The sequence below is a fragment of the Ictidomys tridecemlineatus genome, chromosome 1 (genome assembly GCF_052094955.1).
Source record: "Ictidomys tridecemlineatus isolate mIctTri1 chromosome 1, mIctTri1.hap1, whole genome shotgun sequence".
In the NCBI taxonomy this organism is placed as follows: domain Eukaryota; kingdom Metazoa; phylum Chordata; class Mammalia; order Rodentia; family Sciuridae; genus Ictidomys; species Ictidomys tridecemlineatus.
Window position 1 is genome coordinate 6783466 of NC_135477.1, and position 125431 is coordinate 6908896.

Consider the following 125431-nt stretch of genomic DNA (forward strand, 5'->3'; position numbering starts at 1 on the left):
CAGCCCCACGGGTGGTTGTTCTCTGCACCCCACTCCTGGGCAGCGACTTGAAAGAGGCTCAGCTGTTGGTAAGACAGACCAGCCTCCCTCCTCCAGAGGGCGCTGCCCGGGCTGCAAATTCCTACCGAGGAGAGCAGGCGAGGCAAGGCCCTGAGAATGAGAGAAGAGGAAACCCAAACTCCACAGAATGTGTTCACAGCGTGCTGCAAGCCCAGCCCACGCTCACCCTCCCGCTGCTGCCTCCTCCCACTCCGACAGGTGGCCATGGGGGCTCCAGCAGGCTGACTGCGGACTTTCCAACCAAAAGTACAAAGGCCCTCCTCAAATGCCAATGACACTGCCCTGGCCAGTGGCCTCTCATCTTGAAAAGACTCTGCCACCATCCTCTTTTTTTATTTTGAGAGAGAGAGAGAGAGAGAGAATTCCAATATTTATTTTTCAACTTTCGGCAGACACAACATCTTTGTTGGTATGTGGTGCTGAGGATCAAACCCGGGCCGCACGCATGCCAGGCGAGCGCCCTACCGCTTGAGCCACATCCCCTGCTCCAATGCCACCATCTTCTGATTCTGACTGAATGGTTGCCAGCCTGCTGGGCAAGGCCCTGGGCTCCCAGCTGCTGTGCCGGAGACTCGGGCTCCGGTTTCTAGTTGCTATGCTTGGTCACTGTCTGCCTTTGTCTAACGCAAGTCCTCTTATGGGGATCCCTGGCTTTCTCTTATTTGAAGTCATCTCCCGAGATTTATCACTGGCTTCTGAATTGATTGGGGGAGAAACAACAATCAAGTTACCCACTCAGCTTATTGATTTTGAAACCTGAAACTTAGTTTTAAGAGTGAATTTGTCCTGGAGGCTTTGTGGGGAGGCTTGCTCCCCTGGTCTGAACAGGGCTCTCTCCACCACCAGCCTCAGGCTGCTCTGAGTAAAGGCTGTGATTGAGATAATGAGTTTTCCTCAAAGATTCCTTGTTGACAGCCTGATCCCTAGTGGGTGGTCTTAGGGCCTTTAAAATTGGGGCCTAGTGGGTGGTCCTTAGGCCAATTGTGGGCATGGCCTTGGAAGGGATTATGGAATCCTGATCTCTCTAGCTTCCTTCCATGTGACCTCCTCGTGGTCCTGAACATGCTCCTGCCAAGATATTAAGAGGTCCTTACCAGAGCCTAGCTGATGCCAATAGTATGTCATTGAGGCTCCCAAACTGAGCTAAATAAACCTCTTTTCTTATAGAAAAGTAAGCCTGCCTCAGATATTCTATTGCAACAATGTAGAAGGAACTAATTTGGAAGGCATTACTAGAGTTTTCTCTGGCCTATCATCTCCCAAGTGTGGCTAAGGACAACTCACTGTCCCCTCTGAGCCTCAGTTTCCTCATCTGTTAAAGGAGTAAGAACAGGTGAAGGGTTTCATAGCAGCCTTTGCCCCTCTGACATTCAGTGGCTCCAGCTCAGGGCAGGACCAGGGATAGTGCATGAGACTCCACCCAGGCACCCACCCTCTCCCCACAGGGCTCTTTGTGGTAGTCAAAGCCTGAGTCAAAGGCTGCTATTCAAGGCCAAGTTTATTGAGCCGTTAGTTCATTCTGTCTAGTCTGGTCCAGAGTACCCTCTATGTATGCAACCTTAACCTCTGTAGTATGGTACCCTTCAAAGTGCCCCTGGGAGCTACCCCCAGCCTATCTGCAGTGTGACTTGCAGGTGGGGTGCCCAGCAGGCCTAGGCAGGCTGGTTCGGCTCTGAGCTGCTTGATGTGCCCAGGAGGCCCCTGTTTTTTCTCCAGGCTCCTCACTTGGCTGCAGAGAGCCTGGTGAAGGGGCAACATCCTCTACACCCAGCTAGGTGGAGCTCACTGCACTCAATGACCAGGTGTGAATGGTGCATGAATGAATCCAGGACAACCCCAGAGAGAGCCTCCAGCCCTGCTCAGAGGACTTTCACTCTCTGGAGGCCTGGCATGTCTGTCCCACCCGTTGGACATCACCAAGGCAGAGGCATGGCAGGGCCAGGCAGGCGAGCACATCATGTGGGTCATGAGCAAACCTCTGCCCAGGAGCCCAGGGAAGCATGGCTGAGGGGGGCTGAGGAACGGGCTGGTTGGCTGTGGTGCAGGAGCAAGGTAGCCCAGCAGGGCCTTCCCCTCAAAGAGGGCAGAGGGTGGGGCTGTCAGGGACTTGGGTGTCCTGAGTACTGGGGGAGGAGGGACAGTAATGGAAGGAGGCTGTGCCCTCCCTGAAGGCTGTCACTTGTCCGCATGCTGCAGCAGCAGGTCCACAGCCTCTGCAAGGTTGTCCACGTACCCGTCAGCCTTCACTTCTGGATGGTACTCATCACTGGGCCTGAAAACAGAGATAGACAGGTCAGTCTGATAGAATATTAGCCCATTTCTCATTATTATACCAAAATACCTGAGGCTAGGCCACTTTATAAACAGGTTTATTTAGTTCAATTTTGGAGGCTGAAAGCCCAAGACCAGGCCACTGCCTAGGCCTCTATTGAGGGACTGAAACAGATGGCATCATGGCAGGGCTCGGGCTTTCTAACAAGCCATTCTTGAAAACACAAACTCAGGGTCCCTCGGGAGCCACAGGAATCCTTCCTGAGCAGCACCCAGTGACCTCCTACTAAGCCGCACCTCTCACACTGCACCTGGGGAACAAGCCCCTTATCCAAACAGCAGTCAGTGGACCTCTCTGAAGCCCTGAAGCTGTACCTGGTGGACACAGAGAAACTGCCTTCTGGCCCCAAGTACAGGCCTAGCCTTACCCCAGGGGATCTCCTAGTACCCGTGGAGAGAGCATGGTACGTGTACACTCTGACCCAGTACTTGGGGCAGCCGGGTGATGGAGGACACGTGCTGTGGCCCCAGGGTGTCCGTGAGAGCCATGTACCATTTCAAGGTCATTCCTGCCAACAAAGGAGGTGCCCAGGCTCCTGGTAAAGTCACTCTCTGGCTGGGTTCTGGGGGCTGGAGCCCCCAGGAGATACCTGTTGACTAGATGTCCTGAGGCCTTGGTGAATGCCAACGAGGTACAGAGGCCCTGGGGCCCTGCCTGGGGCTTCGTGGATGATGGGCCACGGGCTGCATCCTAAAGTCAGGGGGCTGCAGGTACACGTAGGCTGGGGAAGAGGAGCCCCGGTCATAGGAGTACCTCTGGGTGTGCTCATCCCAGGGATCATGGGGAGCCCCAGTGGGTCTGTGGGCCACAGTAACATCCTGGTCACCTCCACGGTGCTCCTGGGCTCTTCCCTGGCCTCGCACACAGGAAAGTTCATGGATCTTGGCAGGAGGGGAGCCACCCCCATGCCAACCTCCTGTTACCAAGGGACTGCCACTGGGGTCACCCCAAGGCCTGACCGAGGGCCCAGGAAATCCTGGCCGCCACACCCCTGCAGACAACCCATCTTGGCCGGGAAGGAAGTGGTGAATTTGGTCTGACGACATCTAAAAGCCAGGTTTGCCTCTCAGAGGGTTTCTTTTCTGCAAAGGGCTTTACCCTAATGTGACCGTCATGAGTGAGGACACTTTTTTTCAAGACATTCAGCCCAGTGGCGTGGAGACCACCTTTTGGCAGGGAGAGGCCTCCTTAGGGACTGCTGAGGGCCCTGGACTTGGGTGGGGACCCTAGGAACAGATCCTGGAATGTGGACATCCCTTGTGACAGGGGAGGGTGCATCCCTTGACTGCCCAGGTCCCCGGGCCTCATTGGGCCAAGCCCTGTCCCTGCACCCTTCCAGGGACCCCACTTGCTCACCCACCCCCTTGTGTAGGTGGCCACTTTCCTCGGTGGCATGGCCCAAGTACAGCATTCACAGAGTAATCATGCCCATTTTTTCTGTACATCCTCCAGGGAAGAAGTAGTTACTCCCATCTTACAGGTGAAAATTGGCTCAGAGGTTCAAGGTTCAGCCGGGATGAGCAGAGCCAGGGCCTGATCCAGTTCTCTCTCTCACACTAGTGTTTTGGGAGCCAGAGCTGCCAAAAGCCTGCTGGGCATTCTTGGTCTCCCCAGAAAGGGCCCAGGAGTTGACAGCAACCAAAGCACAGGGGCCAGGGATAGGTGCTGGGCCAGTGGGTGTCACTCTGACCGTGTGTGTGTGGCCGCCTGCCAATCACAGGTCAACATGCCATGGAGGTGCCCCAAACCATGAGCCTGAGGGACAAGAAAAGGGGATCCATGTGCAGGGAGGGCCCTCATGACCACCCACTCCACCTGCAAGTCAACAAGATGCCTCACATGTAGGCACTGGTGAGGTAAGGGCAGGATTTTGTTGGTGCCAGCAAGACACAAGTCAGTGAAGATGGGAACTTCAGATTCCCCTTTTTCTATGTCAGTGCTGAAGTAAGTACTTGGCACTGCCAAAGGGTTTGTTTGGTGCGGCCACTCTGGAGAACTGAGGATACCCCCTGTCACCCTCCAGTTTTCCTAGGTATGTAAACAACACAAATGAGAATGTTCCAAGCAGCTTTAGTGGGAAAAGCCAGAAAGCAAGCATGGCATGAGTGTCCCTTGGTGGGAGGATGGAGAGGCTGGCGGGTCCACACGTCAGGGGCTTTCTCCCACCCAGGACCACTCAGCAATGGAGGAGTGTCAGATGCTGTGGCAACAGGAGCGAGGCTCCAGGAATACCAGCTGGGACGCCACAGGGGCAGCTCTGGACCCTGACATGAGAGGGGCAGCAGAGGGAGACATGCTCTTTGCCATGTATTTTCAACCTCAGAAGCTCACAAAGAAGCCACACCTGACTCGCAACTGGAGGAGTCCACAACCCCTGCTTCCGGGCAGGCCAGGGGCCGGGACGAATCCTGCCTGCAGCCTTATGTTCCTAAAGGGCTGTAGAAGGTAGGGAACACGCCACAGGGACCTAAGTAGCCGGCGGAGCTAACACAGTGTTCAGCTCCTACAGAGAAGGTTCTGGCCTCTCTACCATCCTGGCCTCTGGGCACAGTGCCTCCTTGGAGCACGCTCACCCTCAGCTGTGCCATGAAGGAAAGTCGCAGCCCCGTCCCCTACAGCCATGTGACATGGGAAAGCCCTTAGGCCTCTGCCTTGGTGTTCCTGACTCGAAGGTGCACACAGGGCTCCCCACAGGAGACGGGCCATCGCCCTCACGCTGGAAGGACAGCTTGCCAGTGTTCAGTGCACCACGGCGGTCACCGCAGGCTCGGCCAGCCTGTCTGGGGAGCATGCCAGGGGGCAAGGCCGGGCCTGGCCAGGGAAACGGAGCGGTAATTGGGCCTGTGTCTTCACTTGGGCACATGGGCTGGTGGGGACAGGCCAATAGATGGACACACGTGGACATGTGAAGTACAGGGAACACGGGGGCATGTCTGACCCCACCACAGCAGTGGATTGGAAGAGCCGGGAAGCTTGGATCAGGACCGCAGGGGAAGTCCCACTGGCCTGGAGCCCAGAAGGCCCTGTACCAGGACATGCCGCTGAGTGTGTCCACAGTGGCCAGGGGGTGCCCTCCAGTGCTCAGCCTCCTGCTACCCTCTGCACGCTGGGCATCACTGTTCCCTGTCCACCCCTTAGCCCCCACCGCCTCACCTCTGCTCTACCTCTGTGCCTGAGGCCAAGTCCTGTGTGGCTCTGGACGTGTGTGATCCGGCTGTCCTCCATGCCCCGGGGACCCGAGGGCCACTCCAAAACCCAGCTTACTGATATGTGTGGGGTGCCCCAGTCCCGACTCATGAGGGACTTGCCAGGGGCAGTGGAACAGCCAGGTGGCTATGGCCATGGGTGAGGGCACCTGCCCAGGGACCGATACCCCTGCCCCTGCCTCAGCTCCTGGATTCCCAGCCTTCCCCCGAGAACAGCGAGGTCAGTGAGTTACCCAAAGCAGAAGAAAATCTCTCCTGGCACACAACACCCTGGTCAGCACCCACAGACCTGGGGCGCCCCTCCTGACACCTTCACCCAGGGCCCAGGGCCAGGCTTGCCATCCAGGCAGATGAAGCCCACCTGAGAGGAAAGAGGACCCCCCACAAAATCAGACACTGCCAGGAGGCTCCCACCAGCCCGGGTTTGCACATGGCTCCGCACACGGCTCCTTCTGTTTAATTATGTATCATTTAAACTCAGACCCACTGAAAGCGCTGCGCTGGAGCGGCCGGGGGTCACACGCCCGCAGAATCATGGACCTGCACGTCTCCGGTACGTGACGCTGCCATGGGTCGCAGCTCTCTGGAGTCGGTCGGTGGGAGGCACTCACTCCAGGCTGCCTGCCCCGAAGCCTCAAGGCAGAGGACCCCACACCATGGCCGACCCTGTGACCTACAGGCCTCAAAGTTGTTCTTTACAGAAGCTGAAGCAAAACCCAACAGAGACGCTCCCACGACAGTGGAGAAGCAGGAAGGATAAAGAGCGCGGCCTGACTCCAGCAGCCCTGCCAGCACAGGCCAGCACAGGCCAGCACAGGCCAGCACAGGCCAGGACACGTGACCCAGGACGCAGCGGGAGGAAGGCAAGAGAGCAGGGCCCACAGGGAGCCCCTGGGGCCGAGGGACAGCGACACAGGGAGGGTGGGATGGGAGAAGCAGTCTGAGAAAGGAGAGGGGCCTACAAATGTAGGGGCTGGGGGGGAAACCGACGCACGGGAGGAGAGACGGCGGCCTCAGGTGTGTGCAGGCCACGTGTGTCTCACCCACTGTGACTTGGGCTGCCCCTTCCCCTGGACCCTGCAGGCTCAGCTGAGGCTTTGCTGGGAGCTCCCGTGGGGTCCTGCCTCTGCCCCGACCCAGGCCCCCAAGCAGGGTGGGCTCCCTGCTCTGGCCCCACAGATCATGTGGCCTGGGCCGGCATCTCCACCTGCCTGAGCCGCAGCCTCTGAACGTCTCAGCTGGGCTTGTGACTTGGCTCTCAGAAAGAAGTCAGGCGTGACTGAAAATAGGTCTGGTGTGGGCCCTGGACCTGGTGGGCCTTGGAGCCAGGGCCAGTCTCTGCCCTCTCAGGGTCACAGCCCAGCTCCACCCTCATGCTCATGGGCATGGCCAGTGCAGAGAGGAAAGAAAAGGGCTAGGTTCGGCGGGCGTTGGCGGGGGCTAGAGAGGGTTAGGGAAGCTTCCAGAGAAAAGGCATGTGAAGCCCAGAGCCCTGCTGCCCTCCACCTTCCTGCTGCTCCTCCCGAGGAGGCTGGAGACACAGGTCCCCGTGGAACCCCTCCCTAAGTGAGCTGGACGTGGCGGCCCTCGGGTCTAGCTGGCAGGTGGACGCCGGCAGATTCCCCAGGTGCCCTGTGGGCCACAGCAGCTTTCCTCCTCTCTGGTTCCCTTCCTCCGGGCAGCAGGCGGCTTTGGGTGCCCATGGCTGAGCCTGGGGCCCGAGTGCCTGCTTAGAGTGGACCGCCCTGCAAGCACCTCCTGCCTCCTTGCACAAGCTCCTTGGGCACGCTGCCCACTTGGAAGTAGAGGCTCAGAGCCGTGGAGGTGTGGGTGGCAGGACCAGAGGCTGCGAGACCTGGCACGATTGTCACCCTGCCCTGCCACCCGCCCAGGCCCTTGCAGGAGGGTGGGTCATCTTCTGTTCACACCTGCTCCCTTCCGCTCGCTCCTCTCTCTAGTCTGCCCTCTGCCCACTCTCTACAGCCAGAGAAGCCCACCAAAACGCTCACTTGCTCCTGCGAGTCCCTGGGCACAGTGCTCCTACTGTCAGCATCAGCCTGTTTCTCAACAGAGTAGGCAGGTCTGTTCTGACGGAGCCCCTGCACAGGCCAGCTTCAGTTGTCCCCTGCCCTCCCACACTCCTGCTCTGCCCTGGAGTGCTCCTGAAACCCCCTCCACCTGCAGGCTCCTGCTCAGCCCCAAGACCCCGCCCCTCGCCCCCATCTCTACTCAGCTCCCTCCCACAGGGAGTCACTCTCCTCTCTGCACAGAACTTGCCCTGCCCTGCGTCACGCCTGGATGCCACCCTGCTTCTTCACTGTGGGGCTGCCTGGCTGTGCTCCCTGCCCTCTGTGGTCCCCCGTGCAGGCCTGGCCCAGAGAAGGCACCCAGGAAGCTTCCACACACGCTGAACAACTGGCCCTTCCTCCCTCAGGCCCTGCAGGGAATGAGGGGGAGGCACAAGGGGGTCCTACATCCGGCTTCACAGCGGGGACCCTGCGCTGGCCCAGGGAAAATGGCTCAGACATCCCGAAAAGGAGCCCAGTAAGAGCCACCTCCAGCCCCCAACATGCGCCTCTTCCTGGCCCTGTCCTCTCCAGGAGGTGCTCTGGAGTGGCAGCGCTGCCCAGGCTCCCCCACATCTGCCCCTGAGGGCAGGGCAGGCCCAAGTTTCCACGACTAGAGACCAAGCAGCTGCCTACCCAAAGGGACACGTGCCCTGGTCCTGAGAGCTGTGGCAGAGCTGGCACCCCCACAGCGGCTAAGGCCAGGTCCTGGGGCTGCCCAGTGACAGTGAGTTCAGTGAACTGGGAACTGGCACTGAGAGGGCAATGCCAACTCTAGGCGGTGCTGACGGAGCTGGAGGAAAGGGACAGAGGCATCGATTCATGAGGCTGGTGACGAGGCTGGCAAAGGGCATCTCTGCATCGGATGCCCAGAGTTCAAGACTCCTGGGGCCTAACGTCAGAGCACGGCTTCTGCCCACGCAGGCGGGACGTGGCTGGAGGCCTGCCTCCTCCTGCCCACAATCCAAGCTGTTCCAAAGGCAAATTATGGGATGCCCTGTCAGTAGGCACATGCCCAGGGGCTTCCTGCTGCCCACCTGCTGGCCCAGAATGCACACCATCAGGACAGCAGCACCCGAGGCCCAGTGTGGCAGGTGGGGGCTCAGACGGCAAGTCCAGCCAGCAACCCTTGCCCAAAAGTCAGAGACCCTGTAGTGGGGTGGCAGTGACCTCAGATGACTGCTCCTGTCCCTCTGGTACCGTGGGCAGTGCAGGTCCCAGATGCTGGTGGGGCTCCATCCCACAGAGCCTATGTCTTTGTTCAGCCCGGGATCCCCGGGGCCTGTTACATTCGATGCCCAGTGGCTGAAGGCACACAGAGGGACTCTGCCCCATTCCCGCCCACAAGGAGGTTCCACAGAAACACGAGCCCAACTGCCCGGCATGAGGCCCTGCCTGGATGCTGTGGCCAGGCCCTGTGGTCATGGGCTCCAGCTTCTGCTGCCTGTCCTCCCTGAGGACACCTCAGCCCTCAGGCCTGTGTCCCCCGACTCCTGCCATGACCGCAGGGGGGCTTGTGGATTTGGAGGAACCCGAAGAACAGCTGCCTGTCAGGGGCAGGGCCACGTCATTCACCCCGGTCTGAGGGAGCGAGGCTGGTCAGCCTGCCCGTCCCTGCCCACCCAGCTCTCACTCTCAGGGACCTCGTGGCTGCTGTAAAATCACTTGGGAGAAAAACAAATACCACCCCCCGAGGCCTGAAAGAATCCTCATTGAGGGCACCTTGGAGGCCCATGGCTCCCTGGCCAGCAGGGACACCTTCTGCTGGCTGAGACCCCCCTTGGAGTCAGCCCTCCAGGGAGGGCAGGTGGCCAGACCACAGAGTCCTCTCCTGACACTTTGGCAGTACAGGAGTGGTGGCTAGGGTCAACCCCGGCCACCCTTTGAAGCACCCTGCAAGGAGTCTTGGTGCTGTCCCTGGAGACTGCACCCACCCTCCCACCTGGGTGAGCCAGACACCTATGGAGAGGGGACCTAAAGACAGGTGAGGGCATCGCAGGGGCCTGGCCAGGGTGTGGCTCCCAGGAAGCACTGTCTGTGAAAGACGGCCTGGGCGGTGGTGAGGGACCCAGGTCCCCCAACACCGTCCCTTGTCAGCTCTGACACACCTCCCTGGGCTTCACCTGGCTGCCTCCCCCTCCCTCCCAACTGTCCAGAAGGCCTGTGAAGTGGGTCAGCAGAGCTGAGAGTCGGGTGGGGACTCACCCCCCTGCATGTGCACTACAGGTGTGGGGCGGGCGTGCCACCAGAGGTAGGGGAGGCATGTGATCTATGTCTCCTGCCCACTGTCAGTGCTTCTTCAGGTCCCCTGGTGCTTTGAGCCTTATCTGGAACAGCTGGGGTGGGCACAGGGCTGGGCTAACTGAACTGCCTTTCCTTCATGCCCCAGCTGACCTGTCCCCCAGGAGTCTAGGAAAGCCCAGGAGTCTCTCCCAGCACGAGGAGGTGCTTGCTGGGCCAGGCCCAGAGGCTCTGAGCTCTGTTGGGTACACTGAGGCACGGGAAATATGTGCTCCAGGTCTCCCACATCCATAGGAGTCAGACTCATGGACATCAGGCCTGCTTGCTGCCCAGCCCAGAGCTGCCCAGCGCAGCAGGCAGGCCCTGGGATGTGCACGAAGCTTGCTGGCCAGCAGGCAGGCACACAGGCCATCGGTGACCACCTCGGCTCTGCCTGCACTGTGCAAGCTTTGGGAGGCATTCCACAGGCTCTGCACAGCACCCCATGTGGCGGTACCGTGACATACATGTTCTAGAGATGGGGAGATGGACCCATGCAGGGAAGGGACATGCCCGAGGTCGAAGTCACCAAGAGCAGAAGTGGCGTGTGCACCGTTCATCACACTCATCTGGCCCAGCCTCACTGTAGGACTTCTTCCTGGCCCACAGAATTACTCCACACCTTAGAGTTTCTGGGGGCTGGGGGGCCTGTGGGCAGGGGGCTTCTCACATCCAGCCACCCCAGGACAGAGGTGGGGTGCTGGGACACATCTGCCTGTGAGAGAGTGCTTGCCTGGGAAGCTGGCAAGGAACTGTGAGGGTCCCCAAGGGCTGCATGTGGCCTCCCCATGGCCACATGCCACACAGACATACTCCAATTCCTTCTTATCTACAGCCTGAGGGTCAGGACCAGGGGACCAGGCCTGAGCAAGGGCATGTTTTACCCAGGCAGGGCCACAGGTTCTCAGCTCCAGCCCAGAGAGGGAGGGCTTTCCCGCGTTATTTATGGGTGTAGTGAAGTTACACACAATGGTGGGATTCCTTGTTACGTATCTGTACACACACAGTACAACAGCGTAATCTGACCAGTACCACTCCTCAGCACCTCCCCCTGGAGAAGGAGGATTTTGCAGAGGACACTAGGCACCTACTGCTTGGGGCCACCGGTCCCCAGGGAGGAAATAGGGCCTATTTACAGTTGGTTCAGCCAGGTGCTGTCTTGCCAACTGGAGCCAACCCCACAGGGCCAGCTACTTCCTGCGAGGTCCTCATAGAACTGTGAGTGTGAGAACAGGGTCTTTTTTTTGGGGGGGGGTACTGGGGACTGAACCCAGAGACACATAACCATGGAGCCACATCCCCATCCCTTTTTATTTTTTATTTTGAGACAGGGTCTCATTCAGCTGCTTAGGGTCTCACTAAGTTGCTGAGGCTGGCTTGGCACTTGCGATTCTCCTGCCTCAGCCTCCGAGTTGACGGGACCACAGGTGTGCCCCTCTGCGCCCGGCTGGAGCAGTCTTTCCAGAGCACACTGGAAAGGACTGGATGTGCTGCCCTGCCCAAAGCTTTGGATATGTGGGACTCAATCCCCAAGGAACAAGTCACCTCCTCCAGAAAGTCCTTTTGCCCCCTTACTGAGGTGCCCACCCTGAGCTCTGTTGGGTACACTGGCCACCTGGCATCTGGGTGACCCATCACATGCCCATCACCATACCGCTGCCTGGCCTTGGGGCACAGGGCCCTGGTGCCCACCCTCTTGCATCTCCCTAGACCTCAGGCTCCAGTAAAAGGGGCACGGGTCCTCTGAATTTCTCAACCTCCTCAGAGAGCTGGCCTTGACCTCTGTGACCTTGAGCAACTGCCCACTCAGAGCATCTGTTTTCCCATCTATAAAACCAAGTGAAGAGCCCCACCAGGGCTCCAGCAGTCCGAGAGGGGACGTCAGCGTGGAGGTGTTTGGCTGGCCGTGGGTGGGGAGGAGTGGACGCGGAGGGTGCTGGGCCAGGGAACAGAGAGCCGGTGGGAACTGGATCCAAGGTGGGTGGACCGACATGGCTGGTGGGGATGGGAAGGGCCGGATGGAGGACCGGGCCTGGGCTGGCCGGGTCTCATGGTGGGCTCCGGTGTGGGGAAGGGGGGCTCCTGGCTGCACGGGGAACACCTGGGCTCACTGAGCAGACACCACCTGTGGAGGCGGTGGCGCACGGGGGCTCTCCCCAGGGGATCTTGCTAGAACCTGACAGGCTCCCGCGAACGGGCGCCACACTCCTGCAGGCAGCGAGGTCCAGATCCTACAGCCAGCAGGTGGCTGTGCCGGGGGACAAGGGGCTGTGGAGAGAGAAGGGGCAGCCACTGGGTGCTGGTTCCATTTGTGCCCTAAGCTGCCTTCAGGCCCACTTCTTCGAGTCACAGGGTGCCGTTTGTGACGTTATTTGTAATGGTGACGGTCCCTGAGACCAGCCTGCCCCAGGCCTTTGGTTTTCACAGCAGCCCAGGAGGCAGATGCCACCACCCCCACCTGACAGCTGACAAACAGAGGCTCAGAGAGGGAGAGGAGCCTGCCCAGGGTCACAGAACTGGTGCTGGGGGTCCGTCTGCCTCCCCACCTGGCCTCAGAAGCACTTGCAGACTGATCTAGACCCATGGGAGCTGGGGTCTGGGCTAGCGGGCAGTGGGTAGAGGTCACCCAAGAGGTTCACGCTGGCAGAGAGGCGGATGGGTGAGGCTGAGCAGCTGACACCAAGCAGGAGCCTCTGACAGCTGTTCATAATATTTTGATAAAAACACACTGAGCACCTGGTGTGTGTTTGGATTAAGAAGTGCTGCCGAGCCCTGTGCAAAGTGCACGCCCATGGGAAGCCTTGGCCCCTGGAAGCCCACGTGTGCCTCCACCCAGGGGCACATGGCAGGATGCTCCTGCAAGCCTCCCCAGAAATCCACCCAACTCCCGTTCCTTCGGCCAGATTGCTCAGGGGTGGGCAGGCCCCCAGGCACTGTCTGTTCAGCAGACTGGAGCTCCCACACCCAGGCGTGGAATTCTCATGAGGAGGCCTAGGAGGGGGCCTAGGAGGGGGCAAGGGTACCAAGAACCGCACAGGCCCCTCTGATGCTCAGTGCAGCCTCCCTTACCCTGGGGTGGCAGGGAGTTGTGCAGCTCCACTGAAGGCCTGGTGCCATCCACTGACGCTGGCAGAGGCGGGTGGCTGGCCAGGGGATCCTGGTGGCAGATGGCCCGAAGCTTGCTTTCCCATGGGGTCAGCCTGCATCAACACCCCCTTCACAGGTGAAGACCCCACGAGCATGGGTCAGGGACTTGCCGGAGCTCAAATGGTACAGCAGCGCCTGCACCCAGAGGCCCGCCCTGTTGGTCTGCTTGGGATGAAGGCCTCCCCCAGGAGAGTCCCCTACTCCAAGGCATCCCTGTGGGCGGGCCAGGCTGCCCTCCCAGGCGCTGTTCAGAGCTCACCACGGCACCTCCGAGGCTCAGAAATGGCGTTTCCTTCACTCAAGGCTCTGCAGGGACCCACGTGGACTTTTGGTTGCAAAGTCCCCCTGAATGCTCCTTTGAAAGGGCCAGACAGGCCCTCACAGAGGAGGTCCCCAGGTCCACCACTGCACCCTGCCCAGCGGTCAGGGAGGAAGAGGCTGGCCATGCCGAGAGCCCGGGACCTCTGGGGCACCCAGAGCTCCCAGGGGCCGGTGGTGGTGCCAGACAGTGGGGCAGGCTCTCTGGGAAAATGCTCAGCAACATCAGGAAAACAACAACAGGAAAACCCACGAGCACCGCAGACCCAGCAGTTCCCCGGCTGGTCCCACCCACAACCCGGAGAAAAGAAGCTTATATCCACCAGGACCTTCTGCTCAGCTGTTCCCGAAGACCCTGGACTGGAAACCACCCAAGTGTCCACCAAGAGCATTCATGTCCACAATTCTAGTCGTACATCAGTGACGCCGGCCACCAAGAACAAAGCAGATGAAATAAGTGAGGAGAGGCCAAGCTGGGCGCACACCGCAGAGCCACGACAGCAAGCTTGAGGTCCAGTGCGGCTCTCTGCAAGGGTGTTGACGGGGAGGACCTGGGCAGTGCTCACGTGCCTCTGGGTGGCTGGAAAGGTGTACTCGTGTGCAAAACTCATCAGACTGATGCACACACAGACTCACGCATTTTGCCATATGCAAGTTAGCCTCAATTAATAATTATTTTTATTTTAAGAAGTGCCCCAGGTAGCTTTGAAGAACACATAGTAATATTTTTAGTAGGACAGATCCAGAGGAACTCAGAGAGGTGGCCTAGAACCACAGTAGAGGCCTGGGAATTTCAGCCACAAAACTAGAGCTTTGAGTTCCCTGGCAGCCAAGGCAAAGAGGGAAACCCTGTAGGTTACATGGAAGCAGATGACTGTTTAGGAGGGACATTCTTCTCAGCAGCCCAGACCAATGAAAATGTTGCTTGGGAAGAAGCTGTGGCAGTGGAGGCTCCGCAGGCGCTCTGCAAAAGCTCAAAACCTATTCTTCCCAAAGAGCAGACCCCTCGCTGTCCCCTGTGTATGCAAACCTAGAGGGGCCTGTTATGAGGCTCTGGGGGCTTCTGGGCTGGGCTGGCTGGGGCTGCATCACTGGCCTCCGACCTGGCAGTGACGGTCCCTCGACAGTTCGCCCAGCCGTTTCCATGCCAGCTGCCCCTTCCCCTGGTTCAGAGACTCTGGAGTCTACACCCACAAAGCCAGGGCTGCACCAGTGGACCTCCGTCTCCCCCTCTGGGGTGTGCAGCCCCACAGGGGCCACCAGGACAGAGCGGGGTGGTGGTCTGGTGGCGAGCACAGGCCAGCTGGCAAAGGCCCGGGACCCGAGTGCACTTTCAGAGCCTGTGATTAATGAGGCGGTTGCGGGTTCCGTTCCAAGACTGCACAGTCCCTGTCTCTGAGCGGCCTCTGGGGTGGGGTGGGCTGGTCCCTCCTCCCCCTCGGTGTCCTCATTCCCCCAGCAGGGCCTGGCCAGCGTGGAGAAAGGGGCAAGGGTGCTGTCTCCAGGGCCTCCCCCTACCCAGCCTCATGCTGAGAGGTCACTCGGGGCCTCTGGTGCAGGGGGACAGGAGGCCCTCAGGTGGGAGCCGAGGAGGCAGGCCCAGCCCCAGCCCAGGCAACGAGACAGTGAGACGTCTGAACGTCGCCTGAGAGCTGACGCGCTCCACTGGGGGGTCCTGGGTAGCTGCCCTGCACTGACAGTAATCCGCAGTCTCCAGGGTTAATGCAGGGCCAACTCGTGGCCCTCTTGTGATGTGGCTTCCACCAGAGCTGCGGGCCTGGCTGCCCACCTCGTCGTGTGCAGAGAGGCAACCGTGGTCCTCAGGACATGGGCAGTGGGCCTGGGGGTAGAGCCCTGCACATGGTCTGGACTCCACGGTGCCTCCAGGGGCTGAGTAAGACGACGATGTCACGCCACAGTGGAGGGACAGGCTCACCCCTGTCCTGGGGGGCGAGATTGGCAGGGGCAGCCAGTGGGGCCACACCTCCTGCCCTCCTGTTCCCAGAGCGACAGCCCACGGTCAACGTGGAGGCCATGAGAGAGTCCCACTCTTCAACCCCAGAGCTGGCGTCTTGCCTAAGGTTGACTGTTCAGAGGTCTCCTGCCGAGCGTGCCACGTGGAAGGTCCCCAGTAAGTCACGGTCAAATCTCAGGAACTAACTGGGATGTTCATGACCACACCACTGGCAACGGAAAAGGAGAAGTCGGTGCTCGCCAGAGAGGGGGACGTCTGGGCGGGTGTCTCTGCTCCATGAAACACTGCGCAGCTGTGGACGATGGTCACGATGTGGGAAGGAGACGAGTTAAATGTGCGCAGAGATGAAGGAACCGACAACTCTTCAAAGGGGTGGGGTAACAGGGAGAACTTTTTCTGTCTCGATTTCCTTGGAGATGGCGGGATGCCGTCTTCAGAATGTACACCATGGTAACAGCCGTGTTCCCGGTTCCTTCGAGCCCCTTGAATGAGGCTGAGAAGTGGAGGTTATTCTCTGGCCTAGAGCACAAGAGCCAGACTCAGTATGGGGCAGGTAACCCCTCCTGGATCTAGTGGCCTAACACTGGAGGGATAGTCCCTGGGACCCAAGAGCTGGCTGGGCCTGGCAGATGCCACCTGCTCTGCAGGCCATATCCGTTCCCTACAGAGTGGGGGCCAGCCCAGGTCAGTCGAGGTGGCCTTGGGCCCACAATAAACCATGTCACATACACACCACCTGGGCCCTGGCCTAGCCACTGGGAGGGAAAATGAGCCCCAACCCGACAGGACTGGGGCAACCAGGCCCAGCGAGGGCAGAGGCTGGCGGGGGCTAAAGCTGACAGGGCAGGAGCTCCTGGCCCTGGCAGAGAGCCGTCCCCCCCACTCACAGGGTGGCAGAGCCCGAGAGAAGAGGCCCCCTTGGTCCCCATCCCAGGACTCTCTCCTGCCTGCACGGACACAAGGCCAGGGCCAGGGAGGAGGGCCTGCTCAGGGCCTCTCCCTGTGGGAGACTGAGGCAGCCCTGCAGGGAACCGTCGACTCACTGGGCCTCCTCCGCCCTGGGCTCCCCGAGAAGCCGGCCAAGCCACCTCATCAGTCACGGGCCCGTCAGCTGCCTCGTAAATCATCAGAGCAGCCTGCTGGGGGCCCTTCATCCCGGCCCTGGGGGACGCCAGCCTGCCGGGGCGGTGTGCCCCACACTGCGCCAATTGTGCCTGCAGGGACCCCGTCCAAGCTGCCCTGGCTCCTGGCAGGCCACCGCGCCCTGGGCGGTTCCTAACGGAATCTCTTCTCCTCCCTGGCCAGGAAGCTGCGCTGCTCTTTGGACCAGCTTCGACCCTCCTCAGGCCCTGCTGCTGCCCGCCAGTCCTGGGGAGCATAACCAGCCCCGACACCCTGCCTGCGACAGAGAGGCTGCAAGTGGCTGCAGTGGCGCCTGGGGTGGGGCGGGGCAGTCAGGCTCGGTGGCTCTGGTGGGGGAGGATGAGAGAAGGGGAACCTGCAGCCCAGGCCTTCCTGAGTCCGGGACACCACGGCGTGTGTAGACCACCCAGACACAGGGTGCCGCACACCTACACACGGTCCCCTGCATTTTCTCCACCCCACTCCCCACCACCGACCCCTGGTCTCCTCGGGAGAGCTCAGCTCCAGCCATCAGCTCATGTCTGGGGTGTGCTGGGTTCAAGAATGCCCAGGGCCCAGGTGGGTGATGTGGGATGAAGGCCCGGGGAGGAGGTGCCTCTGCCAGGCTATAGGAAGAGAGGCCACCCCACCCTCAGCCTGGTCACCAACCAGGACTTCTCTGTGCTAGCAACTGAGGCTGGTGCCCATCTCCCCTCACTGTGTCACTGGCCCTGAAAACTGGTTTCCTGTATAGTTTTACTTGGTTATTTTCCATGTGAACTGAGTGCTGACCTGTCTAGTGTGTTACAAGGTGGAGACAGGGAGGGAGGGCAGCAGATGAAACTGCTGACATCTTAAATCGTCCCCAACAGTTCCTCGGGACCCTGGGAAGTGTTGTGAGCACTCCGTTGTGAGGCCCAAGATCAGAGAGAGATGACAGGCTGCTTCTCACATTTGGAGGCTCAGTGGAATCCCGTGGGAGCTCAGATCCAGGCGCATGCTGCTGTCTACCTGTGGGATGCAGCTAAAGCAGGGCTGAGAGGGAAGTTCATAGCACCAAATGCTTGACAAGAAGAAAGGTCTCAGAGCGAGCACCTATGCTCCCACCTCAGGAAGCCAGGAGGGCAGGGCTGGGCACGTCACTCAGGGTGGCCAGGGCTGGGCATGTCACTCAGGGTGGAGCACTGACTTAGTGTGAGTGTGGCCCCGACTTTCATCCTCAGCACCCCAATAAAAAGAAAAAAGAAACTAGGAGAGCAAAATGATCCTAAATAGTGGAGGAAGGAAATAATAGAGTGCTGAGAGCCACAGCCGAGTAGGAATGCCACATGGCACTTTTGGTTGGAAGGTGACCCAGCAAGCCATGGAGACGATATGATTGTTAAGATGCACATTCAGTTGGAGATTAGACCCATGCTGTCCGCCTCGGCCTGCTACTTTGGAGCTCCCATTGGTCGGGGAAGTGCAGTCGGAGGGAATTCCGGAGGAGGGATGGCCGGTTGGTGTGGTGTGTCCCGGGAGAAGGCTGCATACGTGGCGGGAGTTTTGGAAATAAAGTTTGTTTCTGCTTGAGTGGCTCTCCCTGGGGCTGTCCCAGCCGGCACCTGTGAATGCCCGCCGCCCCACGCTGGGCTGGGTTTTGCCTTTCCTCCTGGGACCCCCTTCTTCCCCACGAGGCACTTCTGAGCCCACCAGCATCTCACATGCCATCATCTCCCTCACCCCCACTCCCCTCTACTTGACCAGCCTGGACCCCGACACGGCACCAACACCACCCACCGCGCCTGAGGAGGACGGCTGTGTCCCCACATAGACCCAGGCCACGGGAAGTCCTCGTGCCGGGGGCAGGCAGAAGCTTCACAGAGGAATGGTCACCTTGGGCCTCGAGGTGGGACAGAGAGCCTGCTGCCTGAGAAGGAGGCTGTGACCACACTTACTAATGGCCAGGGTCCCCTCTCTTGTGTTCCAGGCACAGCCAGAGCTGGGCGCCCATTCTGGCCTGCACTGGGGCACTTTTTGATCAGGTCTTGGTTTGTGGACAGGAAGCGGTCATAACCTTCCATGGGTCCCAGAGCAGGCCGGCAGCAGTGCTGGATCTTGGGCCACACAGGTTCAGTCCCAATCTGGGGGACACGTGCTGACTGGGGTCATGGGAGGCTCCAACAGGGGAACCGAGTCCCCTAATAGGGTCCCTGCGTGGCCATCTGGGGGCAGTAGAGGGGCTCACCGTGGATCACCAGTGCCTGACTTGGATCTCAGTTCTGAATTTCGGGTCGGGAAGGGCTCTTGGCCCCACCAGTGCCCTCCACTCCGGGAGAAGCCGGCCAAGTCCAGAAGCCTCACGGCGCGCCCTCCCGCCTCAGGGACCTCTAGGTGCATAAACACAGAGGGTCATTAATGGAGCCAGACTTAGAGTGTCCCAGGCATGAGGAGCGACAATCGCGGCCTCATCAAAGCCAACGCTTGTTCCGCATCCCCACCCCGAACGCTGCCAGTCCTCGTCCCCACGCTTGGTTTCATGTGTCTGTGAAAGGACAGAGACAGACACAGACGGGGACAGAGAGGCAGAGTGACAGAGGGGAGGGGGAGGGAGGCAGCGGCAGGGGCAGCGCCTGGGAAGGACGCGAGGTTCACACGGAAAAGGTGGAGCAGAGGCTGCAGGGCCAGGGCCATCGCTCACCTAGTTTTCTAGGGGGGTGCGGTGTGCGGAGGGATTTTCCTGAAAGGACGTGGCCTGAAGACATGCAGTCTACCACTGGAGTTGGCAGGCAGACAGGTCACAAGGCCACCCGCGGCCAGCGGGGCTGAAGCTGAGGAAGAAGGCGCTCATTCAGAGCCCGCCGCTCCCGGGCCTCCAGCCCCAGCAGGGCCAGCCCCAGCCCTGCAGCCAGGGGTCCCACCGAGGCAGGCCAAAGAGCCCATCCCAGGGTGGGCGGGAAAGGAGGCACAGGGACGGGAATCAGGAAGACAGTTAAGGCTAGGGTTGCAGGGAGCCCTCCAGCACCCTGACCTGTCCATGCAGCTGGCTCCTGTCTCACACAAATGAGTGCCTGGCTCCTGCCTGCTCCCATGTGGCCACAGCTCCTGCCTACTCCCACGCGGCCACAGCCCCTGCCTTTGAAGGTAGCTCACACCTGGAACGGCAGGACAGTTCCATTCCACAGCTGGCAGCTCGTGCCTGGAGCAGATAAGAAATTAGGACCTGGGGTGCATGCTCTAAGTGGACAGAGGCTCTGTCCATCAAGCCATGAACATGGCTGCACTGAGCAGGTGCCATCTTTAAACCATGGGCGGCTGTAGGTGGGCTGTTTCATGTGGATGGCCCCATGGTCCTCTGTAAACCTTGCAGTGGCAGGAAAAAGGCTCTGGTCTAGGCTGGCCAGAGTGTTGGTCGGGCGGGGGGAGGGGGGCGATCCATGAGATACTGCAGAGGACTCATCAGCTGCCCCGCCAGGGAGAAGCCTGGTTTACGGACACTCCACCGCGCAGGGCTGGTAACTCAGCCGGTCTGGCTTTCCCTAACCTTTGTTCTTCCTTCCCTGGACATTGTGTAGCGGTGCCCTGGCCCGCTGTGCAGGGTGGCCACTGGCCCTCCCCAGGGCCTTGCTCCACCTCTGTGTCTCCGTGGAAGGCTGCCTGGGGGGAGCTGTGTCCTCTGCCAGCTGCTGTCACCACAGGTCCTAGGAGATAGAACCACCAACACAGATGTATCTGAATGGACAGGTGTAGAAATGTGTCTTTCCTTCTTTTTTTAAGTTAAAAGCCACACGAGGCTGCTCCAGTGCAGTCCCGTCTGTGGGGCTTCAAGGGCACTGTCAGAGTGCGGACGGGCAGCTCCTGGCCCTCCTCTCCCAGGACGGAGGAGTGACAGTTGGGAAGGGCTCTCTCTGAGGGCCAGATCCAATGCCAGCTCTGGCTACGGCTGTGCCACCAGTCCTCAGGGACACTGCTGGCTGGGACAAGTGTCCAGAAGCCAGGGCAGAGATGTCTGGCTTGGTGCACACCTCCTGACCCGGAGCCCTGTGAATTCCCTGGCTTCGCTGGTTCAGGAGGTGGACGTCCCTCAGGGCATGTGGAGTCCCAGACTTAGATGGCGCCCGGAGTGCATCCTCAGGGTTTCTGCTGGGGCGTTTCTCAGGGGATCGGACCCTTTGCTCTTACCATCTCCTCTTCTTCCTTTCTCTGCAAACCACCTGGGAATCCCTTTCTACCTCCACTGCTGACCAGGAGCTCCTCAGTGATTCAACATAGTCCCCTGAGTCACATCCTTCCATCCGGTCCCAGGGCTACAGCAAGCACTTGGGGATGAGGTCAGCTCCTGTCTCCACCGTCAAACCAGTTTTGCCCCAGGAAGAGTCCCAAGAGTGCACTTTCCTCATCAAACAGCACTCCACACAGTGGTGTGTGGGCGCTGCCACACCAGCTAGCCAGAGCTGACTGGGTGCCAGCTCCACCTTCAGCCAGGACACTGCAGCGGGGCACCAGCCGTGGCAGAGAGTTTACAGCACAGAAAGCAGCCCGCACCCCTGAGGGCTCCCAACTGCTGGTGGTCACGGGCCAAGGCCTGCACGCGGCTGGAACCTGACACCCCGCCTCCGCGCCTCTCATTGGGAAAGGACTCCGTGTGACAGCGATTTACACGCTCACGTATAAATACGCCAGTGCTCACAGATGCACAGCAAGGCAATTTCCAAGGTGATGACAGTAAAACCGAATGACTGTTAATCCAGGGAAGGTCTGTGTCTGTTTAAGTGGGCACACCTTTCATTTGTGAAATTTTTTGAGTCGTTAAGATTGATAATGGCAGCGGTCCATAGGAGGTTGTGGCCCCTTTCCTGACGTGGGCCACTGCATGCCATTTCCCTGAGGGAAAGCTAACTCAGTCTGCCAGAGAATCTGCAAGACTCAGCTCAAAGTCCACCTCCTCCAGAGGCCTCCTGGGCCTTCCCAGGCCCTCTGCCTGCCCTGCACCAGGCAGTCCCCCTCTTTGTGAGGACGGTCCCCAGAGCAGCAGACTGCATGCACTCTTCCCACGAAGCTGCGAGAGCCTTCAGGCTGGGGCCCAACTCCACTCTATTTGTAACTGACCACTGGCCACACTGGGTCAAGTTTGGGGCTGGGGGTTATCTCCCTAAACCTCTGCTTCCCGTTGGGAAGGAGGGACATAGGGGATCATCTTAGGCCCACCCCTGGAGAGAGGACAAACTCCCCTCACTGAGCTTCCTGACCTCCCCCCTTGTCCCTGCCTGTGGTCTGGACAGAAAGGCAGCAGAGCAGGGCCAGGTCCAGATCAGCTGGACCAGCTGCGAGGGCAGGAGAGCAGGGCAGGGCCCCTCGGGACTCACTTGCTTCACTGCCTGGGACCTTCAGCACATTAGCCTTGAGCTTCCCATGAAAAACTTTATCCAAAATGTTTTCAAACACATGGAGCAGGAACCCAACTGTACTGACAACAGCATCAGAAAGAATGAAATAATCAGCGACAAATTTTACAATAGAAATACAAGGTTTAAACTCTGAAAAGTGCAAAATATGGTCAAAATAAATTAAAGGAGATTCAAATAAATGGAAAAATTAGTTTATGGGTCAGAAGATATAATATTGTTAAGATGGCAGTACTCTGTCTGAAACCAATTCCCCAGTTGAGGCCTAATTGCCAACGTGATGGTATTCAGAGATGGGACCTTTAAGAGGTGATTAAGTCAGGAGAGCTCTGCCCTTGCGAATGGGATTAGTGGCTTTATGAAAGGGTTCGAAGGAACGGTGCTCACCCTCCTCTCCCCTTCTGCTCTTCCCAGAAGAGGTACCATCTTGAAAGTAGAGAGAGCAGCCCCTGGGCCTGCTGGCACTGTGACTGGACTTTCCAGTCTCCAGAACTGTAAAGAAATGACTTTCTGTTCTTTATTCAGTGTCAGGCATTTTGTTATAGCCGCAGTGTATAGGTACCCAGTAAATGTCCACATAAAAACTTGTACATGAACTCGGAGCAGCATTTCTCATAAAAGCCCACAAGTGAATGGATAAACAGTTATAATACATTTGTAAGTGGAAAATCATTCATCCATAAAAAGGAATGAGGCATGATACATGCTACAACACGGTTGGACCTTGAAAACATGCCAAATGAAGAAAGCCAGACACAAAAACTATATATTACATGGTTCCAGTCACATAAAGTGCCCCGAATAGGAAAAGCAGAGAGCACATTGGTGGTTGCTTAGGGCTAGGTAGACCAGGGGCAGGGGTAGCTAGAGGATACAAGGTTTCTTTGTGAGATGATGAAAGTATTCTAAAATTGACTGATGATAATGGTGTATGAGCATGACTGAAACACAGAATTATACAAGTCAAGTGGTTGACTATATAGTATGTGAATCATATCTCAATATGACAGAGGCAACATTACGAGTCGGGGGGAAGAATGAGCTGTTAAAAATGGCCTTACAGCTGGAAAGCCGCACGATCCCTACCTCACACCAGACACAAGTCCGAGAAAACACAGGCCCTAAGTGTACAAAGTAAAACTTAAAAACTTGTGAAGGAGAATCTTCCTAACTATGACCAAGAGAGGGGACGAATTCTTAGGTGGGAAACTCACAAACCATAACAAAATGATTAATTAATATGAGTCTGTTTCCATTTGGAACTTTTGCTCAACGTGGCACAATAAGCAAAGTGGAAAGACAGCCACAGGCTGGGAGCCACTGTGGTGCCAGCAATAACGGGCACAAGAGGGGGTGTAAAACATAAAGTGTGGTTGGAGCCAGTAACCAAATGACGAGCATTTGGCAGCAAAGTGTAAGAGGACAGTCACAGACGACTCACTAAAGGGACGCTCAAGCAGTCACCAAACATTTGAAAAAGTGCTCAATCACAACCATACAGAAAACACACACTCTGCTAGGACAAGATATCATCACGCGCCCTTCAGATTAGGAAAAGTTTCACAACCCGGACAACTGGCGAGGATGTGGGAAAACGGGCTTCCTTCCAGCGGCTGGAGCGGGTGGAAGTGTCCTGTGGCTCTGGTGTGGCCAGTGGGATTGTCTGCTCAGTGGTGCAGGAGGCTGACGGCAGGGAGCTTGCTGAATGCCCCAGCCAACGGAGTCACTGAAGTACCTTTAGAAAGGAAGAGAAGATTCCTGGGCCCAGGAAAGGAAAGCATCAGGCCCAGCAGGGCAGACCTGCGGGCTGGGCCCTGGACCCGCTCTCCAAGGTGGCGTTATTCCCTGGCAAGTTTGGAGGAAATTGCTCTAAAGAAAGCCTAGCCCGTTTGCACTCTGTTCACTGTGATTTATACTCATGAAAAAAAATTGGAAGCCTCCCATGTGTCCATCAACGGGGAGCCTGGAATATAAATTGAGGGACAGCCACATATTGAAAGACTGCAGCGCGACTCGGCCTCCTTCCGGACCACGCTGAATGCCGATTTCCAGGGCAGCCAGGCCTCTGCATGAATGGGTGCTGTGTGTGGCTCCTCGCCGGCGCCACGCCGCACCAGCCCCGCTGGGGAACCTGGTGGTGTTCAGCGCCAACTCTCCTGCCTTCCCAGGAGCAGCCTGTTTGCATCAAAAGGTGGAAGTGACTCAGACCTGCCAGTGTCCATGGTGACAGGGGCTGCTTGCTGCGGACACCCAAACTGCTGGCCCCGTGACAGGCCCTGGAGAGAGGGTGGGGGGCAGGCTCCTGGGTGGAATGCAGCTGCCACACCCCAGTTACAGAGCACGCTGCTAAGACTTGCTTTAGAGAGACCCCCAGTGACAGTGACTGAGTGACCTTGGGGACTGGGGGTGGGGAGGGGAAGCAGCCCAACACCACCAGACTTAGTCACCTGCAGAAGCCCTTGACAAGTGACCCTCTCCCTGGAAGCCCCTCTGCCCTCAGCCCAGGCCTGAAGCAAACGCAGCACCCAGAGGTGTCAGGAGCCTCTCCAAACTCAGGACCCAGTGGACAGCCACGCTGAGGCCCCGACGCCAGGCTGCACGCTGTGGGGCTCAAGGGGGACAGGGCAGGGACCTCCGCAGGCGCTGCTCTGAGCCTGCTGCACAAGCTTCTCTGGGACAGTGACTGTCTGGGTCCCTCGGTTCCGTGCCACCACGGCACCTGGCACACGAGGGCTTGGTTCACAGATGGTTCTGGGCTCCACACACAGGACCTTCCTGATTGTCCGCCCTCCCCACCCTGCTGCCCCACAGCTTCCCAGCTTGTCCTGCCCTGGCCCCCTGGACCTTCACACCTGGCAGAGCGCTTGTCACCAAGAGGCACTTGAGGACCCCTTGGCTCTGCCCAGGTGTCAGGTGGGCTTACGGTACATGCACAGCACAGCCTTAGTCCTCTGCGGTTTGGGCTGAGTGCCTGGGGAGGGTCTGGAGGTGACAGCACCTGGGCAGGCCTGGAGTGACACTGGGACCTGGATTTGTGGCTGTGGGAGGAAGAGCAGTCCAGGCATGGGCAGCGCTCCTGTCCTGGGCCAGAGCTCTGCTGACAGCATGCCCTGCCCCAGAGGACTGGTCTGCTGGTTCCTGACCAGAACAGCAGAGCAGAGCCAAGTGGCCTAACCCTGGAGCCGGGTGGCACCACTGCCCCCCACCAGCACACTCTGGCCATCAGTGTCAGTGTGACCAAGGTGGCCAGGCTCCACCTCAGCAAGCTCAGAACCTGGGAGAGACGCACACCTGGAGGAAGCGTGGCTAAGCACAGTAGTGACAGGGGCAAGACAGCCAAGTTCCAGTGCTGCGAGAGGGAGTGGGGGACAACCCCTGAACCAGCGCTGTCCACCGAGGAGGGACATGTCCACCCAGCAGAAGGCATGTGCATATGCACCTAGGTTCCTGTACACGTGCACACGTGTGTGGGACAAGGCCGGCACCTCCCCTCAGAGAAGCAGCCACACAGTGACATCTCAAGGTGAGCAAGGACCTGGCCAGGCCCCAGGGCCACCTGGCGGCTCTGAAGAGAGGCCCCACCTGGTCTGCCCACCACGGCACCTGGCACAGGAGGGCCTCTGAGCCCCCGGGGATCTGCAAGCCAGAGGTGGGTGTTCTGGAGAGTGTCAAGTGACAGTTTATGAGACTAATTAAGTTTTTTCTCCAGATCAATAAAATCTCAGGGTGGGCTCCTTCCAGGGGCTGCCTTGCTGCAGAGAAAGGTCAGCTGGGGGACAGACTGGGGGCGGGGTGCTGTCCACGCTCAGAGGAAGCCGTCTTGGCCTGGCTAGCCACAGTCAGGAGCAGCAGGGACCTGTAGGCCCACCGGCTCTTCTCCCAGCTGAACGCAGGCACCGCCACCCCTAGCGGTCAGGCCTCCTGCCTGGGCCCTGGTGCCCAGCTCTGAGCCAGGAAGGATGACGGCCCCGCTGCCCAGGCCTTGGAGAGGTCAGCGCGGGAGCTGGTGCCCAGCAGGAGGCAGTGCTCCGTAGACCCTTGGGCATGTATTCCGCTTCCTCACCCGGACACAGAGCCTAGGATGCACCCCCTCCTCATGGTGGTGGGACAATCAGGGTGCAGGATCCCAGCCAGCTAAGGTAGGGGCACACGAGACTTGGCCTCTGTGGTCTGGTGTCAGCAGCCCTCCAGGCACCGGCACCTTGGGCCAGGAAGGTAAGGCAGGGAGGCAGGGGAGGCAGGGAGGTGTGGAGGCAGGGGAGGTAGGGGAGGCAGGGAGGCAGGGGAGGCAGGGGAGGTAGGGGAGGTAGGAGAGGCAGGGAGGCAGGGGAGGCAGGGAGGTGTGGAGGCAGGGAGGCAAGGAGGTGTGGAGGCAAGGAGGCAGGGAGGTGTGGAGGCAGGGGAGGTGTGGAGGCAGGGAGGCAGGGATGTACAGAGGCAGGGAAGTAGGGAGGTGTGGAGGCAGGGAGGCAGGGAGGCAAGGTCTGCATGACTAATGGCAGGCAGCCCTTCCAGGACAGCCTTGACGCAGGCGCTGGGGGTCTGGCCTCCACTGCCACCTAAGCTGGCCCCTGCCTCCCTCACCCTCACCCTCACCCTAGCGCTTTATGTCCTGCCAGCTCCTTGACGGCTTTTTTCTTTGCCCATGTTTCTGGGAGAGCTGTATTTCACGCGCATCTTGCTGGGTGGGCCCTTCCTAGTGTGGACTCCCTCAGGCGGTAAAGTCTCCATGGGAAGTCCCCCTCAGCAGCTAATGATCAAAACCCTGGGGGCTGGGCGCACGAAGTGATTAAGAGCACCAGGTCCCACGCTCTGGACAAGCAGGAAATGGCCCGTCCAGCAGGACCCTGGCGTTTCCCAGTCCATACCTGTGCTTCCCGAGCCACTGACTGCCCGCGGACCCCCGGGGCGTGAGCCTCCTGGAGGGCCGGCAGGCCTCCTGGGCCTCAGCGTGCAGAGCCACACCCTTGCCCAGCCCTGGCCCTCGCGGTCCAGTCACCTGGGCAGCTGCACTCACCAACACGCGTGACACCTTGGGGGCCCAGGGACAGTGAAGGGGACCCAGACAGGCCGGCATGGCGGGTGGGGGGAGAGCAGTTCCAGGGGGGCTGGGGTGGGACAGGGCTGCAGGAGCGAGCAGAGGGGCCAGGCAAGGGCTACCCAGCCACAGAGGCCGCGGCACACATCAAGGAACCAAGAGGCTGACCAGCCCCCAGGGCTCACGCTGCCGCACTGAAGCGGGGCCCAGAGGGCGGGGGCCATACACCCAGGACAGGAGGTGAAGCAGGGCCCGCAGAGGGAGGGGCGTCCCAGCCGCCCTGTGGCCAAGCCCTGGCCCCCTATGCCTGAGCCTGGACACCACATGCCCTGGCACGTCCCAGTGTCCTGTGAGCAGGCTGAGGGTGTGCGCTGCCGGGAGGGGCCAGGGAGTGAGGACCCCGCAGAGAGCACCCTCAGGTGACAGGGACCTCCCATGGCCAAGTGTGCAGCTCCCATGGTTCCCTTTGTGACTGCCATTGAGGGAGGGGCAGACACTTCAAGGCTGGGCAGACATCCTGTCTGCCTAAACTCCAGACTCCGGGTGGCTGTCAAGCTGCTGAGATGGCCGAGGGGAGAGGCCTCCAGGCTCCTGGTGGCGAGCCCAGAGCCCGGGGTGGGGCTGGCTGAGGCAGAGTCAGGGACACTCCGCACAGCTGGGTCAGGGCTGCCCGTGGGGCCCGGAAGCCTGGATAAGGAGGTCAGCAGGCCCAGCGAGCAGCCTGGGAGCCACGGCCGAATGACCTTCCCCTGTGAGCCACAAGAAGACGGCACGATCCCGCAGGTGGCAGTCGGAGAGCCTTCTGGGGTCCCGGTGACACTCTCCCCACCTCTGCCTGTGCTCCGTGCTCCTGCTCTGTTCCCACACTCCTGTGCCCTGTTCAGATGGTGCCTCCTCCAGGGCCATTCCAGGTGCTCGGTGGGATGTGACCGCTCGGCTCCGTGCTCTGATGTCCTCAGGGCTTTGGTTGTTGTGCCCTTGGGACAGCACAATGCTGGGTCCCTGTGAACACGGGATCTGGTGTTCCACAGCCCGGGCGCCGGGCACTTGGGTACACAGACCTCATGGTGGAGAACAAGGCCCACAGAGGCACCAGCGACCCTCCTGTGCAGGGCCGGGCATCCCAGGAGCCTGGCGGGGGGCCCCTTGTCTGGGGAGCCTGCTGCAGGCGCGCCCCGCTCCGGCCTTCCAGCAGACCTCACCCTCTCACGGCGGCCTGCTTGCCGGGGCTGCGCGGAGAGCCATATGTCAAACGAGACTCCCTGTCTGTGTGGTGGCAAATATTTTGGCAGGCGGGTCTCATCTGCTTGTCTTCCGGGTTTCACACATGTGCACGCAGACAACACATGTCGCGTGAAGACAACCGGCACGGGCGTCAGGAGCAGACAGCGCTGGCCCTGGGCCCCTGAGCCTGGCACACTCCTGGTGAACTGCAGGGCAGTGCCGAGGATCTTGGGCACCAGTGTACCTGCAGCCTGCGAGGTGGCTCTGTGCTTCCCAGGTCTCAGTCAGGAACTGGGGCCTGTTCCTGTCTCAGGTCGATGAAGCCACCGTGGGAGGCGGAGCTGCCGGGTGAGGACCACACGGGGAAGCTTACCAGCCTCCGCGGCTGGGCCTCCATCTCCTCCTCCGCACAGGGCTGGGCGGGCCCAGAGACCTGGAGCCCTGGGTGCTGAGGCCTCGCCCTGGTGATAAGGCTTGGCGGTCACAACCCTTGTCCACTCCGTGGGGTGGTGATAAGTCAAGGGGTGCCAGGACTGAAGCGGCACACTCCCTGTGCCCCACAATCCCACTCCAGGAAATTTGTTTTCCACAAATAATCAAAGTACCTAAAAATAAGTTTGCGTGAAATGCGAGTGAAGGCTGGTGCTTCCTCAACGGTACACACACCCACGCCAGTGCCGGGTCCTCGGCTGTGACGATGCACACGTGTGTCAGACGTGAACGGGAGCTGGGCGACCAGGAGGGGGTGCTGGCTCACCTCCCTGTAAACACGAAGCTATTCCGAAACACACACGCCTCCGTGTGAGAATCTTCCCTGCAACTGTTTAAAACCGTGCAAACCAGAGACAAGGCCGCCGTCTGGGGGGTGAACCACATCGTGGTGCAGCCCTTCACAGGCAGGCGCTGGGCACCTGCCCCCACGCAGCCAGCCAGGGTGCCTGGCCATGTGGACGGGGAGAGCCAGGGCTGGGGAGCTGGGCACAAGCCCACTGAAGCAGAGCGTGTGTCCGTGTGGCAGGGCCTGGGAGGAAGGGCAGCTGTGCCCGTGGGATGACCGAGGGGGTCGGCGGGAGGTGGCGTCTGCTCGGGTTTCTGTTATTTCAATGCAGCAATTTTTCTGCCCGTATTCACTGTGTGAGCGATCGCCACCTCTGCTTCACCGCAGAGGTCCTTCTGACCCCTTGCCCCACAAGAGCCCCCCCACCCGACGCTCCCCAACCCCTGCTCGGGCCAAGGATGCTGTGCTGCTCCTCTTCTCCACCCCCAGGAGCTGTGGGGGGCCGCTTCCTTCACGTGGAATGCTCCTCCCTAGAAACCTGCACCCCGCTCCGCCTCCCTGTCCCCAACCCTCTTCCTCCAAGCCGTGGCCCAACCTCCCCACCCAAGCCCACCTAAGCTGCCGCCCCTGCACCACAGCGCTGCCCGCCACCCTGCACCCTCTCACCCGACACGCAGCGCAGTGTGCTTATTAATGGCTCTTACTGTCCGTCACTAGAGGCTGCAAAGTCCCCGGGCTGGCTTGGAGTGGCCGCCCAGTGGCTACTGGTTTGGGGTAAAGGACACTGCAGGGAACTGGCCAGACACGATGCGAGCGAGCTCTGGGAGCTCAAGGAGGGGCTGGTGACCACTGACACATGAGCTCTTCAGTTAACCCTTCTGCTCTGAAAACGGGAGCTGTGAGGTACCGTGCCCTGGCCACTCTGCAGAGGGCTTCAGGCCAAGGCACCAGGGTTCACAACTGCCATGTTATTGGCTGGAAGGGTCACAGGCAGGAGGGAGTGGACAAACAAACTATTACCACCTGACCCAGAAATCCACAACTAGGTGTAAAACCAAGACGCTTGAAAACATTTGTCTATGCAAAACCTTGCACATGGGTGTTCACAGCCCCCAAAGTGGCAACAGCCCAGCTTCCCTTGGATGAATGGATACAGTGTGTCTATCGGCACAACCAACCATTACTCAGCCATAAAAAGGAAGGAAGAGCTGACAGGAGCCTAAGCCAGTCCCTGAGGACAGACATTGCTGGCTCTGTGGATGTGAAGTGTCCTGTCCAGGCAGGCCAGCCCTCAGGCCAGCCCTCAGGCCAGAGCAGCCTGCGCCTGCCGCAGGTGGGGGAGGCGAGGCGGGAAGCAGATGCTACTGGCCACAGAGTTTCTTTTAGGAACCATAAAAATGTTTTCAATTATGTCATGGTGATAGTTGCGCAACTTTGTGAATATATTAGAAACCACAAAATTGTACTTTGAAAGTAGCAATATGGTATAAAAATTTGTTTAATTTTCAGGGCTGGGGTTGTGGCTCAGCAGTACAGTGCTTACCTAGCACGTGTGAGACCCTGGGTTCAATCCTCAACACCCCATAAAAAATAAATAAATAAAATAAAGGTATTGTGTCCAACTACAACTAAAAAATAAATATTTTTAAAAAATTAAAACCTGGCTGCTCATAGGATAAAACTCCTGATTTGGAACCAATCCCAGTTCACCGACTGTCCCCCCATCCCCACAGGTCTTGGGATGGCCAAGCATGTGTAATGGATCCTGATTCACTGAACTGAGTCAGGAGACCATGAGCCTGGACAGCCGCGAGGGTCTCGGAAGGCTGTGAAGGTCACCTGGGCACTACAGGGATAGAGGGGGGTGCAGGGGTACCCCCTGGAGGAGGTCTGAGGGTAAGGGCCAGTTAGCTCAGTGGGACCCTGCAGGGAATCTATGCCACACAGAAGGACTTGAAGCCAAGGAGAGACTTGGCCAGATCTGCTGGTCAGCAGGAAGCATCAGCCCCAACTCAACAGTGAAAGGCCTTCCCCGAGTGCCGTGAGGACCAGACCAGAAGTGACAGTGAACCAGGGCGGAGGTCACCTGCGGGGTGGGGCGGGGCTCGGGGAGGTCCGCTGTGATGTTCGCCCGGGTCTGGGTGGTGGTACCTGGTGTCCCGTGCTGTACGGTGGGGCTTCTGAGTGCTCTTCCCTGCTTGTCACACTGCAGCGGACAAGGAAAGGAAAGGAAAGGACGGAAGAAGCCTGCTTGTGACCCAGGACAGCTGCTTGTCCGACACCTTGGCCCTGGCCTTGCCCTTTCCTGTCACAGCATCTGGATGGGCAGGCGGCAGACATCTGTCCCCTCTAGACTGTGCTCAGTGAGGAGAGATGCATCTGCCTGGTCCCTGAGATGCCCCAGCACTGGCATCTCGGCAGACACTGGTGGGTGACAGTCCTGTGGACAATGGGTGTCTGCAGGCTTCCCTGTCCCCACGGGCACTTGGCCTTTCCATTGGCTTTGGGAACACTGGCTCACCCGGCTCTGCCCTCAGACGTTCCGTGACAGAGCTCCGTGCTGCCTGCCCGGGGCCTGCTGCAGTGCCTAGACCAGGCTGGACGGCAGCTGCCCTTCCCATCGCTGTGCAAGGTGGCCTCACAGAGACCACCAAAGGGTCCGAGAGACTCAGGCCTCCATCAGCACAACCTCAGAGCCCTGACAGCATTAGGGGAAGGGAAAATGCCGTTTCACAAGAGCCTGGGCCTCCCAGCTGCCCACCACCCACACTCCTGGCGGAGCCCCGAGCAGCCTGGAGCTGGAATGAGCTTCCCCCAGACAGTGGTGGGCCAGGACGCGGGGAGCATCGGGACCCAGGGCTCAGGGTGGGCCCGTCAGACCTGCCCCATTACCACTGGCACTGGCTCCGCCCACTCCCAGGCTGCTGCTCATGACCAGAGGGGAGGCCTGACCTGGCTCCTCACAGCTGGAGCAGGGTCCTGGGGGGCAGGCCGAAGCACAAGCCCATCACAGAAACAGCGAGTGCATGTCCCAGTGTCCCCAGGTCCTTCCTGCCAGGTCATTTTCCTGTGCCTCGGCTTCCTCTCTGTAAAGCAGGACTGTTGTGTTGGGTGAAGACTGAGGGAGGGGTCTTCGCCTGGCTCCAGGCTGGACCTGGCTGACTCCAGGGAAGGTTCCACCTTCTCCTGCTGCCCTGGGGGCGAAGGCTCCTCTTCAGAGCCCAGAAAGAAGAGTGTCAGAGTGCGCTGCCCGTGCACACTCCACAGAAGCACATCTCATGCACGACAGGACCTGGGGGAGAACGTTCCAGAACACCAGTTCAACAGCACCAAAGGGAGACGTCAGGGTAAGGGGGAACACGGTGACACTCTGGCACCATCCACACCTCCATACTGCAACGGAGGGATCTCAAGAACTTGGCTGAGCAGCATCCCGGCACGAACAGGGACCTGCTGTGCAGTGCACTCACATAAGCAGAGGACAAAGTCCCCTGGGGTTCCCCAGGAGGGGAGGGGCTGGAAATGGCCTATTCTTTTCTTCTTTAATTAAAAATATTTTCTTAGTTGTAGATGGACACAATGCCTTTGTTTTACTTATTTCTTTTTATGTGGTGCTGAGGAGCGAGCCCTGTGCCTCACATGTGCTAGGCGAGTGCTCTACCATTGAGCTACGACCCCAGGCCCCTGGCCTGTTCTTCATCTGCATTTCACCATGGGAAAATACACCAAGGTGCACTCTCATGCCAACTGCACTTCTCTGCAGGCATTTTCTTTTCTTTTTTTAAGGTCTGGGTATCAAACCCAGACCTTGAGCATGCTAAGCAAGCAGTCTGCCAGTAAACCACACCCCCATCCTGGCATGTTGTTTCCAATAAATTCATTTAAAGAACTTTTTAGAAAACTATGGAATACTATACAGCTATGAACCCCATGCCTATGGCAATCGAAGAGAGCTGTTGTGCCTGTGAGCTCTTATGAATGTGGACATGAGTGTGCACACCTGTATGGGTGCATGCCTACGTATTTGCTGGTGTGCTGTGTGTACTCATGTGCACATGCATGGGTTGTAAGCATGCAGGTATGCACACAGGTCTAAGAGAGGAGAAGAGAAGCTCTGTTTTACGGAGCTCACAGGTCACGGCCAGCAACAGCAGTGGCCACCTGAGGCCAACTGGCAAGCTAACCACCAGTGCTGTCTCTTATCAAGCCAGAGTGGCTTTGAGGCCAACTGGGGATATTAGGGACTTAAAACAGACCACGAGGGACATTTTCATCAATAACATTAGTAACTGTCGACATCACCTTGTGCCAGGCTGGCCAGGAGCCGTACTTGAGTTCTCCTACTCATTCCTGTCTGAGGGTGGAGGAAACCGGGGCTGGGAGGACAAGCCCAAGCCGAGCTGGTGACCGATGGTCCCAAGTCCCTGGCTAGACCCTGAATTGCAGCACACCCTGGTTTGTGTCCTCTCTCTTGTTTAACAGACATCTATTATGGTCTGGCCTGCCCCAGCCTGGGGACACAGAGCTGACCAGTCCCCAGGCAGTTTGAGGTTCCCTGCAGGACAGATCCAAACACAGTGGTCAGAACAGAGGGCTGAGGCCTCCAGAGGTTGAGGTGCAGGGGCCTGGGCCCTCTGTCACTCCTAGCCCAGGACAGGAGCCCCCAGCTTCGAGCTTCTGGAGCCCCTGAGATTCCTTCACCTCAACTGCACTGTTCCCGTAGGACCCCTGGGCTCCCTGCCCTCCCCCAGACTTGGGGTTCTGCAGGCCAACTGGGGCTGCCTTTGGCAGGGCCCTGGTGCCTGGAACACCATCTGGAGGAGAACTGAGTAGGTGTAGGTGCTGGCCACCAATGGGCACCCTCCTGTGGAGCGTGGTTGACTTGGGGGTGTGGCCTAGGTACCTGCTCTCCTAGAAATGGGTGCTGGCATGGGAGGCGGGACCCCGGTCCTGGGTACAGAGCAGGGAAAGCCAGTGGAAAGAGTCAGCGTGGCCGAGACGAGCCCCAATCGGCCTCCAGGACTCGCTCTACTCCTGGCACCTCCACCTGAGCGAACAGGTCAGCTGCCCACCTCCCATCGTGCCTCAGAGGGACCTGCGAGTTTCCGCTGGGATTCCATCAACCCTCACAAAAGATCCCACAAGGCAGATGCATACGGCTCTGGGGGCAGCGGACAGGGCTGGGCTGGTAGCCGTGGCAGGGTCCCGTGATGTCATGCTTCCACTGTGGGTGATTCCAAGCCTCAGATGAGCTAGGGCTGAGCAGAACTGGGACGGGACACACACAGCGGACTCCTGCAAGTGGCGCTGAGACAGCATGACAGTCACCCTCGTGGTGCCTGAGTGACAAAGTACAGGGAAAGCAGGACGGACTGAAGAGGTGGACCCTCCAACCTCTAGGCTTGGTGGCCCAGGGGACAAGGATGCCCCTGGGCATGTCCAAACAATCCCCCGTGTGTTGCTACCAGGCTCCTGGCACGGGGTGGGTGCCGTACATTTGGAAAGCATATAATGATCTGGCCCCTTTAGGGTAACTGGAGAAGGTGTGGCTGGCAGGCCAGGCTGAGCAGGGGATCACTGGGCTCAGCCACACCTGTCCCTGGGCCTCTCCCACAGAGACGCCAGAGTGTGGCATGGCAACTGCCCACAACAAACACAGCACCGTGGCCAAGTCGGCTCTGCAGGCCTCCCGGGGGCTGGACGGCCATCCTGAAGGCCAGCAGGGGGCGCCTTCAGCTTTGGCACCTGGGTTTTCTGGCTTCCTAAGGACTTTCTCCTTAGCAGTGACTGTTGTAACCCGACCCAGGGGCTGGAGCAGGGAGCAGGGAGCTGACAGTCTGTTCCCCAGCTCTGTTTGCCAACCTCAGCTGCCTTCCGGTGACCTTGAGCAAGGCCAACACGCTCCCCAGGCCTTTGACAGACTGGGACAATGGGAGCGGTGCTTCTTTTCCACCCAGCAGACCTGGATGTGCCAACAAGAGATGGGACGTTGAAATTCTTGGGTGACAGTGGCCACCCAGGAAGTGTGGGTGGGGCTGTTTCTTCCCCGTCAGCCACAGTGCCTGTTCTAACGTGGTCCCTGAAGGACACAGGGTCAGACTGATACTCTCACTGGATGGTTATTGATTTTAAAGTAGTGCCCTTTCTAGAAATAGACGCAAAATCCAGAAACACTGCTCGACTGCTCCCCTGCCCCCAAGCCAGGCCATGACCCTAAATGTAAACTGCAGCAGAGACAAGCCAGGAGGTGAATTGTTGGGGACTGTGACCCACGTGGAGACCCCAAGCCACCATATTCTTTATCACCCCCTAATCAAGGATGATAAAGGAGACCAGGCCTAACTTCTGCAAGCAGATGAAGAGCAAGAGAGCAAAGCCCCCCAAATGGCGACTGAGAAAGGTTTCCCGGGGAGGAAGTGCTGGGCACACCTGCCTCTCGGCTTGCTGCAGAGGCTGCAGGCTGCGGGACAGCAGGGCCCCTGAGCAAAGCCGCGTCTCAGGTGGGTCTTACTGGCAGCTGGCAGTACGTCTGCACCCAGCTGTGCAGAGTGTGTACTGAGTGTGTACTGAGTGTTCATGCAGAGGACACGGCCTCTGCTGGGTGGTGGCACTGCCCCTGGGTGGCACAGGCTCCTGCGACAGTCCCGGCCTCTCTCCTGCGTGGAGATGACCCTGTTTTATCTCCTGGCAGGAGAGGTGAGGACCATGTGTCTGGCCAGGTGAGCACACGTGTGTCAGGAAGCGTGGTACAGAGATCAGTGGCAGAGTGACCCCAAGTGATCTCTCCCACCCTGGCAGGTCAGACGCTGGAGCCCTGAGCGGCCACCAAATGACTTTCCGGGCATTCACGTGCCCTGTGCACTCCCTGAGACTGGGCTCCCCGAGACGGGCAGCAGAGCTTCGCCATGCTCAATGTGGTTTCCTTTGTTAATATCTACTTTTTTCCATCATAAAATCATATAACCACACCACACAGGGGAACCTGGAGGTGGGAAACAGTCCTGTGATTCCGCCCCCGGGTGCCTTCCTCCCAACCCGGTTCCTCCCTCACCTGCCTCCTGCTGGGGAGCAGCACTCACACCTAGGGGGCCTCTGCAGGAAGGAGGGCCAGGGCCCAGGCTCAGGCGCCACCTCCCTCTTCCACCCCAGCACATCTCCGCTGGGCTGTGTTCCTCCACCCCCACCCCCAGCTCCCTCATTCCAGAGCTATCTTCACTCCCACGCAGGACGCTAGGCCTCAGCTCAGAGCCTCAGATTATCACAGGCATTCCTCTGGGTTGCGACATACAAAACCTTTTTCCTCTTGTTTCATTGTTTTTTAGTAAACCTTGCATTTTGGAGAGATTTGTCGATTCAGGTGCAGTCGTAAGAAACCTACTAAGTGACTCACTTTCCCCCAATAGTAACATCTTGCAGAACTGTAGAGCCACGTCAAAACTGATATTAACACCCACACAGTGGAAATGTGACCTCCATCACCCCCAGGATCCTAAGGTCGCTCTTCATGACCGCACAGGCTTCTCCTCTGCCCGACACCCCGCTTAACGCCTGTGCCCGTCATCTGCTTTCCATCGTTATCATTTCGTCGTTTTGAGAAGGTCACACACATGGGCCCAGAGAGCACACAGACTTAGGGATGGGTTTTCAGTGCCTCTCTAGTGGGTGTCCTGGTTGGGAGCAGCATCCACGGCCCACTGTTGGGTCTTCACCCTCTCCAGGGCATCTGGGCTGTTTCTGGTTTGGGATCATTAGAGTAAAACTGTTAGAGGTATATGAAGAGTTTTTTAATGTGAATTGTAGGTTTTCACTGTTCTGTGATAAACGCCCAGAAGAACCACTCCTGACTCATGTGACAGCTTTAAATATGTTTTTAAGAAACTGCGAGACCATTTTCCAGAATGCACCACTGTCCTCTCCTCGGGATCCAGACTCCTCTCTTTCATCAGCACTTTCCTGAAACCTCATTGAGATTTTAATTTGTGTGTCCCTCCGGATGAATGGCGCTGAGCACCTTATTATGTGCATATTGGTTGTCTGTATCTCCCCTTTGGAGACATGTCTGTTCACTCTTTTCTATTTTCTCTGTTTGGATTGGGTGATCTCTAGTTTCTGTTTTCAAGTTCACACATTTCTTATTCATACCCTTGATTATGCTGCCACATCCATCCATGGAGCTTCTTATTTCAGCTCTTATATTTTTTAATTCTCAAATTTTCATTTGTTTCTTTATATCTTCTAATTTCTGTGCTGAAATTTCCTACTCTGTCATTGGTTTCAAGCATATTTGCAATTCCTTGTTGAAGTATTTTTGCACTAACTATTTTAGATTTTTTATCCTAACATCTGTGCCTTCTCAGTGCTGGTGTCTGTTGATTGTCTTTTTCTTGGTCCTTGTTATGACGAGTGGTTTTGTACTCAAACCTGGACATTTGGGTATGTGGTATGCAAGACTTTGAAACTTTTAAAAACTTCTTAGCTGGATTTTTATTTCCTCCAACCCTCCTTCCCTTCCGTCCTTTTTTGACACACTTTGGCAGGGGAAGGGGCAGTTCTGATCCCTATCAACGGGTGGGGTGGAGTCAGGTTTTCTGCTTGACACTGAGGTGGGAGGTGCTCCCTTTTCTTCTGGTTGATGATGAGTGTCTCTGGTTGGGAGGAGCTGGGAACCCTCACTGTTGTGTCCCATGTGGCTGCACTGACGCTGTGTGTATGGAGTGGGGTGGGTCTCATCACCGCTGTAGGGTGCAACCTCGACTCCACTCTATCCAGTGGGAAGGAGACAGGGTGCTGCATTACTGCTGCCTGGGGATGGAGGCAGCAGTGGGGCCCCACCAACACCCCGGCTGGAGGGATCCTTGTTACTGCCTGTAGCTGGCTCCGTGCCTGGCCTATGTGACACCTCCAAGTACACAGGGTCATTACAGCCTGGTGGGTGGAAGTCCAGGCGTCTCTCAGCTCTTGCTGGCGAGAGTTGGGGTGGGGCCACAGTGTTCCATGGTGGCTGGCACTCAGCAGTCACTGTCTGAAAGCTTTCTGCCATCCCTTTCCTGGTCCCTTGGCCGGGGGAGTGGCTTCTGTGGGGTCAGCTCTCACAGGTAATTCTGAGTGACCGGCTGCTTTGGCTCCGAGTCGGGGTGCATGAGGCAAAGGGAACCCAGGAAGTCACTGCAGTGTTGGTCCTCGGGCCTGAGGTCCTGGCTGGTGTGCCTCGGCCTCTCCTCCTTTCAGTCACCTCTATTCATTTTACTGATGTCCAGGGGTTCTAGTTGGACTTAGCAGGAGGAAGAGGGACAGGCATGTAGTGCGGCTTCACCTTGCAGCAAACAGAAGACTCTAGAAATGCTTTTCATATGCAGATTTCTTCCTCTGTAATCGGGGTGGTCAAGGTGAGGTAGCAGCATTGCCTCTGACAGAAAACCCATCCAGCTGCCCCTTGAATGTCTGCTTTGTAGAAGACCCTGAGAGCCCTTTTGGGGTGGCTTAGGAAGGTGCAGGTCCTGGTCCTTCACTATCCCTGACTCCCCCACCCCCACCTAGGGGTTGGACACAGAGGGGGCAGCATGCTCTCTGTGGGCATAAATGCCAGCGCCACCCGAAGGCTCACTCTGTGGAGGTGCCCATCCTGCCACCCTGGTCCCTCCAGCAAGGTCAAGAAGGAGGGAGGGCACTTAGGCCTCCTTCTGCAGCCTCAGCTGAGATGGGAATCTGTTCTGTTCCATGCAGCCCAAATTGAAAAACAGATGCGTCTATTTCAAAGCCAACAAGTTCATGCTATAAAATTGTACATAAAACGCAACCTCGGTTACATTTAAAGGAGGGGGACTGGAAGGAAATGCGCCCGAATGCTAACTGCAATTGCCAATGGATAAAGAAAGCATTTTTTAAACTGCTTCTTTCTGATTGTTTATAATTTCTCAGTTTCCACATATGAACACATGACATTCATAAAATTAAAAACAAAATCTTAAACCAAATGACAATCCCCTCTCTGCCTCATCACCGAGGCAGTGACTGTCCCGGGCCGTCGCAGGCTGCTTGCCTCCCATGACCTGGGCCACTCCTCAAGACCACGGCCCCTGGAGCCCCTGGAGCCCCTGCTGTGCTCCACCTCTTCCCTGTGCACTGGAGGCTGTGACCTGCTGGGCCCAGGGCTCTCCAGTTCTGGGGCCAGTGGCCTTGAGGGAGGTCTGGGCCGAGATGGAGCTGGTGGCACAGCCAGACATGAGCCCTTGGGCCTGTGGTGGATGGTCAGTGCCACAGCACAACCACAGGGCGGTGAGCCCAGCACCGAGCATCAGTCTATCAGGGCCACCTCCACACTTGCCGAGGACCCCCTTCCTCAGGCCCTCACAGTCCTGTGTGAGGTGACGCCAGTCCAGGGCAGCTCAGGGCTGAGTGTGGCCTCGGCCCAGGCCGACTCATCACTGCACTCTGCAGCAGCAGATCCCTCCGTGGTGTTGGTGGGTGGCCTCCCTGTTGACACTGCTGGGGTGTGACTTGGCTGGAAGGGTGTGGGCCCTGGGGACATTGGCAGGCCCGGCTGGCCGCCTGGGACCCTCGGCTGAGCAAGGGCAGGAACATGACAGCTGAGAGCCAGCCGGTCGCCTCATGGGCAGGTGCCCAGGGAGACCCCGACTCCTCCAGCACACGGTCAGTGCCACCAGAGCTCCAGAGGGCCGCAGAGACACGACGCTTCCAAAGGACGCCCAGGGAGCGCTCCAGAGTTCAGACCCTGCCAGGGCCAGGAAGCCGGCCACGTCTTGATTTATAACTCCTCCACTTCCAGCGGTCAGCCCCACGGCCCCATCAAGAAAAGGCCGAGAGAAAAACGAATCTCCTCCAGCCTCGCCCACCATGGAGCTGGCTTAGCTGTGGGCACGGCAGCCCACGGCGCAGGGCACCTCTCAGAGGGCTGTTTTGCCTGGGAACACGCTGATGGGGACATAAGCTCCCCCAAGGTTAAGGGAGGTGTCAAGCCTCCTCTGGGACACTCTGGGCAGGCCCGGGGCCAGAGCCCACGGCCCCATCCCCAGGGCTTCTGCCCCATCTTCTCCTGCGAACTGTCCAGAAGGTTCTGCCTCTGAACTGGACACAACAGGCGTGCGACTCATGAGAGAGGCTGGCACTCTCTATGGCCATGACCAGCTCCGGGATGGCTCGGGGGCCGAGGGTGTGGGCCAGTGACTCCCACCTCCTCCCGCTTCTCCTCCTCTGATGAACGCGGTGCAGGCCGGCACACGCACAGCACGGAGCAGGAGCTGCCCGTGTGGCCCGCTGTGAGTATCGACAGCTCGTGGGCACAGAGGCCCAGTGGCCACTGGGGAGCCCACGCAGGGAGGATGGTGAGCCCTTCCAGCTGCTCCCACAGGGGCTCTGATTCCAAAAGAACCCCAAGACTCTCTGCCCCAGGAACGGCCTCTCCTAGGTTCGTCCAGGCCCACTTCTGGGTCCAGTGGTCCAGCAGCAGCATAAGAACACCAAAGCCCCACAGCTGCTTCTCTCTCAGTCCCTGGGAGTCATCAGAGTACCTCTTTCCTGTGACCCTGAAGCATCCAGGGTCAGGGGGACAGGGAAGAGGCAGGCACCAGGGGACAGACTCCACGTAACCCTCCATGGTGTTAGGATGCACCGACACAGAGGCCCAAGGCCAGTCCACCCCTGCTGGTCCCCTCAGCCAGTATACTCCAGCACTCAACCCCAGGCCACCAGGGGGACCCAACACCCTGGGACACCCACACTCTACAGCTGTGTAACTGCCCTCCCCCAGAGCACTCTGTCCCCTCTCCTGAGCCAGCTTACCTGGCCTCTCTGTGGGGCATGGACGACCTCTGAGCCGACCGGCACAGTAATGCCAAAGTCACCCTGTGCCACACTTCGACTCTCCTCCAGGAAGCGATCGTCCAAGAGGACGGATGTTCTCCAAGGCAAGGGCCATTTATCCATCAGGAGTGGACACACGAGGAGAAGAAGGAAGCGCGTCAGGCCTAAGACACCTCATCTCCTCAATTCCCAAGGACACACAGTTCAGATACGAAATCACTGCCTCTGACTCCAAATGCAAACCAGAGAGGAGGTGCGGGCTCCAAAGGTCCACCCTGCTGGCCCCTGTGCTGGGCAGGCCCAGGCTGCAGGTGCCCCCACTCATGGGCGGTGCTGAGCCCCCCCGAGCATCAGGCCCAGCGCGGCCAGTCTTCCCTGGTACCTTCCTCCATTTATTAGCTCAGAACCTTGCATTCAGGGCAGCTCTGGGCTGGACATTGGGGATGGGAAGATGAGGAAGCTGTGGTTTGGGCATCTAAGTGTCCTGCCTACTACTGAGAGGGACCTGTCATGAGTTCGTGACCAAGGCACAAAGGGGGCGTCACAGAAAGGCAGAGCAGGGAACACCTGGGGAAGGCTTCCTGGAGGAGGCTGCCCTGCAGGAAGGATCAGGAGTGGACACACGAGGAGAGGAAGAGAGCACGTCAGGCCTGAGACAGCTCGTCCAGCATGCGGCCTGCTGCCCGGAAGTCGGGATGGGAGGGAGGAGATGGGCAATGAGACCAGAGTCGGCTGGGCAGTTCTAGAAGGTTCTCAAATGCCAGTCACTGGAGCTGAGACTTTGGCCTTTGAGAATGGCACTGCAGATCCAGGACAGGCCTGCAGAGCTGGTCCAAGATCCTCACGGTGGTTTCTAGGTATAATCACCTTAACGGCATATGGATTACTATTATGCTCCAATTAGACCCCAGACGTACAGCATGTGAATTAGCAAAGGGTTTGTCCTGGTCTCTGGCAGTCCAAGCCCAGCGGGCCACTCTTTGAGCCTGGACTCTTCTCCACCCCATGAGCCTCTCCACTGCCCCTGGGTGGTCACGCTCTGCCACCAGCAGCCCCTACAGCTCGCCTCTCCTGCTGCCACCTTCGCCTCGCAGCCTCCAGTGTCCCCTCCCCAGGCCGCTCTCTCACGCTGGTTGGGTACCACGCCTTCTGCCCCTTTCTCCCTGTAACCACAGGGCCCTCAGGGAGGAGGTGGCATGGCAGGGAAGTAAGGGTCAGGTGACAGGAAGCAGTCCTGAGCAGGTCCCTGGGATGAGGGGGACACCTGTGCCAGGGTGGGTGGAAGTGCTGTGGCTTCTGAGTCCCTGTGGGCGGGACTGGCCTCTGGGGAGGAAAGCCCACAGCGGGGCAGGCAGGATTGGAGGGATGTGAGAAGCACAGTCCCCTCGCCTGGCCTCACTGCCCAGCCACATACGGGGTGTCCAGAGGTCCCCGAGAAGGGGCTGCCACTTCTGTACTAAGTGCCAGCTTCTGGACAGCTGTGTTCCAGAAGGGACTCTGTGAGGAGGCCCAAGGCCCAAAGGAACTACCCCCCCCCCGCCCTCTCCCCCCATCCCCGGGCCTGGCCCTGGAGCCTTTCCATCCCTGTCTGTCAGAAGGGGGGACGGGATGGGCACCCAGGACCAGGAGCCCCAGGGTCCTCTGCCCTCTGGGCCACCCCACCCTGCAAAGTGGGTTGGTAGCACCTGCTCTGCCCAGACAGAAGAGGCTCTGCCCGGCAGGTGGTGAGCGCAGAATTAACAGGCTGCGGTGGAGGGAGGGGCTGCTGGGCCGTCCTCACTGTGGAGGGTGAGCCAGGGCGGGACCTCCAGTCACTGCCACCCTACCTAGAGTCATTCTAAAGCCAACCAGGCCCTCCTCCAGGCAGAGCCTCCCCCAGGTGGCTCCCGTCAGCCAGGTAGGGTGGTCTCCGGAACCCAGCGCAGAACCAGTGGGACCCGGACTGGAAAGCACCCAAGACACGGAGGCTCGCCTCCTGTGTGCTCAGCCACCACCTGCAGACAGGGAGGAGGAGCTGCAGAAGGTTCTAGAACTCTCTCCTCCACCAAGATGTACACTAACAGAATTAAAAGGATCATAATAGAATTCCAAATCCAAACACCTAAGTGAGAAAGCAGAAAATTTTGAAACATGCTAAGTTTAAGAAGGCATATTTTTTCATTTGCAATTGGAAGGCGGAAAAGAGAGAGAGAGAGAGAAAAAAAAGAAAGGAAAAAGGAAACAGCTCAGATGTCCATGTGTCTATGAACAAGGACACGGAGGAACCAATGGGATATCGGCACCAAACATGTGGTCACTACAGCTGCTTCTGTTAAAAAGCATGAGGTGGTGGCTGTGCCTCTGACCCTGTGGTGTCCAGGTGGTGTCCCCAGGTGAGAGGAAAAGGTGCCAAGAGAAAGGGATGATTCCATTTTCAAAACATAGATAAGACAACTGTGCATGTGTACAAAGAGGGAGGCACAGAGGTTAACAGAGTGTCCTGGGATGGGAGAGGGGTCAGAGCTGGAGGGAGCGCAGGTTTAGAGAAGATTAAGGGCCTAGGAACACAGCACTTTCACCGTGCCGTGTTTCATGGAAGCGCAGAACACAAACCAATATGAACAAACCTCGGAATGCACGTGGACAAGCAGCAAGACAAGAGTGACAGGTGGGGGACTTCTGGGGAAGGTGGTGCTGAGGATGAGGCCAGGGATCAGACCTCAACTGCCCACCCAGGGCCAGCTCCACCTTGCAGGCAGCAAACTCTGCCAGGGGAGCGGACTGAATTTGCATTCTAAGTGCATCTGGCTCTCAGGGAAGAGGGACTGGGGCGAGGCAGGAGGAGCCAGGGGTGCAGGGAGGGCTGGGTAGTGTGGACCAGAGGGCAGGCTCTGTGACTGAGGAGGGGTGACTGCAGGGCTCCAAATAGGGGTCCTGGGAAGGGCCTGCCTGAAGGTGGGGTTGTGGTTTGAACTTGTCCCTCTGAAAGCCAGGTGTGGCTGTCATGCTGAGGGGCCTTCAAGAGGTGACCAGGCCTTGGGGGTGCCTCCTGGTGGGTGGGGTCAAGGCCTCATCAGCAGCTTCTACCCTTCTTTGGCCAGCTTGCAGGTGAGGACACACAGTAGGTCCCGCTGGTCTTGGACGCCCCGCCTCCCGTGCACGCGGGCTGTTCTGCAGCAGCACACACAGGCTGAGGCAAGAGCAGAGGCTCTGTTCTCGAGCAGGGCCATGGCGGCTTCCCACACGAACTCAGACTGACTCGGGGGCACTTCTTGGAAGCTTGGCCTCTGCCACGGCCAGTTTCCATCCAGAGCAAAAACACAACAGAGACGCCCTGGCTTGTGCCACTGAGCCGACTCTAGGCCCCCAGGGTCCTGCACATGGTTCCTGAAGCCCAGCACGACCCTGGGGCCGAGGCTGCCCCTGTGCTCCAGCTCTGCCCTCACCCCATCCCTCTGTGCCAGCACAGAAAGGCACCAAGCCCCAACTTTGGGATGCTGCCTTTGGTATCAAGTGCTTACCAAAGGTGACCGACACTGGGTCATTCACCCGGCACATCTAACGAGGAAGTGGTCTGAGCTGGATGAGCTCCCCAGCTGCTCCACCAACTCCTGCCTCTCCTGGGGGACAAGCCTGAGGCTCATGGAGAGGCACAGCACCCCCTGCCCTGCCTGGCAGGCATCTTCCTGGAGCCTGAGTGGTCAGGGGGAGGAAAGGCCCTCACCCACTGGAGGAAGCTGGAGGCTTCCAAATGCCTCCAGGAATCCGTAGCTTGAGTGTCCCTCTGGCCTAGAGTCCAGATGACAGTGAACATGCAGTCCTGAAGCAGGGCATGTGGTGCTTACAAATGGGCTGTCCCTACGGGCTAGGATGGGCGGTGGACACCCTCTGTCCCCCAACCTGATACAGGGCTTCCTGGGGCCCTGGTCTCAAAGGGACAGGGCAGGGCATGTGTACAGGGCCCTGACGGGAAAGCAAAAGCCCTGCTCCTCCTTCTCCCTCCTGTGCCCTTCTCCTGGTTCCTGTCCTCTGAACTCCAACCCTGCTGAGGGAGACCCACCCACTGAATGGCTATGGGTCCTGTGGGGTCCTCTGCGTCCCTGCTCCCAGCCCAAAATGAGCACTTGCCTATTTATACTCCAACTCTCCTCCCTAGACTGAGAGTTTTTGCAGAGCTGGGACTTACAGTCCCTCAGACTGATGATCACCACTGATATAACCAGGTGGCCTTAGTGATGGTCCATCAGAAGTCCCTTTAAGAACTTGACCATGAGAGAGAAGAGCATGCCCAATAAGCTTCCGATCATAGAAGCACAGAACAGGCGAGCTAGCCTCTGCTGTTGGTGTCAGGCCGTGGGCATCTCAGGGACCGGGATGCCCAAGGCGCTGGGGCTGGCGTACTCTGCTTACATAGGTGGGTTCACCTGACAAAGGCTCACTGAGGTGCTGAACACTTTCCTGTACATACATTACGTGTTAATAAGGTTTAAAAGTTAGAAGAATCCTGACCCCTGTAAATGGTCCAGAGCAGCCAACGGTATGTGGCAACCACTCTCCGCTCATCAGCCTGGCCAATGCCGCAACCAAGGCCAGCCACCTCCTGCTCTCTGCCCAGGGGGGTGCTGGATGCAGGCCACCCCATGAGGGGCCTGGAAGATCTAATAATCAGGGCTGGCAGGGGCAGCCTCCTGCCTGCTTCCAGAGAGAAGGGTTTCCTACTCCATCTCTAAGAGACGCAGGCGGGGAGCTACCTCACTCTGAACCGGGGCAAGCAGCTCATCTGGTGGTGACACAGGGCACAGCACACACCTGGCTCTGACCTTCTGTTCTCAGGGAACCCTCCAGAGGGTGCCCCCACCCCTCCTGCCCTGCTGGGCCCTCAGCTTCCTGGGGGGATTGGCCCTGGGGCACCCTAAGGGGTCTCCCCACTGCTGTTACTGTCTGGCTGGGAAACCACTGTCACATGCCTGGGACAGGAATGTGGCCAGATGCAAGCGACTCTTTCCATATGATTTTAACTCTTGCTGAATGCCCTGCTGCAAGCCTCTAATCCCAGCTACTCGGGAGGCTGAGGCAGGAGGGTCTCAAGTTTGGGGCCAGCCTGGGTGAGACCCTGTCTCAAAACAAAAAATAAAAAGGGGTAGGAATGGGGGTGGGGAATGTAGCTCAGTGGTAAAATGTCCCTGGATTTAATCCCTAGTACTGCAAAAGAAAAAATCGAATAATAATTGCAATTTCTTTAAAAAATTTTTAAAATTTTATTCGCTTTTTTATTTTGTTATTTTTATATGGTTCTAAGAATTGAACCCTGGACCTCACACGTGCTAGGCAGGTGCTCTACCACTGAGCCACAACCCCAGCCCGATAATTGCAATTTGATAATGCCTGTTTAAAAAAAAAAAAAAAACACGAAAAGGCATTAACAGGCAGAACAAAATGCTAACTGTATAGTTCCCTCTGGGGTATGGGATTGTGGATCATTTTCTTTGTGCATCTCTGTATTTTCCAAAAAGGACATGCATTTCTTATAAAATTAGAACAAAATTACATTAAATTATAAAAAATGCAGGCACTATCAAATATGTGAAATCTAGGAAGTAACAGAATCTTAAGGTAGAAAATTGCTCTGCACTGGCTGCTACCCTGGGCTCAGGCAGGCCCCACCAACACTCTGCACAGTGGATGAGGAACCCAGGTCAGAGCCCAGCCTCCACCACCGCCCAGCCACAGGGGCCCTGGCAGCCTTGGTTTCACCTCAAGGAAGGTGCTGAGCGCGGGCAAGACGCCTTGTTCCAAGGCTCTGAGGTCTCAGCTCTCACAGGCTCCTTGGTCTCCTCCTTCCTGGGACGTCACAGCAGCGACAGCCACAGGCACCTGCTGTGTCCCCATGGGAAGGACAAATCTGCCACAGGGCAAATCCCAGCGTAGGGTGGTGGGCATCCAGAGTCCAGGAGAGGCCGCTGGACACCAGCAGTGAGGCGCAGAAACCCCTGCGAAGCCCGGGGAGGTCAGGTGGGCAGGGGCAGAGGGAGCAGTGGCGGCAGGACAGGGGGATGCAGGGGGGGTGAGAGCCCCGGGATTGGGGCACAGCGACTTCACTTGGTTCTAAGTATTTGGGAGTCTCTTTTCCCTTTAATTTGAACAGAAACTAAAACACGCTCAGAAGCCCATAAAGCAATGCTGGGTGTGACCAAGGGCCCAGGATCCTCCAGCTCTCACTCCTAGAGCTCCGCCCACTGTTCTCCGCGGCCACACCCTGGGGTCCTAGGTGAGGCCTGCTGGAGAAGACCCTCGGGACCCTGGCCCATCCCTAGGGAACCACAGCAGCACCACAGGCAGCCAGAGCCGGGGCGGGAGGGGCCAGCCTGAGCAGCTGAGTCCTGGAGAAAAGTCCCCTGTAACCATGGAGGGAAAGTCTAGCAAGACAGTGGCCGCTGAGGCCAGGCTGAGTCACGTGGACGGCCATGGCGCTGACGGTGCCTGGTGCACAGGGACACTCTCGGGGCCTACACTGTGTGCAGCAGCTGCTCTGGGATCCCAGGAGAGCAAGGCTGGGGAGGCCAAGGGAACAGGCCTTGGTTTGTAGTGGAAAGGCCCTGGGCTTGCACGGCTCCCCTGTGCCTGGACCATGAGGCTCCACTGCCACCTGGTGGGCCCTGGAGGGACAAGGCAGGGCCATGTGCCTACGCTGTTGGCCCCTGCTGGGTTGGGAGAGGCTGACTGCACAAGGCACTTCCACCCACCCATGGCAGAGCCTCTCTGTAGACATAGGCCGGGCTGCACACAGTCACAGAAACACAGGAGGCTGCACAGACCATGAGAGCAAGGGGCCGGAGTACAGCCCTCCTTTCCCCACAGTCACCCTGCACCCAAGTTCCCAAATTATCATACTGATGAGAAAGCTAATAAAAAGCTAATACAAGCTGGGCACGGTGGCACACTTCTGTAATCCCAGTGGCTCAGGAGGCTGTAGCAGAAGGATTGAGAGTTCAAAGCCAGCCTCACTCAGCAACTTAGGTGTCTCAAAAAAAATTTTATATATATATAAAGCTGGGGACGTGGCTCAGTGGTCAATTGCCTTGGGTTGAATCCCTGGTACCAAAAATTTTTACAAAGTTAGTATGAGCTGAGCATTTCCTACATGCTACAAAAGCTAATGGAAGCTGTCTACAGCATATGCCCTGGACATGCCCTTCTAGTCTCCCTGGACCAAGGTGGTAGGAACGCTTACTGTGCCGTGCCCACTTCAGAGGTAAGGAATCTGAGGCCTGCAGTGACTTAGGTAGGACATGAACTCAGGCCAGTGGCTCTTTTGCCTCCCCTGAGCCTCGTGATCCACACTTTGGAGACCTCAGGGTGGAAGGGTGGTTCTGGCCTCCTGTGTGCCTCAGGGGCAAGCCATACTTTCTCAAATCACCCACTCCCCCAGAAAGAGACCTTGATGTGCTTCTGCACATGACGTCCATCTGCTGACTCGCAGCAACCTTATTCTCTGATCCCATGAGGCCAGGCTAAAAATAAGTCAATCCTCCAATATTTGAGGAATGCAGGCAGTGCCTGGGGCGTCCTGGGGGCTGAGGGACCCCACAGGGTGTGCATCCGTCCTCTGCCACACCCCTGCGGTGAGGCGCAGCAGGAGCTGAGCTGGCTAGCAAGCCCAGCTTCCAAACAGCTGGGCCAGAACCACTCTGGGCCTCGCTTCTCTGCAAAAGGCTCTAGCCACCCCTAGGGCTTCTCCCAGACAGAACCTCTGCCATGTCTCCAACCTGTGGCCTCTTCCTGATCCTGACCCAGCAGCACACTCTGTCCAGGGCGCCCACGGCTGACCACAGCAGGCCACAGGGGGTGGGGGTCTCTCCTGCCACCTGGGGAGGGAGCCTGTCCACCGCTTCCTCTCAGCAGCCCCACACCTCTGAAGCTGCAGGAAGTGTGAGGACCAGAGACCTGTGATGTCCATCAGGCAGGGAACATCAAGAGGGGGTGAGAAGGCCCCCAGGAGACCATGCTGCCACGGGGGCGAGGCAGAAGCCACACGGGGACTGGAGGGGCCCAGGGAGGCCTACAACCCAGGAGAGGTGACGCCAGCAGGAGGGTGCTCAGCCAACTCCTGTGCCCTGTGTGGGTGGCCCTGGGTGCAGACTCTGGGCCAGCGGCCAGGATGGAGGTGCCTTGGAAGCAGGCACAGGGAGACTTTCTTGCAGAGGGTTTAAAGACCAGCACCTCCTGGGAAGGTCTTCTGGCCCACCATGACCATGTCCCCATGCTGCAGCACTGCCCATGTCACAGTGTCATGATGCTCCTGCCCTGGGCCCACTCATGGTGCACAAGTTCACACATTTATAATGGGAGATGTTCTTTTGTTTTGTCATTTGTGGTGCTGGGGACAGAACCCAGGGCCTCACGCATGTCGGGCAAGTGCTCCGGCAGAGCCGTGCCCAGCCACCAGCAGGTTTTATGGGGTAGCCATAGGGCTCTAAGTCTTGGGTGATATTAGCCTGGCCCAGTGGCACACAGGAGCAGGAACAGGGAGTCTGGCTCATGGGGACAGCCCTCATGCTGGCCACCTGGTTCTCTGGCCTGTTTCCTCCTCTGTGGAGTGTGCGCAGGGCGCTGGTGAGACGAGGCCTGGGGACAGCTTCAGCAGTCTCTCTTGCTGGGCTGCGAAGGGCCCAGGAAGCTCCAAGGGCATGGGGTCTGCAGAGGCCCCACTCGCTCCTTCTCATGTGTAGCCAGAGCCCTCTGGGATGCCCAGAAGGGACACTTCTGTCTCCTTGGACCCTGAAGCCTTGGCCCGCCCATGTCCTGCCCACGCCTGCCAGGCTGGGGGCTCCTCCAGGCGGAGGCGGTGGACATGGGCCCAGGGGGGCTCTCGTGTGCTCCCATCTGGCCTCGGAGGAGCAGAGTTTATTTTAAACAATTTCACATAGAAACACTGCAGCTTCCTCTTTACTGGCGGATTCCAAATAGGTTAACCCCTTCTTCCCTGCTGACAGGCTCCTGCCAGAATGAAACCGGGGCCGTCTTCTGTGCTCTGCCTGGATCCTGCCCGCCCCCGGAAGCTGCATCTCTGGGAGCCATGAGTTCTCTGGGCGGACACTCCGGACAGAGCCAGAGGACAGGCCTGAGCCCATTCAGCTGTGAGGTGGGGCTGCAGATGGGGCGGGGGTGGGAAGGGCCTGGGGCCAGGGGCTGGTGCCAGACGCCACCCAGAGGCCTGCCTGTCTCAACCTTCCCATCTGGAGCAGCAGAGGAGCGCTCCCCAGACCTCTGCCCTGGCTCAGGGGAGTCTTTTAAGGAACCCTGGAAGAGACGGAAGAGCTGCTCAGTGGAACAGGGGCAGAGGCCAGCAGTCTCACTGTGGTCCCCAAGCCCCCTGAGGAAGCAGAGCAGAGCAGAGCCGCGGATGGGGCTCCGTGACCTGAGGACCCCACACCCCAGCAGGGGCGGCTCCCACCCAGCAAGGCGGTTCAGAGGGCACCGGCTCCAGAGTCAGAACTGGCCAGGCACGGAAGGGAGGGGACCCACACTCACGGTGGACTCCTGACAGGAGAGCTGGCCCCTACCTCTCGGCCAGGGCTCACCTGTACCCCAGGGAGCCCCCAGAGTCCTGGGATGACAGCACCCAGCCTCCTGCCCACCCCTGACGCTGCTGATGAGCCAGCGCTGCCCTCTTCCATCCCTGGCTCTCTGTACAGTGAGATTCAGAGCAAAAGACCAAAATCTAAAAACTAAAAATCTAAGGGAGAAACAGGCCCTGCTGCGGCTGGAGGGAGGAGATCCGGGTGGACACAGCTGGAGGAAAGGCTCTGGGCAGCTGCTTCTGGAGCGTGGGCGGCTCATATGGCAGGCTCTCCTGTGGCCACTCACTCCTCCAGGGCCTCTGGGGGGCTCCTGGGCAGCAAAGGATTCCCGGCTCCCACCTAAGGCTCCCTACGTCCCCAGCCCGACCCCACACTCCATCAGCAGAGCCACAAGGCATCCATGATTTGGGCCTGGGGTTCTGTGTCCAGTAGGCGCCCTGCCACAGCAGCACCCGCCCAGAAGAGCACCCACAGTGGAAGTGTCCTTCCCCTGGACACTGTGGCACCACATGGCAAGCTTTCACTGGGAACACGGGGACAAATGGAGCACACGTGCTGGGAATGCCCAGCATGACCAGCAGGTGACCCTGGCCAGTCAGCTGCTCCCCAGGAAGACAGAGGAGACTTTCTCTGCCCACCGACTGGGAAGCTGAGAGGGGACTCGCTGACATGCCGCAGGGGTCCTCACGCAGGTCAGTGATCAGCCCCACAGGGGAGTGAGCAAGGAACTCCAAGCAAGAGAACAGAGGGAGCCAGGTTCTCCCCGTGGGGGGAGAAAGGTGCTGCGAGTGTGCAGGGGCGAGACAGGCTGCAGGCGGAGGCTCTGCTGCAAGTGTGCAGGGGGCGAGACAGGCTGCAGGAGGAGGCTCTGCTGCGAGTGTGCAGGGGGCGAGACAGGCTGCAGAAGGAGGCTCTGCTGCAAGTGTGCAGGGGGTAAGACAGGCTGCAGGCGGAGGCTCTGCTGCAAGTGTGCAGGGGGCGAGACAGGCTGCAGGAGGAGGCTCTGCTGCGAGTGTGCAGGGGGCGAGACAGGCTGCAGGAGGAGGCTCTGCTGCGAGTGTGCAGGGGGCGAGACAGGCTGCAGGCAGGGGCTCTGCTGCGAGTGTGCAGGGGCGAGACAGGCTGCAGGCAGGGGCTCTGCTGCGAGTGTGCAGGGGCGAGACAGGCTGCAGGCAGGGGCTCTGCTGCGAGTGTGCAGGGGCGAGACAGGCTGCAGGCAGGGGCTCTGCTGCGAGTGTGCAGGGGCGAGACAGGCTGCAGGCAGGGGCTCTGCTGCGAGTGTGCAGGGGCGAGACAGGCTGCAGGAGGAGGCTCTGCTGCGAGTGTGCAGGGGGCGAGACAGGCTGCAGGCAGGGGCTCTGCTGTGAGTGTGCAGGGGGCGAGACAGGCTGCAGGCAGGGGCTCTGCTGCGAGTGTTCAGGGGCGAGACAGGCTGCAGGAGGAGGCTCTGCTGCGAGTGTGCAGGGGGCGAGACAGGTTGCAGGCGGAGGCTCTGCTGCGAGTGTGCAGGGGGCGAGACAGGCTGCAGGAGGAGGCTCTGCTGCGAGTGTGCAGGGGGCGAGACAGGCTGCAGGCAGGGGCTCTGCTGCGAGTGTGCAGGGGGCGAGACAGGCTGCAGGCAGGGGCTCTGCTGCGAGTGTGCAGGGGGCGAGACAGGCTGCAGGAGGAGGCTCTGCTGCGAGTGTGCAGGGGGCGAGACAGGCTGCAGGCAGGGGCTCTGCTGCGAGTGTGCAGGGGGCGAGACAGGCTGCAGGAGGAGGCTCTGCTGTGAGTGTGCAGGGGGCGAGACAGGCTGCAGGCAGGGGCTCTGCTGTGAGTGTGCAGGGGGCGAGACAGGCTGCAGGCAGGGGCTCTGCTGCGAGTGTGCAGGGGGCGAGACAGGCTGCAGGAGGAGGCTCTGCTGCGATTGTGCAGGGGGCGAGACAGGCTGCAGGCAGGGGCTCTGCTGTGAGTGTGCAGGGGGCGAGACAGGCTGCAGCCGGAGGAGGTCGCAGATGGGGGCAGGGATGGGTTGCAGCCGTGTGTTAGGCGTGCTATTTGTGCATTCACACCCTTGTCTGTCACCAGGAGGCCCTGGAGGCCCCAGAGCAGCGACACACAGGACAACAGAAGAGCGCCCCTCCCCCAGGGCTGAGATGCAAAGAACACTTTTCCTTGAAAGAAGCAGAAGTACTTGGAGAAAGGGCCACTCTGGGCTGAGGCACAGCGGCCAAGACAGCCTGAGGCATCTTTCTGTGTCAGAGCGAGGAAGGGCTCAAAGAATGGGGGGGGAGGTGCTGAAAGGACACAGGGTCAGCTCAGGGGCTGCCAGGGCCACTGGGGACCGCTGAGCATCAAAGAAAAGAAGGATAGTAACAGACCATGCATGACCTGTTGAGTGGCAAGCGAGTCCCCGAGCCCACAGGGTAAACCAACGGGAGAAGGACACGCTGTTCCTGGGAGGAGAGGGTGACAGCAGCCGCAGGGAGCAACGGCAGAGTCAGCTGGCCACCAGCACTGAAGAACCAGCTCCACCAAGAGACACCCCCGAACGGCAAGACCCGGGGCGGGGGGCGAGGAGGAGGACGTCCCCCACAATGCTCACCAGCCACAGGGGAAAGCACTCCACAGAGGGCACCGCCGTGCCCAGCCACACACCTAACACCAGGTCGGGACTGGCAAGGTGTCCCAGTGCATGGGCACTTCCCTGTAGCTCTGGCCCCGCAGGTGTGACCAGGGGCGCGTCACGAGGAATGCCACCCCAAGTGACTGCCTGGTGATTCTGAAGCTGCCAGTCAGAGCTGGGACAAGGCCAGGGCGGAGGCAGCCCCTGAGCCAGCGGCCCTGCACCGGTCCTCCTCGGCCTCCCCCTGAGGGTGGGCCGGTTGGAGGACTCGGGGGCTCGGCACCAGGGAAGTCCCTGAAGACAGGAGGACCCAGGCAGTGGGACAGGGGAGGGCTCAGCATGAACAGAGGCTCAGAGGAGAAGCAGGAAAGGCTCAGGAGGGGATCGTGGGGGGCAAGGGCGGAAGCCCACCTCACCATGCTTGGAGGGTGGCAGAGCCCACATGTGCAGAGCGCAGTTCTCAGGCCTGTCCCCTGGGAGGTGCCAACCGGGCTACTCCACCTGCTCTGGGCCCTGGAACCCCTGGGTCCCAGGAGACAGCTGGCCTGCCCCAGGTGTGGCGGACACACACGGCACCGTAGGGGGAAAGGGTGTGGCGGGAATGCGTGTGTGCGTATGAGGGGCCGGGTGTGGAAGCGTGTGGGTGTGAGGGCCCAGTGTCCCTGTGCCCTCCCTGTGGGCCCAGGAGGCCAGGCCTCCCCAGCCAGGCGGCCAGGCGCCCTCTAGCGTCACCAGCAGACACGGCGTGGGAAAGAGGAAAATGGACGTTGACCCTGAGGATGGAGACAGGGCAGAGCCCCTGCTGCAGGGGGAGGAGGGACGGGAGGAAAGGTGTGCCTCCAGGTGTGCCAGGTCCCTCACAGAGGTGTCCTCTGGGGTAGGCAGGCAGGTGGGCGTGGACTGGCCTCACGGCACACCTGGGCCCTTCCCCAAGGTGAGCTGGGGTCTGCCTCCTGAGGCCACCTCTCTCCAGTGGGGCCCACCCGGGCCCACATCTCCATGGACAGCCTTCTCACCCTGATCCTCTGCCCCTGAAGGGCGGGCTGGGGCACCCATTCCCGTTCCTTCCCCTCAAGTGGCGTCACAGGCCATGTGGGACCTGAGCAGGAGCGTGGGATGAAAGGAGGCCACATCTCAACCCAGCCCTGCAGCGGGGGAGCTGGGGGGACAGAGCGCAGGTGGCAGCCCGCCCCTCCCCGACACAGTGACCCCACAGTCAGAGCAGAGCCCGCCCGTCCTGCTGGAGTGGAGGCTCCTCTGTGCTCTCTGCTTCCTGGGGAGGTGCAGAACGAGCAGGGGCCAGAGCGGGAGCTCCTGCCGCAGGCCCACCTCAGGCCAGGCTGCGGGCAGGACTCCCTCGACCAGGAGGCCCATCGTTCGAACCCAGGGCCTTGCACATGCTAGGGAAACACTTTACCACTGAGCCGCAACCCCAGCCCCTGGTGGGTTGGTTTCTAAATTAACTGAACTTTAGCTGGTTTTGCCTCTTGAGAAGCCCCCAATTCCCACCCAAGGCAGCGCTGAATGCAGGTGAGAACACTCCTGTCTGCAGCCGGACACCAGGGAGGGGGACATGGCTGCAGTCCCCGTAACCCCAGAGCCCTCCAGCGGGGTTCTGCCCAGGTAGCTACTCCCCTGTGTCTGCCTCTGGGCTCCTGACGGCTGGGCTCCGGGTCCCAGAGGAGGAGGCCACCTAGTGGGTGGAACTGGAGGTCAGAAGACTGGCCAGCCAGAGCAACCCAACCCAGGGTCCCGGCCTGTCTGCACCTGTTTCCACATCCACAAACAGAAGGTGGCAATATCGATATCACAGTGACTCAATGTCACCTTTGAGACTTGGGGCTCCATCGATCAGTGGGAAACAGGACAGCGTCCTGGAGGTTAGAGGGAGAACAGCATGGTACCCAGCAGGTGCCCGTCAGACGCCAGGGCCTGAGGAGGAGTCCGAGCCTTTGTCTGGATGTGAGGGGCAGGGAGTCCCCTCTCTGGCTTGCCCGAGAAGGCCTGCCAGCCCTGGGCTCGTCTCTAGGGATGGAGACTCACCCTTTTCGGGCAGTCCACTCTGTTTGGGGACAGCTCTGACACGTCTCCACGGGCAAAGTTTCCCCAGAGGTTAACGAGGTCCCTTCCAGGACTTTCCAGACACAGAACGAGTTTTTTTTATCTGTTCCTTGAAAAAAGCAGCACAGGAACTGGGCCTGGAACACCCCGTCGTCAGTCACCGGTGTCACCAAAGCGGAACCCTGCAGGCTCCCCGCCGGGCACATCGGAAGGAAGCCCCTGGCTAACTGACCAGCTTCAGGGAGAGCTAAGTCCAGGGGCTCAAACGATATATCAGGGCTCTCTGCGCCTTGGGGTTCTGCCTTCATGGCGGTGGGCTCTACCCTCAGCACTGTCCCTGGAGTGACAGGTGGCTGCTGCTAGTTCCTGGCTTAGGTTTCATGGGTCACCTCCTCTGAAGAACCCTGGGCCAACTCATGGCCCGGACACACGTACCATGCTGTGGCCAGGAGCCGCGGCGCTCCAGATTGGCCAAGCCTGAGTCCCAGGCCCAGGCCTGCGGTCAGTGGTGGGCTGGGTGCAGGAAGAGCGAGCAGAAGCAAGGTGCCTGCCCCCCCGTTGTGTGGCAGTCCCCAGGAGGACCACAACCACGGTGACACCTGGGTCCCTTCTCCATCCACTGCCAAGAATCCCGGCCACATGGCCCTGACTGAGAATGCACGGGCTGAGACGGAGGCCACACCGAGGGCTGAGCCCTGGACCCCAGCTCAGGACCCTGCTGTGGCCAGAGGTCGGCTCTGTGCCACAGACCACGGCCAGGCCAGGGCCGGGAGGTGAGGAGGATGGCGTCCCCGCCCAGGAGAGCCCCAGCGCCAGGCCCTGATGGAGGAGCGGCAACCTGAGGACACCAGGAGGGGTCTGGAGGCCCTGGAGTGGACACATGACAAAGGAGGTGCACATCACTCCCAGTTCGCCCAGCCAGCAAGGGGCAGAGCCGCTGGGGGCCACCTGAGACTCCCCTGGGTGCCTGGGGGCATGAGGCAGCCCAGCCCGGGGTGCGAGGATGCGGGGTGGGCCTTGTCCCTGGCTGACCCCAACCTGAAGACGGCCCTGGGGCGGAGGGGGCAGGCCAGGAATCACACCTGCCCACCACTCAGAGGGACCTGCACACAAGTGAAACCTGCCCTGGGCGGTGACCGCAGGGACGGGGACGGCCCCGCCCCTCTTCTCCTTCCCGCCCTCATCTTTCTGGGAAGATCAGTAAACCTCATGCACCTTCCCTGGGTGCCAGAAGACAGGAACAGCGAGGAAGGCTCCGGCCAGCACCCAGCTCTGGCGGCCCTCGGGGGCTTCCTGCAGAGGCCAAGTGGCCAAGGTTTGCTGAAGGCAGAGAACCTTCTGGACAGGCAGCAGCTGGGCCCCAGTTCCCGCCTTGCTCCTCTGGCAGGCGGCGGCTGGCTCCAAGTGAAGCAGCAAGGACGTGCCTCCTGGGGCTGCCCCTGTCACCTCACCTTGCCGGGCCTCAGAGGGTGTCCAGGGTCAAGGGACTCACTGCAGGTCTGCCCTGGGTCAGGCCCAGCTCGCTGGAGGACAGCACAGGCCCCACTGTGTGTGGCGGGTAGGGGACAAAGTAGGGAGGGCCGAGCGGAGCACAGCCGTGAGCCCGGTACTGCCACTCCTGTTGAGTGACACCAGCTCTGGAGACGAGCGCTCAGGCCTCCTCTCGAGGGGCAGCATGGGGTAAAGCTGCCTGTGGAGAGGGCTGCACCCTCTGAGCACGTGGACACCACTGCCCTGGGCGGCAGGCGAGACGCCGCTCACTGCAGCTGGTGGAGAAGAGGGCAGGAAGCATGTGGGCTGCAGTCCTTTGTGTCCTCTTGCTGTGTGACCTGGGGCCAGCTCAAGGACTTCTCTGAGCCCAGAAGTGCTCACCCACATCCTGCAGCCACAGCCTCCGTCCCCCAGCAGGACCCTTGCTTTAAGGCACCACTAAGGAGCCGCGGATTCACACCACCGAGCAGAGTTTCTGCGCGATCCTTCCCACTGCCCTTCCCACACTGGCGGCCCAGACTGGAATCTGAGGAACAGGCAAGGTGGGCCCAGCCCAGCTGCCCCTCTCTCCACCTGCACAGGGGCAGCCAGTCCTGTTTCCACCTCTGCCTGGCCACAGGCCCCAAGATGGTCTTCCAGCAGCCCAGGCTCAGGGAGGATCCACACAGGAGGGCAGGAAGCAGGCAGCCTGCTCAGCCCATGTGGCACTGCTCGTCTGCAGGGACAGAGGGCCCAACCCCTGGGCTGGCTGACTGGGGCTGCCACCCACACCTGGACTCCACTAGGCAGCTGTTCACGGAGACACAGGTGACAGCTGAAGAACTGCACCAGGTTCACTCACTCCCTTCAAACTCCACTTGGCACCAAAGAAAAATGTGATTCATTCCAAAGAGACACCGAGCCTCCTCTGACGGAAGCACTTTGAAGCAGCTGCTGCAGGCGGTGACCCAGGCCAGGGGCTGTGCTTGGCAGAAGCTGTCTGCACGGGCCGCTGGCCAGCTCTGGAGCGTCTCCTTCTTGCCCCACTCCAGGTCTGTCGTCACACGGCCTGTTGTTCCCATCAGCCAGGCCTGGAGGGGGCTGGGGTCCCAGGTCGGCTGGGACCGTGCTGCGTGGAAAGCCCTCCGGTACCCAGGGCCCAGCTGGTTCCGGTGCAGCGGAACCCAGCTCCTGAGCCCCAGCAAGAAGGGCCCTTGTAAGATTCCGGGAATACTGGCCGGGAATACTGGCCGGGAAACTTCCCCTCTGCAGTCCAGAGGGCAAAGAACATTCTGGGCCCGTGGAACATCGTCTGACCTTGAGCGCCTGGTTAGGAAAGCGCTGGCGTGAGCCCTGTGCCGGTCTTTTGCCCAGCAGCTAATGGCTGGAAAAGGCAGTGAAGACACTGATTTGTGCTCAAGAGACAGGATGCTGGTTGTGGGGTGCGGTGTGGGCAGAAGCCAGGAACCCCAGGTACTCCAAGAGAAGGGGTAAGGTAGGGATAGTCCGTGACGTGTTGACACTGTCCCTCCCCTCTGGGGACAGAGAGGGCGCCTCTCAATGGGCAGCGTGTCCCTTCCTTGAATTTGCTAGAATGGAGGGCCCAGGACCCAGGAAAGAGAGGCAGAGGAGGCCAGCCTCTCTCCAGGAAGGCCAGAAACAATGCCCAGGGCTGGTGAGCAGCAGGCGAGGCCTGGCCCTTTACCCCCAGGAGCCTGTGACTCCCAGCCACAACCTGGCCCCCAGCTTGTGGCCCGCTCAGGGCCATGGAGCACATTGCCCACCTGGCTGTCCAGCCTGGGCAGCACCAGGTCCCACGGGTCTGTCCTGGCGCTAAGAGTGCCCCCCTGGAGGGAGAAGAGGGTGGTGCAAGGACACGGACAAACCCCCTACCACGAGGCCACCGATGCGGAGTCAGGGCGAGCTAACACTTTCTAATAGCCGTGTAACAAAAAGTACAGCAGCCAGGTGAGGTCGACTCAAAGAGCAGCTTTTCAACCCAGAAACCCAACAGGTGTGGTCCAGGTGCTGCCCCACCCCGTCCCTGAGGCCCTGCCGCAGTCTCCCTCCAGGACATCCCAGTCTGGCCATCAGCATTTCCAGCGCGCAGTCACCACCTGCAGCCACGGTCACAGCATGGGGCAGCAGGGCTCCAGAGGGTCACCCATGGCTGAGGGATCTCCGTCCCTGGGTCCTGCTCCTGTGGCCTCCCTGGGGGTGACTCCAGCCCCACCTGCCTGAATTAAGGCTGCTGTACATCCGCCCAGTAGGCTAACAAAGAAAGACTGACATCCTTCCAAACACCCCCAAACAGGGGCCAAGCCTCACCCTCTCCACCCACAGCGGAGGCTGAGCACCAGCACGGTGGTCACCCCAGGGCCTGCTGAGCACTCCCTGCTGAGCACTCCCAGGAGCAACGTCCACGGCGTTTAAATAAAGAAGAATGGTCACGGAAGTGTGTACAAGAAACAGCAGGTTGCAAAATAATGCCCCCACCTTCTTTTGTAAAAACAAAATACCAAAATATCAGTAGCACGTTCGTCTGCACGGAGAAGGTGGTCAGGAAGGGTTTGGCAAAATGTAGGAGCAAGCTCCATCGGGCACCGCCACTCGCACTTGTGTGTGTGTGTGAGTGTGTGTGTGTGTGTGTGTGTGTGTGTGTGTGTGGTGCTGGGATGGAACGAGGGCCTCACACACGCAAGGCGAGCACCTGACCACTGAGCCATGTCCCCAGCCCCACTTACGCTTCCTTTAAATGCCATGAACATAACTAGACTCTGCAAAGGGTCCACCCTTCGTGGTGCAGTGTCAGAGTGGCCCCCATAGGGCCTCACAGAGGCCTGCCCAGTAAGTACACTCTCAAGTAGAGGGGCACCTGGCACCTGGCACCTGTCCACCCATGTGAGGACACATCAAGAAAGACAACACGATTTCTCCAACAACCAGAAGACACCCTGAGCACAAAACCGCACAAGCCCCAGGCTCCGCCTTCCGCCAGGCCACGCCACTCCTGTCAATCAGCAGCTGTCACAGGAGCACTGCTGGGGGCTCCTACAGCTGCCACAGGGCGGCACCGTGCAGCAGAGCCCCGGGTGCCACCACCCTCTGAGGGCACCAAGCAAGGAGGCCTGTGCCTGGGAGCACGGCGAGGCCGGCTCTGCAATTCTCAGGGAGAGGGGCACCACAAGGGCTGCTGTGGTCTGAGTGTGTCCCCAAATCCAGCCTAGAAACGCAATCTCCTGCGCCAGTGTCAGGAGGCGGGCCGTGGGGTGTTTGGCCGTGAAGGTTAATGCTGTGACAGGATGGTTCTCTCTCCTCTCCTGCACCTATGAGGACAACGTTCCTCCTCTGGAAGGGTGGCCACAGGAGGAGCCATCTGGGAGCCAGGTGGACTTCCAGCCTCCAGGGCTGTGAGAATCACTCCTCCCCGTGCGGGTTCCGCAGCCCAGGTATTCTGCAGGGTGGCAGCAGACTCAGAGAAGGCAGGCCCAGGCCAGTCTCTGCCGCCGGCAAGTAGGATCTCTGGCTCCCTGAGGCCAACCCCTCGCCCTGAGATCCTGGGGCAGAAAGAAGGTTCAGGCATGTTGAGGTTTCAAAGGGGACTTTCCACAGCGGGGTCCAGGCAGTGGCTGGGAGGTTCTGGAATTCCCGGCCCCAGACCTCAGGTTCACTGAGGCTCCCTCCCTCACCCCGTGTTTGCCTCTGGCCCCAAACCACAGGCCCCTCACCCAGGAGAGACCTCTGGGGGAAAGTTGGGCCTGGAGTCCTTTCCGACCCAGAAGATCACCCAGGACAGGGGTGACTGACCACCCCTCCCCAAACCCAGGCGCCCTGGGTACCATTTTCACCAAGTCTCTCCAGCAAAAGGTAACCTTTCACAGTCAAAGCCAGGGAGAACAGACTCTCTCAACGACCAAGCCAGCCAGAGCCCCGTCACCACAGGGCAGCTCCATGTGCCCACAGGCACCATGCCACCTGGTGCCTGGAGACCCGCTGGGAATCGTTGGACTTTGGACCCAACAAACAGAACTCAGCTCCTTCTTGTGAGGGTGGTTCCATCTCAGAGCCTCCCTGACAGCTGTCACTGATTCTAGGTTCTCTACATCTCACAGATGTAGGGGCCCGGGGGGGCTGGGGGCCATCGACCATGACGTCTGCATCCGTGACGTCTCCAAGCACACAGCTGAGAGCGGCACATGCTCAGCCTGACGCCCTGGTAGGCCCCCCTGGACGGGCAGGGCCTCCACCTGCTCATCTCGGCCTGCTCCCCTCTCACATGGTTTCCAAACCCAGACCCTGTATCAAAAGTCACTCTGCCTTACCCCACACAGCAAGCACAGAAAGACAGCCATTTCTGCTACCAAGGTCAGCCAGACCCGTCCTCAGAGGTCAGTTACAGTCAGGCCTCTGCTTTAGAAAATAAGACCTGAGCAGAACACGGGCACCAGGGAGTCTAGGAGAAGGGCAGCACTGACCTGAACTTCCCAGTCCGCACCTGCAGCGCTCTCATTCCACACCGCTGGGCACCGCCAACGTCACCCACGATGTCGTCTCCAATCATGATGGCCTGTCACAGCAGTGAAATATGCTCAGAAGTGATGTCAGGAGAATTTTATTCCCGTGCTCCTTCATCTTTTTCGACATAATAAATTGCTTGATTTGATGTTTAAAATCACCATCACACGAATTAAACAAGATAATATTGTCACAGTATTGATTAAAAGTCAAGCCACCTTGAATATATCTCCTGCTGCCCCCGTGGGCTGCACCTCTGAATGGTTTATATTTGTGAAATCTGAAATCAATCATCAGGCATCCGTGTGATGTGGCGCCCGGGACCAGTGGGGTGCGGCTGTGCTCGGCCCCCGGGTGAGCATGGACTATGGGCTGTGATTGACATGGCACCAAACCCTCTGAAATCTGGGGGTTTTACCAACCCTTAGTTCTGTGAAAACTAATTACCAACCCCTGGCAAATCTTTGCAGTCACAGTTTAAAAGGTTTTGCTTTCAATAATGAAGTGCTCCTTATCAAGGACAAAGTGATACTCAGGAAAACACACAGAGGGTCATTCGAGGCCTGATACTTGTTGTTGTTGCTGTTGTTGTTGTTGTCGTTTTGCAGCACTGGGATGGAACCCAGGCCCTTGCACGTGCTAGGCAAGCGCTCTACCACTGAGCCACATGCTCAGCCGTGGAGACCATTTCCTTTCAGAAGCAGCCTCAGAACAGAATCCCCCACCTGAAACCAGCGCAGAACCAGGCACCCCATGAACCAGCATCTTCCAGGACAATGGACAATATGCAAGGACGGACAGTGACTTCTGAAACCAGGGAGCAGATGGGGCCGGTCCGGCGACTGGCACGGCTTTCTGCCCTCAGCACTTCCAGACCGTGGGTGCAGGGAGGGTGCGATGGAACCCAAAGCCCTAAGCCCCAGTGTGATTGTATTTGGGGACAGGGCCTCCAGAGAGGCAGTTACAGTTCCATGAGGTCACAGGGCGGGGCTCTGACCCAAGAGGACTGCAGTCCTCATTGGAGACACCACAGCTCTCTCCACACACAGACGAGAGGCCACGTGGGGACACAGCAGGAAGGCGGCCGCTATGGTCTGGACAGGGTTTGAGGGTGCCTCCCTCAGGCTCACGGGCTGGGTGCTCAGCCCCCAGTGGGTGGGTGGCTGCGGGGAGGGAACGTTAGGAGGTGGGCCCCGTGGGAGACGTTTGGGTCATGGGGGCAACTGATGCTGGCCTCACGAGTGCGCCTGTTTGAGAGCGCCAGTTTCCACAAAGCAAAGCCACCCTCGCGCCTGGACCCGTCTACAGGCAGCGCTTCCCTTCCCTCCTCCACTGTGCTGTCATCAGCTGGGCTGCGGGGTGGGCACCGGAGGCTGAGCAGATGAGGCTGCCCAACGCTGGGCTCTGAGCTTTCAAAAACTGTAAGCACAATAAACTTTTAAAGTATCCAGGGCTGGGGTGTAGCTCAGTTGGTAGAGCGCTTGTTTCCCATGCACAAGGCCCTGGGTTCAATCCCCAGCACCAATAAATAAAGTAAGTAGGTATCCAGCATCAGATATTCTGCTTTTAGTTAAAACTAACCAAGAGCCCCCACAAAAAAGCCAGGAAGCGCACCCTCACTAGAAGTAGAATTTGCCGATGCCCTGATCTAAGACTTCCAGCCCCAGGACTGTGGGCAGTAGACTTCTGTTGTTTAGGCTCCAGTCTGGGTTTTTTTTGTTTGTTTTTTTTTTGCTAGTCGTTAGTCTGATCTAACTAAGGCAGAAGAAAACTCAGGGGGAGCCCACAGTCAGACATCCCGCTCCCGGACTGAGGACACAGAGCTTCTGTCTAAGATCCTGGGGAAACCGAGGCAGCACAAGTCCAGGGGACAGTGTCAGACAGAGGTGTACAGACGGTGTCCCTGGGTGTTCGGTAGATAGTGACCAGCATACGCAGTGTGATAACTCCCTGAGGCCTGGGCAGAACCACACCAAGGGCAAACAGTGCCCGGACCTCACACAGGGTTGAACCTATTCTCACCAGCCAGGCTGGAAAATCTCATAACTCACAGGGCTCTGGGTAGTGTTCTCAGAAATGCCCTGCTTCAGTGGCGAGGAATAATCAGTCCTAGACTAAGCCCTGTTCTGCCACTGCCTCTAAAATCTTAAAAGCAAGATTTGGAAGGATCAAACTATTTCCAGGTAATTTAACTGCATCCCAGAACAAAAGCTCAAAAATATTTATGTTCATACAAAAATATGTGATACCCCAAAAGGTAAAATTCACAATGCCTGGCATCTAATAACAAATTATCGAACACGCAACAAAAGAAAATATCACACACATAATGAGGAGGAAGACCCATCCATCACAACGGACCCTGTGGGGCTCAGGGGTGGCTCAGTGAGAGAGCTTGCCAACGTGCACCCAGCCTTGGGTGGTCCCAGCACCGAGGGGAAAGCTGACCCTGAAATGACACAGTGAGAATTAGCAGATAAGAGCATAAAACAGATCTTGTAACTGGATTCCATGTCTTCCAAAAGTTAAACAGAGAAATAAAAAATAGAAAAAGATCCAAATCAAGCTGCTAGAGATGAAAGTCACAGTGTCAGGGTTTAAAACACATTAGGTGAGCTGTCAGATTAGACACTGCAGAGAAAAAGATCAGTGTAATTGAAGATGAGATAGAAGACATAAAATTTTTGAAGAAATAATGGCAGAAAGATTTGTAAACTCAACAAAAATTCAAAGTCCACAGATCCAAGTTTCCAATGAGCATCAAGCACAAGAAACAAAGAAAACTTTATCAAAACCGATAAAAAGGAGAAAAACCTTAAAACAGCCAAAGGAGAGAAAAAGACACGCCATGTATGAAGACACAAAGATGAGGCATCAGATTTTGTTGGAAACGCTGCAAGTAAGAAGCATCATCTTCAACACATCCAGAATTCTATGCCCAGCAAAAATATCTTTCAAAAACAAAGGTGAAATGAAGATATTTCAGACAACAAATCCATCCTACAAGAAAATTAAAAGGAAGTCCTTTGGGCAAAAGAAAAATGATAAAAGATGGAAGTGCAGATCTACACAAAGGGACAGAGAGCACTAGCGATGGTAACTCACGGCACAGGTAGGCTGCTAATTCCACCATCTGTCCTCACCTCCCAGTGGGCTATGTGGCCCTCCCAGGGGACTCTGTGTTGCCCCCTAGTGTTGCCATCGTGGTACTGCATCCTATGGACCCCACTTGCCTCCCTCCTCCAGGCAGGAATGAGCCCAGTGAGGGCAGGGGCTCTGGGTGACATGGGCACTTACTTGGTGGCTAACAAATGTTTATTGAGTGGATCGTGCCCTGAATCAAGGTAGGGCTGCCAGTGTCTGGAGACACTGAGAGACACAACCGAGGCTTCTCACTGGTCACCAATGGAAAGAGGAGGATTAGAACAGTCCACATCAATGTTGCCCAACTTCAGTCTTTCAGGGGCTTTCTTCTGTTAATACCTGTATTGTTAATATTATGATTAAATGCCTTCACACCTCTCTACATAAACACACGTAGTGATGAAGGAAAAGAGCAGTCTCTCTCCCTCCCTCAAAAGGATCTGACTGAAGCTTCAGAACACCTTCAGATCTGCCCGAGGCGCTCTGCTGGCACCTTCCACTTCAGCAAGTTGCAGCTCTGCTCTCAAGACAATCCCAGAGGGCCCTGGACAGGGGCCAGGCAGAGGCACCCGATCCCAGTGACAGCGCATTACCCTGAGGCTGATGGAGACAGATGCTTTGAAACTCACAGTTGGGCCACAGGATGCCCCTCTGGATTCAGATGCTGGGTGCAGCTAATGGTGAATACACAAACAAACCCAAACCAAAACGAAGCAAAATGATGACCACAAAGCAGTCATCAGCCACGGGTCTTGCCCACGGAGGGCCCATCCCCTGGGCTCAGCCTTGAGGACCGGACTCCACTCGGGTGACACCATCTGTCCTCACCTCCCAGTGGGCTATGTGGCCCTCCCAGGGGACTCTGTGTTGCCCCCTAGTGTTGCCATCGTGGTACTGCATCCTATGGACCTCACTTGCCTCCCAGATGGAATTTGCTCCTGGGGACGGGAGGACCATGGGAAAGGGGCAGGCACTATGCAACTAGCAGAATGGACAGAGGACAAGTCTTAGACTAGTTAGCGCAGCGAGGCTAGGGCCCTGCCCTGCTGTGTGCTAGCTCCAAGACCTGGGGCCAGGCTTCACTTCAATCTGTGGAAGATGGGTAACTGGTGGTGTTTAAAGTAACTGGTGAGTAAGTTCAACCTCTCCCATGGTGCCTGGACTCAGTATGTCACCCAACATGTTAAAAGTAAGTCGAAGGGGATGTTTCGTTGAGGAAACTGCTGATCTAATCATGCTGGAGAAAGTCCACATGCTTCACATAGGAACCCTTCGCTCCAGGTACTGGGGACCTTGGAGTGGAGCCCTGTGTGGGCTAAGGTTGCTGGCCAGGCAGTGGGGACGGTGTGAGTCAGACAGACATGGTCCCTGCCCTGGTGGAGCTGAAGCAGACTTTAATAAATAATCCCGTCAGCACACAATCTGGCCTGAGATGAAGCACTGGAGGCTGGGAAGCCTGGGCCGGCAGGCACGCTGGAGAAGCTCCCGGAGAAGGTGAGGCGCTGAGTTTTGATGTGAAGAGAAAGAGGGGTCGACCAGGTTGTGGGGCGTAGAGGTGGGAGCATTCCCAAGGGGACAGCGCAGCTGCACTACCTGCCCACCCACCCACCGGTCACCAGGGCAGGCCTTGCAGTGAATTCCAGAAGCATAGCTGATAAGCCTGGAGCCACTGTCCTTGGAAACAACTGGAGGAATCCTGTGGGCTGTGCAAAGGACAAAGAAGAGCTGGTGCCACCCGTCCCCGGCTGGGGTGGGGGCATTTAGAAAAAGGCGAAGCTTTTCCAAGAATCAGCCTGGGCTCTTCACCTGAGTGCAGTCAAGCAGAGGCCAGAGGGCCCGTCAGAGAGGCCACAGGAGATGCTGGGACCGGGAGAAACGTGGGAGAGGACCCAGGACACGGCGCTGAGTCCTGCCGACCCCCAGTGGCCACAGCCCACTGACACGGAGGTATAGTTCATACCAGTGCTTCCCATTGGTTTTCACTGGTCTTTCCTCTACCTCCGCCCATGTTTCCCAAAGTGTGTCCTGCGTACTAGTAGACAACTGGATCTTGCAGAGCAAGGCTACACATTCAATGCAATCCTGCGACATTCATTTTTAGATTAATTTATCATGGTAACCTGGAGATTCTGTTCTTCCATTTATAGTAATGGTAAAAAGTTCCTTTTAAAATACAATTGTTTAGTTAAAAAATGAGTCAGTTTTAAGAAACACTGGATTAATATTAGTGCCAGGGACAAGTACCTGATAAGGTAAAACCTGGGAGGACTGGGCAGGGGAGAATGGCCAAGCGCAAACGAGTGGAATTTTTTGTTTATCAAACTTCCCCAGAACTACTTGGAAATCATCAAATCCCCAAGGAGAACCAGCCAGTGGCACTGCTTCCCTGAGGGGGACAGCACAGAGGAGCCCACCACCCACAGGGGATGACTCCAGAGCTCCCAAAGCCAGGGCTGCCAGGCGGCTGGCCAGCGAGGCCGCCACGTCAGACTCTGCTTCGCCTTTCCGGGTGCATCGGAAGCCGTCAGCTGGGCCTGTGAACACCCACAGCACTCCAGCTGGGGCCCAGGGACCTGATCCTGGTGGCTCCTTAAAAATAGGAGGGTCTTCCCAATACCACACGTCACGCCTGGCGTTTTCCACACCTCTGGACAATCAGGTTTTGTGTGTAGCAGGGGCACACCTACACACTGTTGGGTGCAGAACAGGCTGAACTGTGTTGTCTGCAGGGCAGGCTGAACAGATGTTGGCTGCAAGATAGCCCACGCACTCAAACCCCCTCTCTCTGGTCCTTTATCACCTGTTTGTGTCAAGTCCCGCTCAAGGCTGAGCACTCAACCCCCCTTGGGCCAACAAGGCAGCCTGCAGACCCAGAGGCCCCATTAGATTTGGGCAATAAAAACTCCCTCCTGCCAGGCCCCCCTCTCTCTTGCTCTTTCTCTCTTGCTCTCTCTCTCTCTCTCTTGCTCTTTATTTTTATTTTTTAAGAGAGAGTGAGAGAGGAGGGAGAGGGAGAGAGAGAGAATTTTTTAATATTTATTTTTTAAGTTTTCAGCGGACACAACATCTTTCTTTGTACATGGTGCTGAGGATCGAACCCGGGCCGCACGCATGCCAGGCAAGCGCGCTACCGCTTGAGCCACATCCCCAGCCCTCTCTTGCTCTTTATCTTTCTTGCGCGCGCTCTCTGTCTCTTGCTCTTGCTCTCTCCCTCTTTATCTCTTCTCTTTTCTCTCTCTTTCCTTCTTTCTTTTCTCTTTGTTGCACTGCTGCAATAAAGATCTTTTGGTTGCTCCGAGTGTTGTGGTCACTTTCTTTTCACACACACACACACGCACACCCACAACTGGCAGCAGAAACTCTTCCCTCTCAGAAGGGGCACCCTCAGGGTCTCCTGGGCTGGACGTGTGCTGGTGCAGCCCGTGGAGACGGAACCAGAAAGACCTGGCCCTTGGGGGAAGAGCTGTCCCTCAGGGAGCAGCCTTTGTGGTGCAGCCTGACACACGGACGCTCACAGGCAGCAGAGCCCCGGGAGGCAGCCTGTGGGGGTGCGGGGAGCGGGAAACCAGGGGTGCGTGGCTGCCCGGAGCAGCGATGCCTGTCTGGGCCAGCTTGTGGGCTCTGAAAACCAAAATGCGTTCGGGACCCTGGGGACTTCAGAGATTTACTATCGGTGAAGGGCGATAATCACGCCAGGAGGAGCAATTATTCCCAAATCATTTAGGACTTAAAAAATCATTGGCAAGAAGATGGAGGTCAAGAGGTGCACTGTCGAGGGAAATAAAAACCTCTACCTGTCAGGCCTGGATCTCACTTCCTGTCCGATGAGCTGGCAGCGCTGAGACGGAGACACAGCTGAGAGGCCAGACTTAGATCCTGGAACCCAGAGAGCTGCAGGAAGTGCCCCAGGCCTCCTCCTCCAGTGTCACCTGCCTGCAGGCACTCCTGGCCACCACAGATGCCAGGAGAAGAACAGGGGCAGCATTGTGGAGGACGGACTTCCAGGGCAGAGAGTGTCCCCAGAAAGCCTCCGTTCCATGACATTTTTAGCTACGTCAGGACTCTGCTGGGTTGAGCCTGTCTCCCTGTCACAGGGCAGGGAACAGCAGGGCTGGGTGGGGACAAAGCAGGGGTCGTCCCTGCATGGCAGCACTGAGGAGCACACACCCCAGGTGGAGAGGCCCAGGTGACATCTATACCTTCATCCTCCAGGACCCCTCAGCAAGCTCAGGTGGCACATCCCTAAGCCACGTCCACCAGGGTCTGGCACATTCATAAGGAGCGAAGCTGAAGGGCCAGGGCTGGGAGTGTGGCTCAGTGGCAGAGCACCTGCTGGCATGTGGAGTTGGGTCACATCTCCAGCACAGCCAAAAAGAAAGAGGAGGAGGAGGAAAGGAAGGATGGACAGGTAGACAAATCAGAAAACTCACGGATCACTGTTTTTCAAAAAGAAACAATGGTGTTGGTAAGGACACAGGCAAGTCCGGCACACGTGTCCTGGAGGGCGAACTGACACACTCTCCTGAAGAGCAGCAACGTGGGGACCATGGCTCCACACTACAGCCCCAGAGCCCGGAAAAGCATCAGAAGTGTGCACATGGAGGACACCCAAAGCCGTCCCTCAGGGTTAAGTGCAAGTGGGCAGGAAGCAGCCCCATGTCCCTCCACGGGCAGGTGACAGGGCTGGTGTCAAGGTGCTTCCTCCCCGGGCTCAGGCTCCTGGCCTGTGACATGGACCCTCAGGCCGGCTGTCACACACAGGCTCCTCCCCACCACCGGCCTGGTCTGAATGGCCCGACTTCCGTTAAGTTGCACAACTCACAAGCCACAGGACGGAGGCTTGTGGAGAACAAACTGCCCACGCTGACCTGTCCTGCGGGCGCCAGTATGAAGCTCTACAAATACCACAGCCACAGAAGCGTCAGCCAGGAGAACCAGGCATTTCTAGAATTAACCATTCCATGTTTTCCTTGGCCCGATTCCGGATCCTAGAAGGGGCCTCACTCCCTCTAAGGGGTTTGAACCGCCGTCTATTAGAGCAACCAGCCCTTCACTTGGGGCTGCTGCAGCCAGCAGCAAGCCAGCCGGGGAGAGGCGGCCAAGGGAGCCAACGGCGGTGATGACTTCATTGATTAGACAGCTTCAGGAATTCAGGGTCTGCGCGGCCTGGCACTGGGCAGCCAGCAGCTCCTCGTAGCCATTTTTCATTAAAAATAAGGAAGAGGAACAGAGAATTACCACCTCCCCAGAAGCCATCTGAAATGGCCTTATTTTGAAATGCGGCTTTACAATGTGGACACATCCTGACCCTCAAGTAACCTCAGCCAGACCGTCAGCAGAGCAGCGGCTCGACCCTAAGAATGTGCAAGCTCACTCTCGGGGACGGGGACAGCAACGTCACCTGAGGGCGGAAGAGGGACTTAGAACGCGGGAGGTAAATAGGTACAGCTTTGCCACATGTGCCTGGAGTCACCAGAGAAAACAACTCCCCAGCTGCCCAGGGCCACAGATGCTCCAGAAGGACCAGCCAGAGGAAGGCAGCAGCCGCCCTGACCTGGCAAGAATCCAGAGCCTCACCCCCTCCCACACCCCAGCCCCAGCCTCCAGACCCCAGAGCGCCTTAGCTCTTCCCCAGGGTGTGCAGGGGGACCGGCGGGAGGGCAGCTTCTCATCCCTGGCAGAAAAAACTTAATAAATGCCTTAAAGAAGAAAGGGGGGGGGTCATCCAAGATGGAGCTTTGCAAATACACCCCACAGCCCCGTCCGCACATTCGGTTGCTGCTGTTCTAAATGTTCGCATTTCTAAGCAGTGACAGGTTTCACTGCTGTGGCTGCTGTTTGGGCAATGCTGGGGTTTGCGGGGAGGGCCGGGTTTGGTGGTAAGACTTGAACCCAGGGCCCTGGGCATGCTAGCACGCCCTCCACCCTGAGCCACACTCCCAGCCCCTAAATGCTGCTTTTCAATTCAGATTGTCACAATGGCTGTTCTTCCACTGTATAAGAAAGTACCTTAAGAATTTATTCTCTCTTAAATTCACCTGATGAGTGAGACGAACATTAACACGGTTGCTTACATTTTAAAAAAAGATAAGCCATGAAGTTTGTAAAGACGGCTCCCCATGAGAGACAAGTAGGAACAGAACAGAATCAGGAGCTCAGGAGTCTGACCGCCTTGAACGTGGCTGGTTCTGTGGCTTTGATTTTGGAACTACATAAATATTTTACATAACTAGGAAACAAATTCAAATGCTGCAAAACCAATTCCTTAAAAATTAAAAGTAAACTGAATTCAAAAAAGGATCCACCTGGGGGACCTCTCTCCAGAACAGATGTTTCCTGCAGCCTTAATACGCTATTTTGCTCATCAATCTCCAGAGGGAATGTGCTATAAAGAGAAAGAACTGTCAAGAAGAGACTGTCACCAGCACCAGCCGCCATCTCATCACATTCAGAGATCAGCGGCCACCTCACCAGGGACATCGCAGGGACGCGTGGAGCTACCGTATACCCTGCTAGCTTCCCTTCCGAGGCATGCTCTGGGACTCAGGGATGTGTGTGAACCACAGGCCTAAGCAGATGATCAGGTCGCTGTTCTGGAGAGCGAGGATTCCTGACCTGGCGGAGGGAAAAGCAGATGGGAGGGGAGAGGAAGCACAGACCACGGCTCGGACCTGCACCGGAAGTCTTAGTACGAAATTTCAGGGTGCATTTTGTGTTTAATCATGTAAATTTTTGAGAGCTTCACTTGAAATGATGCTCAACCCAGAAGCAACAGGAACTACTGACATCCTCGCCATGGTTTCTAGATACGCTTCCCACTAACGGTGAGCAGGGCTCCTTAGGAGGACGGTGATCCAAGCCTCAGGCAGGAAAGGCACAAGGCAGGTCTGGGACACTCTGCCATGACTGGGAGGGAAGAGCCCCTCAGGCACCATGGGAGTCAGGTCAGGAGGACCTGGGTGGCAACCCAAGGAGGTTCCCCCTGGTCCCAGATGAAATAACTGGCACATCAATAGCGTGACAACTAGGCCATCAATAGGGTGACACCAGGCAGCTGGACAGGATGACATCTGGAACAGACTGACACACATCAAATGCATTTAGACCATTTGTCTGTAACGACATGCGTATTTTAAAATCTCACCTGACCTTGGGAGGATGCTAGAGAACTCATTATTTTAAAGACAAATAAATAAAGGAATCTGGCATTTCCAACAGGAACCTCAGGCTAACCAGCAGTAGACTGGAATTCTCCTGCAGAGAAGGATCCCAGAGAAGAACTGAAGAAGGGCCACCCCAGGATGCAAAACCTTCTAGTGACCCTTCATGACCAGGTGGAGCTGGCCCTGGTCATTCACAGCTGCTGACACCAGGAAAGCACAGGGCTGGACGTCCAGAGCCTGCAGCTAGAGAGGAGGTTGCACTAGGTCTGAGCCCGACCTGGGGCAAGGTGCTGAACCCACCGAACACAGCGGTGCAGGAGCAGGGAGCAGGAGCACCACCCTCCAGGCCAGACCCTGGGAAACTACAGGGCGGACAGCCCAGGTTTCCTTCAAAAGTTGAAAGAAAAATAAGAATGAGGGAGGAAGAGGAAGGATAGATGAAGACATTTAAAAACAGCATCAACCAATTGCAATGGAAGGACTTTGTATCCTGATTCAAACAAATCGTGAACAACATAAAACATTTAAAGACAAACAGAGGAATATGATCTTTGAGATTAAGGAATTGTTGTTCATTGTTTTTAGATATGATAATGGAATTGTCTATGCTTTTATAAAGAATCCCTAGCTTCAGAGGTAATGCTGCGATTTCTAGGTTTTGATTCAAAATAACTTAAGAGGAGAGGATTGGTGGGCGAATAGATTAAACAAGCGGCTAGTAGACTTGGAAGAGGTCCCAACAGACAAGCACGGGACAATCTGAACAATAAAGTAAATAACAGTAGCAACAAGGCATAACTCATGCAATAAAACATTGTGGGGTCCACGTTGGGTCCCTGGGTCCATGGTGGTATAAACAAAAGGAAGAAAAGGGGAAGCTATCGCTTGTGGTGAATTCCAGTTCATAAAAAGTGCCATTTGGGAAACACCATTCAGGTAAGAATTACCCATGGGTCAGGCGCAGTGGCACACACCTCTTAGCTACTTAGGAGGCTGATGCAGGAGGATCGCAAGTCTGAGGCCAGCCTGGGCAACTTAGGGAGAGCCTATCTCCAAAACCAAAGGCTGGGGATGTGGCTCAGTGGTACAGTGCCTGCCTAGCATGTGCAAGGCCCTGTGTTCAATCCCCGATGCCCTCCCTCATAGACATAAGCAGTGCATGGTACAGCAGGGAGGGAAAGCGTGATTCGGAAGAGGAACCAAGCACTTTTCCACAGGATGCTCATTAAAAGGAACAAACATGACTTCACAGCACAGAGCCTGCGGACACCTCTGTGACCACCTAACAGAGTTATCATCGCCATAACAGGTTCTGTGCGATCCTGGCCCAAGATGTGTAACTAAAATGAAAATGTGAGGAAACAACAGGAGAACCAAATGCAGGGGACTCTACAGAATGGCTAGCCGGAATGCTTCAAAACCCCACAGCCACGAAAGACAAAGGACAACCAGGGATTGTCACCAGGGGACAGGACTGCTAAGTGCAACACGTCTCCAACAACAACAACAACAACAACAAAAAAACAGTGGCACTGGCTGGGGACACCTGATGGAGGTCTCCAAATTGGTCGATGGTCCTGTACCAATGCCAGTTTCCTGGTCTATCCCTGTTCCACAGTCACGGTGTAAGCACCCACATTGGGGAGCCAGTGGATGGCACGTGAAGTCCACCCCATCACGGTGGCAACTTGTACTCTGTGTGAAATTTCTTCAGAGTGAAAAGTTAAAATGATTTTTAAAATAGTTATTAGTTGATAATTACTGCAGCTCCATGATGTGCCTTGAGGTTCCTGTGCTGCCCTTGAACTAGGCAGATACTTGAAATGCTCCATATGAACGTTAACAAGAGAGTCAGGACGCCTAACTCTAATGTGCGAGGTGCAGACCCAGCTGAGTTGGAGTCCAGCAGATCAACTGGAAAAGACCCCTTCTAGGACAGCTGGGGACGCTGAGACATGGATTCATCGTCTAATAATAAGGAACTATTGTTGATTTTAAAGGTAATTTTTAAAAATTCATTTAGGTACAATACATGTTAAATAAAACTTATCACCATAATGACATCAGTGTTCAGGCTGCCGACACTAAGTGTGTTCACAAGGTTGTACGGCCATCTCCATGTTCCAGAGCACTTCATGGCCCCAAAGGAGACCCTGCACCAAAAAGCCCCAGGCCCCAGACTCATGGACACTTGTTTCTGTGCCTCTGGATGTGCCCGTGCTGGACAGCTCCTGTAAGTGGGATCACACAACAGCTCTGTCCCTCCCTGCCTGGCCCCCTGCACCCACCAGGCTGTTCTAAGACTCTTCACGCTGTAGCGTCTGTCAGTACCTCACTCACCTTAAAAACAGAGGGGAAAAAAAATCTTTTAAGAGAAAGAAGATCAAGCAGATCACAGTGAACCTGGCGGGTGGGCACGCGGGGGTCACTGCCCCCAACTTGCATGTGTGTTTGAAGTTGCTTGTATTGATGGACATATGGGAGTTGGCATCATCTTCTCTCTACTTTTGAACGTGTTTAAAATTTCTCACAATAAAATAAAAGAAATCCTGCCGTTCCTACCTGGTGGGCTTCCACTCCCATCGCTTGCAAGGCCGACTTGAAAAACTCGGGAGAAGGTTTCCCCACCACTTCGGCTTCAATCCCGCAGGCGTACTGGGAAAGGAGAGAGACGCAGCATGGGTATGGGTCAAGAACAGGTGCATGCCCATGAAAAGACATGCCAATGTGTCCCTAGGGGTCAGGAGCCTTAACAAGGCAGGACACCGTGGACCTGAGAGTCAGAGATTACAGGCAAGAGAGCCGTGACCCTTGTAGTCAGGACACCCAGTGTCGTCCCTGCCACCCACTGAAAGGCCTGCGGCAGCAGGAGGCATGTGGCAAAGCCAGGGCCTCCCCCAGGCCAGGAGACCAGGGCTGGCATCTGCTCACTTGGCTGCCACGGAGGGCCTTCCTGGCTTCCTCCTGTGCGCACCTCCAGCTCCACCACAGGCCTCCTGAGAGGTCCACTCCCACCCACTAAGTGTGGGAAGGCAGGAGCGCTGCAGCCCTGAAGCTGACCTGGGGCAGCAGCCAGGGTGAGGGCAGCTCAGGGGATGTGGGTCAGAGGGACTTGAGGGCCACAGATGGCCTTGTCAACGGGAGGGGAGTATCAGGAAGGAGGTGAGTTCCATCATATCTGAGGTGCGGCTGCTGAGGTCAGGAAGGAGGCCAGTGGTCAGCACAGACACAAAGCCATGAGCAAGAGAGGAGTGCAGCAGAGAGCATGCTGGGAGAGCAGGCAGGGAGGGGCTGGAAGAGGGGACAGGGAGGACAGAGTGATGACCAGGATAGCCCCAGAGGACGGGGAGTGCACAGCTGGAGGCCCCACACAGGAGGGGGACTTGGAAACAGGAAAGGCCACTTATGCATCAAGCCTGGCCTCTTCTCCAGGAAGGTCTGAAGGACGTCAGACGTCCCTGAAGAGGGCTCGGGGCAGAGCCAGGTGGGCACCTCGAGCGCCTTCATGTAGGCTCCGACGTCCAGCATCAGGCCCGAGGTTTCCTTGTAGTAGCGTCTACAAGAGAGCAGAAGGGAGGAGGTGAGCAGAGCCCTGGTTCAGGTCAGCGCCGACGCTGTGCCGAGCTGACTCGTGGGGGCCTGGACAACAGAGCCCAGGGGCCAGCAGCCCTGGAGGTGCCCACTGAGATCAGGCCTTCAGTCTGGGTAGCCCCTGCCACCAGCCTTGGGACCCATTGCAATGATTAACTGGGGACTCCAGGAGCAGCTGGATCCAGTTGCTGACACAGAGGAAGACAAGTGCCCTGTATTCTGGGAAGCGACAGCAGCACATGGAGCATGTGGCGAACCCGTAATTGCTAATAATTAACCCTAAGTACTGTTGAAGAAGAAAGTGCCATTAGTTCCCCAGCAGCCCGCCGCATCTCCATCAGCAGAGGTCCGGCAAGGGGCCGGGCGCCACAGGCACCAGATGCTCTTGGGAGCCATCGGGAGGCCAAGTCAGCTTGGCCCGCAGGAGAGCTCCTTTCTTAAGACAGGTGCCATGAGGCCAGTGGCTGGGCTGAGCCCTGGTCCTTGACCTGACCTGGCCGCCCATGTCAGACCTGAGCCTCGAGGCACCTGGTCCCAGGTCCATGGAGGACCGAGCAAAGCCATATGGCCATGAAGAGGGGTGAAGGCAGCTCATCCTGCTGCCCTGAAGGACGTACAGAAACCCCAGAGCCGAGAGCGGGATCTGACATCAGAGCTGTGACTGTGTCCTGCCACCCACCACATCAGTGTCCCTTCTCTTCCCTGCCCTCCAGATTTGGGGACGTTAAACAAGCATGTGTGCAGAAAACCAGAGAGAAGGTGAGCAGCTCACTTCAGGGCCCAAACCCGTCTCTGCTTTCCCACTCGGGTTGCCTAAAGACACACCATCAACACCCAGTGCTGCCTAGGCAGGTTCTGGAGTTCAAAACCACTGACTCCTAGAAACCAAAATCAGAGCCTTTAATACTTCCTTCTTTTTTAACCAAATCTGGGCTGGTTTTATAGGCCAAGAATTTTTCTGTATTTCTTATTCATTCAGGAAAATTAAAAAGCCATCTTGAGCCAACTGTTGGATAAAATTTTTTGGAGGAGCAGTAGATACGAGTATTTAATTTATTTCCACACCCTAGAGACTGCGTTCATTCTCTTTTGTTTCTGACCCAAAGGGCCACAGTGGCCCTGGACAGGCCCGTGTGCTCTACCCCGGGGAAGCTGGCGCCAGGACACGGGGACCAGTGGGAGCAGCAGTCAGATCCGATTTTATGCTTTATTCTCCTGCCGTTTCCGATTATTCAGCACAGCTCCCTTCAAAATGACCACTTGACCTTTCCCAGAAGAGCCATTAACCTTCCATAGTCTGTGGCGTAAACAGCTTAATTTTCTGAAGGCGGCATGACAGAAGAAATTACAAAGCCAATTCCCACTCTCGGTCCAAACAGATGCCAAATGTAAATCACTCCATTCCAGAAGGAGGACACCCTGCCCCGCTCGGCCTCCGCCGCCCTGCCTCCTCCACAGCACACGCCTCATCAGCGGCCACCCCAGCCCATGGCAGCACCTTGACAACAGCCCGTCCTGGGTCTTGGGCCCAGAGCGGCTGACCTCACCTAAAAGCCAATGTTTTCTTTCCCTGACTCAACCCCCCCATGCCCAAGTCAGGGCCCACCAGCTGGAGCCCACCCACCTCTTGCCAAACCCTCCCGCTGCCCAGGCTGTTGCATATTACAAACCCCAGAGCAGAGAGTCCGTTTTTTTCCCAACAACATACTGATTCTGACTACTCCTCATAATCTGGAATTATTAATTTAATAATTATGAGACAATTTTAAAGAAGAAAATTTAACATAAATGAGCCTTGAAGAGCTTCCTAATTACGCGGTGGTCTGGCACAGGGCTGCTGACCAAACCCCCAGGGGGTGTGAAGGCAGGAAACAGAAAAATGACGTGTTGTGCACGCACGAATATGTCACGATGAATCTCATTATTACAGATGACTACAACGCACCACTTAACAAAACCCACCCAGGCTGGGGCTGGGGCCCAGCAGTGGAGCGCTCGCCGGGCATGTGTGAGGCCCTGGGTTTGATCCTCAGCACCACATAAAAATCAAGAAACAAAATAAAGGTGTTGTGTCCAACTACCACTAAGGGGGGGGGGGATAAAACCACCCAAGGGCTCAGCCCAGCCCCGGTCAGTGAGCTAAGCAGGCCAGGGCTGGGCTGACCTCCCAGCAGGGTCGGAAACTGCAGAGGGTGAGAAGGGAACGTCCACGTGGCTGGGTCACGGTGACCACAGCTCATCAAACATGACTTGGGTGTTTCTGTGGAGGTGTTTCTGGATTTACATGGTAGAGTCTGAGTAAAGCAGGGCACCCTCCGTGACGTGGGGAGCCGAACCCCATCAGGTGAAGGCTCTCACCCAGCGGACTGCCCCCCCCCCCCCGAGTCAGAGCCAGCAGACCGAAATCTAAAATCTCCTAAAATCTCCAACTTTTAAACCCAGGCCCCCAAACACTTTGAGATCTTGTAAGGATCCAACATCTGCTCTAGAACACGGCCTAGAGGTGCGAGGCACAGGCCCTGGGGTTGACCAGGCCAGGGGCACTCCTGGCCCTACCAGCAGCCACCAGGTCAGGGCTCACGTCACCTCCATGTGCCTCTGTGCCCCCACCTGCCTGATGGTGCACTGCCCACAGCTCCAGGGCTGCGGTCAGAACTGAATGACATGGACTAAGTCCAGCGCTTGGCGATGGCCAACGGCTGAGCAGAGGTCTCTTCCTTGTCCTCTCAAGCAGCTGGCCCTGTTCAGCAGGCAGATGCCATGAGACCAGTCACAGCAGGACCACACTGGACACGGCTCCTCAGAGAAGGCTGCGGATCTGCCTGAGCAGTTGGGGGAGGGCCCCAATGTGTCCTTGTGACCGCGACAGGCCGTGATCCTAAACCTCTAGGTGTTTCTCTTGCGACAGGATGAACCTGCATGGCTTCTGAAAAGCAGCTGGGCAACGTGCATCAGGACCCAGAGAGGCCCACCGGGACCCTCTGAGGACACGACCCGGGTGCACGGAGAAACAGCCCCCGCAGGGACCAGGGAAAACAGCCACACAACGGGGACCCTGTCACAGAGACAGCCCCTCTTCATGTGCAAAGCCACCCACAAGACACGGCCTGGTGAACATAAAATGAGGTGACAAAACAAGGTCCGGCTGGACACCACAGGGTGAAGAGGCCCTCCGTGAGGACCCTGGGAGAGGGACACCAGGGCTGAATTCTGGGGCAGTGGAGGGAAAGACGTCTTGTCTTCCCTTCTGCTCTGTATTTTCTAATTCTTCTGTGATGTCTGTGTGCAATCCTGGCGGTCAGCAAGGGTGTGAAGAACATGACCAGGGCTGTTTCTGTAAGGAACGGGATGGCGCTGTGGTGTGGCTCTCAAGTGTCCCCTAGTGGGCCAGGCAGTGGGCACTGGTCCCCAGCTGATGAGCTGTTGGGGATGGTGGGATCTTTAGGAGCTGGGGCCTAGGTCACTGGGGTGTGTGCTTGGGGACATTGGGACCCCCACCCTGTCCTCCTTCTCTGTGAGGTGAACAGGTTTCCTCCGCCACATGCTTCCACCAAGATCTCTGCCTCACACAGGCCGAAAGCAATGTGACCCAGTGGCCATGGACTGTAACCTCTGAAACTGTGGATCAAAATAACCCCTTTTCTTTTTAAATCGATTTATCTCAGATATGTGTCACAGCAACAGAAAGATGACTAACACAAAGGGTCAGGCACATGCAGGAGGCTCAGACTAAAGGCTGCTCATAAAATTACTGCTTTACAGAGATGATGCTCTGGGACCACAGACACTGAGTGCCCAGACCAGATTATCCCCAGGCCCTCAAGCCAATTGGTCACTACTTAGGTGTCCCTTGGGACCGGTCTTCACACTTTGGCTATATCCTGCCCACTGCACAACCTTCTTCTTTACTCCAAACTTGGGAGGGTCAACATTTGGCCTCTGAGATCTCTGCAGGGTCTCCATCCACCCTGAGCCCGGCCTCTCCTAGCTGGGAGTCCACATAGATGCTTGATCACCCAGCTCCAGAGGACAGGGCACTCTGGTTTCCTAAACAATCACTGAAGAAGAGGAAGGAAGAAATGAGGAGGAAAGGTGGGGGGGGGGGAGCAGGCCGCCTGCGCTCCCTCCACACACACACACACACACACACACACACCCGCCTGCTTCCTCCTTGATTCTCTCAGAGAACCACCAAGCACGTCCAGGGGAGCCAGAAGCGACTGTCTGCGGGGCTGACTCACCCCTTTCCCAGGGATATGAGCACAGGATTCTCCAGCTCCATGAGAGTCTGGAAGGCCTTGTTCATGTTCTGGTAAGAAAAGCTCTCCCCGGCGTCTGCCAGCACCACGCAGTTTGGGTTGGACTGGTCAATCTGGTCAAACTCTGAGCGGACTCCTGGAGAAAGATAAAGAGATCATGACCCAACCCAAGAACGATGCGGCCTCCCCGGTCACCCAGGCGCCTGTCACATGTGCCCTTCTCAGAGGCTCTCCGTCCTGTTTTCTCTTTTTTATTAAATTGATGATTTCTAACGGGCACTGCTCCTGCTCCTGTGTGACCCTCACCGCTACCATGGGGGATGGACAAGGAAGGGGTGTTATTCTCCCCTAGTTAGAGAGCTTATGAGGAGAAAGACGGAGCTCTCCTGGACCCTCAACCCACACTGGCACCAGCCCCAGGAGCTCCCCCACTTCAGCACAGCACGAGGAAGCCCAGAGCTTCCAAGAGGGGAACCTGCAGAGGTGGGCCCTGGCAGGAGGACAGGCTGGGCTGCTTGCAGTCTGGCACTGGCACCGCTGGCCTCACCCTGGAAGAGCCCTGGTCACTTCAGGCGAACACACACGTATAGGTCCTGCCAGCCCCCACCCCCCCCCCGCCAGGAAGGACTTTCCTTCTTTTACTCCCCCGTTTTCAGCTGAAATAGGGAAACCGCCCAGTATCCACCAACATGGGGATGGACAGACTCACCGTGGCCACTCACTCAGGGGACTACGACCCTGCACTAAAACAGAGAACAGCCCGTACATGATGTAAATAAAATATGGAGTCTCAAAAATGTTTTGGTGAAGAAAATTCTGTGAAAATTTTGAGAAATCTGTGAAAGTTTTGGCAAAAATGTTTTGCATAAGGAGCCTCTTGCAAAAGACTACTGTGGGGGTTGTGGGGTTGTGGTCAGGGGCAGAGCGCTTGCCTAGCAGGCGTGAGGCACTGGGTTCGATCCAGCACCACATAAAAACAGATAAATAAAAGGACTGTGTCCATCTACAACTCAACAAATAAAAAAAAAAAAAAAAGACCATTGTGAAAGCGAGGGCTGGCTCAGCAGGCCTGGCCCGCCACACCCTGCACGTCCCAGGAGTGGCCTGTCTTCAGGACTGACCCTCCCCCGGCTCCAAGCAGCGAAGTGCTGGGCCCCTGTGAAGCTGCCTGATAAGAGGGGCCCTCAAGCCTGAGGCCTGGCCCACACTGTGTCAGTCTGCCCTCGGGACTGGTGGCCCCGCACATGACCACAGACAGCAGTGCTGGGCACCCGGGCTCCAGGGCTCTTCCTGCTTGCCAACACTTCACATGTGTCGCTTGTCATATCAGAGTGCCACTCCAGGGACAAGGGGAATCTCACACCTGGTCTCCCACAGCCTCTGCCCCAGGCACCTCCCTGCCTGCGGGTTGTCTGCCTTCTTTCACTAAATAACCCCAAGCACCAGCGTCACCGCTGCTGTGAGTCCTCCTAGGGAGACTCCCGGGCTGGGCTGGTCTTGTGGGACCCCCAACATAACTGCACTCAGTTTGGCTCTATTTATAGGAAATTCTAGGATAAGTACACTTATTTATAATGGGAAATAACAAAATAATGGGCAGGGACTGGGGACTGACTGGGAAAGGCATGAGGACTTTCAGGTGATGGTGACGTTATAGACGTGTGTGTGTGTGTGTGTGTGTACTGGGCATTGAGCACAGGATGCGCTACCACTGAGCTACATCCCCTAGCCTCTTTATTTTTTTATTTTGAGACAGGGTCTCTAAGCTGCCCAGGGTGGCCTGGAACTTGCAATCCTCCTGCCTCAGCCTCTCAAGTAGCTGGGATTGCAAGCATGCGTCCCCATGCCCTGCAGTGTTGGAGACACTGGGACACAAAGGTACATGCACTTGTTGAAAGAGCACAAGTCTACCTGAGGTTTGAGTATTTCCTTGTATGTGAATTTTGCATCAACAGAAAAGCCACAAATAAATACTGAATGCTAGTTAATAATATATTAAAGCACTTCAGGGAACTTTACCAATGTCTGCCATTTACTTGGAAATGACTTCAAAATATAACACAGAGAGGTGAACGGAGGGATGGACAGACACACAGGAAGAGTCACTGACAAAATCTAGCAGATGGGTATAAAAATAGTTGCAGTAAAATTCTTTGAGCTTTACTAAATATTTGAAAGTTTCCATAGTAAAACATTGGGGGGAAATCCATCATCAATAATACTTGAATTAAAAAAAAAATCCCAGTTTGAAGACGCAGCTATGCGCAGGGGAAACAGGCAGGACGCCCCCTCCAGCCTGCTCCGGCTCCACTCCCTGCTCCTCCCAATGCTCAGCCTCGCTCAGCGCCGCCATCGAGGCAAAGGCTGTATTCCCCTCTGCTCCTGCCACCTCCACGCCCACCCCCATGTCCAGAAGCCCTTTTCTGGGGTCCAGGGAGACAGAATTTCTTCAGTCTCCTTTCTTTGAGGACCAAGTTCTAAAGACTCTGGCAGGGATCCTAGTTTCCAGAGAAAGGACTCCGAGGGACAGGATTTCTAAAGGCTGGGCAGACGGCCCTTCCTTGAGCTATGAATTCAACCCTTGGGCCTTCCGGGGCCCCCCTGCACCTCTGAGAGCCCCCACTCCTGCCTTAGGAAGGAGAAAAGCAGCTTGTCTCTGCCCAGTGGTTTGTAGAAATCAAAACCAAGTCCAAAGGAAGCAAGGAAGCGCACTCCGTGGAGGAGAGAGGTGTCTTGAATTCCAGGGCCCTGCCACTATCTCGGCTTTTTAAGTATTCAGAAGGCACCAGATCATATTGCTCCTTGGCTTTGTCCCCAAAACTTCCCGAAATGAGGGTCAAAGGGGCTCTGTCTTGCATTCAGACTGAAATCAGGATGCAAACCCTGTTCCTCCAGCCATCCACAAGTGGCACCAAAGAGCAGACTGGCCGTGGCAGACACGGTCCAGGGCCGTGGGTGCCGTACTCCAGAAAGCTGCACCCAGCTCTCTGTTGTCCCTGGTCAACTCCCCGGCCCCTTGGACCAATCTAGATCCAGGGATGCCAGTTCCTTCCAGAACTATCTGGAGTGACCTCAAGTGACCCTCTGCCAACGGGGGATGGATGGGCCCTGGTCCTAACTTACCCCCATGAGGTCTCCGCTCCACTGGCCCATGAGTGTCATGGCAGGAACCAGTAGTTAGCTCTGGGCCCCTCCCTTGGCATGGCCCAGGTGAGCCTGAGGACCCTCTCCCCAGCCCTCACCCTGCCAAGAGGACACCTTCCCGACCCCCAGAAGGTCCCAGGGTCCAGCAGGCCTACCGTCGTGGACGAGCAGGTGAGGGCGCAGGCCTCGCTCCTTCAGGACCTGACAGGTGGCGGGTGCCGGGGCAGTCACCTCCTCCTGGGAGATGTCAAATCCCAGTCGCCGAAGCAGTGCCACCAGCTCTCCCCGGGACTTCTGCGACTCGTTGGTGCAGAATCTCACCTTCAGCCGGGACCGCTTCAGTCTGTGGTGAGGGAAATGACAGGCAAGGGTGGTGTCGGAAGGTGCAGGGTGGCCTCCTGGGAAGAAACCCAGAGATGGACACTTCTCCAAGGGTAACTGACAAAGTCCCCAAACAGACCAGGTCACTGTGGGACCAGGGGTGGTCCTGGCTAAGCCCAGGTGTGCTCAGGCTGAGATTTCTGACCTGGAGCAGACCCTCACGGGGCACCTCAGACATGGCCCGCTGTCTCCTGCTCACCCTCACTGGACTTGATATGCCCCAGACTCCCTAGGGCTCCCCCTTCTCTTCCTGTACCTCTCCCTGTACCTGGGCCACGCTGCACCCCTTGACCTAGGACACATCTCCGCACCTTGACCTGGGTCTCACGCCTCTGCACCTGTGCTAATTCTATCCCCGATCCCACTCAGCACTTCCCCTCGGCCTGGCCAGAGGCCACCTGGGAATGGCAGAGCTATTTCTCTGTGCCTTTCCACACAGCATTTCCACCTGGCCTCTGAGTTCTGTACATCCGGCCTTACTGTCTTTGGGTCCACATTTCCCCAAAAGGGCAAAGGCAGAGGGCCTGGGTGGAGGTTTGTCTCCTCATGGCTGTCAGCGAGGAGGGGTGACCCGACACAATCACCAGAGCAATGCATGGCTCCAGCTGGACAGACAGGAGCGTGGCCCGAGCAAACCCAGCACCAAGGAAGTGCGCCCCGAGTCTCCACCAATGGCAGAGCACCGCCATCCTTCCCGATCGCCACCACAGCAACCCTGCTGCGTTCCGGCTGCACGTGGCCAAGTCCTCCAGAGGCAAAGCCACAGGCAGATTACTAGAGGCTCCTAATGAAATGCCATCCAACCCTCCTACACACAAGCACTTACCAAGTGCTTCCTGAGGGCCTACTAAGTGCTGCACATTGGGCTGCAGCTGTACACAAGGCAAGGTCCCTTCTCCAGGGTGGGTGGGAGGCTGGCAGTAATCGGGGTAGGGCAGGGTGGGGGGCCACAGGGGATGGGCAATTCCCATCTGGGGCAGGAAGGCCAGAGGAGGCCTCCCTGGGGTTGACACCTGTGGGAAGGCAAGACGCCAGCCACGAGGTGGAGAGGCCGCCCTGCACAGGGAAGATGGACACTGGGAGACGACCCATGGGAGGCCCATCTGCCTAAGGAGACGGGGTAGAGAGGCTGGTCTCCCTCAGCAAGGGACCAGCGCGCAGGAGGAGGCGGCACACACAGGCAGCACACCCGTTGGCCTGAGAGGGTGTAGCCTGCCCTGCTCTGGCTCCCCGGCCCAGATCACACTGCCCTGGACAAGCCGGGGCCCCGCCCTCCAGCCACAGGGAGAAGTCATATCGGGCATCTGCCCAGAGTCACAGTGTAGAGTCACATGAAGGACCCAGGGCTGCAATTCTCAAGTTCAGAAAGGCACTTTTTAAGAAACCCTAGCAAAGTGGGCGTGGCGGGGCACACCCGCAATCCCTGCAACTTGGGAGGCTGAAGCAGGAGGATCACAAGTTTGAGATGCACCTCAGCAACTTAGACTCTATCTCAATTAAAAAATTAAAAGGGCTGGGATGAAACTTAGTGGTAGGGTGCCCTGGGTTCAATCCTAGTACTACAAACAACAACAACAGCAACAAAAACCCTAGAAAAATTAGCTGGATCTGCTAATGGTCACTTGGCCCTGATCTCAGTCAGGTCCCTAAACGTCCATCTCACTGGTCTCTAAAAACTCTTGATTCCTCACAGAGCCTTCCCAGCTGTATATATTAATACAGTGTTAAGTGCATAATTACAATTTGTTAAATGTACATCTAGAGAAGGAATGTGCTCAAGTTCTGATTTTGCAGATGTAGCTCCAGTCAAAGGAGTTCAGAGGTCACACATGGATGGGACCCAGTTCTTGGAAATGTGGCTTGAGATCAACTGGCCGTGGACAAGCGAGACCCCAAGAGCCACTCAACCCTGGGGGAGGCTGGCAAGTGAGGAAGCTGGGTCCCAGGCAGGTCTAGGGCTTACTGTTCCTCTCTTGACTCTGGGGATACAGGTGATTCTCTCTTTAATCCCACAGGGATCCTAGGACGCGTGGACGGGGACCAGGAAATGGGTGCTCCCAGAGCCCTCCCCAGCCTTTCTACGGGGGTAGAAAGCTCGTGTTCCCTGGGAGGACTTGGAGGAGAGTCCTGGAAGACCAGGCCAAGGATGGCCTGCAGGCCGAGGGAGGAGGAGAGCCAGCCGCGGGCAGGCAAGTGTGCCCCAGCGCTCAGGGGGGCACAGAAGGAAGGGGTGCTAGGGAGGGAGGCCAGAGTGGAGGACCACTGAGAAGACAGGGGAGGGGGGCTCCAAAGACAACCCTGTTGGCAGTGACAGCAAGTGGCAAGAGTGGCAGGCCTTGGCCCAGTGTCCCCTGTTGTCCCATCCCACCACCTCTAGCATCGTGCCCTTTTCTGTATCACATCGACGTCTCCACTCGTCCAATTTATCTGCTTGTTCTTTGTCCTTCTCCATGACCTACAGGCTCCACAGGCTTGGGACAAGGACCGCTCTGCTCTCTGCAGCTAGCCCAGGGCCAGCCCACAGCAGGCCCTCCACTCCCCCACCTCCGGGCTTCTCCTGTAAGGAGAGGCCCGACAGAGGCAGGCCGGCTGCAGGGCACCTCCAGACCCTCTCAGCCGGCGGCCAGGGCAAGCTGGGCAGAAATCTGCACAGTGGAGACGCCAACCCCGCCGTCTTCCCCGCTCAGGTGACTCGTTCCTTTCTTACTATTTGCCTTTCCTAATCAGGGGTTTATGAATGATCAATTACACTCAGTGGTTAATTGCCCTTCATAAAGCTAGCTTTTTATTTTTAAATTAGGCAGTTAATATATTGAAACTAATAGCATCACCTTGTACACTGTGGATAGATCTTCATTGATTGGCGCCTGGAATGTGTGATTCACACCCAAGTTAATGGAGCAGTTGAGGGAAGAAGTGCAGGGGGTCCCAGGGGACCAATTACTCCTAATGAATGATGATGTGACCTTCTCAGAACAGTGAGCAATCGGTGTGACAGTGAGATGGCAGCACCTCACATCTGTCACTCCACACACAACTTCAGATGTGGTTGGGAGGGAGCTCAACTCACTCTGGGACCCTCACGCCCAGGACTCCTTGGAAACAGCAGCGTAAGTTTGTCTGAAATTCACACTTTCTAAATCAAAGCACAAGTTTTATTGGAGTTGCATCTGTCCTAAAGAATCCAGGGGAGACACGTAAGCACTGCCTTCCCCCAGAGTCCTGTCCATTTGTGCCACCATGTCCTCTTCTGATGTGTCACCATGGGTTCTGTCTGGCCACCTGGGACCAGTCCTAGGTGGACTCTTCATTATTTTAAATTACTAAAATTAATAAAAGTAGTCACCATGATTGTGAAGACGGTGACATGAACACAACCCTGCAGGGGCTCAGGGGCAGAGGTGGTTTGCTGTCCCTCACACTCATGCCCAGGCCCAGGCACCTGGCTTGCAGGCGCCCACACTAAGCAGCCATGCGGCGAGGAAAGGGGCCTGGGCGGGGACAACCACCCCTCCCTCCAGAGAAGAAAACACAGAGGCGCTGGGGCCGAGCTGACCCAGGTCACCCAGCCTGTGGAGACAAAGCCGTGAGCCCCCAGGGTCTGTGGTGGCAGGCATGGGCCCTTGCCCAGGAGGGCAAGACCACCAGGACCCTCAGGTGGAAGCCCAGTGCCCTGGGAGGGACCCTGCAGGCCCAGCTCTGCCGCAGGTGTCCTAAAGCCCGGAGAGAGTGCCTCAGCTGCCCCCATGTGTGCACGAGGGACAGGCAGGGTGACTGGGGTCCAGCACCAAAGTGAGGCCCTGAGTGGCTTATGCTGTGGACTAAATGTGTCCCACAAAATTCATGTGCTGAAGCCCTGACCCTCGATGTGGCTGTCGGGAGCCAGTGCCTAGGAGGACGAGGGTGTGGTTCAGGTGACGCCGAATCAGGAGTGGCGCCCTGATGTGACAGGACCGCTGTCCTCATGAGAGAGGCCCCTGAGAGCCCTGTGCACTTCCTCTTGCTCTCTCCTGGGGACACAGGAGGCCCTGGCCAGAAAGCAGCCCTGCTGACTCCCTGGGCCGGGACTTGCAGCCCCCAGAACTGTGGAGAAACAAGCGTGTGACGTTGAAGCCACCCTTGCGGACAGTGGGGTCCAGCGGGCTGCCCGAGCAGGCCGACAGACAAGGAGCCCCGCAGGGAAGGCCAGGCCTGGCCCAGCTCCCAGAGAGTGGAAGGGCAGTCTCTGCAAAGAGGAACTGCGGCTGCAGCAGGCCAGCTCCAGGCGGGCTACTGTCCCCAACCCCAGTGCCAAGAACCTGGGAGAAAAGGAGCCTCCTGCAGGGTCCTGGCTGCCCAGATGGCCCTTCCAAGGCCCTGGCTGCTGCCCTGGCGCACTGACCCCAGGGGCTCCTGGGGGTGGGCACCGCCCCACTTTCTGGTCCAAACTGGATCTTTGAACTGACCTTTACCTCATCCTAGCAGGCCAGGACGCGCCTCTGAGTGACAACGTCGCCTGGTGCAATTACCGAGCTTCAGATGAGGCAGTCCTTTACAAATCACCTCGGACTTTACACATCTGCTGGCTGTCGGCATCTGCCAGGAGCGCTCACCCGAAAATAATGAAAACCCTCTCATTATCGTTCCGTGGCAGGTAAAGTGTTAGGACAATTATTGGACATCCTGAGTGACCTTGGGACGGCTCAACAGCCTGCCCTCTCCAGCTTGCCGAGGACGGAAGCCAGGGGCTCTACCTGGAGGGCAAAGGGGAGGCTGGGTGGGGGTGAGGAGGCTGCCAGGGACAGAACCACCCAGGCCCTCCCCCGGGCCCCCTCCTCCCCACCCTGCCCTGGATTTGTCGCTTCCCTCCAACCCGAGGCCCAGAGTCAAATCCTGCTTTCCCTCAAGGCCTGGAATGAGATCTTCCCCAGGAACTCTGACCCCGCCTTGCCCCGACAGAGTCCACCCACCTCCAGCTCCTCGGCTGTAGGTGTCCCCACGACTTCCACCAGCTCTGGGCTCCGGAGGGTCAGGGCAGTGTCCTGTTCAGCACCCACCATGCCTGGTGCCACAGGACAGGTGCCACAGGAACCACTGAGTAAGGGAGCACTGGGCAGCCTGGGACATGGCTACCCATGACCTCAGTGACCAGGGCCTTGCTTTACTAACATGGGCAACTGGGAGGGACAGGACTATGGAGGGCAGCACCAGGCCTGGGGGACCTAGGCTAACTGAGCTCAAGAGGGCCTCTGGGCTGCAAGGAGCTGCTGAGAAGGGCCACAAGGACCTGCATACGGGGAGCAGTGCCACTAAGGGTCTGGGAAGGGCTGCCTGGTCCACAACACAAAGCTGGAGTTTGGGACAGCGAAGCTCAAGGGTTCACGGGGTCTGACACTGGCAGGGAGTCACACGTTTCTCCTGCCCAAGGTGGCCCGGAGGCCCTCTAGAATCCTGCCCAGATGCATCTGGCATGGTACTTTGTGACCGGCATGCTGGGTGCGGTACTGGGAGAAGCATCTAGATGACACAAATTCCAGATCTGATGGCCCACCTAGAACCCAAGCAGTTCACACGAGGAAGCTTCCACTTCCCGAGCACCTTCCACCTTCCTGCCACACCTCAGACCTCACCTGCTCTGTGAGGGAGGCTCCCGAGGGCCACTGAAATGGGAGCAGGGCACAGAGGTACGCACCTGCCTCAGCGTCCTCGGAGACGTTACCAGCACCTCAGGGGAAACGCTGTGGAACTAAGGCAGGGGCAGCCCCAGAGGAGCTTCCTCAGCAGGGCCACTCCCTGCGGTTCTGAGACCCTCGCTCAGTGCCCTTCAGACAGCAGCAGACACAGAAAACACACCTGGAGAAGTGGAGTCTGAGAACACAGGATTTTAAAACAGAAGGTCAAACGGGAGCCTGTAAACAGACTCAGTAGAAAAAGACAGCTATTGGCACGACCCAGGGACAGCCACAGTGGTGTGGGCAGGGGCCTGGTCCTCCCTCCATGGCCTCCACTTGTGTCAGGGGCAGCCACAGAAAGGTGCACCCATGGCCAGACTCTTGGGATCCTGGTGTGCCAGCACTGAAATGGGGCAAAAGCACTGCCCGGCCTCCCAGGGCTGCACGAAGCAGACACAGCCAAGGCTGGCCCAGAGGGACACCCTGAGTCTCTTGCTGGCTGGCAGCACCATCAGCACCTGAACAGCAAAGGACACTGATGGTGGCCAGGGCCAGGCACTCGGCTGGGCCTGCAACACCTTCCTCCTCCTCCTCCTCCTTCCACTGGCCCCTAGAAGGGCAGCCCCCTGCTAGGCCGCCAGCCAGCTCCTCCATGCCAGGGCCCTCCCGGTACTCCACGAGGCACTGCTGGGCAGCAGTGCACACCCTGGTGTCATCAAAGTCCAAAGTCTGAACCGAGAAAGGAGCAGCAGGGACACAGAAGCAGGGTCTCTCCGTGTGCACCAGCCAGCCAGTGACCTCAGCAGGACACTGATGAGGTCAAGCAGGCAGAGTCAGGCCCCCAGCCAGCTCCCTTACGAAACACCCGCAACACCGGCCTGGCTGGGCCTGCTTCCCTGCCTGCAGAACACCCTCCAGCAGGCTCTTGATGGCGCCCCAGCCACGGAGCTCGGACCCCAGGGTCAGGCCAAAGTCAGAGCATGGATTCACAGTGATTAGAAAACACCATTTAGAATCAAGTGCACAGGAATCTGCAAGCCAGGGGAGGCGAGCATCTCACCTGAGCAGCTCGCTTCAGGGAGCGAGGGACTGAGGCCCAGAGAGACACAGGAACCTCGGAGCAGGCAGGGACACTTGAGGGGACTCCCCAGACTTGCAAGCCCTGCAAACCCAGCCACAGCCAGTTGTCCCTGAGTGCCAGGGCCAGGCACTGCAAAGGCAAGGAGTGTCCACACCTCCTCCCTTCATGGCCTGCCACTTGTCACCTAACCCTCTCCAACCTCAGGCTCCTCATCAATACAACAAGGCAGTTATAGTGGCTTCAGATACGGTTGTCACGAGAACTGTATTGCAAAAAGACACACACGGGAAGCGTCCGGCACGTCTACACCAGCAAACATAAGTAACAACAAAATTGTATAAATTGGTGTTTATGCACATTACATTGTTCTATATCTTTTCATTTAGTATATGCAACTTTCATGTTATGAACTCATACGGATCCCAAATGGAGCTACCCTGTTCCTTCTCACAGCTGCGGAGGATGCCACAATCCCGCTGAGCATCCCCCGCCACCAACTGTGCTGTGAGCGAGCTCCCTGGACCTCCCTGGACCTCCGAACTGTCGTTCTTTAAAACACTTTCATGCTTTTCACTGACTGACCTCATAATAAACATAGATTTGAACTAAAAAAATATACTCTATTCAAACACTGTTTCTTGTTTTTTTCATTTAATTTTGGAGTTCTCCAAATTTCACTTGGTGGATAAATGCTCTGAGGCTAATAGAGCTCAGAGTCCCTGGCTTGGGGAGACTTCACGGGGTCTCCAGCCTCTGGGGACCCATGAACCTTGCACTTTCCTTGAGCAGGGAGGGGAGGGTGGGGCAGAGCCGGGTGATGGCAGCTGCTCAGGGGGCTACATATGATTGGAGGATGGGGGACAGAGTCTCAAAATCTTCTGTGCTTTCAGGGAACACAATGGAGAAGGGCTAGAGGGAGCCGCTATGTCACCCTAGGGCAGTGATAGTGCTGGGGCCAGGGAGGGAGGACTTGGACTTTTCTCTGTATTCATGGGCTCCTGGGAGCATTTACAAGACTTAGCTTGTGAAACCTCAATGTTGACATTACGAAACAGAACACAGGGAGCCCAGGATGAGGAGCACACCTGCTGGCCCAGGCCACCACCCCCATCTCTGAAGACAACGTAGCCACCCCCTAACAGCAAAGGGCACCGAAAGTGACAGCACAGTCTTGGTAAACACCCCTGTCCAAGGTCCAGGCTGCTCCAGGAAAGCTCCTGCTGGTTGAGGCAAGTCCGGGCCACACCTCCAGGGCCCTGGATGGTGCTGTCCCCCAGGCAGGCTGAGATGCGGGCCTGCAGTGGAAGCTCCAGCCAGTGGCCACCGTCCCTGTTATTACTGTTACTGCCAAGGACCTGTGTTCCCAAGGCCAGATAGTGCCAGGGCAGCAGAGCATTAACCAGGTGGTCCTAGAAGTTAAGAGAGGCTTGATTCAGACCAAGGTCCCTGGCCCTGGTCCATCACTGCTCTACAACCTGCTGGGAGCACCTGCATTTTAACAGGGTCCCCAAGGCTTCTGGTCACACTGGGGATTGAGAGGCACCACCTGCAAGGCTGGGCAGAGGGCTGTGGGATGGTGGGGGTAGGAATTGCTTTATGAGGCTGTCCTGGCTGAGGTTGACCCTGCTTCCTTCCGCTGGCTTGGGCCGCCTGGCAGATGTGCTTTAGTGGCCTGGGACAGGATGCAGTAAATGTCCACTGCCTTTCACATGCAGATGTCTCGGGGGCCATCATCCAGGGCCAGCAGTGTGTGCCTTTGTGCTGCAGTCCCCGCTGTGCTGTGCCCTGCCTCTGAATGGCTCCCCTCGGGGAGCCCACTCCGCCCAAGAATGGGCTTTAATAAAGGCCTGCGGGAACCCAGGCCAGGTACAGATGTCCAGACCCGCCCACCAGTCCTAGAGCAGCTCCAGAAAGGAGCAGGCAGCCTGGGGACCCAGAGCCACGCTGCCAGGGAGGACTAGGGAGGCCTGGGCCTCCTGTTCCTCCCTCTGGACAGCTCTTAGATCCTGGACATCTCCTATCCCAGCTCACACCTCGCGGGATCTGCGAGATTGGGCTGTGGCTGGCTCAAGGTCTCTCCAGCTGACACACCATCCTCTCTGGGCACATGCCCTTCACTGCTGATCTCCCTGCTCGGCCACGTTGCCTCGACCAGGGCCTAGGTGTCCAGCCACCTTGTTCACCACCAAAATGCCCAGCGCCCAGAGGGTGTTCTTGGAAGAGTGAAAGTGGTCACTTGGCGTAAGGTGTCTGAGTAGCCAAACCAATGAATGAATGGGGGAATCTTTAAAGTCATCCAGCCCCTTTTTGAATCTGTGAGCCTCAGCCCACGCCTTGGAAAGGGGAGCTTCCATCTTATTTCGAAAGCTGAGTTTGCACTCTCCGTGTGCTTTCTGTCCCCCAAAAAGTGGGAATCTTTCAGAAACTCTGAGGGTACCTGTCACTACAGAAAGTGCAGGAGAAGAAGTGGGGACAGCGAGTTACTGCCTCCTAGACTCACAGCATAAGGACATGCTGGGGGTCTGCCATGGAGGTGGAGGCATGTGCTCCCCAGACCTGTCCCTCCCCCACCACACTTATCCCCGTGTGGCAGTTGGTCTTGCCCCAGGAACTTCCTCTGAGCCCCTAAGGGACTTCAAAGGGAGCCGCGCATTTCAAGGAGGACACAGAGGAAGGGCACAAAGAAGCCACATAGGACAGCTGGATCCTGGCAGCTGTGCCCCTTGGTGAGCGGGGCCTGACCCTAAAGGAGCTCCCTGTTGTCTCAGCCGCAGGGAGGAAACCCCCAGAAAGCTCCAAGGGCAGACCCAGTTGACCGAGGGCCTCCTGGCTCCGGGCCCGGGTGCGCTTTAAGCACCAGGCAAGCAGAGAGGGCCTGAGCAGGAAGGGACAGCCCTGGAGACCCGGCCTGGGTGGGAACCTTGTCCTGACAAGCCAATCGAGGAGCAGAAGAGCACCACAGTGTGGGGTCAGGGTCTATGGGACAAGCTGCTCAGGGCCAGCAGTGACAACCTCACCAAGAAGTCTGTGTGACTGAGAACCAGTGAGAACCCCAAAGGTCACCTGAGAAGGCTCCACTGGGCCAAGGTGGGGTGTGGAGACACGGTCCTGAGGCAGGGGAGCCAGGGAGCTGCAGGGAAACCAGGCAGGCAGTTCTCGGGGGCCCTGGACAGCACATGATAAACCTCCCAGATGGAACAAACGATGTCGTCTCACCAGAAACAGTCTCATAAACTTTCAGCAAGGGACTTTTCAGCTTTATCAGCCATACAGCTGGCTTTGGTGTATTTTATAGGACTATTATTACATCACAGCTGTCATACAAACTGCACCTCTATGGAGAACCCTCAGGCAGCATCTTCCAAAGCTGAGCCTGGCTGTGGCCCAGCCTTTCCACTCCCACCTCTGCATGCTGCATGGATGCATCCGTGTGCTCACCAAAAAGACACATTCTAGAATGTTCCTCGCAGCACGACTCATAATAACCCCAAATGGTTATATATATATATATATATATATATATATATATATATATATATATATATATAAATCCTCTTTAATAGAATAATAAATTGTGGTCATCACACAGTAATGAGAACGAACCATCTACAACCACATGCCATAAATATGGGGCAAATCTCTAAACAACACCAGTGAAAGAAACAAAACACATGAGTTAATCTAAGTACTGCTCATGCCAGGCAAACCAGTCTACAGAACTAGGAATCAGCAGAGGGTCTCCCAGGGGCAGAGACACGGGGGCCTCTGAAGTGCACAAGTTCTTTTCAATAGTATAGTCACCTTAATAAAAACTTGTTTTAAATGGCCCTGATTTTAAAAGAATTAAAAGTATATATAACAGGAGTTTTTATCAATAACATAGAAAACGATATTTAAATGTTGCACTATTGTGGGGTCTACCACAATGGCCTGAGCACTGGGGACCTGTGCCTCCAGGGCACCTGCCCATGCACTCTCCTACCACCCTGCTGTGTTGCCATGTGCTCAAGACAGATGAGGAAGGCACCCTCTATTTCATGTTCTCCCTGGCCCCATAACAGCCAGTGTGTCAGCAGGTCCATGGGTCCTACTTTAATCATGTCCTTCCCCATGTGACTGCCTCCTCTCTCAGCTGAGCCTCATCAGCTCTCCTGGGCCACCTGAACTGAACTGTCTCTGAACTGGTCACCCTGGTTGCTCCCTAGCCCCTGGCCACCTGCCTCCTGCCACTCCATTCTCCACACTGCAGTCAGGGAGAGTTATTTATAGTTTTAATTTAATGCTTTGAATGGGAAATACATTTGTTTCATTTTTTAAAAAACCCTTTAATCCAGTAAGTCCCAAGTTTTCAATTCTGGGATATTTCAATAAAATTGACGCAGAGGCATTAAATTAGGCAGAAATCATAATCTAAAGTTTATATATACTTTATATATTTCACATGTGTATTTTTAAACACTCTAATAATTCACTTACTACTCCAAAAACACAGTATTTATTTCAAAAGTTACAAGTGGCTTATTTGTTGCTCAATCTAAGTTTTCAGGTCTGATACCAGGACAATGGCACTTAACAGGTTACAAATATGCTATACAAAGTCTACAATGAACTTTCTCCCATCCTCCCTCCCAGCGACCAATCCTCCTGGCTTGTCCCCCCAGCTCTTCATCACACTTGGAGTGGCATGTGTCCTTCTGAGGCAGAAGAAATAAGAAAAAGATCGAAAGGAAACATAAACAAGAACAAGGAGATGTTATTTTAATCTGAGGCTCCATACAACTTTCCAGGCCTGTCACTCCCCAAGCCACTCTCCCCCAGGCCTGTCACTCCTAAAGTTCTGGGAAATCTATAAATCTTGGAATTATTGTAAATTCTATTATCTACCAATAAACAGATTAAACAAAGGGAGATAATGGTATTTTAAGAAACCAACAATTTAAGGGAAGTTTCCAGAGTAGTCCATTGATCAGATAATGAGACCACACGCAGTCTAAGGATCCCAAAAATGACCAGACCACATAAGTCATCATAAGTCATCTCATGACCACCAGACTGAAGTCATACCTTCCTGTACCCACCCCTCACCAAGCTTCCTTTAAAACAGGAGCTGGGTCCCCCCAAGTGCATCTCCCACTCAAGGTGGCTTACATTCTCCCCTGAATTTGCATTCCTTGCTTTCGTAAATAAATCTCTGTGCCTGCGACACATGCTGAAATTCTTTTCCTTCATGTCAAGGACTGCACTTGTCCTGAGTCGAGATCCCCCATTCTCTGTGAACTCTTTGGGACTCCTTCCAGTGACACTTGCAGAGTCTTTTTGCCAACATGGCAGTAGGAATACATTATTGCATCTCTGCCTTTTACACCCAAAGGTGGGTGACTGTGCAGCCTGCTGTCTTTACCAAAGGTGGCTACAGGGAGGGGAGCCCACTCCTTAGGCTGCTAGTGTTCCACGTGCAGATGGGAGGCGAGGCTCTGCAGCTGACACATTTGAAGAGAATTCACTCTTGCTATTTCAAAAGGCACTGCTACAAATGACCTTGTCCTTGTCACTTCTCGTGTGAGGCAGGGCAAACCCCAGGAGTGGACTGATGTGCCAAACGGACCTTCCAGTAGCACAGGATGGCAGGGTCTGTCTCCACAAACTCTCACCAAGAGAACTTGTGCAGAGCCATTCTCACACGTGACTGGGCGACTCCCGGTTTGGGTGTGAGGCGTTCTGGCTGTGTTGGGGCGTTCTGGCTGTGTTGGAGCTTTCCCGGCCCTCTCCTGATGAGAGAACCCGTCCGTGTGGAGGTGTGACTGACCACGGACCCCGGGGGCCAATCAGTGACCCTGAGATTGGAGTGCGGCCCCCCTCAACCTTCATTGGATGGAATTCTCCCCTGAATTTCTTGTTCCCCAATAAAAGGCTACTCCCTGGCGTGCTCGCTCTCTCTCTCTCCTGCTAGCCCTGAGTAATCCTTGCTGCCCTACTGGTGGTTCGAGGTGGGAGCCAGAGAGGGGGGCTGTCTCAGACCTGGTCATAGAAAAAGGTAACAGAGTCTGTGTGTTTATTTCCATCTCTGCTAGCTAACTTTTATGCCAAGAACCTCATTAATGAAACCAGTGCTCTGGCCACATGGTGGAAGAACTCATTCTCAAACTTCTTGATTTTTGACAATTTTGTCAAGTTGATTAAAAAAAATGGCATCTTGGTGTCATTTTAATTTGCATTTCTCTGAGTAGGCTAAGCATCCTTCATAGGTTTGCAGAGCAACCTGTGCTTCCTCTCTTGGGAGCTGTTATGTCCTCTGGCTATGTTTCTATTGGGCTGCTGATTTTTTGTTGTAGATTTGAGGCACAGAAATAAAGGCTCCTTTCACTCCCTGTTTTCATTGCACATATATGCTTTCACCTTTTACATTTAAATTTCTTTCAAACATAAATTGGATCATGTTAGTCTGCATAAAACGACCCTCAGGATGCAGCATGACATGCTTCCCAGCCTCAAGCCCCTGCCACTCCTTGAGCCCGCCATGCTCTCTGCCTCAGGCCTCGCAGCTGCTGCTGCTTCTGCCCACGTGGCACATCCTCGGTCCCCATCTTGTCCCTCGGGTTCAGCTCAAAACCTCTCCACAGAGACATCCTGGCCTCCTGTCTAGCACAGCCACCTTCCCCTGTTGTACTCTCCCAGGTCCCCCTCTTCACATCACTTACACCAATCTGTGGAGACGGAGTCTACTGAGCTGTATGCAGACACTGATGACCCTGAGCCCCGGCTGCCTCAGTCCCAGCACTGAGGCTCTGGCCTCCTGCTCCCCCACACGAGGCCTCCTCACTCTAAAACACAGCCCTTGCCCTCTGCTCCATTTCTACAGTCCCCACCCTCACAATGCTCTCGCCTGTGACAGAGCTAGTCTGAAGCTCTGGGTTCGGGAGAATAAAGCGGAAGCCAGGAAAGCACCTCCCCCTGGACTTCCAACCACACAGAGCCTACCCTGTGGCCGGTGTCTCCTAGGTCTGAGCTGCCCTTACATGCACTCCCTCTCCCCCATTCCCAGTACCCAAACACCGTCCACCTCACTGGGCAGCACAGTTTGGGCCCTTGTTATCTCCGCAGCTCCCACACATACAGATGGATAGGGTGAGGTCTCTGAGAACAACCAAGAGGTTCACTTTACTGCCATCTACAGGGTGGTAAACTGAGTCCCAGTGGGATCAAGCCACCAAGTCAGGGTGTCCTAGCTAAGTGACTCTGGAAGGCTAAGTTCTGGGCAAAGTGCCCTTCCCAACCGCCCATTAACACCACAGCAGTGCTGTCCAGGGGCACCATGGGAAACTATAAAGCCCAGGCTGGGTAGTGCCAACCATGGTACTGGCAGTGCCCTCTACGGGCAAGGCTGGATGGGCCAAATGGCCCCCTCCTCCTCTCCTGTAAACCATTTGGCCCGACACAATTGCATGGTTAGACGAATATGTAAACTTTTCTAGTAAAACGTCAAGAGAAACGGGTGGAATTCATTGCACACGCTTATGCTAACATAGTCATATTACTGTCATTCCAACACGTAATCACCATAAAACAATACTAATGAGCTACTCTACATTTCTCTAAACCTTGGAAACCCAGAAAGTACTGTATTTTACACTCATATCACATCTCAGTGCAGACTAGCCTCAGTCTAACCCGCTGGGCAGCCACTTGCAGGGTTGGACAGCGCAGCTCTAACTTGCCAGGCACAGCGCGGGGCGGGGCCAGGGCGGGGCGGGGCCAGGAGGCAGCCCCGCCCCCGCTGGGGGTCTCCAGCGCCCACGGAGCGCAGGGCGGGTACCCGCCTGCCAGACACCGGCCCACTCACCTCGCCACCGCCTCCACCGAGCCGGCGATCGGGACGCCGCCGCCCTCGCCGCTGTCGTACAGCACCCCCGAGATGTCGAGCAGCACCCCGCGCACACCAGCCAGCCGATCACCCCACGCGGCCATTGCACCCCGAGTGCGCCCGGACCCCACCCCCCGTCCCAACCGGCCGCAGAGCCCGGCCCCGCCCTCCGCGCAAGGGCGCCTGGGACTTGTAGTCCGGGGCGGGCACGGGCCCGAGCGGGCGGGGCTGGTGGCGCGGGCGCGCCTCCCGCGCTCCCGGGAGCAGGTCTGTCCCTGACTCTGAGCAGATCCAGCGGGAGCAAGTCCCTCGGAAAGTTAACCTCCCTAAAACTACGGGCACGGCAGACTGAGTCGATGTGAAGGTACCTGTGAAAAGAAGGAAAGTGAAAGAAAACTGGCTGTACCCGCCGCTCGCTGGTGTTCTCATCCTTCCGGGGCAGAGTGACAGCCCTACCGGCAGCCAGTGGCGCACCTGTTGATGGACAGTCCTGTGCCTGGGAACCTGTGCTCTGGAAATGAGTCCAAAAGCCATGATTGCGGTGTAAGGACAAGCTGGAAGAAAATTAAATGTTTAAGAATAGGGATTGTTCAAAAATGGATAAGATAGGTACTGAAAGAAATATGATGTTATCAGAAATGGAGACAGGTATCGACCATGGAAAATACTCATGTGCTAATATATAGGGAAAAGTAAAACACAATATAGTACGTAGACAACAGTCCTGCAAAAATGAGCATTACAGGAATAGGACACGGAAGAAAATGGCAGTATCCCAATGTGTTAGGTCAATGAGTTTCGGGACGAATTAAAAATTACATTTACTATTACCTTATTTTTCAACAAGTAAACACTGATATAAAAGGGAAGGTTTCACCCCGCCAGCCTCAGCAACTTAGCAAGGCTGTGTCACAAAATAAAAAAGTAAAAAAAGGCTGGTGATGTAGCTCAGTGGCAAAGTGTCCCTCCTTTAAATCCCCAGTACCAAAAATAAATAAAAGGGATGGCTTCTTTGGAAGCCCTTTTGAAGTAATCGATTAAATTAAAGAGAGAAAATCTGACTTCTGGTATGATTTAGCTTTGAGGTTTAAAGGGATAGGGACTATATTATTCTATCACTTCATTTCAGGCTCTTGTTTCATAGGAAGAATGAAGAATTCATCAAAATGGGGCTGGGGTTGTAGCTCAGCGGTAGATTGCTCGCCTAGCACAACGTGGGAGGCCCTGGGTTCGACCCTCAGCACCACATAAAAATAAATATAATTGTGTCCATCTACAACTAGAAAATTATATATATATATAAAGAATTCATCAAATGAAAATTATATATATATATAAAGAATTCATCAAAATGTCAAAATTTTAACACAGTCCAGTGAATTGTGCATATTCTGTTGATAATCTTCTTGGAGAAGCTACTTGAAGCTGTTTGCCAGAGAAATATAAAACGTAGTTCCTATCCTTAGGAGATTTACAATGCCAGAGAGTAGTAATATACAGTATGTAAAGGTCCTTAGTTGCAGACAGTAGAAACTGCTCCAGCTCGAGGGGTTTATGCAGGGTGTGAAAGAGCATGAAGATTTCCAGAGGGGTTGGAGAACCAAGTTCAAGTACTAAATGGCCAGAAGCCATGCATCTATGACAAATGCCTAATGGCACTGCCCCACTCCTTGGCTTCTAAGATGCCAGGAACTTAATGGTACAGCCCCCAGCACAACTGTGGCAGAAAAGCCAAACACATCCAACATTTCCCCTCAGAAGATTCTTTCCTCCTGTGGCCACCACCTCACTTTCACTGTGTCTGGTTTAATGGAATCTAGTCCAACCAGCCAGAGAATCTGGGAAATGCAGTTTTTAGTCTTGCAGACTGCAGGATAGGAGCTGAGTCAGTCTGAAGAATCTGCCATAAACATCAGGAAACATACGCATGTTGAGCCTCTGCTCTGGGCAGTGGACTCCAGGCGTGCAAAATGGTCAACATTTGATCTTTACCTTCAGAAGTCAAGATTGAGCAGAAGACTGCTGATCCAGTGTGTGCTGTGTGCCAAGGAGTGTACAGATTCAGCCAAGAAGGTAGTCTCTGCAGGATAGGGAGGGCAGCAGTGGCTTTTGAGCACATGGGCAGCCTGAAATGGACATTTAAGGGGTGCTTCTGGCAGTAGTGTGAGCCTATACGAATTTCTCTTTTCAACAAGTTCTGTGTGACCTTGGGTAACTCACTTTCCATCTCTAGGACAGTGGTAGACAGAATAGTGTCCCCTTGAGATATCCACATCCTAGTCCCCAGAACCAGTAAGTGTGTTCTCTTAACATGACAAGAAGGGACTTTGCAGATGTGATTATGTGTGAGAGCTAGTGGGCAAATGATCCAAGTGGGCCCAACATAATCACAGGAGTCCTTTTTATGGAAGGAGGGAGGCAAGGGAGAGTCAGAGGAGATGTGTCAACAGAAGCAGAGTCGAGAGAGAGATTTGAAAATTCTAGCATTGATTAAGAAGGACCATGAGCCAGGAAAGACAGGTGACCTCCAGAAGCTGGGGAAGGCAAAGAAATGGCTTCTCCCCACAACTTCTAGAAAGAAATGTGACCCTTCTTGCACCTTGATTTTAGAACTTCTGGCCTCCAGGACTTTAAGATAATAAATCTGTCATTTGGAGCCACTAAATTGGTGTATTTGTTACAGCAATGATAGGGAATAAATATAAAACCCCATTTCCCTCACCTGAAAAATGATACATTGGTCCAAGGTGGCAAGTGTCTAAGTGTGCAACAGTTGAGCTGAGACCTGATCCAGAAATCCAAGACATTTCTATAGATGTAATGGGCAATGGGTCTTCTCCAAGGTAGGGTCACATTTGGTTATACATGACCAAAACCCAATTCTGGTAGCTCAGCCAAATACGATTTTTTCCTCACGTGTCATAAATCTAGGAGGAAGGCAACCCTGAGGGGTTCCTTAGCTCCTGGGACCAGCAGGCAGTAGGCTGCTTCCATCTCTCGGCACCATCACACTTACATAAGATTTTGAGGCCTGAAGATGCCTGCTGTACCCCCTGGCATCACTTCTAGTTTTCAGGCAGGAAGGTCCAGAAGAAGGAAAATAAAACTGCACACAGAATCCTAATCTGATGGATTCTTCGTTGCATCTTTGGTGCCAGAGCTCATCAAATAGCACATTTACACTATAATGTGCAGGGTGCACACTTCACCAACAGAGCTTTGGGCCTATTGCATTTGCAATGACAACTCTACAGATCACATCTGAATTTCAGCTCAAACATGAATCCATCAGTTCTCTATGCTGTAGTCAAGGTATGTTTAGCCCTTTTATATTCATTTTTATTAGTCAACACTTTAGTTGTCAGTGACAGAAACCAAACGCCACATGGCTTAAATTTAAAAGGAATATTTTGTCTCATAAAATAGGATAGTCTAGCAATTGAAGGTTTCAGACATGGCTGGTTACCAGCTCTGGGGTAGCCGAGTCCCAGGTAAACCACCTGGAGAAGAACTTTCTCCTCAAGTTGGTCTGACAGTTCCAGAACGCACTTTAAGTGGCTTCCTTAGGTCGGTGCCTCTATTCCCTGTGACTGTGTCAAGAGGAAAGTGGTATTGCTAGGATCCAGCCCGACTCCTATGCCTCATCAGGGCTGGAGCTAGGGCACCTTTATACAGTCCCATCATGGCCACATGGAATGGCAGGGGAAGCCCCCCACCATAGTGTTACAGGGCACTGTATCAAGAGTGAGAAGGACGCAATCATGTTTGGGCAGAAGGAACTGGTGCCTACCACCCACAGGGGCCCTGGAAAGTGAAGCCAAGCCAGGAGAGGTCCATGTGGGCCAAAGGTCTCCTGTCTTACTGAGATGGGCTAGGCAGGGGGGAAATTTGGAAAACCATTGAAAAGTGCTTCTCAATCAGTCACCTGGAGATTGAGAACACAGGCTTGAATTTGGGAGGTTGGGGACGGCCCTGGGAGTCCTACACATGGCCTCTAGCATGTCTTGAGTATCTCACAGCATAATAGCCAGAGTCTAAGAGGAAATGTCTGAAGAGCCATGGTACCAGGGAACAAGATGGAGGCTTCAGGCTTCTTGTGACCTTGCCTGAGAAGTCAGAGAGTCACATGAGCCACGTTTTACTGGGTACTGAGGGGCAGGCCAGATTCATCATGGACATGAACTACACAGGGTGTTCACACGGAGCAGTGTGGCTTACTCAGGGGGTCTTCTTTGGAGAACAGATACTACTACATATTTCTACAAGAGTATCAGAAATTCATGGTCCTTCTCCTGTGTTTTTCTTTTGCAAAGATCATGGCTGCCCAGCATGGATGACCCATTTATAAACACCAGGTGCTCCTCAGAGGCACGACATTTCCCCCAAGTCGGACCCATTATGAACCCACAGCCATACCTAAACATTTCTCAGTCCTACCTTTATCATGAGCCTGTACTCCCTCTTAAGGTATGGGTTTCCAATCCATCTTAATCAAACTGTGAAGTTCTGGGTGTATGTTACAGGGCCACCGTTTATTCTCTTCCACTCTTCAACCTACTCTGCTAAACGCCAGGGTGTCTGTGGGTACAAAGACAAATGATCTGTGACCTCTTACTTTACGATGGTCTGAGAACCAGGAAGTCTGTGTCCTATCAGTGTGATAAAGCTGGGCCTGGCAGGGTTCTTTGACTCTGGCTGCTTTAATTCTAACAGAATTGGGGAGGAGGGCAGGGAAGGCCTCACAGAAGGAGTAACACTTGACAGAAGAAAGTTGAAAATGAAAAGAAGTTTCCCAGGTAGGTCTGGGCTGACTGTGCTTGGTGGCACGTGACATAGGTGTGGGAGCAAGCGCTCCCTAGGGCTCTTCTACTTGTGAGGACTGGAGCTCTCTGGGGTGGCTCACAAACAGGTGGAGAGGAGTGTTAGGGATGCAGGGAGGCTCACAGGGACCCTGGGATGTGTTATGCACTTTTTTTGTCACTGTGACCACTGACAAGAACAACGTTGAGGAGGGAAAGTTTATTTACTTGGAGCTCACAGTTTCAGGGGTCTCCATCCATGGTGGGTTGACTCCTTTGCTCTAGACCTGAGGTGTGGCAGAACACCGTGGAGGAGGGCCTGGTGGAGGAAAGCTGCTCAACATGGTAGCAGGCAGCAGGGCGGGAGAGGAAGCAGGGACAAGATAGAGTCCAAGGAACTCCCCAATGGCCTCCTTCCTTCAGCCACACCCGCCTGCCTACAGTGACAACCAGGAGTCCACTCAAATGATTAATCCACCCAATGAATCGATCTGTGGGTAAGGTTTTGGCTCCCATTATCTGATCATCTCATGTCTGTACATTCCTCAGTTGCAGAACACATGAATTTTTTGTGGGGGGGGACATTAAAGATCCAAATCATGACACCAAAAGCAGCGGAACAGACAGCTTCAGGACAAAGAGACCCAAGGAGGCACTCAGAGTCACCCACGTGTCTCTTGGGCTTCTCCACTCTGCTCTATGTACCTGTTCTATTCTCCCCGCTGCTGCTGAGTCTCCCTCCTTCCTAACTCCTATGCTCAGGTGGCTTCTCAGCAGCCCCCCACCTCCATCTTCCCTACCCATTGAGCTCAAGCATCCACCAGTGGCAGGGAACATGCCCTGGGGCCCTAATCCAGACTCCTGGGAGAGGCATCTGGCTGGTCCAGCTCTTCTGGTTGAGCGGACCACACCAGTCTGGTCATTAGGCAGCCCAGGAATAGACCACCAATGGGTCAGGTGCCTCCACACGCTGTGGCACATACATTAAGGCAGAGCTTTTGAGAAGATGGCATGCATGGGCCGGGGACTGAGGCATGGTCACAGGGGTGTGGCCCGTCCAGGGACCAGGGCTGTGCAGGCAGTGGGTCAGATCTTGAAGAACCTTGCGGGCCATGCTGAAGCATGTAGTCTGCATCCCGGGGACCACAGTAGCCATTGAAATGCCATGAACAGTGGATGGGCTGAACTCATCTGGCGTGTGACAGCCAAGGTCCAGACCTGTTTCTGAAAGCCTATTTTCAAACATTTTGAATTCATTGCCAGTGTTTAAAACTTTGCAGATATCACATAACAATCCAGACTTCCATTTTTTTCTGGCCTGTATGAAGATCTGGTAGTGCTGACTAGCAGACCTCCAAGGTCACTGTCTACCAGTTGGGTAGCAAGCAGCACCCCCTAGTCTGTTAGGGTCCTTGCCCACTTGGCTTCACTCCTTTAGGTCATAGTCTGGCCTTCCGAGGGCTGGGGTCTACACACTCAAGCAAAGCAAGCGGACTGTGTGGACAGTAAGGCTGCAGGCAGGAAGGCCAGGGAGAAGTGAAGGCCTGGAATCTAGATGCAGATTCAGGGAGCAGAGGGCTTTGACTTCTACCTTGCAGGAAATCACTTAAAAGGACATAGAAAGGGGGTGATATATGGCTCTGTCCTGCTTCCTTGTCTTTATTCTACAAATGCTTCCCTTTGGTACAGTATCAACGTGACATCCTAGGCTCACTGTCAGAGAGGACCCCGACTGTGTCTGTGTCCCTGTTTTTCCTGGCTCTGTCCTTCACCTGTCCCCTCCTCATGTGTCTTCAGCTTATCATTGGCTTTCCACCCTCCTTATTCTCTTTCTTCCCAGTTACATTTCTCTACCTTTCTAGATGACCAGTGCAATTCGACTTGCCTGGCCATTCCCTTTCCTCAGGCTCCTCCTGTTAAAACATCAGAAAACACTGAATTTAAGAGCAAAGCTGGCCCCTCTGTCCACCTCGAGGCAGTGTGTGGGCTCACTAAACTATTTCAGAGATTGCTTACGTAGCTATGTCTGTAACTTTAAGGAAAAGGTATTTGATAAAAGTCTGCAGGTAGGGTTTATCCTGAAGCAGGAACTCAGCTTTCCCAAAAAAGAACTTTCCAGAAAAGGGCTCTGAAATCTCACTGTCTGGGGTCAAATCTCAGCTCCACCATTTTCTAGCTCTGGGGTATGGGCACGTCACTTGACCTTTCTGAGCTCCTTTCCTTAACTATAAATTGAGGATAATAGGACCTGCTGGAGGGGTGTGGGGAGGGTTCATGAATAACACATGAAAGGGCTGAGTCCAGGACTGGTCCCAGAGCAACTGCCCAGAATGAGCAGCTATTATTATTAACGAGGGATCCTCATCGGGACCAATGAACACGTGTTCTACTTGTCAACAGCCCCTATTGCTCCCTCACCTTCGCTAATGCTTCCTCTGGATTTTTTAAGATAAAGATGTTGATTTCCAAGAAGACACACTGATTTTTTTAAGTGAAATATGTTGAGTTAACATTTTTATTGTGTTTGCAGTTTGGGGACAGGAGGGAAGGCTTCACCCTGAACTCAGCTTTCACAAATCAAAGTCTCTGGGGTGAGTTTTTAAAAGGAATACTTGCTCTGCTTGGTGGCCGGGGTTCAAAGCTCTGGGGGGAAATGGTAAATGCTAGCCTTTAATTGTAAAGGTAGCAGCAATAAGGATCCGGAGTCAGTAAACAAACAACTGATTCCACTGTCAGCAGTTCCCTTTTAACACCCAGTGCCTCCCATTTTATACACTGAGTGGAGTTGGTGAAGCCCATTTTGGGGAGAACTGGCTGAGGCCCTGAGTAAAGGGGACACCCATAGGCGCCTACATCTCCCTCCCCTTGTCACCGAATTGTGCCTTATGAAGCTGTCGCTTTGTCATATCTGTCTTGCCCTGAGGGCCAGCTCACACCAAGGGGTTTACCTAGAGAATTCCAGTTGTGTTTTATTTCAGGAACATAAGATTTTATCTAAGGCGCTTTCCTGCAGCTCATAATATGGCCCTCCCTCGGCATAAACTGCACACGCTTTCCATTGTTAGCATTGCTCCCGGTGCGGGCAGCAGCTCCTCAAGGCTCTGCTGGAATTATAGGCCACTTTGTTTGTGCAATAGCTCGGGAAGCTTGGCACCATTGATTTGCATCAGTGCCTCCGGAATAGCCTTTGCCTTCTCCTTAAAGATACTATCTAAACTGTGAAATTCATTAAATAGCCCCAGAAATGGATCAGGTTATTTAACACAACATCCCTAATGGCACAATATCTCAGCTGTCCACACTGATAGCGAACATTGTCTTGGATAGTGTTATCAGCCCAGGACACCCGCTATGAATATTGATCCCAAGCTTGTTATAGCCATCACTTGCCATCAGGACAGGTCAGGGTTGGAACCCACCTAGCATCAAGGCAATTTAAAGACAGCACTCAGGCAGAATTTTAATGCCTATGCTGAAGAAAACAAATCAACTCCGTGCACAGATGGAAGGTGGCTCACTGGATGTGCATGAGTGTGTTACTGGGGACGCTTGGATGTAAATACATGTGCAAGGGTGCTAACGGTCAGACACCTCTCCAAATCATACCCGAAGGGAGGCCTCACTGCCTCCTGGTCCTTTACAAAGCAGATGGCCAGAAAATGAATCCCCTCAGCCTCTCTGCCTCCACTCTTCCTTATGATTAGGGGTGGGGTTCTCTCTAGGCTGGGTGAGTAAGAGAGCATTTCTATTCCTCCGATGTTTGTGGGGGACACACCTGTGTCTCTTGTGTGTCCTCTGTTGCCAGAAGCCAAGTACTGAGCATTTGGTGAGGACAGCCTTGTGCTCCACTGAGCACACATGAGAAATGTTGGGAAAACTAAGGGCAAGGAGAATTTAACAATCATGAAAAGAAAGCATTCTTAAGGATTCACAGGTTTAAAGGCTAGGGTCTCCATATGTTCTTGACGTCCTCTCTGGTTTGTTGCTTCTCCTTTTTTTGGCTTCTTTCCTATATTCCACACCTGTAGACTTCAAGGTGAGTCTTATCAAATAAAATATTCGGAAAAAATTTTTGAGGCTATTTGTAAGATGTACTCAGAGGATCCCTGGGAAGGCTGGGGCCTTCCTGGTTCCTCTCCTTTGGGTCTGGAATGCCAGACCACCATGCTGTGAAATTGTCTTGGGGTTTCTTCAGGGGCAGAGGAAGAGGAGGGATTGTGGGAAGCCACATTCACTATTTCTGTTCTGGAGTAACCTGATGGAGACCTGTTCCTAAGTCTCCCAGCTACTCAGAAGAATCCAAGCACAACAATCCATACAATAAGGGGAGCGAAAAGGGAGAAGGGGCCAGGATCAGTAGGGGAGAGAAAAGAAAAAAGCGGGGGAAGGACAAGTGAGAATTGGGCGAGAAAGCGTTGTCTAAACAGAAAAGGTGCACGATGTGTATTGGGGACGGGTCTGGGTTTACGGGTCCTGGGTGCTGCCTTTTAGTTCCAGCTTGTCTTTTCTCTGGATTTCACGAGGTGTGTGTTCCCCTTGGCAGGGGGTGGGCCCGTGGGCTTGGGAAAGGCACTTCCTTTCCCGAGCTTTAAAAGCACATCCATTTGCACTTCAGGACTGGAGCGAGCGTGAATTTCGGCAGGGCTTTAAAGTCCGCAGGGAATACAGTGGCCACCTCTGGGAGGGGCCGAGAGGTTTGAATGAGAAAAGCTACCAGGAGCGGGCCTCTCAGGACCCCTCCTCAATCACACATGGGATTAGCGGCCCCCAGCACTTCAATGAGCAGGTTTCTCCTCCTCTTCCTACTTCTTACCTGCCTAGACAATATTAATTGCCGAGTCATTGTTTGGAAACCGCATGGGGCCGGGAAGAAAGGAGCAGAAGAGTTAGAAGTAGCTGTGGGCGGAGGTCTAGGAAAGCCTCAGAATTTGCCGCTGAAATAAATGCCTAGTGCTCCCGGACTGCAAATGACAAAAGAAGGAATGTTAGCAGGGTGTGGCTGGTGACGCCTCCCTCCGCGTAGCAGCCCGAGGCCGAGGGGCGGGGCTTGAGGGGCAGAAGGGGGCCCTTTCAACAGTCTCTCTTTGATCTTAAATTCAAACCAGACAGGTATTTTTAACCTTTCCCTTCTTGGGGCTGGGAGAGGATGTGGGTCAGCGAAACGGCCTATTCCCCCGAGACACGATTTCTGATGCAAATGATTGTATCTGGGAAGAGCGCCCCACCGGGGGCATCAAAGCTTGTGCTGGCAGTCACATAAACTAGGGTCTCACCTGGCCCTGAGCCCGCAACCTGCCTGGCAGAGGAGGGGCCCCTACCCCAAACCCTTGCTGCTCTCTTACCCTGTTCCTCCCCTAGGTGGACGGGAAAGACACCGATGTGGTGCAGGATTTTACTGAAAAACAAAAGCAAAAACAAACAAACAAAAAACCCCACTGGTCTAGCTCAGACTCTGTCATCAGCTAACGGAGACCCTGGGCAGATAGATCACTGCTTACTTTGGATCTCAATTTCCTCATCTTTAAAACAGGATGATAGTCTGAGCCAGGTCACGCCCACCTCACGGGGATTCTCAAGGAATCGAAAGATCTAGAAAGTCCAAGGGCTTGGTAAACTGTAAACCGTGAGAACAGAAGGGTTTTAAAATAGGAGGCAAATGAGTCTGAAGTTATTCCTGTGGATCACAGGTGGGGAGGGAGGGGTCGTCTCCAAGTCAAAGGCAGGTGCACAGGAGAAAGCGCAGCAGTTTCAAGTCAGAGGTGTTTGTGTGTAGAGCGGAGATGTGCGGGGTGAAAGCTTCCCTAGCGCACTTGCAGAAGTCTCTGCGGGTGGGGCGGAGGCTCGGTATCCTCGCGGGCCGGGCGCGCGCACCGGCGCCAGCGTCTCTGGCTAGCCCAGAGCAGCGCCGGTGGCTAAGGCTAGACCTGAGGTTGCTGCTAGTGCGCCCTGCACGTGGCGGGGGCCTGGGCCGCGCAAGTGCCAATCCGCGCGCAGCCCCCCGGGGCTCTCTTCCCGCCCCGCCTCCCCGCTCCCCTCCCCAGCTTCACTTGGCCGAGCAAACCCGATTCGCGCTTAGAGAGCTGCGGCCGAGCTACAGCCAAGGCAAGCCAGAGCACCACCACCCCCGACCCGGCACCGCCGGGCGGCCCGCGGGCTGTGGGTATGCTGGCATGGCAGGACGGAGGGGCCAAGGCGGCTCCCTCCCACCACAAGATCTCCTTCTCGGTCCTGGATATTTTGGACCCGCAGAAGTTCACCCGCACTGCGCTCCCCGCCGCGCGCCTCGCTCCCCGGGAAGCCAAGAAAAGTTTGGCGGAGGTCGAAGCCAGGAAGGACACCAGGCCTGGGAACCGGGTCCGACAGCAGGAGACCTTTGGTAAGAATGCGAGGCGATCCCAGCCCAAGTGATGCACAGGGCTTGTAAGTCGCGGGGTATGGGGTGGGGCGGCTGGAGAGCCAGGGCCTGGTGAATGGTTCCTTAACCGCGCACAGGAGCAGGTGGGATGTGTGCCCCCCATCCCCGCCTCGGAATACGGTTGAGGCCGAGAGGAGGCTACCTGAATTCCAGGGCACCTGGAAACCTTATCCCCGTATACCTGTCAAGCGGGTGAGCACCATAGCTCTGATTGCTTGCAGTGAAAACTAACACCTAACGTTGCCAGGCTCACTCATTTAACAGGCATTTAATGTGCTCCTCACGTGCTAGAACCTGGACTAGGAGCTGGGATTAAGGTAATGAAAGTTTGAAATCTTTGAGGTAGATAGCATCATTAACATCATCCCATTTTATGGATGTGAGAACTGAGGCCATGGCCTGTGTCTGGGATCTCAGTGAGTAAACAGGCACCTATTTCTTAACACTCCAGACCCAACTGTGGACTGGGACTGGGAGCAGGGCCTCGATGATGGGAAGCTTTTAGTACTTTCTCCTGGAAACCCGTTTTGATTTAACCCCTGACATTGGTGGACACCTGAGGAAGGGTCCAGGAAAGTTTGTGGGTGGAAAGAAGGAGGAAAGACAGAAAGACTCGTGCTGGCTGGGACGTGGGTATGAGATTCCCTGGAGGAATGCCCACGGTCAGGTCTCTGAGGAGGCTGAATGCCTCCCAACCTCCTGCTCCTCTCTCCAAGTTTGGTGGTGATTGTCTGGGGCCCCTGGCGCCTCTGGCGGCCGCGCTGGGCCCGGGCTACCGGCCTGGTAATTGTTCGGATCGTCTCTCGGAGGGGCCGAGCTCCCCTTCCCCCATCCCCTTGATCGATATTCTATTACTGGCGCCTGCATATCTCCTGCCCGCAGCTTGCAGGTACCGACTTCAAACCCCCTTTCCCTGTCTGATCCTAATATTGTTCGATTAAAACTTACCTTTAATAGATGACATCTATCGATCTGGCCCCGCACAAATCTGAAACTCTATTAACACGGCAGGAGAGAGAAGATGGGAAAGGGGGAATTTCACCTTAAAGCGGGGGGGGGGGGGAGGTGGAGGGCTTAATAACTTATTCTTTAATTGCTAGGAGTCCCGCACCAAAATAGGCTTCTAGGGACTGGGGAGGCGCTGCCCTAAACGCACTCGACGCCTCAACACCTCGAAGTCTTCACGTACAACCACTCCTCCAAAAAGTCACTATTCTTTCTCCATGCCGGTTGAGTGCCATTCATTCAACACATACTTCTTGGATGCTTACTTGGTTGCAGATTTGTAAAGGGCAAGAGGACACCGTACCCCTAAATCTGCTTATGAGAATGTGCTTTCGCGAATGGCTGAGCGTGATGTGTGGAAGGGCACGGAACTGGGGGTTGTTTTAAGGGGAGAGCTGAATGCTCTCAGGAAGAGGTTTAGGGCCGGGTCGTTCCGGGCTTCTGGTAACCTCCCCCTTCTCCCTTAGATACTACTGGCCAAGGCGCCGGTCCAGCGTCCCCCCTGGAGGGTTCCGAGGCCGAAGAGCAAGAGGAGGACGCAGAGGACTCGGGACCTGTGCGCGCTCTGGTGGGCCCCGCGCGCCCCCCCGAGGTCCGGGCCGCGGTGTTGGCGGGTGGAGAGAGCAAAGCGGAAGGCTGTCCCAGCTCTCCTGGTTCCCCGAGGCCCCGGCGCCGGCGAGCCGAGCCCAGCTGCGCCAAGCCGCGGCGAGCGCGCACCGCCTTCACCTACGAGCAGCTGGTGGCCTTGGAGAACAAGTTCCGGTCCACGCGCTACCTGTCGGTGTGCGAGCGTCTGAACCTAGCGCTGTCGCTCAGCCTCACTGAGACACAGGTCAAAATCTGGTTCCAGAACCGCAGAACCAAGTGGAAGAAGCAGAACCCGGGCGCCGACGGCGCGGCACAAGGGGGCGGCGGTGCGCCTCAGCCTGGGACGCCGGGTGCGGCAGGGGGCAGCGGTACAGGAGGCAGTCCAGGACCCCCAGGCCCCGGCACTCTTTCCTTCCAGACTTTCCCCTCCTACTCCGCAGCCAGCGTCCTCTTCCCGGCCGCCACCGCTGCGGCCTCCTTCCCCTTGTCCGCCGCCAGCGGGACCCCCTTCGCGCCCTTTCTGGGGCCCTCCTACTTGACCCCATTCTACGCCCCGCATCTATGAACCTGTAGTCTCCAGTGCCCCCAGCTTGGCAGGGGTTCACGAGTGATTGGCATCGTGGTGTCCCCCCTCCTCACTTTAGAGGGGCTCGGGCGTGCACGGCTCGCCCCCTCCTGGTGCACAGGTGTCTGCGCGCCCCTTCCCTTCCAGCTGCGGAACTCGCCACCAGAGGGCGGGGAGAAGCTGCCTGTCGGCTCCAGCCGCGACCCTTCCAGCGAAGTAGACCCCAGACTACACGCGGGCCACCAAGGGGTCGGGGAAATTTCCCGACTCCTAAAATCTCTCCGTTTCTAGACGTTGCTCTTCACTTTCCGTCAGGTTTAATGCAGTTCAAGGGCTCTCTTTTAAGAGTCAGGATATTCGGTGCTGGGCTAACCGAGTTGCCAGATGGAGAAGGGAGGGGGTGAAGGCTACCAGTGCCATAGCTCGCACCTAGCCTGGAGTCTTCTAAGTTCCAGCCCACTCAGAAGGGAGGGGCTTTCCCTCTTCCCAGCTCAGTGCTTCTCTCGTGATACTTGGTTGTTGGCTCAGATCCAGAGTCCGAACAAAGCTGGAGAGAGCGGGGCCCACGGCGCACACACTGCCGCAGCAGAGTGGTCTATTTTTAAAATGCATAAAACAACATCTCTAGGTCTTCATTTGAGATTCGGATTTGGGCATAGCGCTGTTTCTAACAGACCGCACAGGTTATTTTCAGGAGAATGGGTACTTTTTTCTGAGCAGGCCAGAAGTCTGTGGTAGGAAAAGTCCTGCAGTATTTTGGCTAGACTTGCCTGCTGAACAAGACCGGTTGGCTGCCATGTACTGCAGGTTTTGAGAACAGCTTGGACAAGCCACAGCAGAGGCCCGTAAATAGGATAATGAAGGGAATGATGGGCCACGGAAATCATGAAATCCATGTCAGTCCGGCTATTTTGATGTTCAGTGTTTGATACAAACTTAAGTCTTTTTATTTTATTTTATTTTTGCTACTGGGGATTGAACTCAGGGGCACTTTACCATTGAGCCCCATCTCCAGCCCTGTTTTGTATTTTATTTAGAGACAGGGTCTCACTGAGTTGCTTAGCACCTCGCTGTTGCAGAGGCTGGCTTTGAACGCGAAAACCTCCTGCTTCAGCCTCCCGAGCCGCTGGGATTACAGGCATGCGCCATCGCGCCTGGCTCGTGGACTGTTTTTTTAAAAGCACAAACTTAACATTTTTTGATCTTCATCTAAGATTCTGACTTGAAAATAATTCCTGTTCTAAATAGATTCTCCATGATGGTGAACCAAGCAAAAGATTGTAAGAAGCTGGGGAAAAATTATATATATACTTACTGAGTGTAAAGGGCTACTTGGAGGCTAATCTCTTGTAAAGGACTAATATGTGCGTTCTAACTGCTGCTTTTATTGTCACCCTTTAAAAATTACCTTTTCTATAAAATTCCTTTGCCAGTGTTGTTTGGAATACCTCTGCATTAGTGTTCTATGTGATATGATCTTGAAGCCACATCTCAGAAACCCGGTGACCCCAGCTCTATGCCATGTATTCTTCATTCTCACTTTGATTGCTTCAGGCCAGTTGATATCCCTATGGGGACTATTCCTTGCTATTTCTTGGTAGCCTATACCACTAGTAATTACATTTAATGAGTACTGTCTTCAAATAAAAGCACACTGGTAATGTGAACACTCACTCCATGATATTATAATCTTGAAATATCTAGTTAGTTCTATTATTATCAGGAAGGATAGAAAAATTTCCCCCTTTTTCCTGACTTAAATTAAGACTTCATATTCATGTGACTCTCATGAGATTTGAGAGTTTGTGTTATTTATGTGTTTTTTGCTAATTAGATTTTTCCTTCTATTCTATAGAAGAATGTCCCCAAACAAAACATTATGGCTTTCTAAAGGACAGTTGGTGCCAGATGAGATTAAAAATGCAATTACTGTAATTGAGAATATAATTTCTATTCCCTTCACATAGAGGTGAATGCTCCTCCAATAACTATTTGTTGGCTTCTCAAAAGCACCATTCCATGCCTAGGAACCACCAATTCAAGCACATGGAGGCCAGATCTGTATTTTCTGTAATAAGTGGGAAGCATTTCATTCCAATCCTCTCAGGTACCAGAATCTGACTGCAGCTGAAGAGAGGGAGTGGAGAGGGAGGTTTATCTGTGTGCGGACTGTTCTCCCTTCCACAAATGGTCACCGAGTGGTCCTTGAGGTGTGTGACTTTCAACTTCTGCTGCTTTCAACATTAGGGTTTGGCTTTTCAATCAAATCCTTAGACTCGTTCTATTGGTGTGTCAACCTAATAAATTCTTTTTTGTAATGCTTTCTTGTTTATTTCTTGCTCTCTATTGGTAAACCCTCCCTTCTTTTTTGGAGGTACTGAGGATTGAAACCAGAGGCATCCTACCACTGAGCTACATCCCTAGGCATCCCCCGACCGCTCCACTGCTCCTTGCTCCTTTTAAAATTTTGAGACAGGGTATCGTTAAGTTGCAGAGGTTGGCCTTGAACTTGCCATCTCCCGCCTCAGCCCCCAGAGTAGCTGGGATTACAGGCATGTTCCACCAAGCCTGGCACTATTTAATAACCTTATGATTATTAAATATTATTATTATCATCAGAGGATCTGTATATGTACTTCTCTCCCACCAGCTAGCACTCACAGAGTTCTTTCTTAAACCACCTTTCTGGACTGCAGCTAGATACACACAGAATAGCTACTTTTGCATGCAGTTTATACAGACATGCATTAGGGCCATTTTTGTAGCAAAAGTAAAGCAAAATCATAGATTTTAAATTAGATTACCATGTTTGTCATTTTAAAAATAACACTTCAGAACTGATTTGACTAGTTTTTAAATTTTTGAGTAATACAAGAAATTCTTCAATAAATGCCAAATGCATTTATTTATTTATTTTTATTATTTATATATTTCGTACTAGAAATTGAACCCAGGGATGATTTACCACTCAGCTACATCCCCAGCCCTTTCTATTTTTTATTTTGAGACAGGGCCTTGCTAAGTTCCTGAGGTTGGCCCCTAACTTGCAATCCTCTTGCCTCAACTCCCCAAGTGGCTGGGATTATAGGCATGTGCCACTGTGCCCAGTCCTAGATGCACTTAAAATTCTAATTTCATCCTATGGTCAGTGACATGGATTTAGGGAAAGAAAAAGTGTCTAGACATGGACGAAAGCTTCTCAGGTGACAAGGGGACAGGATAGTGAATGCCCGAGTGTCAGGTAGCAGCTTCACTCTGAGCACCACCCCAACACTTCTTGGTTCACAAGGATTAAAGTTGAGGTGGGAGATTGCGGTGCCCACGACGTGGCCGGCCCAAGCCAGGCTGGCCGGAGCCTCTTCCACCCTTCAAGGCATACATGACTTTGGCAAGTTACTGATGTCCTTGTGCCTCAGTGTCTTCACCATAGGCCTACCTCAGAGGACAATGGACAGGACCTGAGAGGTTACATGGAAATCACTTAGCTTAGTGTCCAGTGGGATGATGGTAGTTGTCATTCCAGCCATAGCCAGAAAAGACCTTAAAGAAGCTCTACGTAACCCAACAATCTTGCTTAAACAAACAAAAATAATTTTTGCAGCATAATAAGCATTCGGAAAACTGAATATATCAGATGTACACAGCGTGGTGTGTTTTTCCTACTTGGTACACCTGTATAACCAGCATCCAGATCAAGGGATGGTGTGTCACCAGTGCCCCAGTGTCTCTTGTGTCCCCAGGTATGATTATCCTTCCCAAAGGCAGCCACTCTCCTGATTCCTAACTGCAGAGAGTACGTGTGTCTAGTTCATCTTTTACTTCTACAACTGGGATCATATACCGTATACTATTTTTTTGTGTGTCTGGCTTTTTTTTGCCTGACATATTGATGAATTTCCTGTTCTTTTGTTTAGTTGTAGATTCTTTATTCCAATTACTATTGCTGTTTTTCATATTTCATAAAAACACAACTTATTTATCTACTCTACTGTTGGTAGGTAATTGGGTATTTTCTGGTTCAGGGCTCTTACAGCTCAACTGTCTTGTAGGTGTCTTTTTGGTAAATGCATCTTCATAATCCCCAGGTAATAAACCTAGGAGGGGGATTACTGTGCCTATGTAAGTCTAGCTTTAGTAGATACCACCAAACACTTTTCCAGTGCAGTTTTAGCAATTTTCATCCCCATCTGCAGTGAATGAGAGTCCAGGTGCTCCGCATCCTCCCAGACTTTGGATTGCCCACCTCTTTCTCTCCAATGATTACTTTTATTTTTTTCAAGCCAGTTCTTTTTTTTAGTTGTCGATGGACCTTTTTTTTTTTTACTTATTTATATGCGCGGCTTGGAATCAAACCCAGTGCCTCACACATGCTAGGCAAGATTCTACCACTGATCCACAGCCCCAGCCCTCTCCGAAGATTCTGTAGTACACATTTGGCTTTATATTCATTTCCTGGGAAGATACCATGCTGAATACCCCTCCAGGTCCTCTGGGCCATTTGGTATTTGTTTTGGTAAAGAGTCTGGCCATGTCTCTTACCTAATCCTTTTATTGGTAAAATAAACTGACTCTTCGACAGGAAGTGATTTGCCCAAGATCGCACAACTAGTAAGAAAAAGAACAGAACCTGAAATCCAGGCCTGGTGACTCCAGGGTGATCTAAATTAGGCATGGGACCACCAATCATATGTAAAATATTTGGTTACATATCTTCAAATAATCCAGGAGCCGTTTGGGCATTTGGTGGCCAAGGCAAAGCATCAGTACTGGATTGAAAGGGTATTCCATTGCTTGCTCTTTCTGTGTTAATTCCATGTTTAACACGATGAGGAACCGTCTAGCTGTTTTTGGCAGTACTGCCCTGTCTTTTCCACCAGCAGTGTGTGAGGCCCCCCAGTTCTCCACTTGCTGACAACACCTGCTATTCTCTCTATGTCTTTTATTAAATCAAAACCATCCTAGCAGATGGGAAGTGGCCTCTGCAGTTTGTCTCTTGAACGCCCCCCTCAGGCCCACCTGTGAAATCTGCACACCAGCCTGTGGCCTTCTTGAGAAGGGGTGGAGCCCTTAGGAGGCGCAACCTCAGAGAAAGAAGTTGGATGGGGGGGGGGTGCTCTTAAAGAGGCTACTGAGACCCAACCCTTTCCCCTCTCTTTCTCTTAGCTTTATATTTTTATCCCTGGCCACCAGGAGGAAATAGGCCACATACTCCCACTATGATGTGTGTCCCCACAAGCCCAGCAGAGCTGGAGCCAAATGACCATGGACTGCAATGTCTGAAACTGTGATACAACATAAACCTGTTCCCTTATTGAGTTAATTGCCACAGGTTTTTGTGACAGTAATGGAAAGCTAACTGCCATATACACCGACCGAGGACTCTGAGGTCTTCACATGTGCTTCAGGCCATTTGTCTTCTTGGGAGAAAGTCCAATGGAGACCTTTTAGTCATCTTTTAATTGGGTAATTTGTCCTGTTGCATTTTAAAAGCCCTTTATACATCCAAAACATTTATATCTCCACCCCCATTTCTTTTGTGCCTTAAAATATGTGTATGGTCCCAAGACCCCTCCTCCCTTCCCTCATTTCCTGAGCACCAACTGAGAAACCAAGTGAGTGAAGGTCGCAGATAGGTACTCAGTTGGTGCCAGTGTGAAGAAAGTGCCATGTTTTTTTTTTTTTTTTTTTTTGTCAGCTGTTTCTGTACAAAGAATCCTTGTCCTTAGCACCGATGTCATTTGGAATTCAGGCTGGAAACAAACGGGCTACTATTTCCACCTTTTTCAGGTTTGTGACCTACAGACCTGGTTTGTGTTTGGGAAGGTCACGACGGCATTTCATGCCCCCAGAGTCTGGCAAAACATTACTGAAAAAGGGGTTCAAGCTATTGCCAAGACAAGGTCAGCGCTGTCTGTCAGCCCTCGGCTCCCATCAGGGTTTCCTAAAGGCAGGAGGTGGAACTACCTTCAGTGGTTTAGAGCACGCTGCCTTCCTGGGCATGGGCTTCCAAGTGTCTGTGCAGTATGAACCCACGTAATCGGATCCACTAGTTTAGAATTTCTTTTCAATTCGACAAGATGAGCATACTGTGTTGGAGTAAGAACTCCAAGGTAGGACAGAGGTGCTAGGGCGTTTTGTCCAGACCCTCGCTTTAGAAGCTTTGATACTTAGCGACCACCCCTGTGGCAGCACCCGGGCCTTAGATGTGAGTGCTTATTCAGGGCTGTGACAGAGCCCACACAATCCTCTTCATTTGTTGTGTGCCAGGCACAGTGTTAGGCCCTGGGGGACACAGTGGAGAGCAAGAACAACCTGGTCCTTGCCCTCTGGTCCTTCCCGTGGATGGAGTCCCATGGCTCTTTGGCATTTTTAGTCTCATATTTTTGCAATAAAAAATAATGAGCCTTCATCCTCAAGATATGTATGTATTTAAACTGTATACATGCACTACAGTGCTAACAGATGGTCACACTGCAAATTTAAATGTGCATTAAAATTTGAGATTATACCACATACATAGAATTTTTAACCTTTTCTTCTTGCACATCCTTATTTCACTTTATATCCCTTCCTGTCTTCTTGGAGATTGGTGTCCTGGCAGACAGGCTAATTCCCTGATGCTTGGCTTTTCTCTGCCTGGGAGTCCAGATCTCTGGCAGTGAAGAGCTCATGCTAGGTGCTAACCTGTTCTGATTGGTATTGTGTTGCTGTCCCCTTGTTCCACATGGGGATCTCCCCAGCCCTGTGATTCATCCTTATGTTTGGCAGGTCTTCTATCTCTCATACCCCAGTATGCTGGTATTCAATCAGTGGCTGATAAATGATGGAAATTTGCTTTCATTTTCTGGCTAGTCGAATTTCATTTTATTCTTTGATATTAGGGATAGTTTTATTTTTCAGCAATGTTTTCAAAAGTCCTGATGATAAGGCCTGGGGTTGTAGCTCAATGGTACAGGACTTGCTGAGCACATGTGAGACACTGGGTTCAATCCTCAGCACCACATACATAAACAAACAAACAAATAAATATATTGTGTCCATCCACAACTAAAAAAAAAAAAGAAGGAGAAAGAGAAAAAAAAAAGTCTGGCTGGGCATAGTGGCGCACACCTGTAATCCCAGCAGCTCAGGAGGCTGAGGCAGGAGAATTGTGAGATCAAAGTCAGCCTCAGCAACTTAGGGAGTCCCTAAGCAATTTAGGAAGACCCTGTGTCAAAATAGGCTGGGCATGTGGCTTAGTGGTTAAGCATCCCTGGGTTCAATCCCCAGTACCAAAATGAATAAATAAATACAACATGTCTGGATGATAAATCTTTTGAATTCAAAATCATTTGAAAGACCCTCCCACATTAATAAAAAAGCTGTTCCTAACATTGGAAACATTCTTCCTTTATGAGCAGTTTTTGAATGGATTTGGCATAGCAATAAGAAGTAATTTCTTGGGCTGGGGCTGGGGCTCAGTAGTAGAGCACTTACCTAGCATGTGTGAGGCACTGGGTTCGATCCTCAGCACCACATATAAATAAATAAAATAAAGGTCCATTGACAACTAAAAAATATATTTTTTTAAGAGAGAAAGAGAGAGGGAGAGAGAGAATTTTTTAATATTTATTTTTTAGTTTTCGGTGGATACAACATCTTTATTTTATTTTTAGGTGGTTCTGAGGATCGAACCCACTGCCCCACGCATGCTAGGCGAGCATGTTACCGCTTGAGCCACATCCCCAACCCCTAAAAAATATTTTTTAAAAAGAAGTAATTTCTCTCTTTTAGTTGCCCTAGACAAAAAAGCCATAAAATTGAAATACTTAGAAAGATGATCATCACAACAACAAGATATGGCTACTATCAATTTCTGCACTATCTCACTGAGAGGCTGGCCCCGCCCACAGGCCACACACTGGGGCCTCAGCTTTGCTCCCTTCCCAGCCCTGGCGTGAGATGTCTTTGCCTTGACTGGGCTATAGGCCAGTTCTTTGACCCAGCACTCTCCTTCTAGGACTTTATCCTAGAGATATACCTGAGGATATGTCAGAGACAAGGATACCTAGTATGACACTGTCATAGGAAGATTGGAAATTGCCCAAGTGTCCATCAAACTGGGGCTATTAACATACCTGTAAACAAAGACGAGGTAGTTCTCGCCACATTGACCCAGACAGAGTCGGGCATATTAAAGGCAAGGTACAAAGAGCACACATAACCTGCTATCTTGGGTGAAGAAAATAATGACTATATTTATTTCTTTTGCATGAAGAACCACTGGAAGGATACAAGAAAACAATATTGAGGCTTGCCGGTGAGAGTGGACTGAATGGGTTGGAGCAGGGAAGGGACTTCCCAGGTGCGCTTCCTGATCTACCTTGATTTGTGAAGGAAGCAAGTGTATTATTCACAAAACAAAAGGAAAAGGTTGCCTGGGAGAGAAAATGTCAAAGAGGAAAGTGGTGCTGGAATTTAAGGTAGAATGTTCTAGCATCAGCCTTTGGAAATCTGGAAGAGAACCGGAGCTCTCTTTTGATGATCTGGCCGGTGGGGCACTGGGCTACCTCCTGAGATGGAACTCAGGCTTCCTTGGGAGGTAACAGGACAGGTGTTACTAAAACCTGGCTAGAGCAAAAGAAGGCCAAATCGAGGAGAAGCTGGCAATGGGGACCTCCCTCCTCCAAGGAGCAGTGTTGAGAGCCACAGCCAAAGGGGCCCCAGCAAACTTCCAGCTGCCAGCAAGCTTCAGACTGCCCCAGCAACATCTAGCTGATTGGCTCCTCTGCGGTGATGTTCATTGGGCTGTTTCCCTGCCCTTCAGACTGCCAGCTGATGATTGGCTCACAGCGGCCCCAGCAACATCTAGCTGATTGGCTCCTCCACGGAGCTGCTCATTGGGTGACTTCTTTGGCTCTGCCCACGCAACCCAGCCAATCAGCCTCAGGAGCAGGAGGATTGTGGGAGGTTGAGAGGCTGGTGTGGGGGAGAGAGGCTTGTGGAAGCCGGTGGTGGCAGTTGGGCTCTGAGGGTTTTTCCCTGGAGCTGTTTTGTTTGGCGTTTGTAGTTCTAAAAATAAAGTTAGTTTCTTTTTGACAAGTGGCTCCTGATTTGTGCCAAGCCAGACTTCGGCAGAGCAGAAGAAGGGACTCCACGTGGGAGCAGGTTCCTGACCTATCCTTTCCACACTTCTTTCAACAGATTAAAACAGTTTCATTTTCTAAATAAAATTGCTCCAGCAGGATCCTAGTAATAAGACATCATTGCCTTTTTATTTTATTTTTTCGTTTTTTTGGTCCTGGGGATTGAACTCAGGGGCACTCGACCACTGAGCCACACCCCCAGCCCTATTTTGTATTTTATTTAGACACAGGGTCTTACTGAGTTGCTCAGCGCCTCACCATTGCTGATGCTGGCTTTGAACTTGTGATCCTCCTGCCTCAGCCTCCCGAGCTGCTGGGATTATAGGTGTGTCATCATTGTCTTATTTTTAAGAGGCACATTTTAAGCTTTTAAAAATATACATGTTGGGCTGGGGATGTGGCTCAAGCGGTAGCGCGCTCGCCTGGCATGCGTGCGGCCCGGGTTCGATCCTCAGCACCACATACCAACAAAGATGTTGTGTCCGCCGAGAACTAAAAAAATAAATATCAAAAATTCTCTCTCTCTCTCTCTCTCTCTCTCTCTCTCTCTCTCTCTCTCTTTAAAAAAATAAAAATAAAAAAAATAAAAATATACATGTTATGTTGAGATTTCAATAAGAATCTCTGTAGAAGAAGATTCAAAATTGGATGATACTCATGCGGACTTGCAATAGAACTTTTACTCATCGCTATAAATAAAATTAATAACAGCATCATGGATTGAGCAGCTAGGTGGCTGGCTCCAAAGTGGCTGGGTGTTTTAGAAGTGCTGCACCTATTGTGATCTTCAGAACAACCCATGTTACAGGGCATGTGAGCCTCAGGATCTCAGGTGACCCAGCAGAACTATTTGACTGAAGACTCTGCTTGCCCACCACCACAAGACTTGGAGTTCAGTGCTCTGGTATCTAGTTAACACCTTCCTTAGAATACTGACCATAGTCAGACTCTCTCCAGTCTAGCTGAACACAGCATTTACCTGCCTCAACTCACAAGGCAGGAGCTGCAACTTATTTGGTGTCTTTGATTCTTCTGGGAGCTCTGCACAGCGCCCAGTGAATTGGAAGACAGTGTAAAAATAGTTCAAAGTTGAATTAAAAAATGGGGAGATCAACATATTGGACATCATCAGGTGCTCTATGGTACGTTTAAACTAATATAGAAGTCAGAAAACATGGTAATTTGTTTAATCAATGAAATAAGTCAAACAAGATATCAGGGAACAATATAATTTCTCATCTCCAATGATTTAATTCATCTTCATCACTGAATACTTTTGGGAAAATCCAGGGCAAAAGAAGGACAAGGACACATATCATTATTAAGGATGGGACAGCCACAAATGCAGAGCTTATTGGTGACCCAAATATCAGGTCTGGCTTTGCTGTCCATGGCATGATTTTGTAAAATGGTACGTTGACTCTCAGCAAAATTCTGAGCAGCCATGTGTGGTGGTACACACCTGTAATTCCAGTGACTCATGATGCTGAAGCAGGGGGGAGTGTAGGTTTGAGACCAGCCTGGGAAACTAAGCAAGGCCCTGTTTCAAAATAAAAAATAAAGAGGACTCAGGTGTAACTCAGTGGTATAGTACCTCTGGGTTCAATTCCTTGTAACAAACAAACAAACAAACAAACAAAAAATTCTGAGCACAAAATTATAAACGTCTTCAGCAAAGATAAAATGGCTTATGATACCATATTATATTTATTTAATGACATTTAACTTTGAAATTAAAAGAATCTTAAAACTACATTTATTAATGAGGGGAAAAAGTCTGAGTTATTTTCAATGAATAAATCATGGAATTTAAAAGATTTTAAAAATTAGAGTCCCAATTAAAAAGATTCAGAATTAAAATCCTCAAAAGAAAAGTAATAAAAGTTATCCAAGCTTCCAAATCCAGAGTTAGCCTTCACTTCATGGAATCAATAAAAAATTGTTGCAAAATACTCTGAGCCTCTGAGTACCTAAGCCGATAAGGGTGTCAATATTTAACTAGTATTTGAAGCTTATCTTATTTTTATATTAATGAATGATAAAATATTTTCTAAATAAACATTGCTGCTGATTACTTTTCTGTTTCTTTTTTCTTTTGTTTTGGTACTGGAAATTAAGCCAGGGGTGCTTTACCACTGAGCTACATTCCCACACCTTTTTATTTTTTTTATTTTGAGGCAGGGTCTCTTAAGTATGGGTCCTCCTAAGTTGCTGAGGCTGACCTTCAACTTGCCATCCAGCCATTTCCCAGTCACTGGGAGGCATGTGCCATCAGACATGGCATCCCACTACTTTAAATTTTTGTCTAACATTTTTCTTGAACTTTTTTGAATTTTAGTCTAAATTCTTGCTTTGGATTGTCTCAAACATGGAACCTGATGGGTGGAATCGCTGGCAGGGGCCTTTTATCTTGGAATCTTGCTTTTCTTTTAAAAGTGGTAGATTCTGGGGCTGGGAGTAGAGCTCAGTGGTACAGCATGTGCTTAGCATAGTGAGAGGGCGCCCTGAGTTCCCAGTACCAAAAACCAAAACAAAACCAAAAGAGATGGGTGGTGGTAGATACCTTTTAAAGAGCTCAGTGGTGGAGGGCTTGCCTAGTACGCAGGAGGCCCCTGGGTTCAATCCCCAGCACTACAAAAGAAAAAAAAAAAAAGCTTAAATCTTTAAATTGGGTGCAGTGGTGCATGCCTGAAATCCCAGCTACTTTAAAGGTTTGAGGTCCACCTGAGCTACACAGTAAGACACTGTCTTTGAAAACAGGGCTGGGGATGTAACTCAGTGGTAGAGTGCTTGCCTTACCTAGCATGTTCTAGGCCTTGGGTTTGATCTCTAGTGCAGAGGTCGGGGCTTTATGGTTCTTTTCAGCTTTAAAAATCTGTTATGCAATTACATCTCTAATGCACATATTTGGAATAGTGTATTTATTATTTTTCAATATTATTTAATATTGAGAAGTAGTTGATTATTACAGTTGCACAAACTGAATCACTTTTTAAATGTTGCAATTGAACTGATTCAAATAGGCCTCACCTCTTTCTTGGTGACCTGAACTGACCTGGTCCTCCTCCTTTTCTTTTCTAGAATTTTCTGTTCTGTCCCTATCCTGTCTTCCAGGTATATATTGTCTTCCAGTTATAGCTACCCAACTCCCAAGACTCTCACAGGCTCTCTTCCAGGTCTCACGCCCCAAGCCAAGAATTCTTCCGTTGCCATCTCTCTAGCACACGACTTTATAAACTTATCTGGCCCATGTGACATTCTTTTGGCACATGATAGTCTTTCAGCATGTGACAGTCATTCAACAAGGACAAGTAGGGAGATGTTAATGGACAACAGTGTTTTAAAAATATCCACCTCCTTCAAGTCTCTAAGGATTTGATCTGAATGGCTGTTACTCTCTAGGGTTGGGAGGGCTTTGGGTGCCTGGGCTTTTAGAATCCCAGGACCATACCTCCACAGTCACCTGTTCTGCCAAGGGGGAAAAAGATGAACAGTGACAAGAGTAAAGTAACAATTCCTATGTAAAGTGACAGATGTATTGGAAGGCTGTAAAAATCCTGCAAGACGGGCTCTCCCTTCAAGAAACTGTAGTCTGGATGGGCAGAAAACACAGATAGATGGATGGGTAGATAGAGCTAGAGAGACATTAGAAGGTGAATAAGGACTGCAGGCAGGAGGTGAGAAGTGGACAGAAGCACAGAGAGGAAACAAAGGAGGAGACCCTGCAGCTCTGGAGTAGGGGGAAGGACAGAGCTGTGGCTAGACTTCTAAGGTGAAGTTCAGCTTCAGGGAAGAGGAAACAGATTTTCCTGGAAGGTTCATTCTCCTATTAGGACAGTATTTTGACTGAAAAATTCCTGAGTCTGTCTAGTTCCGTTCCTAGTCCAGATGTCAGTTCAGAACTTGCCCCAGCTGTCCCTCTCACTCTCCTCACCGCTTTGCTTAACTTGCTCCTGCCAGATCCCTGCCATTGAGGACTGGAGGTGAACTACTCTGTCCCTGACATAACTGCCTAACATTTTTAGGGTGAATACACTTTGCCAAACAAAATTTCTCCCACTGGGTAAATAATCACCAAAACTTATTTTCTGAGGCTTATTATCAGATTTCCTTCTTGGTTGTCAGTGTTGATTTTCTAAATGATAAAAATATGAAGCCCAAGTATATGCAGACTATGATAATAACAAATAACAAGGTAGGTGATGAAGGAAAAGCAAGAAGTCTGTTTAATCTGTAAATTATTTTTCTGGTCCTAAGTAATTGACTGTTGTCTATTCTTGATCTGCAGCTTTTTCAGATGGTCAAAATTGCAAGATTTTTGTTCATATCTGTTGAAGGAACATTTTCTGATTGTCTCTCTTCCTGTAAGTCTCACGAGGTCTCAGCTCATGTGAAACTCCACACAGAATCAGGCACCTGGACATGCAAGGGACATTGGTTGAATGAACTGATGGAAGTAATTTAGATCTTGGGTGGTATCTGCTATGAGGGTGGGTCTTTATCTCTCCAGGTTTTATGGTTCCTTTAGACTTAATTGCTGGAATTTATTAAGTTTCAAAAGCTCAAACATCTTTATCATGCACGCTGCTTTCTTGGATATTTCTACACTGCACAAACAATGCATACGAGTAGAGCGGTTTTGTTTATTGGTGGAATAAAAGCAACTTTTGAGTGCGGGTTGTTCTATCCAGCTACAACTAAGCTAAAAAAAAAAAACAACAGCTGCAGAGAAATCATAAAACACTATTCTGTTCTTTGTACCTATTTCTGATAAGAGAGAAGAGATAAAACCCAGACATTCTCAGCAGATTCTTGCATAGGAAAGCATTTTCATTAAAGAGCGCCTTATCTCTGAGTCCTAAGCATTGCAACATATTTTGGTGTTATACTCAGCCCTTCTCCTGAATTCAGTTTCTGGGTTCTGTAAGAGTTCTAAGAACTGCAGTTGGCCTCCCACACTGGCCCAGATTTGCAGGGCAGGACCCCTAGAGAAAAGAATGATTTTCTGACCCTTGGGGCAGAATGACCCAGCTTCCAGGAAGTTAATCATGCTGTTTTTGGTGGTGGGAAGGAATGTCAAAGAAATAAAAGGCAAAGCTCTGCTCCTAATGAATTCCAGAGAGGGACTAGCCGTAACAATCTAAGCAAGTGACCTTGGTCTAGGGCAGATTAAAACTAGGAAGACTGAACTCCTTTTGGTGTCTTTTTCTGTACACCTGTAGAGGTTGGCTCCACTGTTCGAAGAGGCAGAGGCCTATGAGCCCACACCACTTCCCTGAGCTTCCCAGATAGCATGACTTCTGTTCAGCCAAGACTCAGCCAGTTACATGTGAAGAATGTTTTCCATTTTCCCCTCTACTTCCATTTCCCACCCTGATCTGTTTTCCATGAGACTGACAGGTAGGGATTGTCTTAAGGGACACCTTAGGCCTCTGGCTGCTAAATGATTTGTGCACAGGGAGTCTGGCAGAAGAGGAGAGGTGGGGTGCTTAGCACTCAGTTTCTTCCAGTGGGGTCATGGGTGACCTCACCGCAGACAGGTTGTCTCTCCTCACACTCCCCGCACTCACTGGGTTCTAGAAACCCTACTTCTAGTCCCACAAGCTCAAGGACTGATAATGGCCCTCCCCGGTGCATAAGACCCAGATTACTGCACCCCTGAGGTTCACTCTCTCACATGCACACAACTTTTCCCGGA

The 125431-nt window shown here is 54.8% G+C and overlaps 2 protein-coding genes, 2 long non-coding RNA genes and 1 other non-coding gene across 8 annotated transcripts; 4 read left to right on the forward strand and 1 right to left on the reverse strand.

Annotated features, from left to right (window-relative positions):
- Positions 1–1540: 1540 nt before the first annotated feature.
- Lhpp (phospholysine phosphohistidine inorganic pyrophosphate phosphatase) lies at positions 1541–97376 on the reverse strand. 4 transcript variants are annotated; one of them, XM_005320754.5, is made up of 7 exons: positions 97216–97376; positions 82418–82605; positions 79101–79254; positions 74761–74824; positions 73831–73923; positions 60922–61013; positions 1541–2332 (listed from the first exon to the last, which is right to left on the reverse strand). In XM_005320754.5, exons 1-7 carry the CDS (start codon positions 97338–97340, stop codon positions 2236–2238), a joined length of 813 nt encoding a protein of 270 aa, XP_005320811.2. In that variant the 5' UTR covers positions 97341–97376; the 3' UTR covers positions 1541–2235. The 4 variants fall into 4 exon arrangements, with proteins under 4 accessions (XP_005320811.2, XP_040129767.2, XP_021579048.2 ...); XM_040273833.2 differs by lacking the exon at positions 1541–2332 and adding an exon at positions 14059–15903; XM_021723373.3 differs by lacking the exon at positions 1541–2332 and adding an exon at positions 22069–23625.
- Trnag-ccc (transfer RNA glycine (anticodon CCC)) lies at positions 62414–62488 on the forward strand. The gene has a single exon. It is a non-coding gene; the product is annotated as a tRNA-Gly (tRNA).
- LOC144367609 (uncharacterized) lies at positions 62572–67403 on the forward strand. The gene is made up of 2 exons (XR_013427169.1): positions 62572–66052; positions 66437–67403. It is a non-coding gene; the product is annotated as an uncharacterized LOC144367609 (long non-coding RNA).
- LOC144367583 (uncharacterized) lies at positions 85117–90008 on the forward strand. The gene is made up of 2 exons (XR_013427126.1): positions 85117–87276; positions 89762–90008. It is a non-coding gene; the product is annotated as an uncharacterized LOC144367583 (long non-coding RNA).
- A 10720-nt stretch (positions 97377–108096) lies between the features above and the next one.
- Positions 108097–112928, forward strand: Nkx1-2 (NK1 homeobox 2). Its single transcript, XM_005320753.3, has 2 exons — positions 108097–108411; positions 109923–112928. Exons 1-2 carry the CDS (start codon positions 108198–108200, stop codon positions 110606–110608), a joined length of 900 nt encoding a protein of 299 aa, XP_005320810.2. The 5' UTR covers positions 108097–108197; the 3' UTR covers positions 110609–112928.
- The last annotated feature ends 12503 nt before the right edge of the window (positions 112929–125431 follow it).

Excerpts from the sequence above, each read along its gene's own strand:
- Lhpp (XM_040273833.2), bottom strand. The coding sequence starts at position 97,340 with ATGGCCGCGTGGGGTGATCGGCTGGCTGGTGTGCGCGGGGTGCTGCTC. Across the intron at positions 74,825-79,100 it reads CTCATATCCCTGGGAAAGGG|ACGCTACTACAAGGAAACCT; the intron begins GTGAGTCAGCCC and ends GCTCTCTTGTAG. Across the intron at positions 73,924-74,760 it reads CCTACATGAAGGCGCTCGAG|TACGCCTGCGGGATTGAAGC; the intron begins GTGCCCACCTGG and ends CTCCTTTCCCAG.
- Nkx1-2 (XM_005320753.3), top strand. The coding sequence starts at position 108,198 with ATGCTGGCATGGCAGGACGGAGGGGCCAAGGCGGCTCCCTCCCACCAC. Across the intron at positions 108,412-109,922 it reads CCGACAGCAGGAGACCTTTG|ATACTACTGGCCAAGGCGCC; the intron begins GTAAGAATGCGA and ends CTTCTCCCTTAG.